Consider the following 144,179-nt stretch of genomic DNA (forward strand, 5'->3'; position numbering starts at 1 on the left):
CACAACTAGTCAGCCTCTGTAGATGTGTGTGAGAAAAAGTATGTGTGCGTGCGTGTTTGTGTATGTGTGTATGTGTGCGTGTGTGTGTGTGTGTGTGCGTGTGTGTGTGTGTGTCTGTGTATGCTTGAGAGGGTGAGGAATAGACAGAAGGTCTGTGTGAAAGAAGAGAGATCATGAAGTGAGTGAATGTCACATACAAATGCATTTCATTTAATGACTAATGGATCTCATTCATCTCTTTTTTTATTCTCATCTCACTTTCTTTCATTCCTTTTAAATTGTACTTCTATAACTTCAACCTCATCAGTGCCATAAGAATGTCTCTCACTTTCAGTGTCAATCCTTGTACAAATCCCACTTTTTCCTTTTCTGGATGTTAAACATTTTATGCTATGTACTGTTCATTTGGACTTCTAATTATTCCTTGTATCAACACTGTACGTACACTTGTATCTCTCTCTCTCTCTCTCTCTCTCTCTCTCTCTCTCTCTCTCTCTCTCTCTCTCTCTCTCTCTCTCTCTCTCTCTCTCTCTCTTTCTCTCTCTCTTTCTCTGGTTTTTCTTCTGCAGAGATCTGACAGACTCTACTTAGAGGTGTAAGTATCCCTGCTGAGACTCATGGGAAGCAAAGGGAGTCTGAGCCCATTCCTGGGACGCCCACACAGCTGTGTACAGAGCCAACTTGCCCAGAGAAGCGCTGGTGTGACAATCAAATGGGGCATTCTACCATTAGGCCCCAGTTACATGATATGCTAGTTGATATGTCTGTGTGAGAAAAAGAAAATCGGGAACTAAATGTGTGTCTGTTAGTTTTTGAAACTAAACTGGCCACCATATATATACAGGGTGTGTTTGTAGTGTGTGTGTGTGTGTGTGTGTGTGTGTGTGTGTGTGTGTGTGTGTGTGTGTGTGTGTGTGTGTGTGTACACATGTATGTGGATAAGCGCCTCTAACCCCTCTCATCCACAGGCGCCGTGATATTGCAGCACTGCAAAATGAAAGCCAGCCACCAGAGACTATTAGTCTGGGGAAAGCAAGCTTCTGCTCAGCCTACCCAAATAAATAAGAATTTTTGATTACAGTAACAGGCCCATGAATTATGCAGATGTGGGGATGATGCAGTGGAGATGAAAGATGGGCTCTTTAACCTTTCACTGCTTCACCACCGCAAGTGCTGATAGCTAGACGGTGTAGTCTCCTTCTGCCAAAGCTGTCTGGCCATGAATGGATCATGGTGCAGAGAGATGGTGCCTCTCCGAATCATCCAGTAACATCATACTATAGACACCTGGCTTGGCTTTTAATAGAAAATTTCTATAATGTATTTTAATGTAATTTTTTACATATTCTTTCTACTTTATTGTGTTGCAGTGTATTAAATGTATGCTTTTATCTGCATGACGTTATTTTACACCTGATGTGTTCTTGCTATTACACTTATCAAGGTCTCAGCCTCTTTTTCTGAAATGTTTCAAATATACAGATACATTCCCCCATTCCACTTGATGCTTTGGCATATTTGGCACAGACAGACAAGAAATAGAGAAAAAGAGCACAACTAAGGCAGACAGCATACTGGCCATTGTAGTCAAAGCTGTTAATCAGCTCAATATGCTGCCTGTCTGGAATGTGTGAAAAGGAAAAGGACAGGATGCAAACACACACACACACACACACACACACACACACACACACACACACACACACACACACACACACACACACACACACACACACACACAAACACATTGGTATTGGTTATGAACGATGGAATATTACTTGATTCAGTCATCTATGTTCCTTATTATAAATGTTAAATGTTCAATTTTGAATAGAATATTTCGACTGATCATCTATTGTTTCCCACTAAATACTGTTTAATACATTTATTTACAATATAATTTCAAAAAGCTGAAACAAATCTCATTAAGGACAAGAGTTATAACTCGTTCAACAACACTCGTGTTTCGCAAATCAATACAGCATGATTAAAGGAATATGAAGACAATGATGTGCTGCCAACAGAAATAAGCAAATCAAATGGCTCTAAAGGCCATCTCATGTCCATCTGGATACAAGGCATGGATGGAAAGAAGAGAGCTAGAGTGAGGAGTCAGTACTTACCATACACCTATAGTTCTTTTTCACACTTAACTGCATAGGAATTATGGGCACAAGGGCTTCAAATTTATCAAACTACATAGGATGTCACTTATAGCCAATATGATACATGTAATTGCTATGACATTTTAGTTACTTATGTCTTCTCCAGTTAATAACATTTTCAAATCTTGGTGGTGATTTGCTCTGTTTTTCTCATAATTTTTTCGGTTCCCTTTTGTTCATTTGAGCTTTTCCTTCTGTTGTCATTGAGTTGTACTAACACTTTAAATCATCTGCTTAAATGTGTCAATGAATAAATACATCACTATGGCATCATCTTTCTTCTTGATAATGTATTGATTGTGAAGACATAACTCCTGCAAAATATATTAGGTCATATCTAAGTATTACAGCATCATTTTTTCCTGCATTTTGACTCTGGCTTGCCTTTACCTATGATCCTGTACGATTAATCATCATTAATCTTATAACATTAAAGTCCTTGTGTGAACAGTGCTTTATAGACACAGACACACACACACACACACACACACACACACACACACACACACACACACACACACACACACACAGAGTAGCACAGTATAGGTGCTGGCCACTTAAAAAGAAAAGGGCAGGCTACTGTACATATGGAACTGGTTCACACCCAGACTTCACTAGCATTCCCACCCATCTCCCTCAGTGCCTTTAATAGAGTTCTGTGGTAATATTCTGGGCTAATAGCGGACAGCCAAGCACACTTTAGGCTTGAAATTGGGTTTAGGGGAGTGTCAGGGTTTTATTTAGTCTTAATTACAACTCCATATTCAAGTCACTCTGTGGTCTAGTGAGTGCCGCTACAACTATATTAGTCAAAAAGTACAGCAGTTGTAATCCTCCAAGGCCCATTTCAGAATTACTGAGAATTAAGGTGCAGATTTATCACATTATCCTCCTTGTTTGGCTTTGGTTTAACTATTTTTTTCAGCTGTCTGGTGCTATTTGTAGCATCTATTGTTTAACAAAAAAATAAAAAACACAAAGGGCTCTAACTAGTGATTTTGTTAACATAATTAATGTTCTTTATTTTGCTCTTTTTGTCTAATATTTCTGAATTCTATTCCGAATGTGCAAACAGGTGTGTTTAAAAAAAGGCAAAAAAGAGTATTAGGCAAAAATGTTGGGCAAAATGATTATATATTTCTTCTTCTTCTTTTGACTTCTCCCATTAGGGGTCACCACAGTGGATCATCCATCTCCATACCCCCTGTCCTCTACATCTGCCTCTTTCAAACCAACTACCTGCATGTCTTCCCTCAACACATTTATAAACCTCGTCCTTGGTCTTCCTATTTTCCTCTTTCCTGGTGGCTCCATCCTCTGCATTCTTCTACCGATATACCCCATGTCCCTCCTCTGCACATCCAAACATCTCAATCGCACCTCCCTCAAGTTGTCTCCCCGAATCGTCCTGTGCTGTCCCTCTAATAAACTTGTTTCATATTTGTCACCTTTATTCCTAATAAAATTAAAATTGAAATAGAATTGAAATATTGGTTATAACATTAATAGCCACCTGATAATATTCCAAAAAGATCAGAAACAATTGCTGGACATGCTGTTAAAGTCTATTGCAAAGGTGAGGCATAGTGTTGCGTTTAGCCACAATCAAATCCTTTATATATTATTTTATTGTAATGTCTGCTTGATTTTTTGTTTACAGAAAACTTACATTTTATATTGATAAAAAAACTTTCATTTGAGAACAAAGACAAACAAGCACAATGAAAAAAACTAAACATATTTTAATTCAGAACCCAGCTGAGCTATACAATAGATTGTCTGCTTGAGTAAGAAGCTGGCACCAGCGAATCTTGGTGTTAGTGAGTTCATACTCAAGCCTGAGGCTTGATGCCTGCTCTTTCATTTGCCTGTGCTCACCTGTTACCTTGCTGTGCCCATTAGCTGCTCCAGTGGGCAGATTTAGAGTTCTATCACACTGTCAGTGACTCACATTAAAAATAAAGTGTGGCAGAATGCGGACAGAAAAGGACTGTGTCTCGGCTTTAGGAGCTGCAAGCTGTTGCTCCAACGATTTTTGTTCAAACCACCATCAGTTCAAAGCCACTTTATAGTCCTGATGGGTGCGATCTTCTGTGGCATAAGGCATTCATGTGTAACGCACATGCAAACACTACTAAGGCCAATTCATAGAAATAGGTCTACAGAATGTGTGTATGTGCATGTATTCATAAATGCAGGCATTCTGTGTGCAAAAAAAAAAAGTGACTTATTTCGTTCTCTCAGCAGTCATTCAGGTGCTGGTAAGTGGCATGTTAGACCATTTTATTACTGTACAGAAGATCAGTGCAGGTGTAGTAGAAGAATGGTTACAATAACTGGAGCTGTTCCAGGACCAGTGGTCTGAACAATGCGAATAGTGATGGAGGTTGGTGAGTGCGGTGCAGAGGAGAACACTATAATTAGTGTCAGCTCCCTCACAGGGGTGTGTGACGCCAAGGTGCATATTAAGAAAAATGACATAGCGGACAGGGAATGAGCTAGACAAAGAGAATATCACTCTGTCACTCTCTCTCACAGCACACACACTGACCTGCACCAAAGCCAAGCCAAGGATGACTTGGGCATTAAAATCTAGAGCTACACAGTATGTGGAAAAACTCTGACCTTATTCAAAAGATGTTATGTATTATGATAACAGCATAGACAGCTTAAACCTTTTAAAGACATTTCAAAAGCGATATATTTTTCTGTAAATTACACATTTTTCAGTTATACTCTGTATATTTTGCATCGGATAGCTTCAAATAGATTAAAAAATCCTAAGCAGTGTACAGATGTGACAACACCAAAAAGAACTATTTAAAATCTTTAATGATACTGGGTGATTGATAGAAATGATATATGAGGAATAAGCATGTAAAAGAGAGTGGATCACCTCAATACAGCAACATGCTCTATCATAGTTTGTTATGATTAATTAGACCCAATTGCCAGGGCTCAATCAAGTTCACAGCAACAGTCATACTTTATAACATAATTTAATATACTTTAACACATAATATAAGTATACGTGCTGTGTAATTTTTTATCAGTCTATATGGACCCTTCTGATCTCACTATATTCCTGTTTTTTGTCTTCTTGTTGATTTTCTTGTCTGCCCTAATGAACGCTGTTTGCTTGTGCAACATTTAATAAATCCATTGAGTACCTGCAACTGTCTTCATCAGCTCACTGACACAAATTCTTTTATTTACAGAATAATAATTCTGTATAAAGAATAAAGAAATATCTCTTTAATTTATACCCTACTAATATAAATGTTATAAAATATCAATAAGACATTTGGTTACTCGTGTTATTACTTATGTTATAGCACCTGCAATCTGTTGTTTCCTTTTCTGGCCTTTCTTTCTGCATTTTCGAAATAGGTCAGAGAAGCCGGAAACCATGCCATGGAAGACAAAATGACTGCCACAAAGCACTGAGACTTTATAAATAAAAGATAAAAACAACATTTTGCATATTAATCATTAAATTGTTTATTTTCTTTTAAACATTTTGATCTGTTTATTATTAGCTTTAAATTATGAAAAGATATCACCATAGAAATCCTTGTGTGTAAGTTTTTAATAAGAAACGATAATGCAATTATTAACTATTAATTATTAATATAAACCTATATATTACAGATGCTGCAGTTGTCAGAGCCTTGTTACTACAGACAAGTATTCAACAGTTGCTGATTAATTTAACAGTTCTGTTGTATTATAATAACAACAATAATCACAATAATCATAATGTATGATTACAACATTATAACCAAATGCACTATAAATGTTTCAAAATAGTTTTTTGTTGTTACTATTTACAGTAATGTTAATTTTTTTCCCTAACTGAGGATATGGTCTGAGTAACACTTTTTATGAAAATTTATGAAACAAGCATTATTACAGCAGATATTTTTGAAAATTGGAGAAAAAGGTTTTTGTGAAACTAGAGGCTTTTCTGAAGATCCTCTGGTTGCTAAATTGTGTGAATCCTATATAATAGTACTTTATTTTATATCACATATACAAGGCTAAACATGTGACATGAACAATTTGAACCCAGGTCATTATGGTAGACTAAATGCAGGCTTGAATGAGAGAGAGAGAGAGAGAGAGAGAGAGAGAGAGAGAGAGAGAGAGAGAGAGAGGGAGAGAGAGAGAGAGAGAGAGAGAGAGAGAGAGAGACTGATATATATATATATATATATATATATATATATATATATATATATATATATATATATATATATATATATATATATATATATATATATATATATATATATATATATATATATATATAGAGAGAGAGAGAGAGAGAGAGAGAGAGAGAGAGAGAGAGAGAGAGAGAGAGAGAAAGAGGGACAGTGTGTATAGGCATGAGGGCAAGATTTGGGCTCAGTTGGCACACAGCTGCCACCCTATAACTCCCTCAGGCTCTACTCTACTCTGATGGAAAGAGAGAAAGAAAGAGAGAGAGAGAGAGAGAGAGAGAGAGAGAGAGAGAGAGAGAGAGAGAGAGAGAGAGAGAGAGAGAGACCAAGGGGGATGGGTGTGTGTCTGTGCACCGTACTATTCACATATGTGCATCTCTTCACCTGTGCCATTGTCTCTTTCAGCTCGTCTCCTGTCTCCTCGCTCCCCTCCGCTCTCTCCACAGACAGACGAACATGGGTCTGATATGCTGTGGCAGTGAGACAGGGTGGAGGACTGTCTGCCTGTTGCCATCTCCATCCCCCTCTCTCGCGGTTATTTCTGTTTCGCACACAGCCTCACCCATACTCCCACTCTCTCTGCCTGGTGTTCCTCCTCTGATCTTGCCCTCCATGCAGGGTGCACCCACCACTAGCCTTGCTTGACCCTTATGCACATCATGAGAGAAAGAAAGAGAGAGAGAGAGAGAGAGAGAGAGAGAGAGAGAGAGAGAGAGAGAGAGAGAGAGAGAGAGAGAGAGAGAGAAAGAAAGAACTAGTCAGATAAAGAGAAAATGACTAAGAGAGGGAGCGCGGCTGGTGTGGTTTAGGGTGGGGGTTTCTCCTCATTAGCTACAAACACGCAGCAGTGGGAGCTTTTACAGGCCTGGAATTATTTTACGCTTGGGCTTTTTACCACACCGCAGGGCGGCTGTAGTCTGCCATGCTGAGCTTACTCTTACACGTCTCTTTTACTCTCTCTCACTCGATGTGTGACAGTCCAGTCAGTGCGGTCAACACACACAGACAAACATAGAAGTGTCAGGTCATGAATTAACAGCTAGATGAAAGTAAATAATGATACCCACATCAAGATTTATTTTTTTTGTGTGTGTGTGTGTGTGTGTGTGTGTCTTTGCATCTTGTGCTCTCTCTAGCTTTTCTCTTCAGTGAAATCTAAATGCAAACACTGAGTTTATGTTATGGAATATAATATAAAATAAAATAATTTTACTCCATATAATAATGCTTTTGTAGGTTATGTTGATTATCATGGACAAGAATTTCAACAGGTTTCTCCGTCCTGAGCATGAAATGAAAATCTGTTCACTCATGTATAAAGAAAGTATAAGGGGCAATTGTTGATAAACATTTACGCAAAGCATGTTTATGTTGAATTCTTTAAATCTGGAAATGCCAAATTAGAAATGTGTCACTTTATTTGTATTATGTTGCATTTCATTAATTAGTGCTATGTTGCTCACTTCTTATTTGCCCTGATCGAAAGTAATCCAGTAATGTTCAAAGACACATCATTATCATAAACTGTAAGACTCACACTCCGGTGTCCTCAGTGATCCTTTACTGATTTAGATGTGCAACAACACACCAGAGGGGAATAAAAGGTGCACAACAGAGAGAGTGAATATTTGTCCACATGCCAAATTATTAATAGGGACACATGTAAGTCATTATGGAAACACTCTGGGCTCATTTCTATTAGTGTGACTGTCTGTGTGAGTCAGTGTATTTTTGAGTAAAATAGAGGAAAGAAGAGTTAAGAGAGAGAGAGAGAGAGAGAGAGAGAGAGAGAGAGAGAGAGAGAAGAGAGAGAGAGAGAGAGAGAGAGAGAGAGAGAGAGAGAGAGAGAGAGAGAGAGAGAGAGAGACACAGAGAGAGACGGAGAGAACAATATAAGGATTAAAGGCATCACTCATTAAAAACATCTACAAGTTGCAGTTATGAAGGCTGAGCTCAAAGCAGCAGTGCAGACAGTCTCTTTCTGAGTCGGATCAGTTGGAAAGAACTATTTGAACATAGGATATGCTGTGCACCACCAGCTCACCAGCTCTCCAGCTTCCTCCCACCTGCAATACAAAAAACTCTATTCTTCTCTGTGAACCTGGCTATTTGAAACACCCTGCAAAGATCTGGTGACTGAACTTTAAAAGTTGTTGGTCCATATGGCAGTGACGTGGCTAGCCAACCAGTGCGCCTCTTCTTTGCCAAGCTCTTTGTACATAGCAGGAAGTGCAAATTTGCCACCACTCTGCTCGTTTTCTTTTAGTCTTTCCAGCTGTCTCTTTTTCTCTCTCTCTCTCTCTCTCTCTCTCTCTCTCTCTCTCTCTCTCTCTCTCTCTCTCTCTCTCTCTTTCTCTCTCTCTCCCTTAGAAGAAGAAGAGGAATAGAAGTTGTGAAGGGCTTGGTGGGGAGTGTAAGGTATTGAAGTGGTGTCTCGTCGGAGACGGTGAGGCTTGGCGAGAACAGCGTCTGGTCTGAAGAGTTTAAAGTCCCCCCGCAGGCGCTAGTGCTGACTCTCTCCCCTCTTTCTTTCCTTTTCTCCTATCCCAGTTTTCCTTTCTCTTGAAGCATTTCTCTACAGACCTGTGTTCTCTTTTTTCGAATTGCACTTTTTCTCTTTTTCATTCATCTCTCGCTTTAGACAGAAATCATTACCGACTGTTCTCTGCCTTTAGCACTAGCTGTGTGTCTGTCTTTCTTTTTGACTATTTGGTGCAACATCTCTCTCTGTCTTTCTCTGTCCATTTCTCCATTACTCGTAGTGCGACATAGAGAGGACAGAGTGGTCATGGGTGAGGAAGCTTTGAATAAAACATGGTCATGTTCTGCAGATGACTTTTCAGCTCCTTACACTTATTCACTTGCACTTTACCTGACCTTCTTTTCAGCTCTGATGTCTCTGTGATTGACAGATTGTCTAAGTTTACAGTGTTTATAGCTTTTTATCCCCTTAAATACTAAAATGCTAAATATAAAAAATACTTTAAATCCCCCTCTACTTGTGAAGACTGGGCTTTAATAAAGCCATATATAAAAGTGTATATTCTAATATGGTCTTTTTCACTATTTCGACTCCAACATAGAAGTTCAGCAGTCAACGTGGAGTCATCCATTTACTTTTGCTAGTTTCTCAACCACATCAAGTGACTCTGACTAGTAGAACAAAATTTAATAGGAAAATATGCAGAAATACATTAAGTGAACATGAATTTACTGGCATGATGGTAAATAATAATAAGAAACCAAAATACCAATGCTTGGGATGGCAGGGAGCTCCTTATGCCTATCTTAGGGTAGTTCGGGCAACATATTTTTGGGAAGCACTGCTGAAATGCTTTTAGAATCCCACTCTCCATTTTTTTTTTTTAAAAGAGGATGGGCTCCTTTTGAGTCTGGATCCTCTGATGGTTTCTTGAGATGATGTCATCTCAGGGTCTATATCTAGGGTATTTTACAACTAAAATTATATTGAATTCAACTTTTTTGACAGTTTTCAAACTTTTTCTTAGTACAGGAAGACCTTGAAATTTTTGTTTGTGGTGAGTGCAGAGATACACTGCAATGGACTGAAAATGTTTGGTAAACCAGGTTCTGATTTCTACCAAATACAAATTCCTCCATAATGAATGATCCAAAGTTCAAAAGTCATTCATAAATATTTATGCAGGGAAAGCATTTCTTGGTGTCCAATTCAGATTATGCAACTTATATATTCATAAAAAAAAATTGTATTGGGATGATACTAATGATTAATTTATCATGTTTATATTTATATATTTGATATTGAATTCAAATTGCATTGCATGTTATTTTTTTAAGTATATTTAGATCTCAAAAGTTTAGCAAAACATACTCTGGTTATACCAAATTGTCTGCCAGTGGCAAATTTTGACTCCCATTAGCTAAAGAAGAACAGCAACCTTGATCTGAGCACTGAAAACATAGGCTTTGGTTTGCTGGTATAGTTCATACAGTAATGAACTTGTCTAATAGACATGCAAATGGTGTGTGAGAGTTACTGTCCAGATAGCCTGAAAGATATATAATTGCACAGTGTATGGATTATTTGAGGGGTGTAGAGAAGTGATGTAATTGAAGATAAAATGGGCAAAAAAAAAAAAAAAAACTAAAGGTGAGGCCTTTTGAGAGACATCAGAGGTGAATGATTTTTTTATTTTTATTAAAAAAGCATGCCAATGTAAGCAATGAGATGAATGAACATCCCTGCTCACAAATACGGTTGCAATCCCCCCCCCCCCCCTTTTCCTTCATGATTCATTTCAATCCCATATTTAGACACATAAACAGCTTTGAGAGGCAGAGTCAGCATTGCTGATTTAACACAGATAGCAGCATTGTTTTGGAGAGCAATTAATCATTGTTTCAAACATACAGTATGCACATTTGATGTATATTTTAGTATATAGTGTGTTTGATGTATATTAGACACATTTTAGTCATATACTTGAGGGCAAAATAAAATGTAGTTAGGAATTATTGATAGTGACAAACCCTCACAGCATGAACGAAAATATCAGCTTCACACTTCCATCTCCCCGACTCCCCATTTTAATCGATGCATGACAAATCTAACGGCCTCGCTAATATCATCTTGTTGTCGCTAGTTTTTCATGAGGAGACGTTCCTCTGACGATAAACATCTGCACTGGCTTTAATGATATGCTGTCTGAGCTCCACTTGTAATAACTGCTGTTCAAAGGTCTGAACAAAATGATGAATTAGCCAGGTTCGCTGCAGTGGAGGCTGCAGAGAAGCTCTCCTTTCTTTAGCCAAGGCAGGGAGGCATCAGAGCTGGCACCTGACAGCTCCACCTATTATTTGATGATGGTTAGGGGGTGCTTTTTGCTCCGCTCAAATTGGATCCTGTCTCCTGGAATGAATTATCAAAGGCAGTGGGGAGGATTAATAAATCATCAGCCTGTTTTCTCCCTCATGTTATGTTTATTTCACAAACTGAATGGCTCCTCTCGTTCTGCCATGCTGTCTCTCTCTCTCTCTCTCTCTCTCTCTCTCTCTCTCTCTCTCTCTCTCTCTCTCTCTCTTTCTTTCTCTCTCTTCCTGTCTTTCCTTTGAATATCAAGTAGCTTCCTCTTTGCCCCAGTGCTGCCTGCACAGGTGACAGGGATGATGGGAAGTGTTCTTGTGCATGCGTGATGCAAGTTTGTGTGAGTGTGTGTAGTGTCACTAGAGCATGACGTGTCCTCAGACGCGATTTGGAGCGCAAGCGCTGGCTAGCTCAGGTCCGCCTCTACCATTTCTCCTGCTCATAGTGAGAAAAGACCGCCAGGGTTCTGGCCCTGATTAACAGTCTGTTATGTCCCTTCCTTATCAAGGGTATAAGGGAGAGGGAAGGTCAAGCAACTGAAGAAAGAAAGGGGGGGGGGGCGTAAAAGAAAAAGAGAGTATTAATAATCACAGACTCCCAGTACATGCTAAATATTTTATCGCTTCCAGCTGTTTGATGTTATAGAGGCTCACTAGACACTTCACTACACCACCCCACCCACACAGAGACACACAGACAACCACTAATATCTACACAGTATACACATCAATACAGGTCAGCATGGGTCCTTGCCTGGTGTGTGCCCTTTCATTCCAACATTTTCACACAATAGTACATTCCTTTACTAATCTTTTCAGCTTCTGGTTACAGACATATAAAAAAAACAGAGGAGAATCTCTATACACAAAGGACAGATGTTTTTATATGCAGCCCTTTTAATGCTCTCGCTTGTGTGAGGCACAATAGAGGCACTTGAACGTCATCCTAAAACGTTATCATAATTTATACACTAATACATATTCACACTGATCATTCATTATGGACCTTGAAAGGAATCTGAAATAGAAACATATGCATGCTTATATGTTTCTTGATGGGTAGAGTTTAGTGCTCCTTAGTCCCATTGTTTTTGCATGTTCTCCACATGTGGGTTTCGTCCTCGTTCTCTGGCTTCCTCCCAAGTTCCAAAAATAAAATGATAATAAAATAAATGCCAATCGTTAAAATGACTTGTTTAAATTATCACTAGGTGTGAGTGTGTGTGGATGGTGCCCTGAGACTAACTGGCACCCTGTGCAACCTCATGTTTAGTATAAGCTTTGGATCTGATAAAAGGGTAAATGCTTACTGAAGATTAATGCTTAAACGAATATCTAAAAACAAATATGCTGTTTCACCACATCCATTTTTCTACAATATGTTTTTTGTAGAAGTTAGATATTTTTTCATTCCTCTTCTTTTTACTCTAACTGTATGCAAACTTTTTCAACTTTTCTTTCAACAAAGAATAACCTGTGGCCAGAAACATCAAAACTATTTTTATTAAAGTAACATTGCTGGATTAAACTAAATAAGACATTTCCATGCATATAAAATGTGTGTTTCTCAACAGTGCTCCAATCAATTTAATGAGGAACTCGGCCCACATGCATCAGGACTCACACTCTTTTTTTTGTAGGAGAGAAGGTTGCTCTTTGGTATTGCACTGGTCTACAAGTCATGAATTCGGTTCCAGTACTCTGCGGTTACCTTTGTGCCCTCCTCAAAAACCTTTTTTAAGCATTATTAAACATGTACAGTATTTAAATAGCTTTAACAAATGAACAAATTTATGGGCAGTCTGTGAAGAGTTACTGCAATGGAAGCTTTGCTATAAAACAAAAAAAGAAAAGAAAAAAGAAATGTCATTAAAGGGAAAGGCAACCATGAGGCCTGCAGTCCATCTGGATCCAAACTGGTAGGACTTTCTTGCTTCTATCTTTCTTCTCATTTTTGTATTTTGGTCTCTTTGTCTTTTTCTGTCTATCTCATGAGCTCTATACTTCAGCAGAATTTTTAGGCACATAGTGAACTGGCTAGCTGATAGATGGAGGACTGTAGGGCAGGAATATGACGGCTGTTGGAGGGCATGCTGGGTTTATTTATTGGAGTGAGGCTGTCGGGTCTAGTGTTATTAATAACAGTGATAGACTGGACCTCACATACTCCATCACACACAGTGTTGTATTACTTACACACACACACACAGACACACACACACAGACACACACACACACACACACACACACACACACACACACACACACACACACACACACACACACACACACACACCTGGTTGATTGCCATATTGCTCTAAGGTATTATCTTATATTTATCTGCAACTCTATTTTTTTTCTTTTACATTCTTTATTTGGATATTCATTGAGGGTTTAAATGCAGGTCCTATGGTGCACTGACATTAGTGCATTATGCAAATCAACTGTTCTTCAGGTATTTCAAAGCAGGATGTGATCGAACTGCCATCAGGAAATGTCACAGAGAGAAAGGTGCTATAGAAGGGTTGTAACTAACACATGTATTTGAGAATTCAGTGTTGCAAAAATAACAGATACTGCTCTACAGACGTGTGTGGATAAAAAGGTGATAAAGTTAAATGTTTCATCCTTCACTATATTAACATCCTGAGGGTGAATCGATGTGTGACATATGCAATGCCAGTGGTTCAGACATTACCTCAAAAGTGAAAGGTCCGAAGGCTCTGGAATGCTGTTGTGGGCAATTTGCTACCATGGTCTCCCTTATGGAACAAGCCACAGCAGAATCTATCCCAAACTTATTCTGATCATCTTTAACCTATGATGAAACATCTGTTCTGAGAGGAGTGCTCCCAATTTCCCACTTTACAGGGCACAAGGGTGCACATAATGGTTTGATTTGTATAATATAATGTAAATCATATTCTATAATTTTTTTTCACCATATCTCAACCTAATTTATAATTTTTTTTGTTTATTATACTTTAGAACTCTATTGTTGCTGTTTGCAATCACATGAACGGACTAACTTTAGGATTAGATAATTTATGCTAACATTTAGGTCAACATTTTCAAATGCATGGTTATACAAGTAGCGTGTGTGTGTCTGTGTGTGCGTGTGTGGTATGCCTCTCCAGAAGGACCCTAGATCAAAACCGTGCACCCCCCATCTTCAGTCTCCATCTCTGTTCTTTCTCCGCCTCCTCACTCATTAAAAACTGCAGCTCCTGCTTCTACTTAAATCCCACTTGCCTAAAAATATTAATACACGGGTCAAAAAAACTCTTTCTGCACCACGCCATAACAATCTATACATCAAAATAAAAATTAAATTGCCTGTTTTAAAAATCAAATATGACAGACACACACACACACACACACACACACACACACACACACACACACACACACACACACACACACACACTTTCTTGGCCGTGAGAGAAATCTGATGATGGCAGAACTGTGGGGCCTTGCACACTGCATTGCTTCCAAGTGAACAACACATGTGAGAGCACACTGAGATCCAAAGTGCTGTCACAACAGTTAGTTCAGGCTAACAGCTTCAACGTGATGGCTAAATAGACCTCTAGTGAATAAATAATGAGTGAATGGCTGTCATAAAAAAAAAAATTGTCAAAAAACCCCTTGATCTTGTTTCAGTAAAGTGAAGGAGTCACATAAGTGTACTGCATAAGTGGGCTTGTCTCGGCCTTGCGCTCCTGAAATAAAATGACAATTAGGAAGTAATCAACTATAAGGAATGATACAAATGGCAATGAAAGAGTACACATTTGCTTTAGCAGGTTGCTTCTGGTCATTGTCTTCTGAAAGATATTTAGAGAGCATTATTCACTGAGCTGTAAGGCATTCAGTGACATCAGAAGAGTTCAAATATTAAAAAATGTACTTACTGCATGAGTGTACCACAACACACAATAAAGACAGGAGAGACCGTCTTTTTATTTGCAGCCAACATGGCCATGCCAGAATGTTTTACAGCTGAGCTGGTATGCATAGAGCATATTTAAAACAGAAGAGCCACTGGGCAAAAAAAAGCAATCTTTATCTGCATGACAAATTTTTAAGTGGTTATTTTGCAGTTCATTTCTAAATAATTTCTGATGACTTCTATTTTTCATGATAGGCCTTTTAAGGTCATAAAACATCCTGATTGATTGTAGAAGGAAAGCAAGAGCGACCCCTGCTGCATAAACAGGGATTGTACTCAGAAATGATTTCTTAGTCAGTATTGTACCTTTTATCTATTCTTGTAACAGGTATGATGATAACATGCATTTACCTTTCATATTCATCTATTCAATATCGAACAAACCTGGACTTATAGAGAGTATTGTGTAGAGTATGTATTACTGTGTGCATGTGTGCACTGCCTGTGCTTGATGCAGAATGACTTCTGCTATGGTCTGGTTGATGCGATGGGGCTCGACAGGCGTGAAGCAGCTCAAATCAGGCGTGTAGATCCTAGCAATTAACCACTTTTAGTATGAGAGTTTGGCCACATCGAGCCTGGAGAAAGAAGGATGCTGATACATAGACTTGCTTAGTGCTGCTATCACTATCAATGAGTATCCATAACCTCTATTTACTTGCTTACAGTTTAAATGCATCAGAAAAAGTGTAGTATGTTGTAGTATGCTGGTAGTGGACATTTTTTATAAGCTTAGCTTATTGGTGTATTTGAACACTGTAGTTAAAGCCAGTAGGATCTAGGACTCTGCATTTACTTCTGTATCTACTGAAATACTTTATACTGTAGTCTTCTAATTCATCTAAATGGCCAAAAGAAAGCTGCCAGCAAACGTGATATGTTTAATCAAAACTAGATCAAAAAAGAACACACAGTGTAACTGCAGTGCTCTCAGTTGTAATAATATCAAATGCTCCTAACAAGAAACGAAGTTACTCTGCGCATGCTCAGTTGCACCCTCTGTCTGCCAGGAAAAAAAACCAACTTAATTATATTGTAGGTTTAAAAAATTAATAACCCAAAGTTTGATTTTGAGGTATGAATGTAATTTTAGTCATCAGGAAAACATTTTGCATTAAAAACATTTAGGCAAATGACAACATTTTTAAATCAACTACTATCATACATACAATTTCATTATTAATGTTATTATTGCATACAAAATTAACAAAGTAACTCATCTGCCCTTAATAATCTAAGGGAGTTTTTCCTTGCCACAGTCGCCATGGCTTGCTCATCAGGGATAAATGCACACCATTCACCTTAACTGTTAATTTCTGTAAAGCTGCTTTGAGACAATGTCTGTTGTGAAGAGCGCTATAGAAATAAACTCGACATGACTTGACTTGATTTAATCTATAGGAGCTTAATTGTTTGACTGAAACAAGTGCAGGAAATGATGGAAATGGACAACTTTTAAAATATGTGGAAGTCAAAATAAACATAATCAAACAAATTAAACAAATAAAACAAATATTAAAAAGTTGTTAGGCCAGTGGTTGGGGACCCCTGATATACGAGGCCATAGGAGGTCATATGATAGTTATCATAATTGTGACTCGGATTGATGGATACTTTTAAACAGAGGTGCCCATTTTTTTTTTTTTTTTTTTTTTATGAAGGGCCAAAAATCAATCTTGATTAAGGGCTGAAAGTAAAAGTTAAATTATAGATTATATCTATAATCAATATAAATATAGATTCATACAATATGAACTTAACAAAATGTAATTAAAGTTGCCTTGTTTTCTCTTATTTATTTATTTATTTTATTTTTTTTTATTATTTTTTTATTTTTTTATTTATTTAAATAAATCATTAGAAAACAAATATTGTAATTTGCTTAGCTAATGCAGTTATATATTCAAAGTTCTGGTATGGTGAAACTGATCCAATAAACAATCGAACTTATTTTACAATAAAGTTCAATGCATACAACAGCTATTCGGTGACCTCTAAAGAGAAACATGAAGTCGGTCCTCTTTTTTTTTTTTCAAAGGTTTTTGCAAAAGGCATTTCTTCCTCTTTCCTTTTCACTTGTGGCATTGCAGGCCAAATCAGATGGCCCATGGCCCAAGTTTTCTCACCTCTGCTATAGAGAGATGTGCTAAAAAAAACAAACACTTGCCTCATTTTTAACTTGTGTTATGTATGGATTTTGGAAAATTGTTTTCCTTGCCTTAGAATGAACATTAAAGGTCTGCACTGGTTTAAAAATAAAGCTTGAGGTCACTTCATCACAATTAACATTTTGTAATATACTGTGTTTCAAATTGTACAAGCACACACAAGATCTTGAACATCTTCAAAACAGAGTTTGGACAAAAGTTTGAATACAGACACAAACACATCCGAGTCAGTGTGAGACGCCCCTCACTTCTCTCCTAATGACTTTCTGCTTTATCTCATTGCTCACAACTAACTAAATTCTGTGTGTGTGTGTGTGTGTGTGTGTGTGTGTGTGTGTGTGTGTGTGTGTGTGTGTGTGTGTGTGTGTGTTTACTAAATCAATATACATTTTTTAAATAATATTTCATTACAAACGACTTCTTAAAACCGAGTTTTTCTGGGTCACTCAGGTCAGACCTCTACTCTCCCCCATTTCACCAAAATTGGTGCATATAGTAAAACTTAAATGAAGTTTTCAGAGAAACATGATATTTAAGACAAAAATCCCATTTAAAGAGACTTCAGAGTTTTTTTTAAGCCTTTTACACCATATCTTGCTAGATGCAGGTAATATATAATGCAACAGTGCAGGAATATTAGACCCGCCATTCCTTCACCAGCCTCCTATAATGTCAGTAGTACACATAATGTATCCCTAATACACTGATTGTTAGCTTTTATGCGCCTTCACTTTGAGATTAAATACAATTAACCATATATATTCCGAGTTTTACAGAATTTACAGAAGTTTCATATCATGCGTGGACCTGGCAACCCGTTTCAGCCTCTTCACGCATGCGCCTGAGTTGAACACGCAATTGCCAATGAATTCCTCGTCAAACTGCACTGTTCACAGCGTACCGAAATTATTTACGTCTGCGTTTGCTGATAGAAGAAGAACGTAGGTGATGGATGTAGGTCTAAAATGTTGCGATTTTTTATCCTTTGTACGTTGGATCAGCAAGAATCAAGTTTTTTTTTATTGTCGTCACTCTCATTTTGTCCTCTAGGGGTCAGTAGGCGACAACTTGGTTGTCAACTGGGACAGAAGAAGAAGAAGAAGTGTCGCTAAAACGTGAATTCTTCCTGTACATATCACCCAAACACCTGGTAGTCATGAGCTGCTTGTGGATGGGCAATGTAAGTGTGTTAAAGCATCAAAAGATGTTTTTATTACTAGATCTATAAGAACTTGTTGATCTCTAATTGGAGTTACTGTAGTTTCTTAAAAGAGAAGTGAGATTTTGGTCGGTAGGACATATGAGCTCAGGTAACCAGTTGTTGATGTTTGTGTAGTAAAATCCCAGGCAGGTTGTTTTAACACTCTTCTTTTACTGTGAAAAGGTTGATCCCTACATGGATGAAAACTTTGTCACCCGTGCCTTTGCCACCATGGGAGAGCTTGTGGTCAGTGTAAAGATTATCCGAAACAAAGCCAACAAGTAAGTTTGCAGATTACACACACTATCCTGGCTTAAGTATAACAAAAGGTTTTAATATATTTATTTCGTTCAAAAGTGAACCGTTTTTATTGGATCTATGTACATATTCTTCTGCAGTGTGAATATATTGGTGACTGAATTGCAGGTCTGCTGTTGGTTATTGCTTTGTGGAGCTGCCAGATAAAGCCGCAGCAGAGCGATGTCTCCGAAAAGTTAATGGAAAACTTCTACCAAGATCCATGCCGGTAGTTCACTTGTCTTTTTCTCCAATTTTAGATAATAAACTATTTCACCAGACGTGTGTGGACATCTTTGCAAGACCCATATGTGCTTGGTGACAAACAATTCCAGAATTCTAGGCATTAATTATAATATGTGCTATAAAAGGCTTTCAGCCAGAGTTTGGAGCATTACGGTAGGGATTTGTGCTCATTCAGGTGCAAGAGCATTAGTGAGGTCAGACTCATGTCAGGGCCTCGGTGCAGTCAGTTTATCTAAAAGATCCTCTGGTGGGTTGAGATCAGGGTTTTGTGCAGGCCAACTCTAACCTTGGCAAACCATCTCTCTCTCTCTCTCTCTCTCTCTCTCTCTCTCTCTCATATATATATGTATGTATGTATGTATGTATGTATGTATATATACGTATGTATGTATGTATGTATGTATGTATGTATATATTCAGTGTTGGGCAGTAACGCGTTAGTTCTGCTGTAGATTGTTGATAGTTTTCATACTTCAGCTGTGAAAGGAACATGTTTAAGAGCTCAACACAACAGCAGAAGCCACTTTAGTTTTTGATTGTGAATATATTATTCAGCTTGTTTTGTTATTTATTTCAGAAATCCTTGTGATATATTCAGTTTGTGCTGGTCTGACCTAAATAAAATAGTGTTGTGTTTAAGTCAGTGTTGTGTTTGTATAGACCATAACGCATAAAAGGGCATTAATGGGAACATTTAAAGAACGTTCTTTAAAAAAGTAACTTTTAACAGTAACCTATTAATTTTTGGTGTAAGTAATCAACAAACTAAGTTACTTTTTGAATGAAGTAACTAGTAACTGTAACTAGTTACTATTTTTTTGTAACGAGCACAACACTGTATATTATAATATAATATAATATAATATAATATAGTGTGTGTGTGTGTGTGTATATGTATGTATGTAAAGGTATTGTCATGATGGACAGGACTTGATCTCAGGCTAGTTTTGATTAGGCCACTTATCTCCAGTGGGGGGAAAAAAGTTTAATATTGTGGTATTTGACGTTGTAGTTAATTGAGTTCTTAGAACTTTATGGCAATAACTTGGGGCAAGTGCACAAATTGGTCAAATGAACATATTTCCATTTTCCACATACATTTAGTTAATATTCAGAGGACAGTGGTAAAATTGGTGGTGAATAGAAATGTGCTGTGAAATGTTCGGAATGACCATTTGTTTATTTGTATTAATTTTATATTAGTAATTGTGTATCTCTTGTGTGCTGCTTTCTCTATGTAAATCTTAAAAAAAAAAAAAAAAAACTGATTTATGTACATGGATAATTACAGTTTAATCAAAGCTGATTTAATGTTCTTATTCCACTTTTCTAGAGATTCAGTTTAGACAGCTTGATTATTTAAATTGAGTGCCAAAATAAGAGAATTAATTCCTAGGATTTTGGTCAATACAGTATATGCAAGCAAACAAGTGGAACTGTAATAACAAGCAAACATTTGGACAAAGAAAAAAGTTGTTTGAGAATAGAAGGAATTTCCTCATGTGCCTAAGAGTCAAACAGTGGGAGTCTGACAGTTCTTAAATTTGAACTCATTTGCAGCACAGAAAATTAAATTTTGATTGTAAGGTGAAAGACAATTCTCAAGGCTGTGGATTATATTAGAGATTTTGCAAAAAAAAAAAAATCCAACATATTCTCTTTGGCAAGTCTGAAGTCATACTTGCAGTGATATACTCACATTGACCACAAAGCATTTCCACGATATGTTCACAATATGAACAATACGGAAATGGTTTAGAGTTTTGCAACCCACATATTTGTTAAATGTGGTTCTTTTGAACTTGAATGATTAAGCCGCTGTCTCTGGAGATTCATAGTTTTGTCTTGAAATGTCATCTCCTGTTCATTTGTGAAAGCTTTATATTTATTAATATTTATTTTATATTTTATTTTTTTCCTATTCCTTAGCCCAGAAGATTCAAGCTAAAAACTGCAGGTACCGGAAAGCATGGAGATAACAGGTAGACATTGCTTGCTTTTCTCTTTGGCTACTTACCTTTGTTCATAGTACAAAGTATATAGAAAATATGCAATGCTGTGTATCGGCTTAACACTTATAGTTGTTGTCTGCAGTAGTTAAGCAGAATTCATATATATATATATATATATTATATATTAGTGAGTGAGTGAGAGAGGTAATTGTAGTAACATATACAACAGGGGTTACCAACCTTTTTGAAACTGAGAACTACTTCTTGGGTACCAATTAATGTGAAGGGCTACCAGTTTGAGACACACAGTTTTCAGTTTGATCTGAAATAATAAATTTGCTTAATTTACCTTTTATGTTATTAATAATAATTAATGATCTTCATCTATGTGAAGACACTGATCATGTTAATGATTTCTCATAATAATTATAAACAATGATTTAACAAAGTAGGAAACAGCTATTTTTAGAAAAGGCTCGCGGGCTACTCGTGTGGTCCTTGCGAGCTACCTGGTGCACACGGGCACCACGTTGGTGACCCCTGATATACAATATAGTATTGTCCCTTAAGAAGATATAGTAAAGTGGTTGTTAAAATGTGAGGGTGTACTGAATTTTGTGATCTGCGTCTAACTGTATGTGTGATGTATGTATATACCGGTGTGTGTGTGTGTAATATATATATATATATCACATATGCATCACATATGCAGTTAGACGCAGAAATATTTGGACAGTAACACGTTTTAGTTGTTTACCAAAAGATATTCAAAATGGTTATATAATTAATGTGCTTACAGTGCTGTAATTTAAGGGGTATTCACATCAAAATTGGAAGAAGAGTTTAGGAATTAAAGCTCCTTAATATGTAGCTGCCTCTTTTTCCTAAGGACCAAAAGTAATCGGACAATTGCCTCAAGAGCTATTTCACAGAAAAAATCAAGCAGAAAGATAGCAGAAATGTTAGGAGTGGCCAAATCAACAGTTTGGTACATTCTGAGAAGAAGAACATTTTTTTACTGGTGAGCTCAGGAACTTTAAAAAGGCCTGGATGTCCACAGAAGACAACAGTGGTGGATGATCGCAGGATCCTTTTCATGGTGAAGGGAGAAACCCTTCGCAACATCCACTGACGTGAAGAACACTCTGCAGGACTTCATGGGAGTAAATACAGAGGGTTCACCACAAGGTGCAAGCCATTAATCAGCATCAAAAATAGAAAGGCTGGATTAGACTTTGACAAAAAAAAAAACATCTAAAGAAGCCGGCCCAGTGCTGTAACAGCATTCTTTAGACAGATGAAACTAAGATTAACCTGTACCAGAATGATGGGGAAAATGTAAGTATGGAGAAGGCTTGGAACATCTTATGATCCACAGAACACTACAACCTCTATAAAACATGGTAGAGGCAGAGTGATGGCATGGGCATATATGGCTTTCACTGGCACCGGTCCACTAGTGTTTGTTGATAATGTGACAGAAGACATGAGCAGCCGGATGAATTCTAAAGTGTATAGGGATATAATTTCTGCTCAGATTCAGCCAAATGCTGCAAAGTTGATTGGACGGCGCTTCAGGGTACAGATAGACAATGACCCAAAACATACTGCATAAACAACCCAGGAGTTTTTTTTAAGGCAAAGAAGTGGAATATCCTGCAATGTCCAAGTCAATCGCCTGCATTTTACTTGCTTAAGACAAACTTATGGCAGGAAGACCCACAAACAAGCAACAACTGAAGCAGCTGCAGTAAAGGCCTGGCAAAGCATTACAATGGAGGAAACCCTGCGTTTTGGTGATGTCCATGGGTTTAAGACTTCAGGCAGTCCAAAGGATTGCCTCCAAAGAATTCTCCACAAAATTTTAAAAATGGACATTTTATTTACGGTAATGTTAATTTGTCCAATTACTTTTGAGCCCCAGAAATGAGGTAACTCTATTAAAATGCTTGCAATTCCTAAATGTTTCCGAAGATATTTTTGTTCAACCCCTCTAATTAAACCTGAAAGTCTACCCTTCAATTGCATCTCAGTTGTTTCATTTCAAATCCGATGTAGCATCCATAGCCCAAATTATGAGTGTGTCACTGTCCAAATATTTCTGGGCCTAACTGAATCTCTTCTGTTGTAATATATAGCTCATTTACGTTTGGTTTGGCAGAAGGTATAATTATACTTTTGCATGAATGAACTCTTTTCCAAACACATCAGTGTTTTGTTCTGTCATCACTGTCATTGTGGTCTAGTCAGATGTCTAACTTTTTACTAGATATTTTGCCTGTGACCAGTGTTTTTGCAATTGAATACTGAACAGACATGTAAGCAATGTCAATGTCGTTGTCGCAGAAACGAGAGTGGGTATTTTGATCTCGCCAGCTCTCAGCCATACACCTGTAACAACAACCAGTACTGTGACTTCAACGGCTCTCAGCCATACTTGTGTGTCCACAACCAGTACTATCAGAACTGCCCTAACTGCTACACAAATTGGGGATATGATGAGACTGCAGGCCACAGTTCATATAACTGTTATGATCAGGTAGGTTCTCTTTTCCAAGGTTACCTCAAATTACAAATGTAATTTCTCTTGGATATTAATATGTACATTTTATATTTTGACATTTTAGGCTTCTGAGGACACATGTGAAGATGGTGGGCTTGAAGGTAAGTGTGTGACATCAGTTGTGTGAAAGGACCAATCATTTCAAATTCATGTTCTTAATTGGCTTCTTTCCTTCAGACCCCGGATTGAACCTGGATGTAGCAGAAGCAAACAGACAGTTCATGATGGACAGTGAGGAGCTCTATGATGCCTTTATAGACTGCCATTGGCCTGCTTTTGAATTTCCTGACTCTTCTAAATACCCTCCTGATTACTCATAGAATGAGTAGATAGACTGTGGATCCTCTGGTGGTGACATAGGACTAATTTGGTCCCTTCAGAGGATTCAGTGTGAAAATCCTGATTTTGGAACTGAAGCTGTTTTAATCCATTTTTCCAGTGTTCTTGGAATTAGGAGCGAGTTTAACAGATATCTGAAACATGGAGATAACAAACTTGTGCAGCTCTTGAAAGGATACAGACCACAGAAGCTGTTCTATTTTCATTTTTCCGCCTGATTCTTTTCATTGTTTTTTAATTTAAAGGCTACACAACTTGGACACACTAAATAATTTTAACACATTAAATTGTTTCTTTCTTATGACTCAATCTCCCCATACATTTGGTTCATTTGAGGCAGCAGTGTTTGGTTAAGTTTAATAATAACCCCCCAGATTTTAGTATGGTGGTGACCACATTGTCTGTTGATCATGATAAATGATTGTCAAACAGAAATTGCTGTTTGTTAGATCAAAGTATGTGTTTACACCAAATGGCTTTTGCATTGTCACTATTATTGCCATTATTGTAACACAATAAGAATCGTTCACATGGTACACACAAACATTCAAACAGATCATTGTGTGAATTGATATAGAATTTATTTCTACACTGTTCTGTTAATGTTCCTATGAAAAATATGTCCAAAAATGTTGTTTGTTTGTTTTTTTTTTGTAAGTAATATACTTTTATCATTGTCATGATGGCTCCTCTTTCTTTGCTTTTGCAGCTAATTGTCTCCAAATACCTCCAGAGCAGGGGTGTCCAATCTTATCTGCAAAGGACCAGTGTGGGTGCATGTTTTCATTCAAATCAAGCATGAGTTACGCCTGATTCCAGTTTATTAGTTGCTCCTGGCTGGCTATAGACAAGCATGTGTGGCTTCTACGTGGCTGAAATGAAAACCTGCACCCATACTGGTTCTTTCTGGATAAGATTGGACACCGCTGCTCCAGTTTATTCCCCACAGTTAATTTACCACAGTTGATTAATCTGTGGCAAGATCATTTATCACTAGTATGATGAGCAGCTGATTAACTTAAGACAGTGGTTTGATGTTGAAGAGTGACTGAAAGTACCTTGCATGTTTTTCTTTCTTTTTTTTTTTTTTACGTCTGTTAGAGCATATGCGTAATAGATTCATTTTTTGTAATACTTGCTATGAAACCTACATATATATGAATGTGTCCGTTATGGTTTATGGGTAAGGGTATGTTATTGGCTTCCAATAGTGTGTGAGTTTGAGGTGTTGCTATTTCTAGCTACAGTAATTGTTTTCAGAACCTCTTACTTGTACTACCTATGAACTGAATTTAGATATTTATTTGTTAAAGAGCATACATTTCAAAGTGGGGTTTGTAATAAATACATTCATATTTTGAATTAATTTAAACCAGTGAATCTCTGGTGGGGATCCAGGCCTTGGTTATTTATGAAAGATGCTGTAAGCCTACAGAGATACATTAGACCATGATGAAAGTTCATTGTTGGGCCTCTGTGGTTACTATAATAATATATGAATATACTTTGTTTATACATGAGCACATATTCAAAAACTACATGAATAGGCATGTTAGTTGATATTGACTGTAATACAATGAGAAAAGCTGCTTAGAGCTTAAAAGCACATTCAGCAGCCATACAATTATTGATCATTTCAAGAATATAAGAGGCAGAACACTTTGATTTTATATCATATTCAAAAGCATCACACAAACACTAAAATCCTCTGACATACAAATATTTGGCTAGTATATTTACACTTTCAACAATTGGAGCTTCTCTATTAAACAGGCTATAAATTTTGCAACTCCTATGATCCCTGAACAATTTCAGCTGTGTATCCAAAGGATAAATAATCCACCAAATATGTATCTACATAATTAAATATTATGCAAATATAATGCAAATAAATGCATAAGTGAATTGTTCCATATATATATATATATATATATATATATATATATATATATATATATATACAGTGAGGAAAATAAGTATTTGAACACCCTGCTATTTTGCAAGTTCTCCCACTTAGAAATCATGGAGGGGTCTGAAATTGTCATCGTAGGTGCATGTCCACTGTGAGAGACATAATCTAAAAAAAAAATAATTCCAGAAATCACAATATATGATTTTTAAACTATTTATTTGTATGATACAGCTGCAAATAAGTATTTGAACACCTGTCTATCAGCTAGAATTCTGACCCTCAAAGACCTGTTAGTCTGCCTTTAAAATGTCCACCTCCACTACATTTATTATCCTAAATTAGATGCACCTGTTTGAGGTCGTTAGCTGCATAAAGACACCTGTCCACCCCATACAATTAGTAAGAATCCAACTACTAACATGGCCAAGACCAAAGAGCTGTCCAAAGACACTAGAGACAAAATTGTACACCTCCACAAGGCTGGAAAGGGCTACGGGGAAATTGCCAAGCAGCTTGGTGAAAAAAGGTCCACTGTTGGAGCAATCATTAGAAAATGCAAGAAGCTAAAATTTGACTGTCAATCTCCCTCGGACTGGGGCTCCATGCAAGATCTCACCTCGTGGGGACTCAATGATCCTAAGGAAGGTGAGAAATCAGCCCAGAACTACACGGGAGGAGCTGGTCAATGACCTGAAAAGAGCTGGGACCACCGTTTCCAAGGTTACTGTTGGTAATACACTAAGACGTCATGGTTTCAAATCATGCATGACATGGAAGGTTCCCCTGCTTAAACCAGCACATGTCCAGGCACGTCTTAAGTTTGCCAATGACCATTTGGATGATCCAGAGGAGTCATGGAAGAAAGTCATGTGGTCAGATGAGACCAAAATAAAACTTTTGGGTCATAATTCCACTAAACGTGTTTGGAGGAAGAAGAATGATGAGTACCATCCCAAGAACACCATTCCTACTGGGAAGCATGGGGGTGGTAGCATCATGCTTTGGGGGTGTTTTTCTGCACATGGGACAGGGCGACTGCACTGTATTAAGGAGAGGATGACCGGGGCCATGTATTGCGAGATTTTGGGGAACAACCGCCTTCCCTCAGTTAGAGCATTGAAGATGGGTCGAGGCTGGGTCTTCCAACATGACAATGACCCGAAGCACACAGCCAGGATAACCAAGGAGTGGCTCTGTAAGAAGCATATCAAGGTTCTGGCGTGGCCTAGCCAGTCTCCAGACCTAAACCCAATAGAGAATCTTTTGAGGGAGCTCAAACTCCGTGTTTCTTAGCGACATGCCAGAAACCTGACTGATCTAGAGAAGATCTGTGTGGAGGAGTGGGCCAAAATCCCTCCTGCAGTGTGTGCAAACCTGGTGAGAAACTACAGGAAACGTTTGACCTCTGTAATTGCAAACAAAGGCTACTGTACCAAATATTAACATTGACTTTCTCAGGTGTTCAAATACTAATTTGCAGCTGTATCATACAAATAAATAGTAGGAATTGTCAACCTACGATTACAATTTCAGACCCCTCCATGATTTCTAAGTGGGAGAACTTGCAAAATAGCAGGGTGTTCAAATACTTATTTCCTCACTGTATGTATGTATGTATATATTCATTCATTCATTTTCTTCCGCTTATCCGTAATTCGGGTCGCGGGGGCAGCAGTCTAAGCAGGCCCCCGCCTTCGACTGCTGCCCAATCCTCACAGCACCGTCCCTTACGGTCCCTCCTGCAGGTGGTGAGCCCACGGGAAGGCGGCCCCACGTCACTCCGACGTCACGGACCTTGATATTTCCCTCGTAAGGGACCCCCGGAGCATAGAGGGTTAAGGGCCTTGCTCAAGGGCCCAAGAGTGGCAGCTTGGCGATACCGGGGCTTGAACCCCAGACCTTCCGATCTGCAACCCAGCGCCTTAACCGCTGGAGCCACCACTCCCCCTGTCTATATATATATATATATATATAATACAAGATAAAGATCTTGTGTCTACCAAAAGCAAATAATTTATACTACTGTAAAGATTTTGGTATACAATGTGAAGCACAATCACACCACACAAACGCACACCACACCATAATGTTTCTGGAGTTTCTCTAACAGTTCATCTGAAATGACCGCAGTTAGTCAGTTACCTTAAGCTTATGAATGCTAAAATCATTGTGATTACTCTTACATTCCTCAGACATGTGCACATAGTGAGTTGGAAAGTAGTGTAACTGGCTCAAATGTGTGTGACTGCAAAACGACAAAGCATCGACTGATGTTTGAAACTGACAACCTGCTTTGTGAAATACAGCAAAAAATTTTTTACTTAATTAATTACTGCATATAGTATGTCTGTATTTGCATATGCAGATACACGATGTGCATCATGCTTAAGCAATTGGTATAAAGAAAGATTAATTACTAATGCTATACATACAAATTTATAAAATTTAACTACACACAAAAAAAAATAAATAAACATATATATATTTTTTTTTTTTTTCTTTTTTTTTCTGTAGCTGGTTTGACTGAACATAAACCAGCACCTGTAGCAGATTCTCTACTGCAGCTCATCCAAACACATGTATTTAAATAATTTAGCTGAAGGCACCTAATCACCACCAGCAGCTCCAGGGATAAAGACATTATCTCATAAAGGCAAGCTATTTATCTACATTGATCCTTTTTTTTCCATCTACGTTGAGAACTGATGACGTTATGTATTAACATCAGACAGACTGAAAAAAAGTATATGATAAAAACAGTAGGTTTAAAGAAGGTTTAAATTTCTTATTATAAGTTCAAAACAGTCTCATCTCTTCAGTCAGTGGTCAGCAGTGGTTACTGGGTTATAATATGTTATCACTTGAATTATTTGTAGCCATAAGCAAATAATGAAAGGTTGATGTGAGTGTTAGTCTGGACTATAATGATCCACACTTTGAAAATTAGGCCACAGTAATCCTTTATTCTTTTCTACTTTTCTTTCTTATTGCTTTGAGTAGTCATGTGAGTAACGCTGGAATCATGTGAAAGTCATGGGACACACACACCCTCACTGCAATCAAGTTTCTCTCTCTCTCTCTTTCTTGATGGAAGGACTCTCTCTCTCTCTCTCTCTCTCTCTCTCTCTCTCTCTCTCTCTATATATATATATATATATATATGTGTGTGTGTGTGTGTGTGTGTGTGTGTGTGTGTGTGTGTGTGTGTGTGAGAGAGAGAGAGAGAGAGAGAGAGACCGACCGCTTCCATCAAGAAGATACACATACAGGAGCATACACACCAGAACCAGCAGGTTTTTTCCATCTAACATTGCTCTACTGAAATCCACCATTAGAACACTGTATATACACACTGTATATGTATAATTATATACACTATAAATTAATCATACATATACACTGCATACGTATAATAAGTGGTGCCTGTACTATGCAAAGTCAATGAAGGATAGATAGATAGATAGATAGATAGATAGATAGATAGATAGATAGATAGATAGATAGATAGATAGATAGATAGATAGATAGATAGATAGATAGATGCTTCTTGAAATCTCTTCGTGATAAATTTGGGGTAACAGAGAATGGGGTACAACAAGGGGGTCTTTTGTGTGTGACACACACACACACACACACACACACACACACACACACCCGCCCGCCCCCGCCCCCCGGTTTAAAATCGAGGCCGGATTAAATGGGAGCGGCTTGACGCGCGCGCGGACTGTTGGGTCTCCACAGCAACATCGCGGAACGACAGAAGAGCACAGGATTACACTGACGGGCCGTAAGTAAACAGTTTATTACCGCTAGCCTATATAATACCCGTAATAAGTCAGACGTAGCATCCAATGCGGTATTTATAATAGGACAGTCCAGGAATTTGTAACGGCCGGTGGTGAGAATCGTATGTAAACATTAGCTTGTACCACATGAGTGCTATTCAGAGAAAGCGGATGTGTCCTGTACTTAGCCTCCTCCAGACCATTATAAACAGTCCATCTTAAACAGTCCATTTTAGCCGCAAATAACACTAACAATAATACTAACACAAGGCAGTGTGTGTATATATATATATATATATATATATATATATATATATATATATATATATATATATATATTACATACCCGCTTCTACTGACGGTTAACAAATAGAACCGACCCATACACCAGTATGTGAAACGCCTATTTTGACAGGTTTGGGTATTTTGAAGCTCGCAGAAACTCCATAAAAATGTATATCCGAATAACATCGAAAATAAACATTTGCAACAAATGTCATTTTGGTGAACCTTTGCCCCATGCAAGACGCTATATAATTTATTTGAGACTCATGGCGGTAATGTTGTTTAATGCTCCGACTGAAACGCAGTGTGTAGTTTAACAGTTCCGGTTGCACTGCTGCGTCCCAGAGCGTCAGCAAAGCCCGCGTCCATTAGAGAGACTGTAAAGTGCATGAGCACTACTTTAAGACAGAAAGCTGTAGCGTGGGGAAATAAGCACATGACCAGGCTTTTCATTACTCAGAATTCAAGAGCAGGTTCAACAGAAGGAGTGTTTGTTTGCTGCTTTATGTTTAAGATGTAAACATGAGGATTATGCAGTTAATAAGCAGCTGCAGCCATGAAAACTGCAAGTCATCATACAGTCATCTTTCAGCACAGCTGCAGTTAAAACAATTTTCGTACCATTAGATTTTTGTTTTCTATACCTCTATACAGTAATGATTAATAATGGCACTATCTAGAGCAGAGGTGCCCAAATGGTTTCCTATGAATGGCCCAAAATCACCAGATTGATGGCCCTGGGCTTAAAGGTAAATGATGCACTGTAAGAAAGTGTATTATTATATTATATGTTATGGGGAAGTGGTAGCTCAGTGGTTATAGCTGTGGGTTACTGACTGGAAGGTCAGGCGCTCAAGCCTCATTATCGCCACCCTGCCACTCTTGGGCCCTTGAGCAAGGCGCTTAATCCTGATCCTGACCCTGCATCTGACCCCAGCTTTCTAACATCAATGAGATATGCGAAGAAATAATTTCACTGTGCTGTAATGTGTATATATAAGTAAAAAGCCTTTCTTTCTTATTCTTTATATGAAAATGAAAGTTGGCATCTTTCCCCTTATTTATGCCTTCATAATTTTTAAAAAACAAGTAAATAAATATTACAATTTAATCTGTTGGGTCACACCCCCACTTTTGAGGCTCATAGCTGAAAATTACTTACCTATATCTAAATGTTAACAGTTCTTAATGCTCAAAAAACTAAGTTATAATAAGATAATTGTTGAAGTGGCCTGAAATTCTATTTTACCGAAATGATCGTTTTTATTCCATTTATAAATACATGAAATCAGACCTGGAGCCATCCAGAAATTTAATGGGGTGAAAACCACATGCCTCAAGAGTTTATATTTCAAATGTTTGTTGCAGCCCTAGCGAAGCACATTATTTTGACAATGCACAGACATACTCTTGATGGAGAAAGGTGCACTGTGATGTCAGAGGTAACTTCTCATGAGTGGTAAACTGTGTGTCTGCCTCTAGCGGTGAAGCATGGAAATACAACTGTATGAGAATCCTTTCCTACAGTGCTGCCCATAAATATGCATGGCATATTTGTCCCTAAATCCAAATCTGTCGGTTTTATCTTAGTGTTGTCCTCATCAGCTATCTCTGGTAGATTATTGAGACGGGTAACAGGCCGTGTGCAGATCTTACTTGTCCATCTGCTCCAGGTGTCCTTGTCACTCTCTCAATCAACCAAAGGGCTCGTGGTAGCTGGGAATCGAGCATCATAACAACAGACCCAACTGCAAGGGTTTTAGTCTCTGCATGCCATTTGTGTCATAGCTGGAGAATAGGTAAGTAGTGTCTCACAAAGCTTGACCAAAAATGATCAGTGAGAACTTGACTTTGTCTCCATCTACGTCGTTCTATGGATTCATCTGCGAAGTATGTCACTTGAGGTAAAGAGCTGTCTGGCTACCCCATGAGCAGGAGATTTGGGGTAATTGGGTCCAAGTCTGCTACATTGGAGGAGACATAACCTAGAGGTTTGCTATTGAGAATTCCCTCTATCTCGATAAGTACAGTTTGAAGAACTTCTTCTGTTACTGTTTGTGTACCTACTATATGTGTATATATATATATATATATATATATATATATATATATATATATATATATATATATATATATATATATATATATATATATATATATATATATATATGGGGATATTGTAGATTATGATCGGCATAAGGCTGTGGGCTTGTCCTGTAGGCATATGTAGGAAAGGATTCCTATTCAGTTGTATTTCCACGCTTCACCACTAGAGGCAGACACAGTTTACCACTCATGATAAGTTACCTCTTACATCAAGAGTATAAAAGGCCAGAACACTGAACAGCAGGTCTTTCAGCATTGTGCAACCTACCGAACAGCAGCTAGCAATTGACCGCAAGAATCACCCATGATCAATCCTAGACCCAGTAAAGTTTGAGTGTTCTGAATCCTGTCCCGTGTTTTTACTGACACGCTGGGGTGAGTACAATCTCCTGATCAGCGCACACCAGATAGTGAAACTCCCTTATAATTGGTCCTTCGAGCTAGATCGTAAACCTTCCTAACAATGTTGTTGGTGTGTACTCCTATACACAAATTCAGCAAATGCATTCGTTATAAGCTTTCCATTGAAAAAAAAAAGTGATCTAACCATGGGCGTAAATCCCGGGGGGGGGAAGGGGGACAACCCTCGGATGCCAGTTCATCTCACCTACTCTACACACACGAGTCAGGTGTGTGTCTGCAGCTCAATAATGTCCAACTCCATTAACTAGGGTATTTTATTTACTTTAAATAAAGCGATTCTCTTTAATGTAGTTGATGCAGACTCATTCATAAATGAGTTGCGGCAAAAATGCTGATTAGCGATGTAATTTTCCATGAATCTGCTCTATTAGCTATTAAAATATGACTTATCTAGTGAACGTTAGCTTGTTTACAATAGCTTGTAGCATAGTGCACTGACACTAACACGCCAAAGCCGTTTCCCATGCAGTGTTTTATTTGGGACGACTTGGAATAATGTTAATTTACCATTAACACACAATTAGCATATTGTTTATCTGTGCATTTACTAAATGAGCACTGTGCTACATCCGAACTGACACCACTGTATTTTTATAATCAATTTCTATTCTGTTCTTAAGTGTCTTCATTCATTTTAAATACAAATGTAAACCTTTTTTTTAATTCCTTGTTTTGCTTTGTTATTAAACCTGAGAAAAATTTTGAAATGATAAAAGCAAAGTTTTTTACAAGTGTCTTTATAAGTACAATTTGACTATTATTTGTCCCCTTCAAAAATTGCTCATGAGAAATTTTATATTTATTGTATTAATCTATTTGTAAATATTAACAACAAAGAACCGTCGTGGGTGTCTGTGGTGAGAACTATCAAGCATGGGTTACTGATTAGCCTCCTTATCGCTAAGCTGCCACTCTTGGGCCCTGGAGTATAGATCCTCTGTACCCCAGTTGCGCTGCATCATGGCTGACCCTGCGTCTGATCCCAGCTTTATATCATCAATGGGATATGCGAAGAAGGAATTTCACTGTGCTTAAATGTATATATGACAAGTAAAATGCAGCTTTCTTTCTTTTTCTTTATATGAAAATGAAAGTTGGAATGGTTCCCTCTATTTATCCTTTCTTAATATTTATAATTTAATAAATAAATAGCTAAATATCTATTACAATAAAATTTTCAAAGATTTCTAGTTCAATTAACAAACATAGAAACAATGCTAATTATAGTACAATAGATACTATACCAGTTTAATGCCTAATACACTAATTAAATCTACATGTGATCAACAGTGCAGAGTAATGGAGAAGAGTGACAGGAGTGATCTGTGATAGAAGAGTGTCTGCAAGAATGAAAGGGAAAGTTTATAGGACTGTGGTGAGACCTGTGATGTTGTATGGTTTAGAGATGGTGGCATCAAGTGAAAGACAGGAGGTGGAGCTGGAGGTAGCAGAGCTGAAGATGTTGAGGTTTGCGTTGGGAGTGATGAGGATGGACAGGATTAGAAATGAGTTTATTAGAGGTACAGCGCATGTAGGACGTTTTTGGTACAAAGTGAGAGAGTCCCGATTGAGATGTTTGGACATGTGCAGAGGAGGGACATGGGGTATATCGGTAGGAGAATGTTGAGGATGGAGCCACCAGGAAAGAGGGAAAGAGAAAGACCAAGGAGGAGGTTTATGGATGTGGTGAGGGAAGACATGCAGGTAGTTGATTTGAAAGAGGCAGATGTAGAGCACAGAGTAATATGGAGACGGATGATCCACTGTGGCAACCCCTAATGGGAGAAGCTGAAAGAATAAGATATTAATTTAAACTATAATCAGTACAGTCATATTCTTGTAATATTGTTGATCTCTACTGAGAGACTTGAAGCTGCTTTTTATTTTTTACAAATTTGGCTGAGTAAAATACATTTCTATTCTCCGCATTAAATTTATATTTTTAATTTTTGCAGCCTAAAAAACAAAAAAAAACACTATTGAAATTAGTTAATCCTACTTTAAAAATTTTATTAAAAAATGAAGATCTGTTTCAGTGGCCTTTTTTATTTTATTCATTTTGTATTTTTTTTTTAATAATTCTTTTTCCCTCTTCTCAAAAACGGCATGGCAGACCAAATCAAAGGTAACCACAGGCTACCTTTAGCCTGCGGGCCCTAGTTTGGGCATCTCTGATCAGGAGGAACCGAGAAGTGGATGGGTACTATTTTTAGTCTGGCTTTTTCCCTAGAGGGATTTTCGCATTTGCATTTTTCTTGATGCTTTTTAATTTCTTATTATATGGACATTTTTGTAAAGTAAACAGACATTTACTGTGCTGGTTGAATGCTGTGCTGGTTGAACGCTGTGCTGGTTGAACGCTGTGCTGGTTAAACGCTGTGCTGGTTGAACGCTGTGCTGGTTGAACGCTGTGCTGGTTGAACGCTGTGCTGGTTAAACGCTGTGCTGGTTAAACGCTGTGCTGGTTGAACGCTGTGCTGGTTAAACGCTGTGCTGGTTGAACGCTGTGCTGGTTAAACGCTGTGCTGGTTAAACGCTGTGCTGGTTGGATGGGCTGTTTATTGCTTCACTGTGTTGTGTTGTTTGAACACACTATATTTAGTGCCCTAGTTAGTTTTGTGTCATCTTGTGTTGTCATGTGGCACCTAGGTCCTGGAAAAATACTTTGTGTCACTTCAAAGGATACTATAATGGCATTCAAAATAGTCCTGATTTAGAAATAGATTTCTCTAAATCAGCATTGTGTCCGTGTCTAAATTAAGCAGAACTTTTTGAACATTTGTACTTGGATATACTAGTTATAGTGCCTCTATACGAAGCACAGACATGCCCTACGTTATGCACAAAGGAACACCTGATATCTCTTTGCTTCATGTATAATCAAGGCATAATAATTCTGTTTTGCAGGGCTCTGTGTTCTGCTTCCATCATGTCGTCCGGAAAGATGGGGCTGTATCGCACACAGCCGCGAGACTTCAGCAACCTTTTTCAAACATGCAGCTCTAATATTCAGAAAATAACACACAACAGTAAGTGTCTTATTTATTATCACTTGTGCTACAGTCAATATTTCAACAAGAAGCAGTTCATCCACATGGAGACTCACTCCTTAATAATTACTCAGTTGTCTCTCAACAGGATTAAAATCTCTGGACATTCATCAGGTTACTCAGCATTTAAAAAAAAAAAAGATTTGATTTGGAATATAGCCATAAGAATAGTACTTGAGATTTTTTGTTACACAGGTTTGATTTTTTTTTTTTTTTTTTATTGTAGCCATGTCCATTTATTTTAATAATTGTTGTTTTTTTTTTTTGTTTTTTTTTTTAGCTGGCCAAATCAAATCCATGCTGTTCCAGCTTGGTAGCAGACCAGACACTCCTGAACTTCAGGACAGACTGTGAGTCATGCCTTTTTTGTGTTAAAGCACATTCATCCGTCACCCTTCTCTAATGTCTTTCTGAATCATTCCTCTGTCCTACTGGACATAATTCCTGTCACAGAATGATTTAATGTATTTATTTGTCTTTTAAAAGGAAACTGCCAAAAATGATGTAAAATATATCTGTCATTAGATTAACTTGGTTAACAAATTAATTTATTGTTACCAAATAATTAGTGTGGGCTTTTTTAGATGCTGGTCATGCTGCTGTTGAGGTAAAATTTGTTTATTAACAGACCTGTGATAGATCTATATGGTTCTCAGTCAGCAGATGCAGCATTACACAAATCAGCTCGCCAAAGAGACCAATAAGCATCTGAAAGAACTGGGCTCTTTACCTTTACCTCAGTCTCCTTCAGAACAGGTGAGCTCATTTTCCCACCAGAAAACCTTCATTCAAGCTAAGAGCTGTTAAACACATTCAGGTTCTTCACATAGCGCCAGCAGAGGATCCAGAAGGACCGGCTGATGAACGAATTCTCTGCAGCTCTCAACAACTTTCAGGTGGTGCAGCGTCGAGCAGCCGAGAGGGAAAGAGAGTCCATGGCCAGGGCTCGAGCTGGCTCACATTTCCTGGTATGATTCAGTGGAACACACAAACCATGTTGTTTCTTTGTCAGTTAAAGTATTGTAGCAAAAAAAAATTTTGTGTACTCTTTTATAATAATAATAATAATTATTATTATTTTTTTTTTATTATAACTCTTTCAATATCTTTTTTTTTTTTTCTTTGGAGGTTGAAGAAAGCAACCAAGTTGAGCAACTTGTAACTTTTGAAAAGTAGGTGAACTTTTACTTTCACTCTGGCTGCAGTGAGTTATGTATATGTCCAGTATACCAAGATGCCAAATGTATGTTGTGTAATTGGGAGCAAACTTATAATGGTGTTCGAAGGATGCATGGGCCAGATGAAATCTCTGGCTGGCACTATTAACTGTTGTGCTCTTCTTCTGTAGGAATGAAGACTCAGGGCTGTTCCAGAGTCAGGTTGAAGAGGAACCCATCACATATGAGGACTTGGAGCTGATCAAAGAGAGAGAAACCAACATCCGGCAACTAGAGGTGACCGTTAGAGTTATAGAGCTTTAGAATAAACAGAAACCATGCAGTGTTAAAGTTTAAAGTCTAGCTAACATCTTTATCTTTGGCAAAGAGTGAGACCTTAGTAAGTTTCCAATAACATTTAGATACTGCAAACAAAGGAAAAAGTTACCCGTTTTTCAGCAAAATCTCTTATTTGTCTGTTATCAAGAAAACAATGCGGTATCGTTATTTGTTTCGGGATATGTTTTCTCTTCAGTTTTGTTTCCCTTTTGACCTGGGAAATGGGGAGTGAAGTCTAATTGTAAATTGCACTACTTCACAGTCTGCCAGTTAAATTGTTCTAGCATAAAAACCAACTGTATGTACAGTTAATATGAACTTTTTAGTTGTTTTTATGAATATAGATTCTTGGTTTAAAAAGAAGCTTAGTATTGCACATAAAGTCCAAACAAACAAAATCCAGTGCATGTCAATCTACAACATACTGTCATCCATTTATAAAGCATAACTATGACTACACTTCCCGTGGGCTCACCACCTGCAGGAGGGACCGTAAGGGACGGTGCTGTGAGGATTGGGCAGCAGGAGGGGGCCTGCTTAGACTGCCACCCCCGTGACCCGAATTACGGATAAGCGGGAGAAAATGAATGAATGAATGAACTATGACTACAGTATGAGAAGGTTGACAGTAGCATGGAAAAAATCCTCTCAAATGTCATCAGATTTTTTTTCCCCCAATTTGTTGCTTGAGGTAAATTGAAGCACTCGACTCTTTATACTATTATTACCTTTAATCATTTTTCTGTTAAATACCACCAGCAATGTTTCAAACTCACCAGGTCTGTGCACAACAGAACTATCACTGGCTGCTAACGCTGGCTAGTATTGCTCACTGGTTATTGACCATTAAGCAAAAGTATAACCTACACATGCCTGCCTTCACCTTTTGTGCCTTTGGTTGGCCCTAAACTGCTGCTGCTGCTGTTTTATTTTGTGTGTGTTGGTTGAAGAGAACATCACACTTACAAGGCAAATATTGCGTTCATTCTTTTCCCCCAAAAAACAAATAAACAGGCAATAAAAAGTAGCAGAAAATAGTGAAAGGCAAAGTGCTATCACAAAAAAAGGCTAAATGGTATTGCAGGATTGTGTTTTAAATCCTTAATTTGAAACTTGTGTTATTCTGTTGACACTCTTGAAAAGGTTTTTAAGCAAGTAAACCCAAACGTGGTAACTAAAGTTTTTTTTTTTTTTTTAAGTGATCTTAAACATCTTTTTTTTTAAATGTTCTGTCTAATTGTATAACAAAACCAAGCTTCAGCCATGAACATAACCATAGAAGTTGACATGGCACTAAGACGAGGGACAAAATAAAAATCCTTAATCATGCAGTATTTAAACAAATTGCAGCTCAGTGAGGTCTCTCTTTTTTTTTCTTCTTCTTCTTCGTCATAACCCAACACCCCAAGCTGACCTTACACAATTCAAATATTTTACACTAGGCTAAAAAATGCGAAATATAAAATCTGATATAAGGCACAAAAGTAATCTGACCGTTAATGTTATTGTAGGCAGATATCATGGATGTAAACCAAATTTTCAAAGATCTGGCGGTTATGATTCATGACCAGGGCGATATCATAGGTGAGTTCACCCCTCAGTCATGTACAAAATGTCCTGTTGCGTTTTTATCAACTTGCATTGATCCGTTTGTTGTGTATGTCACGCACAGATAGCATAGAGGCTAACGTAGAGAGCTCAGTGGTGCACGTGGAGCATGGGACAGAGCACCTACAGCGTGCTGCCTACTACCAGGTACAGCAAAGAAATCTGTCATTAGACAGTGTTATTTTTATCCTTTATTGTCCATCATTATTGACTCGTCCATCTCTTTCTGTCCTTTCCAGAGGAAATCACGCAAGAGGATGTGTATTCTGGCTTTAGTGCTGTCCTTAGTGGTGACTGTCTTCGCCATTATTATTTGGCAAGCTACCAAATAACGTGATCTCACACGTTTGAATTTGGTGCACTTTAAGATATCCAGTGCTGGCTGGTTGCTGAGTGTTTTTGACCGTGTATCGAATAACAAAGAATTGCTTTTATTACTTATCCATATGTACACTTAATATTGACAGCATCTTGCATGTCCAGTGTTGCTTTTTACATCGTTATAGGGCAAGTTGAGTTTTGTGCATTATCCAAGTACTATGCAATATAGTATGAGGGGTGACAGTTCAGTCAATGGAAATTCAGCGAGCAAACCTGAAGTCGAGGAAAATGCAAGCGAACGGAACTGCGATTTGATAGAAATAAAATTCTATTAAAACTGCAGGTTTTCTGAAATATGCGCCACATGTTATGTTATTATTTGGCGGAGGTCAGTTTTGTTGCTTTCTTGTAGACCTATTTAAAATTAGATTAAAAGTAAATTATTTCTGCTCAGTTTATGCTTTTCAATATCAACTATTTAACTTTTTGTTTAGTTTTTTGGTATTTATCAAAATTATAATCATTCGTGAACAACAGATACATATATTTAGATTTCTTTCAGATTTTATTCAATTAGAATTGTTTTGCTTTTTTTCTTATTTAATTAAACTCCATAGATTATAGCAACAGGTGGAATCATGATACTATATGGGTGATGATTGTGCACATGTTTTCAGCTATTTATATTGGTTTCACACATGGTAGCACAATCCATATAAGATTAAAGAACTGTCATGCCTGTGTAATTTACCCAGTGTAGTTGTCCAGACGAGCAAATTAAAGCTTGATCATCTGTTCTTTAATGTCATATATGACTTTATTTGAAATCTGTTGTGCAAGGGTACAGAATGAACAACAGATATGTGTCCTTAGCTCTACTGTAAATTGCTCTAATAAAGATGTGGGACATGTTGTATAAGTAGTTACTAATTATATTTTTGTCTCAATCATACTGTAAATTCTGAAAGTGGTTTGGTGATATTTATTTTGTATAATAGCATTATTGTTATCTTTAAGGAAATGCATTTTTTCAACATGTACGTAACATAAGTGGCCATTCATATGAGGAAGCTACTGTGGGACTTTCGGACTTTCAAAGAATGTTGGGAATAATTTAATGTATGTTTATGTGCATTGTGTGATTGATCGTTTTCTTTTTCAGTTCAAAATGATATTAATCTGAATTCAGTAACTAAAACCTATTACTACAATAATCACTTGAGATTAGCGTAAACCTGATAGACTGTGAATGTCTGAGTTTTTTAGGCATAATATGATTTGTTAACATTACTGATGTTTTTGATGGTTTAACTTCCAATGTGTGTAACACACTTGTAACACAATAACACACAGCTTAGAGTTCTTAAGAGTGAATCTTCTTGTGACTATTACCAGTCATATTTAGTAAAGTATCACAATCAGATTGTAGCTGCAGCTTCTATCTAATGAGTTTGAAAATTATATTAAGTTTATCTATATTAATTTTCTGGGTTTTATTAATTTTATTTTTTAAAGATCGGCATGTCTATTACAGTAAACTAGGGTGGGAAATGTAATATTCAAGCTTTCATTATAATCCATGTAATGATTCCTCTCAGTCTCGCACCTGTCTTTCTGTATATATTAAACAAATGAGAACTTCCATCATGATGTTTGGTCTTTTAATTATCCTCTGCTCTGCCTGATAACAATGTTTTGCTTTTTTTTTTTTTTTTAGGATTTGTTTCATGTACATTAAATATGTGACTGCAGACACAGACTGCATTGATCAGGACCTGCTGATATGAGTTCCTGTCTCTTTCACTGACTGCTTTATTGTGGTTAGGGTCATGGTGAAACGGGTCTGTTCCAGGAATGAGGTGGCAAAGCACTTTTTGAATGTAATGTGTACACATTTATATAATGATCAAAGGCACAATTTATCTTAGATTGTTCACCCATTGGAATGATGTTGGGAATTAGGAGAAAACTGGAACACATGTACCATGCAAAGCCATGCGAAATCCCACAGGGATATTCTAGACTCCAGGATCAAACTTGGGACCTAGAAGCTGTGAGGCAGCATTGTTCCCTGCTGTGTCACCACCCTGCCCTCCTTTCACAGTGAAAGACAGAGTGCATTAGTAAGTTAGGGGGGGAATGTCCTATACAATTTTCCATTGCAATTGAAGTGACATATGAATTTTTAATTAAATGAATTGGCCAAAAAAGGCCAACACATTTTTAATGGTTGTTGTTGCAGAGTCAATTTTGATTTTTACCACTAGGTGGCATGGAATACACAGAAATAAACTCTTCATAGTTCATCTTTACAAATATGGTTATGTAAATATACACAACAAGCATAGCCATTAAATAATTTGATCTATTCTGAGGTTTGCCAGAAAATAGTTTTGTTGAGTACTTTAGGACAAGAACCAAACTGATATGTTTTGCTGATTGTCAGATGATAATATAGAATACTGCTAGTTTGCTCTTTCACACATTAACCCAATGAACTTATAAAAACATTTAAAAATATATATTTCTTATATTTGTTGAAGATGCCGTCATCAAACAAATGCAAACATGTCTTTTGCATAGAAAATTATATTCCTGGAATTCTAAATCTTTACTAGCCAGAGCTTATGAATTTGGATTGATGCTTGAGGTGATGAAGAGTCCTCGTTCATTTTTCCTGCGTCATGTGTGGTATCAATCAGCCAGTGACCACCCCCGCCGAGCCTCACAGCTCAAAGCACCAAGAGTCTTAACTGCTTACCCATGCACATCTCTCATTTGAATAATTGTGATTGAGTGATTTTAATGATGACTAAGGTGGACATGCTGCTTTATTAACATTAAAACAACTCTACATCAACTAAAGGGTTTAAAGATTTGTAGGAGTGTGTGTGGGTGTGTTTTTGTTGAACATGCAAATGAAATTACTGATCTCCTGCTTAGAAATTTAAATATCCTTTTTTGAGCATGCAAGATAGAGTTCATTTTCATTACATTGAAGTCAGTTACATCAAACATGTCTATAAACTATTTAAAGCACCACTGGGTGGGTTGTAATAACTTTTGATTACCAAAGGATAAAACAATAGTCATGATTGTAAGTAATATGATCCCAAACTTTACAAAAGTACAATGTTATAAAGTCTAGAAGTATACAAATCTTTTTAAATCAAATACTTTAACAGTGATGCTTTTTTTTTTTCATGAGATGCCTGAATTACTAAGTTGTAAGTTGTAGGTTTCTAAGTTCTATACTGTAAGGAGAATAACACTACTGTATAGGATGTGCTTATAAATTCATAGCCATCATGTTCCTAGATTGACTGAAGGGTAAAAGCCAGAACCATGCCAACTCAACTCAACTTGGAGTGAAAGTAACTCAATGAAATTCCTTTCGCAACAAGCATATATAGCAATATCCATTCTGAAGGGTTAGGATTTAACTGTTCAACCTGATTGCCATTTCCAATACACTATTCATCTGACCAAATAAGGCTTCATGTCAACTTTGGGGTCAAGGGTGAGTCTCTCCTCCAGGGCTCCTTATGAATCTCCACAACCACAGAGGTGCCCTCTATACTACCTTGTGTAACAATTAAATTATATTATGAACAAAATATTATATTGTGTATATTTCCATTTTGTCAGAGATAGCGTTTCCTGTCTTTTCATTTCCTCCTATAGAAATACAGTCCTGATTCTCAAATGTGACACTTTACTGACGAGAATAACTCTAAGGCTATAACTGACATGAGATAAGAGAGGAAATTAGACACTGTGTGTGTGTGTGTGTGTGTGTGTGTGTGTGTGTGTGTGTGTGTGTGTGTGCGTGTGTGTGCATGCAAGTGTGCTTGTGCGTGTATGTGCACTTGTGGTGGTTTATCAGTTGTGGGGGAGGGGGGTGTTTTTCAATTTACAATGTGTACAAAAGTAATAGGGCAACAATCAAATGCCATTTATTCTTATCAGTTATACTATATTATGGAAATATTAATTGATTTTGCCTGAGGCTGTTGTAGCATGTTGTTTGACAGGCTGTACTGTGTATTGTCTATATGAAAAAGCACAATAAATCTTCTTTAAAATAAAAAATATTATTTTCTTATTTGTATAAGCCAAAAAATGTCTCTTACACTTTTGTATGTATACATGCATTATTTTGTATCTGTGTTTGTGCTCATGTTTGGCATAAAGGGCTACTGGAAAAAAGGTTGAGCACGAAAGTCTGTCATAAAAAAAACTGAGAAGAAATGCTGGGTCATCATGGAATGTGTGATCAGTACTAATGACTTATGTCTGAATCGATATGGTTTGTTACTCGGCGATCAGATAAATTCTGATTACTACTATTTCTACCTTTCTGTCTTAAATGCATGTTTCATAAATGCATGAAAAGAATGTGTTACAGTCATTACATGGAAATTCTGTATAACTGCCAGGGTGTACTGAACCCTCCTTGTGCCTCCTTCAGAGTAGTGAACAAGGCAAGTATGTACAAAGTAGAATTCTTAAAAACTTCACAGTTTAATGAGTTCTTCTCTTCTGAATTCACACATCAGCAGATTACAAGGTGAATTGAAATAGGTTGGAGTAATAAAGACATTTAACACGTTTATTAGCCACATTTAAATAAATGGGATATCCACTACAAACATAAATAAAAACAATATACTAAATTGTTTATTTACTTGCTTGCTCACATAATTATTTTGGTGAATATGCATGGCTCTCCACACACACACACACACACACACACACACACACACACACACACACACACACACACACACACACACACACACACACACACACACACACACACACACACACACACACACACACTTATAAATGTGCAAGCAGACAACTGGTCTCTGGTTCTATATATAGATGTGTTGGGTGTCTGATATACAGCATAAAGATAGTGCCTGAGGACAGCCTACTCTTGAAGCAACATATTTGTTTTTGCTCAGTAGATACTTCAACATTCACAAAACCAGTCCACCGCACACCATTTTCTTTTGGAGGAAATGGAAGCAGGTCCATAATGGTTTGTGGGCTTGCTGTAGCATTTTAATGCTACTTTATAGTAAGCATTACTCTCTAGAAATTCCTATAGTAAGAATGTGAATATATATTTTTGCAAGATTTAGGTCATGTTTTGGGCCTGGAGCAAATGCATGCCCCCAATCTCTCACTCAGGTGAGCTCAACCGAGACTCAACTAAAGTCACCTTCCTGTGTCAGGTAATCCGCAAGGAACCAGGGAAGCTATTTTAGTCTAAAAATGGTATTTCTTTGACACTGATTTATCTCCCAAACTCTGCTGAGCAAATGTCACTGGCACAAATGGAGTGCTTCATGCCTTATTAATGGGAGAACTCCTAGCCGTCCTAGCCCTTGGAGTCTGTCCATCCTGCATCCGCACTTGCTGTGTGAACTTTTCATCTCGACGAAACAGAGCAGCAGACTATCTGTCTTTAACTTTCCCTTTTCTAACAGTGACTCTGGTACACAGTGATCACTTGTCGGACACCAGGACCTCGGAGGCGACCTTACTAGTCTATTACGTTACACGCTGTAGAGGCAGTCTATTTTAAAGCGGTGAATAAATAGAGCTTGAGACATGCTTTGACAGAATTCCGATCACTAGAGACTAGTTTTACAAAATTTGCGTGTTTTTTTTTATATTCAATAAGATAATGTAGATTCGTCTGTTGGCTATGTCGGTATATATATTTAATAACCAGCTGCTCTAACATTTCCCAGTGGTTATTTGGGGGAAAGCATTTCTGTAAGCTCTCTATTTGAGATAACAAAAACTCTGATGACTAACCATCTCTCATGATTCGGTGAGAACAGAAATTCCAGTTGTTTTGCGGGTTTTTTTGTTTGGTTATATTTTTTAGGAATGAATCCAGTTTGATGTAGTAAACAATAACAGGGGCGGGAGTTATAATCTGTATATGGGACTAAACACCTGCTACTCTGTTTGGCACTGGATCTGATTAACGGAACACTTTTCTGGAAATGGAACCTACATTTATTTTGGAGCCGAATAACTTTTCTTTGAGCGATGAGCCACTGGTACATCCGCTGTGCACAGAGTGGAGACGAGACCCAGAAGGATCAGTATTTCATCTCGCTAATATGCTCCTGGTCCTGGGCTTCATGGGCGGTAGTGGATTTTATGGCTTGATCTACATGTTTAGTTTTATGACGCTCGGATTTCTGTGCTACTCCTTCTGGGCATGGTCCAATCCGTGCACCACGGACTCGTTTTCCTGGGCATTTGTCCTATTTGTCATTTCTGTGGCTCAAGTCGTCCATGTCGCCTACCGCCTGAGGAGTGTGACTTTTGAGAAGGACTTCCAGAATCTTTATGGCTGCATGTTCAAAAAGTTGGGAGTGTCTCTAAGTCACTTCGGCAAGATCGTTTCGTGTTGCGAGCAGGAAATCCTTACTATCGAAAAAGAGCACTGCTTTGCAGTCGAGGGCAAAACGCCTATCGATAAACTGTCGGTTCTTCTCTCCGGGAGGTAAATAATGACATCTATAAATCACTATTGATATTGGATGACACTTATAGGCTTTGAAGACTTTTTGAAATATAGTTCAGGACATTTTTTTTATCAGAACTTTTTGCACGTTCCTGGAGTGATACATCAATGGTGCATCTTCTGCGCCTTCATATCATTTACATGAGAAGGTGCATGTTGTGTATATTTAATTCATTTGAAAGCTTGAAATATATTCATAGGTGGTCTATAATGTCTTCTTATGAACCGTAAATCATATATGAAGGTAAAAAAAAAGATCCTAAAGATACTTAATATTACAGTTTGGCACCGATTTCAATAAGAACCGTTATTTCTAGTATTCTGTAGTCTCTTTAATAATATATATACTGGATAGATAGACAGATAGCTAGCTAGCTAGCTAGCTAGCTAGATAGATAGATAGATAGATAGATAGATAGATAGATAGATAGATAGATAGATAGATAGATAGATAGATAGATAGATAGATAGATAGATAGATAGATAGATAGAGATATTTTTTGGAAAAGTTGTTATATTTTTGTACAATGCACATTTTAGCAGGAAGAAGTAGAGTAGGGAGAAGGGCACTACATCTGGATTCAGTCCATGAGGGTTTTTTTCTCAACAGAATCCGTGTTACAGTGAATGGGGAATTTCTACACTACATCTACCCTTTCCAGTTCTTGGATTCACCCGAGTGGGATTCGCTCAGACCGTCGGAGGAGGGAGTTTTCCAGGTTTGATGCAAATTAAAATATTATGTTGGTTCGAGTTCTTGTCATGTTAAATCAGCTGTGTTGCTTTTTTCTATTTTTCTTTTTAGGTTACACTAAAAGCAGACGATCACTGCACATATGTGGCCTGGAGACGCAAGAAGTTATATCTGCTCTTTGCCAAACACCGCTATATCGCCAAGATCTTCGCGCTGGTGGTGCGCAATGACATCACCGACAAGCTGTACTCTCTGAACGACAGAGCGCTGGACGCACGCGGCTTCCGCTATGATCTGCGTTTACCAAGCTTCTGCCATACGCCCCAGGCACAGCTAGAAAAACCACACAACAGTTAAAAACAAAGCACCTGGAATGTCCTTCCAGTTATTTAGTAAAAAAATAAGTCTTAAAGAAATCACAAGGAGGTACAGGAGGGAGACACATTTCCTAAATATGCCTTCTTACCCGTTGCACCTTTTTACAACATAGTCCTCATGCTCAATGTCACATCATTTATGACTTAAGATGAATTTTGATGCAGTGTTGTTTGCATAATTTTATTTTTATTTATTTTTAATCTTTTGCAAAATTATACTATGTGCGCTTGGTAACTCAAGGAAGGATTTTTGAGTAGCTGGTTGAATGTTCTCATTTGATAGTCTAAAAGACATTCATTTAATGCTTTTGTAGAATTCCAGAATAAAGCAAAGTTTGTAATCACCTTCTCCCGCTTGTGTTCTCATTAATCGTAGTCAGAAAACTCTTCCTGGCAAAAACACCATATCCGGTTTGTTCTGTCGCTGACCGTGGTGCTGATTTTTATCGCACGTCAAACAGATTCATTTGACACACCAGCACATATTCAATTATACCAAATCTATCCGAGCACCACAAATGGGTTTCTATAAGGGTTCTTTATTTACTTTCTTATAACTTGAATTTGCAACCTCTTTTTATTGGAGTGCTCTCCAAAGGAGCTCTCAGAAATACAATGTAAAGTCCTCCCAACCCCAACCTGGTTCAGTATGGAACATCATAATACAATAGGAGTTTATTGAATGTAAGATTCCAATAATTTCCACATCCAAGCTGTAAAACCTAGTGAAAAGTCTTCCCAGATGCCTAGAGCTAATTATAACTGCAAAAGAGGGAACTAAATTTGGAATAGGATGTTTCGAGTAGTGATGCTCAAGTATCCCCAGACGTTTGACCGTATCGTGTAACATAATCAGGAGTCTAATCCTTTTGTCCAAACGCCGACATGAAGTGTGTAGTTCGCGTTTGATGAGCGCCTTCTACCGGTTTAGGTGTTCAGTGTACGTGCGCGTGCGCGTGCGCGAGGCGCAGCGATGTTAGTCAGTGTGTGAGCTTCTTGCCCATTTTAGTCGATGGTTGTCAGCAGGTTGGAATGCGCCACTCACACTGTGCAGTCCCCTGCTCTCCTGCACTAGCACACACACACACACACACACACACACACACACACCTCGCTCATACCTCGCCTTCTTTCCCACTTCCAAAAGCAGCGAAATATTAATATTAAGATACTTTTTTCCATCTGAGTGGGAAGACGGTAAGTGTTTAAAAGCTTTGCATTTTATTTTGTACTTTTGACTGTTTGTTGTTTTTGCAACATGTGCATGGAAACGAAACTACACACTTTTGATCTGGTAAAATCTGACATTTTCTTCTTCTTGCTTAAGGATTTGCGTCATGTTCTTGTTTTTGGGTTGGTGTACAGATTGACATTTGTCCAAATGTTACGGAGTTTTAATTGTCTTAGGATACTCGTAGCGTGAGCTTGGTTTCAGATTGAAGCACAAGATCACTCAGGGTTGTCCATTTTATAAGCTCATATATATTTTATAAATTCATATAATTTTTAAACTAGGCACGTGGGTTTGTTGTGTATGTGAGCTTGAGCAATGTAAATCTATTGCTACAGTGCTCTTCATTGTAACATCCATGCACTTTTATAGTGTGGAGTTTTATTTTATGTAGTGTTAGGGTTTATTTATATATATATATCATTTATATTTATATTATTTATATATATATAAGCGTGGAAATACAACTGAATAGGAATCCTTTCCTACATATGCCTACAGGACAAGCCCACAGCCTGATGCCGATCATAATCTACAATATCCCCATATATATATATATATATATATATATATATATATATATATATATATATATATATATATATATATATATATATATATATATATATATATATATTTTTTTTTTTTTCTACTTGTAGTCCTAAAGCAGTGCAGTTTTCCTACTTATTTTTCATATATTCTCCTCTAGCTTATTGCCTCTCAGAATGTCAGACTTAACCACGACTGTGATGCCAGAAAATGCCACATCTTGTCAGGATTGGGAGAAAGCTCATCACCTACTCTTCCATCTGGGCAACTTGAGTTTAGTTGTGGGCCTGCTCATTCCCACCACTGTGGGCCTGCACATGATCCTCCTCAGACTTCTACTGATGACGGGTTAGTTTTAGCGCACTCTACTGGCCATTACAGACACACACAAACACACACACACACACACAAACACACACACACACACACACACACACACACACACACACACACACACACACACAAACACAAACACACACACACACACACACACACACACACACACACACACACACACACACACACACACACACACACCTTGCATGGTAATTTGTTGACATGTCCTTGCTGCAGTCTCACTAATGAAGTCAGTGTAGACATACATACATTGTGCTGTTACAGTTATGTTTACACTCGTTTGCAAATTACATGTTCGAAGAAAGAAAAAGGACAGAGTTATTATCTGTATTATTGCTCTCTAAGCTGATATTTGGGCACTAAAGGGACAAAGGGTATTAAATACACATCATTTATACAACTGTTACATATACACCGATAGAGCATAACATTATGGCCACCTGCCTAATATTGTGTTGGTCCCCCTTTTCCTGCCAAAGGAGTCCTGACCCATCAAGCATTAACAGCATTAACTTCTTCAGCAATTTAGGCTACAGGAGCTCGTCTGTTGGATCGGACCACATGGGCCAGCCTTCACTCCCAAAATGCATTAGAGATCCTTGCCTGCACATGACCCTGTCACCGGTTCACCACTGTTCCTACCTTGGAACACTTTTAATAAATTCTGACCACTGCATCCCACAAGATCCCACAAGAGCTGCAGTTTTGGAGATCTAGACGTCACAATTTGGCTCTTGTTAAACTCGCTCAAATCCTTTCACTTGCCCATTTTTCCTGCTTCTAACACGTCAACTTTAAAGGCCACATTCACTTGCTGCCTAATATATCCAACATACTAAGAGGTTCCATGATGAAGAGATAATTACTGTTATTCACTTTACCGGTAATGTTATGCCTGGCCATGCCTGGGATTTTGTCCCATTGTTTAATCTGAAAAGAAAGAGAACAAGATAGCCTGTTGGGAGGAAGTTATTTTTAAAACACTAACTTGTAAAGCAATGTACAGAGAGTCTGGATAAATTGCAAATTACTAATAATACATACAAACCTTTGGAGGGCTGTCAATTCAATGATTTGCTCTTAAATTAAAGCTATATTACAGTATGTTACTGTTATTACTATATTACATAATGGAAATAAAAATAAAATAAATAACAAGCACTACTGATAAATACTACTAAATAAATAAAAAACACTACTAATTAACACTTTATATTAATGCACTTTATATCAATGCAAATCTATATTTTGTGTGACCTGATGTGATTCTTATTTAAACACTGACAGGAATTAACATGCAGTATATTGCAAAAAAGTTTTTGTTTAACACCACACCTTTTTCTTCATACAGGTTGCTGCTTGTTTATTGCCTGGGCAACTCTCTACAGGTGCACCCTAGATGTGATGGTTTGGAATGCTGTGTTCCTTGTAGTCAACTTCATGCATTTCTTCTACTTGCTGTACAAACGCAGACCTGTGAGTACTAATTGCAGATTTACATTCTGTGATAAAAAAAACACTCAGGCTCTTTATTTATTTTTTGGCTTTACAAAATGACTGAAGGTATATTTGACATTACAATTCATTCACATGCAAAGCTGTAGATGAAAGAATATCAATATCCAAATTAATTTCTGGCTGTTTCTCCGCCTCACTGGTTTATTAACCCACTGATCTTACATTCATTCCCCCACATTTTATACTGTAGGTGCATAAAGTCATGTTAACTGATAGGTTCTAAATGTCTAAGTACAATGTCTGCAAATTTCTCCTGTCTTTTGCCTCAAAGTCGATCATATTGTCAATATCTCAAGGATAATTGTGTGGACATTGGATCACATTGGGATAAAAGTAAATCTTTCTGTTTGATGACAATTTCTGAAGTTGATAAAAGAGAGAAATACTCTGTGATCCACAATCTAACGTCTTTATACAATCTTTATACAATGCATGTTTACTAGTCAAAATGACAGTATTGAGTGTTATTCAAAACAAAATTTGTTATTTTCTTAAATCTACATCCAGAGTTCTGTAAATTTGCACTTGTCAATTCAGAACAAGACAAGTTAATGCCTGTTGGAGCCTTATATCCGTTTGCTTTTCACAGAATTTCAGCATTTTTGTGCTTTGCACTTTTAACTGAGATTTATCTTAGTGCATTCATTTGTGCTTAAAATAATGCTTTAAAAAACACATTAATGGATGTCTGTGGTGGTTTCATTTGTTAGAAGAAATCCATAATGCTTCTTCCAAAATAGGTTTTTCAGGATTGTTCTTGGTCATGCACCACACTCGGGCAAATTTTTGTGCTCTAAAACCAGGTCATGCCTCTGATATGTCATGCAAAACTCTTTGTTTATCACACCCCATTGCTCTGACATGATGTCTTTTTGCATGTAATTTTCTGTAATAATCACTTCAGTCCGAAATTGTTATTTGTTATTTTTCTTTAATTCCTAGATTAAGATTGACCGGGAACTGAGATCAGTTTATAAGAGGATGTTTGAACCCCTGCATGTACGTGAAGCTTTGTTTCAGAGGCTCACTGGTCAGTTCTGCACCATCCAGACACTCAAGAAAGGCCAAGTGTATGCTGCCGAGGATAAAACCTCAGTGGATGAACGCCTTAGCATTTTACTCAAGGGAAAGTATGTGGCTCTAGAGAAAAATAAAAAACGTAAAAAAACGAGAACTACACAAGATATTCTAACATTTCTGCTGATGTTTTTTTATTTTTTTTATAAGCCTGTGCTTTAATTACAGAATGAAGGTGTCATATCGTGGCCATTTTCTTCACAACATTTACACTAACGCCTTTATTGACTCACCTGAATTCAGATCAACTCAGCTAAACAAGGGAGAAAAGTTTCAGGTAATGTCCTCAAAACCAAAACTTGAATTTCTGTAAAACAAAATCTAAATTAAATACGGTTAAAAGCAATGCCTTCATCACAGGGTGTAGAGGAACAGGCTTCTCTTGTTCTGCAGATTTGCTGAATTTAGAACTAAGGAACGGTGCAGAATGCTAATACCGAGTATTTTTCTTACTGACAGGTGACAATCACAGCTGAGGAAACTTGTAAATACCTGTGCTGGTCAAGAGAGAGGCTGACCTACTTTCTGGAGTCTGACTCATTTCTGAATGAGGTGTTCAGGTACCTCATCGGCAAGGACATTACTAACAAGCTGTACTCCTTGAATGACCCCACTCTTAGTGACAAGGTAAGATTAACATGAAAGTGAAGATAAACTGGTGGTGCACATGATATGAATGCACATACTGATCGAGGTTAAGAAATACAATTTCACTGTTTCTCAGGCAGTAAAGAAGATGGAGAGGCAGCCAAGTCTGTGCTCCCAGCACTCCATGATGCAGATGAGAAACAGCATGGCTAGCACCAGTGACACAGATGATGTGCTGAATCAGATTCTGAGAGGCGGATCAGGTGGTTCATCAATTCGTAAGTCTTACCGGCTAACACCACCTGCTTATCAGCTAATCTTGCTACAACTCTAATCAGAATTTAATATATGTGTGTGCTCAATTGCCTTATAATGTGCCAATACCACATATGATACCTTCACCTGTCTCCTTCTCACTTTCCTATTCAAATACGAACCCAATTTCATTATTATTTTCACCTACATAACCCAGTGAGTTCCAGGTCAAGCATGGTCCATTGCAATCACCTCAATGTCTGGTGCACTTCTCCCTCCATATGGGTTCATGTTCTTGTGTCAGTGTTTCTCTGATATTATTTCCTCCTGTCCCTCCTTTAGCTCTGACCTCAGATCGCAACTGATGGGGCTGTAAGACCTTTTATTTTCTCTCACCATCATTTTCTCCCCCACCCTAAAATCACCCGGTTATCAGCTTAAATGTAACCAATTCCTAAACTGTAAACTCCTAACTACCTCCCAGTGTACTGAAAATATGCCAATTTGGTCATCTGTCATGGACCTCACCTTATTAACGTCATCACATGCCCCAAACCTATAACTCAACTTATCATGGACCTTCTGCTACTAATACTTAGTTTATGAACTGTTCTTTTTATGAGTGTTGTACAAAAGTATTTTATTTAGTAACATGATATTTCAACTTAAACCATTTGTACTCGTATAAAAAATGGACCAAGAACAAATTGGCAAATATCAAACTTTTAATGGTCTTAACACATTCCAGGCTGCAAAGAATGCTCCAAAATAATCTTCTGGGATGTTTTATTTCTCATAAAAGTTTATTCTTTACTATGATGCAGTCCATCAAGGGCCTGAGAACAAGTTTATAAATGGAATCAGGTTTAATAGAGTAAAAAGAAGGTTTACAGTTTTTATTTAATTCTTGCTGATTTCCTGGCTATTAAAAGCTTCATATTTTGCCATTTTGGGCTTCGGACATTTTTTTTTTCTTTTTGCCCAGGAGTGTAGATGCTTTTGTCTGTAGTTACATACACACTTGTGTGGAATTCAGAATATTGAGTGTTACACAATATAGGTGAAATATAAAAGCTTGTTACACTGATACATACTGAATTTGTTATAATACAAATCAATTCAATTGTATGTGTGGTAAATAATCCACCTGTTTGATTTTAACCAGAATGTACACATTAAATATAGTTAATTATGTTTTTTTTGGACTTTACATTTGTATGAACTCTGTACGATATGTATTGACTCTGGGTGTCTTTTCAGAAAAAAATCCACTCAGCAAGGCGACCATGAAACCTATTGAAGAAGCCATTGAAGATGATGTTTTTGAAGTTGACTCAGCTAATGACTCCCAAGACATCCCAGAACAGGTGTAGAATCAAACTGCAGATGACCTGCAGCCTCAAATTATATTTGGTGGACAGCTGTGTGAGAAAAAACGGTGCATGCAGAAATTACATCTGGACTGGGATACTATCAATTATGTTCTCTCTGAAATATACAGAATAGACAGTATGTCCAAGCAGAGATTCATGTCATGAAACCATGTTGCATCTTATCATAGACTGGGCTGGCTCTGGAATGGCTTAACCAATTCATATTGTTTTTATTGAGAGCAAGAGGCACATTTAGCGTCTTTAAGTATACTGATATATTATTATATTATATATAAATATATACATAATCCGTATTTGGAATATTATTTAGCGTATTATCACTTTGGTACATAATCTTTATTAGGAAATGTTCAACCTTTTGTTTTTCCTTTGATTTATTTTACCTGTGGATTGTACATTAATTAAAGAAAAAACTAATAAAAAAAAAACAAATAAAAAAAATCTACACCCTGAGCAGCATGCATAGTAAGCTTTATAATTAACACATGACCTTCATGAGCTTTCGAGTTGTGCAACAGAAAAGTGTTTGAAACCCAAAAATTACACAGGCATCTGCAAGCAGGAGTCAAAAGAGTCATGGATGGAATACCACATTTCCCCTGTTAGCCACACTAATCACCAGCTAACCATGGTACATTACACCCCCATGAAAAATGCACCCATTCTGGCAGTTTTGGTTAATTTCAGTTTAATATATTCAAAGAAATGACAGAAATCTAAATATTATGATACTAAATTAGTTAAAGATTAGGACTGCTCTTTATAAGGGCCCCACAGTAAAAACATTGCAAATGATGGGTTAATGATGTGACTGCACATAAAATATCACAAACACACTTAAGTCACTTTATTATATTTAAAGTCTGGCACTATGACAAGACAAAAGGATTCCTGAGAACTTCTGCGTTTTTTTGCATTCAATCACAAGATAAAGAAAAAATACTATCACACTTTAAAAATGCAAGAAACCAAATGTACAGTTTAACTCTCTGGTTTGAAAAAGTACACATGATTATTGAGTCACAACAATGTTAGCAATTTCTCCAATTAATTTAATCATTTTAACAAAAAAAAAAAAAACAATAATTTTCTCGTTTCTAACAGAAAAAAAAAATCATATCAGTAGGTAAGTTTAAAAGAGAAGACTTTTAGATCTAAAACTGTCAAGAGAAAAAAAACTGTGGTTAGAAGGTGATTAGATTAGATTTTAGCTCGAAAAGTTGAAATGTTTTGGACCAAAGACAAGCAGTCAATTATGCATGTCACTGTGTGTGTGCTTGTGCTCAGAGGATCATAAATTGGATTTGATGTCACTTATCTTTCTCTTCTTAGTTACAAATTGTCAAAGGCAACCTCTCTGGTGCTGTAATCCTACTTTTATTAACAAAAAGATTGAGGTAGAAGTTACTGTAAAAAAACAAAAAATAAAATCACAACCACTACACTCAGAATACCCTCCATGACCACTAAGAGGCACTAAACGTTTCAGAACAGCAGGTACAGCACTAATCTGTTTTTGCAGACTTCACCCTAACACAGATTCCATCATTAGATATGTCAGTTCATAAAGTCCAGCAAGTCATTGGTTTGTACCTCAGTAATACATTTAGTAGGTGTAAGAAAAAAAGGTAGCACTCAACAACTTTTGAGAAACAGCCCTGTCTCACAACCTTGTTCATCATACAGACGTTTTTACAGTTCAACGCATACAAGAAGTATGTTTAGGAATAAACTAGCTGTAAATTATAGTCATAGGTTACATATTTGGTAAACATGTCCCTGAGAGGAAGCTTCTCACTGAGAGGCTCATTGTTCAGTTAGTTCTGTGTAACAGTCAGGGATTCAGCTTGGCTTGTGGTGCCACATGTAACAAATGTAATATAGTTTTGCTCATTCATAACTATAACACCAACATCTGTTAACTAGAAAAGAACTACATGTAAGATTGAATAAATACTTTGTAAACATAAAAAGCATTAGCGTACTTCACCCAAGACTGGCCAGGTGCTCGGCCATGGTAAAAAAAAAAATCCACCCATTTACAATGTCAAGAAAACACACAAATAGCCTTTCAGCACTACATGAATTGCAGACTAATCATGTAATATCTGGTTATGAGAAATAAGCTCTTAAGTTAACTGGAAACAGAAGCTAATTATTCAATCTAATTGCATTATTTAATCTTACATGTTGCTCATGGTAAAAAAAATAAAAATAAATAAAAAAAGCAGCTACCTAAATTAACAAAGCAGAACCTTTTTAGTTACTACCATGAATATAATGTATATAAGTGACATGACCTATATTTAAGAAGAATAGTCAATCACATTAAGGTGTTTAAAAAAAAATGCACATTGACTGTAAAGCCTTTTTGCACCACACCCACTTATAACAGATAGCTATAAAAATTCCTTCAAATAGACATTTCATATATGCACCTTTAATATAATGGAACTAAGACAGTTATGGATCTATTATGCTAATGCAGTTCATAGAAAGATTTATAGTAGTAAATCAGTCCAATTTGAAAAAAGGTAGACAAAATCATTCTGGTCACTTCCACTTTCGCAAAGGTTTTGCAGTACGCATTTGCGAATATTTGAAGAATGATGTGGTAACCGCTTCTCTCTGAAATATGTTTCACATAAATGCCATTTGGCTGCACAAATTGCCTTAGACATCCATTATAAGGGAGTCTGGAGCATTATTTCCTTGTATCATTAAAGGCAAACATGACCGACATCTCAACTTGTCTATTAACCATTCATATGCTACAAATGTAGTACATATTGTATATACTCCTGGAAAGAAGACTGATTTTCCCTGTTTTTAGTTTTTCCAGTTCACAGCAAATGAGCTAATAGCAGCACACAAGCTCTCTGAAGTGTATTTTTTTTTTAGCTCTTGCTAATTTTCTAAAAGATAATTTGTTGTTAAAACCAATAGTCACAATTTATCATTTTGTGCTTAGCCTTTTTTGCCCAGGAGTGTATATTTGTTGGAAAAATGTCAAAATACTATCAAATGTTTAAAGAAGATTCTTTTTCCTTAGGATTATATATATATATATATATATATATATATATATATATATATATATATATATATATATATATATATATATATATATATATATATATATATGTGTGTGTGTGTGTGTGAGTGTGTGTGTATATATATATATATATATATATATATATATATATATATATATATATATATATATATATATATATATACACACACATATATATATATATATATATATATATATATATATATATATATATATATATATATATATACATATACACACACACACACACATACACACACACATAAACACACACACATATAAGGACTCTTGTAATATCTACTGTGCTTCTTCAAGTCTGCTCGTCCACAATGAGGATTAATTAACGCTGCCATGATTGCCTTAGCTACTAGGTTTATATTATACCCTTCATTTCTGACTGCTACATTAACAAAGCTAACAAGAGAACTGTTATTTCGCATAATACAAATCTGATATTGTGTGCTTAAAACCCTGCACTGAATAACACACACACACACACACACACACACACACACACACACACACACACACACACACTTGCAGCTTTAAATGGTCTCGGCAAGACTATTTCTCACCAAACAGATATTGTCATAGTAACCATGGAGTCGTAACAGCATCAAGAGGCAATGCATCTATTTGAGCTTCTGATCTAAACTTAGACAAAAACGGATTAATAACATAATGGTTACAATTTAAAACCTGATTTTAAACATGTAAACAAAAACAAAAACAAAAAAATCTCTGTAGACATATCAGATTGCTATCACATTCATATTCATTAATCAGCTGGCAAAAGAGTTTTGTGGCTTTAGAGCAATGGAAAGGGGGAGTAAGCAGACTGATACAGGAAGCTTGTTTAAACCATTTTAAAAACAATACATAAAAGAGACTGCCAATCTCTTGTTTTCTTTGGCTCAGAATTGTACAGTGTGCCTACAGATGTCAAAAATCCCTGCAGCTGTTAAAAATGTGTTATACTGCATTCAAGTTAGATAACATAGTTAAGAACGAACAACTAAGCAATAAAATGAGTTAAATGCATTCTGGCTAGATGTGTATTGTGCATGAGGTATCAGTCTCTTAAAAGCACTGGAAAACCATTTGCCCTCTCTGAATCGCTCACAGTACAGATGAATAAAGAAAGCAGCACGAATTCCCTCTCTTCAGCAGATCCAGAGATGTCAACCTGGCCTTAGCTCATTGGTCTGAGGTAGGGTGAGTCCAGTGGAAAATTCTCATGGTGAGGAACTGGATAAAACCAGGCAGTCTGAAAGACTATTGCGCTGATGAAGGGATCATTTTTTCCTCTTTTTTCTTTGTGACGAGGCAGCTTTTGGTGTTGGCTCCTTGGGAGAGCTGGAGGCTTTGCTAAGGGCTGAACTGTCCTGAGTTGTGTAGGAGGCTCTTTGAGCGCTCAGGCTTTGGACAGAGCTCGAGCTGGGTGGCTCTAGGCTGCATCTTCCCTGAGTGGCCGAGGGCGATTTATGAGGACAGTGTGCCACCATGTGGGAGGCACTCTGGCAGCAGTGGCACTTCTTAGGTTGAGGAGGAAGGCCACACTCTTTGGCATGATGGTCCAGACCACCACAGTTATAACAGCTGCTGAAAGAGACAATCTGAATCAGCAATCATATGCAATCAGAAAAGCCGAATATGGATCCTATATAGCTGCGGTCCTCAACCTTTTTTGCGCCACGGACCGGTTTAATGTCAGACAATATTCACGGACCAGCCTTTAAGGTGTGGCGGATAAATACAACAAAATAAAATAATAAGACCGGCATAAAAACTGGTATTTTCTAAATATTATAATAAACGTGAATTTTGCTAGAATTCATTTTGCTAGCTTGGGGGTTTCAATTTAGCGGTAATGTATTATGTGTTACCGGCCAGAGCAGCCTCTTTTAGAAGGTAGCGGATGTAGGTAAGACATGTGACTGAGGCAAGCATCTTGACATGCAAGAATTAGTCATAGACAATTGTGGTGGAGAGAATCCGGTAATTTTCCAAAATAAAAGATCGTTCAGAATCAGATAATGAATAAAACAGGAAAATGTACGTTATGTATTCTTTCCGGTACCAATTGACCCACGGACCCGTGCCGATCTGCGTCCCAGGGGTTGGGGACCACTGATATATAGGATAGTCAAGTTCATATTGATTCCTAAAGACCACCTATTGAAGACTGCAAATTAATTTGTGATTTAATATGCATCAAGATAAAACCCTTTATTCATTCTTTTGTAACCTCTTTAACCTGGACAGGAGCATGGTGGATACAAACAATGTGGGAATCCACCCTGTATGGGACAGCAATTTTGCATAGCAAATCATTCTACCAGCAGGTCTTTTGGAGGCGGGAGGAAAACCAGAGAACCCAGGAGAAATCTGCACAGTGGAAAAGAGACCATGCAAAACTCTGTAGAGCAACCTGAGCTCAGGATTAACCAGGGAACTGTTAAGGGTTAGTGCAGTATCACTACCCACTGTAATACCATGCCTTTCTCAAGATAATATTTTTTTAATATTATGTACCCTAATGTACGTGTGCGTGCGCCATCAGGTATATCATTATGCCCACCTGCCTAATATTGTGTTGGTCCCTCTTTTGCTGCCAAAACAGTCCTAAATTTAGCTATTTGAGCTGCAGGTGCTCGTCTGTTGGTTTGGACCAGACGGGCCAGCCTTTGCTCCCCATGTGAAACATTGAGCCTTAGCCACCAATGACCCGGTCACTGGCTCACCACTGTTCCTTACTTGGAGCCCTTTTGATAGACACTGACCACTGCAGATCAGGACCATCCCACAATGGTAGCAGTTTTGGAGATGCTTTGACCCAGTCATTTAACCATCACAATTTGGCCCTGGTCAAACTTAAATCTTACGCTTGCCCATTTTAGTTACTTCCAAAATGAAATTTGAGTAAATAAATGTTCACCTGCTGCCTAATAAATCCCACATACTAGCAGGTGCCATTATGAGGAGATAATCACTGTTATTTACTCACCTGTCATAGTGTTATAATGTCATAATGTTATGCCTGTTCAGTATTCACTATTGATTGCATATATACACTATTTATTGTATATAAATATCATGTAAGTCACAGGTTTCCAAACCATGCTCCGTACAATACTACATGTCCTGAACATTTGAGTGTTTTGCCTGCTCAAACCAACTAATCAAGCTCAACTAATGAGATAATAAGCAATTCTTCTTGAGATCTAACAGACAAACATATCAAAGATCAACTTATTTTACAATAAGCAATCCTTCTGGGAAGACTGGGGGAATCAAGCATTTTTTCCTTGATTTCAGAAACCAACATAGCTCAAGCTCTGCTACTGTATTCACGCCAAACATGACTTGCTATTTCATTTGAAGGCTGATACTTAAAATCGGCAAATCTTTTGGAAGGTGATCACTTTAGTGCTCAATTTTAAAATTTACTGAGAGATATAATTATAAGTAAATCTCTAGAACAACATTGTAGCAGGATCAAGATTAGGCAGTAGTTTTTCATTTCTATAACTGTCCTAATGGTGAGCTCTTGCATAAGATGGAGTGTACGAGACAATTACATTGCAATAACTTCCAAATGAACATATACAACATATTTTGAATAATCCATACACAGATTTGTGCAATACAATAGTAGTTGGAGATTTGGATTTTGCCTTTGTACACCACCACAACATATTTTAAATAAAGTTATTGTGTATCATTTTGGAATTGCAGCCATTTATACACAAACCATCCATTTTCACAAGCTTAAAAGCAACAGAACAAACTAACAATTTTAAATGTAAGGGCTTTTTTTTAATACTCGGAAACAAATATTTTGCGGTAAATAAATGCCTGTAGTCTGGAAGGTATAGACATAACCAAATACAAATTTTCCTCCTATGAGATGCTTAGCCAAGCTTTTACTGCAGCATCAGTTGCTGTTTTGTGGGACTTCCTGCCTTCAGTTTTGTCTTCAATAAGTTAAGGTATGCTTAAATTGGGTCTGAGGTGACTGACATTTATAAACAATACTTTTATTTTTTTAATATCAGAAGTTTCTTGTGGTGCAGGTCATAATTCGTCTGTACTCTGAAGTGCTGTCCTATTAGTTTAGCAGAAAGCACAGCTCAATACATTTCAGAATTCATCCTGCTACTTCTATCAGCAGCCACTCAATAAACACCAATGAACCAGTTTCACTAGCAGCCAAAAATGCCCATGCCATAACACTGCTTTCATGGTTGACAGATGATTTGGTATACTTTTGGATCTTGAGCTTTTAATTTCCTACCTATAATTGCAGTACAAGATAATCTTGTAGTTAATCTTGACAGTTTGTCCAAGGTATCATATTCCAGAATTTTGTTTATGTTTTCTAGCTAAATCTAATCTGGCCATTCTGTTCTTGAGCATTACCAGTGGTTTTAAATAAACCCCTGTAATTACATTCATGAAGGTGTCTCTTTGACAATGATACACTTACCTTATTCAGTGTGTTCTTTGCTTGGCTAGATGTGGTAAAGGGCTTTATTTCCTGTTATCACCTGCTTTATATTAATCTTGTCTTCCATCTTTGACACCTTTGGGTATTGTTGAGCTTGCCAGTGCATTCCTCTTCGCTCCTTTTTGATTATTTCAACCTAAGGTTGGCCTCCTTCACTTACATTGAAACCCATTTGGACCGCATGTTGCGAGTTCCCATTAACTTGGTATCAACCTCAGCACTTTTATCTCTTTAATCTGTCATAAAAAAAAGGAGTAAACAGGCCGTACCTGGCTATTCACCTGCTTATCAGCTGTGTGTCCAATTACTATTAACAGGTGGCAATTCCTACATGATAAATGCTATATTATTATTAAAGCACTTAAATTAAAGCTAAAAGTCCAAAATGCACTATTATCTTGAAAGTTTCATTTCAAATCTATTTTGATGGTATACAGTAGCATAAATTGCTGAACACTTTGTTAAAAACTTATAGTCTTGACTGTATGTTTAGATATGTGGGTGATACAACATTAAGTAACAAATGATAAAGACTCTGTCTCTTTAATCACCACACTGCCATGGAAATATGTTATAAGGAGTCACCTCACAGAATGTGCCACGTTATGTAAAGAGAATTATTTAAAAATGAATAATACCATGTGACACAGCACAGTCAGTAATCTTGAATTAATTGAGAGATTACAATTACGAAAAAAGCTAACTGTTCCAGAGCATGATGACATTAAATACATCTAAAGAATATCTCCCTGACTTCTTAAAAAAAAAATAATAATAAATATCAGGGCCTTCATAATGCAGGATTATGTGGTGATTGATCACTATTACAATCTACAATATCAAAACCTTACTTACGTTAAGTTCTTAGGATGTCACACAGGATGTTTGTTTCCCCCCCAAAGTGATGCTTTACCAAAACCCAAGCAGAAATAGAAGCAATTTAGCAGGGAATAGAAGTTCAAGCACACAAATGTGATAAAACCATGGCAACAAGCAGACTCAGAGCACAGAGCAACCTCTCTTTAGAAGAATGGAATCGAACAAACTATCTCTGCTTCCACAGCTTGAAATACAGCACTGTAATGACAGGACCTTCTTCTAACATAAGAAATATGGGAGCTCGACTGTACCACTCATTAAACATTTTAGCTGAAACCGATTAGTCCTCACAATCCAATCCATGTCAACAAATCCTTACATAATTCCCTTCAATGTGGACTGTATATTGTAGGAAGTGCTCTGAAACACTGCTATTCACTCACTCACTCACCGGTCTCCCTTTGGCTTTCGTTTTTGCTGCACGTTTTTCCCTTTGGGTCTTTTCTCACTGCCGATGCAGTGCACTCCTCCGGGCCCGGTCACCCTCACACACTCCAGGCCCTTGGAGGACTTCTTGAACGTGAACTCAACATCCTCACCTTCCTTCAGACTCCGAAACCCCTCCATGTGCAGCTTACTCTGAGAGAGCAGAAAGGAACAATGTTGACAATTACAGGAAGACAACCAGACAATTTCACAGCCCCTGATAAATGATTATAGATCAAATATTTGGTTAGTGGAAAGTAATAAAAATAGTAAAGAAAAACAAAAGCAATACTAAATTACATACACATATACAGCACCCAAAAATATCCCATTAGTAAACAGGTAGGCATGCACAGTATTCTGTCATATAGCCATGACAAAGAATAAAAGAAACATGACAAAGAATAAAAAGAAACATTTCTCGTGTGCCAGACTGAATATTAAATGTCCTTATAATTACTACTAAGAAGGAATAACTAATAAATGTTCCTAGACCGCAACATTAATTAAAAAAAAAACTATATTCATTCTTTAAAATAAAGAAACTACCTGTATGTTAATGATAAACCACAGTACAACATTCTCAGAAAGGGGTTAATGAAACTGAAGAAATTTTACACAATTCATTTTATTTAAATTACTTTAATACATTTATTTAGACATAAAAAGTAAGACATTTTATTTAAGATGATTTAGAATTGTTGTTCTTGACTTACAAATTTATTTTGTGAATTTCTAAAAAATTAAATCTTTAAATTAATGCAGATTAAATAGTATTGCTTGATAAAATTAAGATTATGATGATAATGCAATCAATGGCATAGTAGTGAGATAACCTTATTGTATAAATAATACATTACTGAATTGCACTTCATTAACAAGTTACAAAATAATAAATCTCTTAAATAATTATCTTTAACTTAATCAACATATTAGCTTTTGTTTTAGAACAAATAGTTTTAATTATTTCAAATCAATTTAAAAGCATTTAAAAATCTAATGTTCAACATTGTTTTATCTGGTATGTTTCAAGTAAGAAGTTCAGTATTATTTATTCAAATTATAATCAAGAAAAGTAATCACAATTATACACCCCTATAGCATCATCATTTTAACTTCAATACAATTATTAAATTAGTAAAGTAATAAAACCTATGGGTAAATGTATTATTTAAATATCCTTTGCAGAAAGATAAAATAATTAAAGACTTAATATATAAATGTATTTAGAATTATTACCTATTATTAACATATCTATAAATAAATTGCAATTTATCATGATAATTTTCATTTACAAAAACAAGCAACAATTCTTTATTTTCTTTTTAATTCTAGTCACTATCAATAAAACATACTTTGGAAAAAAACTATTTTTTCAAGGAAATTGTTATTTGTAGAAAAATACAATTGTAACGAAAAACTTATCTTTGTATCATTTCAGTTATCGTTTGTATGCTTTTAAATTATACAACACAAAGAAAAATCATCGATGAACAGACAGAATTTCAAGACCTCCAATCTTCAAAATGTTAAGAAGTTCAAATGATGCATTATGAAGAACGTCCATAACAGATCATAATCTATAAATGCATGTTTGCTTGCAGCCATCTTGGCTGTTTGAGTTAAAAAATGGTTAAGCGAAGAAAAAAAACACAAGGCAATAGCTATATGCAGGATCTGCATCGATGAGCGCTAAAACCTTTTGAAGCATATAACTACATTGCCTATTTAACTAAACAACTAAAATGGTGAAATGCCACAGTGTGTTATCAATAAGACTAAAATTTGCCCCAAGAAGTACAAAAGAAATACATAAATAAAAAGGAATATGGCTTTAAAAGGCAACAACACCCAGATTGTTATCTTTTCAAATTAATTATCAGTGGCATTCTACAGCAGTGTTTCTGGAGCAGAGAAAAATAATGACAACATGAGATTACAAACTGTTTCTGGCAACCATGAGAGGCCACTCACTCAGAGGCATTTCTGCCCCTCCCAGTAGAGATCAAGCATGTATGGACGACTCACAAGAGGAAGTCACGTGAACAGAAGCTACCTTTTTTCATCCTTTCTTCTTCTTTTTTTTGGAAGGAACAGAGAGAAAAAAGTCCATGAGTAAGAGAAACAAAGCCTGGTATTAGCTGAGAAGGGTGGGGCCTACATGCCAAATGGTGAAATGGGCTGTTGGTTAATCTTACCAGGGGCCCACACAGTCTTCTCAACACACTAACAAAATCTAACCATCTCTATAGAACCCATGCATGCAAGAAATGTCTACCATCAACCAGCTGAATCCCTTATAGAACTTGAAAGTTAAATCTAAGAAGCAAGCTGAAAATCATTTTTTTTAACACTGGGTTTCTCCCCTCATAGTTTCACCTCAGAGAAAAACGCATTTAAAGAAACCCTTCCCCCACACTCATATACCAAGACTGAGCACAATAAGCAGACATTTCAGTGCTGCCTGGACATTTTATTCCCTGGTTAAAGACGTTACAGAACGGATACTGTTTCAACATTTTAACGATTAAAATGTCCGCCATCTTAAATGCAGGTGTAACTCCAAACACAGTACAGAGATCAAATAAGCTACTGAACACACAACACACTCGCAACAGTATGACTGCAAAAGTGACAACAACAACAAAAAAAACATTACTTATTCTCGCACACGAGACATGATATAACATCAGGATAAAGATGGAGGAATATGCCAAGAATTGGAAAAAAAAAAAAAAGACGTGCAATAGGATTCAGGAGTCAATGGCTGCCCCTATTAAGATGATCAGAGAAAAACCTTGTGCTTAGTATATTCACCAAACTAAAAGCAAGAGATGTTTATTTTTTTAAACATTTGATTGATCCCTCCCGGCCCCAACAATCTTAATGCTAATAGGTCTTTCCCCAAATTTATGACAATCCAATAATATACATATTAATTAGAGCAGTATAGCATTCACTGCCTGATGTATTATGCTCGCATAACATACTCCTAAAACAATTACTATGGTAGTATAGCAATAATATGCAAATGATGATATAACATTTCCTGATTATGCAATATTAGCATCATAAAAACCTGTTAATGCTTTAGATCAATGTCCTTATCGCCCTTAGTTCTTCCTCGTATGCGTTTGGCAACTATGGGATCTCAAGCTTTTAAACGGCCCTGTATCTGTGGAATTGACTTCCTCTTGATATCCGCAATAGCAACTCTGTCTCTATTTTCAAATCTCGTTTGAAAACACAACTTTTTAAAAGGGCGTATTTGTACAGACGTACAAATACAATGTTAATAATATGCCCGTTTGAAAAGTTGTGTTTTTTTTTTTTTTTGGTTGTACAGTGTTTCATTATTTTAAACAGTTGTTAATTGTTTTTATATATATATATATATATATATATATATATATATATATATATATATATATATATATATATATATATATATATGTAAGAGTCCTTGAGTGTCATGTTAGGTGCCTATAAATAAAATTTATTCTTATTGTTTTTATTATTATTATTGTTAATGCATAGTATAGGACATAATTTATAAAATGTATGCTCTACCACTATAACAAAAAACTTTACAGATTTTGGTTAGTATAGCAAGAGCTTTTTATGCACATCTTTATGCTCACAGTATCACCTGCAGACTTTATTTAATATAAGATATACTATGGCGTTATCCAATAAAGCATTATCTTCAACGATGTATAGTGTGTTGTGTAAAACGTATTGTGCAATCTTTACAGGCTTATTACGTTATTATACTGTAATCTTTACGATAGCTTTAAGAGGTAGGATTTTATTTAATTTTTTTACATATCTATACACTTGGAAAACAAAAGACTTACTATCCAAACTGAAATGCAACTCTTTTTTTTTTTATTGTAATGCATTAATACATTAGCAAAGGCGAGTTTTTAGAGATGTATCATTTCTAAAATGTAGAAATTTGTGACAAAATGCATAAGCATGATCAAGTGTTGGGCATTGACGTAATATAGAAATGATATTATGTTATATGATGGTTTTAAAACCCCTTTTCATAAAATCAGTGCAAATAAATATGACAAAATAAAACATTTGTATCCATATGCACTTTTAATCAAAAATAAATTATTATCTTTATATATAAACCAGGATGAGTAATACTGTTATGATTATGAATGACGTGGTGAAAAGCCATGTCCAATGTACAATCCGAAAAATCTGGCTATTTTTTAATGATCCTGAAAACAATTGCAATAAGATCAGCGTATATGTCTCAGCTATGCCAAATAAAATAAAGTGTGAAATATGAATGGTGAAGGTTGAATACAAAACGCAGAAGGCTGTATGTTGTGAAAGCATGGTGTTTCCAGGTTTAAACCAGCATGGTGTTTGGTAGTCAAACGTTTACAATAGTTGTGTGAAGATAGATTAAATGGACTTGTAAGCACCCAAATAAACATGATTCTGAAGTGTAAACAATGAGGCCTACGCTAACAGGAGCCTGATCCTGTGACCCCAGGAGTAATCTTTCGTTGGCAAAACGCAAGGCATAGAGATGTGAAGCAACGTGAGTGGAAATGTGGCTCTCTGTGAAAGAGGGCCTTCGATGGTGAGGATTTAAACTGGCCTAGGCCTGGGGCACAGACTTTACAAGCAATATCGACTCCATCAAGTTCGTGTTTTTGGGTTCTTTTCGGACGAAGGTGGACTTACTTGGTGAACAAATACGTCCAATGGAGGATCAAGAGGAGTTCCTCCGCGATTTGTCATCGATATGAATCCGAAGCCCATTCGTACATTAAACCACTTACAGTGGCCTGTGCCGTGCATGGGCGAGGATCCAGTACCTTCCTGCGACTCAGGGCGAAGACTCCCTCCACCATTCCCCACTCCTCCTGACAGGGTAAACAAGACACATGGTTAGCCTGGGCTACATCACCAGGGAGCCTAATATCTCTCTCTCTCTCTCTCTCTCTCTCTCAGGATGGATTGAGAATACAGAAGTGTGCTTTCTTTAGGAGTTTGTGATCTTTGCCTAATAATTTCAGTGCGTGTATTTTGGTACTCTTTAGGATCGGTGCATATGGAGTCAACAACATTACAACATCAGGGCTTTACTACTGTAATGTACATCAACAAAACAGGTGTAGTTCTCTTCCTAAATGCCGATCTAAAATGTTGCCCACGATCATAGTTTGCGTGCTTATATCCCCAGGGAATAATCACAGGATGCAAGGCATCACTCTAGTGAACTAGCCACAACACAAGAGAGAGATAGATGCAGGAGAGAGAGAGAGAGAGAGAGAGAGAGAGTGAGCAGTGGCGCGGACACGCGCTGTGCAGCAAAAGCTACGCTGCTACAACCATAGGATACCTTCGGCCATGTTTCCTTTGGCTCCCTTGCTCCAAACTTCGGAGAGTGTAAATCCTTCTGTGGAAAATATTTGGTCCTCGTCATAAATGAAACACAATGCTTTACACAAACCATAATGTAGCCTGCATGATCTAGCGCGCACTCCAATACGCTCACGCACGCGCACACACACACATTTATATACACACACGCAAACACGCACACAGACGCTTTTCTCTTTTGCATCTAGTGCACCCCTTCTTTTTCTTTTTTTTTTTTTTTTTTTTTTTTTTTTTTTTTTTTGCTTATTCTCGTTAGCCCCGCCCACCTTTGGTCACATGCTCCTGGCCACCAATGACAGCCGAGTGATTGTCTTCGAATTCAGGTTTGGGGGCGGGGCCCAATGAGAGCCGGCAGCCAATCGTCGTTGAGTGCACACATTCCCGGAGAATCCTCAGTGAAGAAAACATAATTTTTTTTTCCCCTGCGTTTTCACTCCACGTGAAACGGTATTCTTGGACCGAAGTCGATCTCACAACTAGGTGATTGTTAGCGTTATTAAAATATCTTGTAGGGTTATTTAAAGAGCACTTAAAAGTAAGGATCATCATTTAGATTTGTATGATCTTTAATATCTATATTAATTTAACTATTGTATCAGAACCGTTCCTACTGCAAACTTGCTTAGTTAAAAAAGTGTATTATATTGCATGTATAAATATACATTCTCGCAGGTATTAGGGTAAGTATATTAATATTTCTCACTGTTGTATGTGTTTCTGCAAATGTGTTATTAATACAGATTATAGTTAACCGAAATCGAGTTAAAGGTAACAAACCTATGCATGTTGACAGTAGGAACCTCCAGCAGATAACAGGAACAGAGCTTATTTCACAAATCCCAGGCTGGAATACTTTCAGTTTAGCAACACGTTTCTCACATTAACAACTACATCAACATCAATTTAACAAACAATAAACATGCAGTCTACTAACTGTAACAAGAGACCGACTAACTGTTTAATATGTCGTAAAATATATTTCTGTTTTTATATGAGTGGATTATTACTTGTGTTTTTATTTATTTATTACACATTAATTCACTGAAAGTGTACATGTTCAAGTGAAATAAGTAAAATATAATGTTTTTGACAGATTGTTTGATTTGTTGTGTTGAAAAGTGATTTTATATTTGTATAGATGGGTATCTATCTATCTGTCTGTCTGTCTGTCTGTCTGTCTATCTGTCTGTCTGTCTGTCTGTCTGTCTGTCTGTCTGTCTGTCTGTCTGTCTGTCTGTCTGTCTGTCTGTCTGTCTGTCTGTCTATCTATCTATCTATCTATCTATCTATCTATCTATCTATCTATCTATCTATCTATCTATCTATCTATCTATCTATCTATGATCAAAATAGGATCATTAGAAAGATTTCTCTGCTCAGGGAAAAAGTTTACATGTTGATTGTCTGCCTGCACAATTAAATTACAGATCCGGTCTGTAAAATAAAGCATTCCACAGTTTCAGCCGAAAAGAAATGCCTAAATTGGGTACAGACAAATACCATGATTAGAGTAATAACTATATGTCCAACAACAATTACTACACTGCGGTTTTACTGACTGAAAGTAAGTGTTTCTTAACAAGGCGACTCCTTACTTTTTAAGGTAAAGCACTGTTTCCTTTGTTATCGGAAACGCATTGACTCGTGTGTGTGTGTGTGTGTGTGTGTGTGTGTGTGTGTGTGTGTGTGTGTGTGTGTGTGTGTGTGTGTGTGTGTGTGTGTGTGTGTGTGTGTGTGTGTGTGTGTGTTACCCACTGATTCACCGATGCGGACGCTAAAACACACGGTGGGGGTTGGAAAGCTCTGCATAGCATACATGTTTCTCTCTCTCTCTCTCTCTCTCTCTCTCTCTCTCTCTCTCTCTCTTTTCTTTCACTAACATGAAACACATTTTGCCACCGATAAATGAGTGTTTAAATGTCCGTGGCGTTTTTTAAAATAAAATTTATAAATATATTAAATATATTACTCTCGTAATAGTACCCTAGCCAGTTAATAATAGTGTGAGTAGGATTTACTGATGCACTGCAGTCGACTACATTAATAATATATAGAGACAGCTTGTTTCTGGTATAAAAAACATTATTTATAAACCAATAGGCTTCAGGTTAGTCGTCTTCAATAGCAGAGTCAGATTAAGGCTTGTACTAAAAACGAGGGCATATTTCGTTTTGCTAAATTTCCAACATTGCATTAAAAGAACATGCAAAAAAGTACAAAAATAAATGTCGGCTGAGCTTAAAATTGCCAGAACTTCAGCATGAAAAAAAAAAAAAAACGTAAGCCATTAAACCCTATAATACTTTCCTATCAGACAGTTTCATGTAGAAGCGCTTCAGTAAGGTAAAGAACTCTTACATTACTTAACCTAATTTGTTATTGCTTAACAAATTACTTTATTCATTGTATATTCCCAGTGCAATAAGTAGCACAAATCATAGTACAGAGGATGTATTGATACATTTTTATTCAATAACGGTTTGTGATATTCCCGATGATGTCGAGGGTCTTGTAAGCTTTTGTGTATTTTTCACATCATTTATTGTAATATGAAATAGTTCATTATTCAGGGTGAGCGCCCCCTCGTTACTGTCTTTGGGAACTGCACATAGTGGGGGATGGGAAGGGTTAAATCAGACTGACACCGACCCTTTTTTTTCCGCAGTCAAACTTAAAAAAAGAAGCATAAAAAAAATTATAGTAATTGAGGCTTTGTGCGATCGCATAATGTGTGTTTATATAATAATAGATATAAATAGAGCTACAATTGTTTGATTGTGACCTGATGAATAAACTCGTAACTTATTACGTGGCCTCCCGGAAGAAGAGGTGCTTATACACCGTCTCATTCATTTCTCACAATACTCGTGTTATTATCACTACTATTAACTATTATTACTACTGCTACTATCGCTACTTCTATAAGTGAAAGGAATCACGCAAGACGCGCATTTTCCGAAGCATAGACCTCGTTCACAAGTGATTCAGGTACTTCCTTTATCTCCTATACGGCTGCAGTAATGATGATCTCACAACCACTAGCGCTGATTAAGTGATCAGACTGGACAAAAATGTCCCACATATTGTCCTACCTACAGCCGCATAATCCTACCAAGCTTTTTTTGGGACAGTTAAACTTAGCAGCAATTCTGTCTGGCGGGTTAAACTGAGTCGGGGCTTTTGTCACTTAAATCTGGAAGAATTGCTTTATAGAACTGGCGTGACTTAATTTGTGTGACGTCATACCATAGAGGTTGTGTGGTTCGCATCAGACAAGACGATGATATTTGCTGCTGTAAGAAAAATTACATCAGCTTTGGATTGCCTTTTTTTTTTCCTTAAAGATTATGACATACTAGTGTAATAAAATAAGTATAAAATACTGAACAGATGAATTCAGATACAGTACATATGTATATAATTGAATCATTTAAAGATGAAGAAATTCAGAAAACATGGTGAAAAAACATGGTTCACATGAAATGAGCCAGTCTTTAAATACAATAAGTGGAAAGAGGAAAGGTAAAGAGATATAATGGATGGATGAATGGCTGCATGAAAACTACAACTAAGAACTTTTATTGTTTGTATTGTTTGTATTTTTTTGTATTTTTTTCTATGCATTAAAGAGTGTTTTGTGATACATCTTAAAAAGATGGGGAATATAGTAAACTGGGAGATGTAGAAAGAGAAGTAGGTTAGTACATAAATCTTTTTTTACCTAGCATTCTGTCATATAATTTTAGGACTAGGATTGCTCTAATCTAATTTTATTCTTTGAATAAAAATCTATTAAATAAAGCAACATGCAGTGTAATGTTTATTGTTGGATTTTGAATGTCAGTTTTTGTTCTTGAAAATTTTAGATTTTGTAAAAAACTACTGAAGATTTTCTAAACCTTGTATGTTTTGTTATTGCTATAAGAAATGTATTACAGAATGTCACTTAGGTTTTTATTATGTAGTCAATTTATTTCTTTATGGATGCAATACTAAAATATGTTGTTGGTGAATTTGCTCATTTTATTTCTGCTTGTTATTTATGTACACTTTTTAAGATGAAAAAAACAATTAATTCAGGTTGACATTAAATACATGTTTTTGATTTATCTGAAGTTGGATAGAAATACTTTAAAATGACACTTTATTTATTTAATTTAAATAATTTTGGGATATTTATATTTTTTCATGATTTTAATTGAAAGTGTGCACTTTTTACATTCGAAATATTAATAGTAAAACAAGTTGTACTCCTTACATTTTCATTTAACTATTTAAAGTAATATGTACAACAAATGACCTGTTCATCATTTACACTGTCCTTCTTCTGCTACACCATTTTATTTAATTTATTAAGCAAATAGACTTTAATGGCAAACTTGAGGAGAAATCCTTGCCCTGCCTTAATATGTTTAAACATGTTTAAATACATATATTTTCCTACTTTGTTGGCATGAACTAGATTTAATTTGAAAAAGAATGAATTGCATTAACTAACCTAATTTAGGTTGTTTGGATATTTTTTTTTTTAATTTTGATTCATTATTTTATCTCATTTATACATATTGTAGATATGACAATTCATGAGATGTCTGATATCTGGCAAAACAGCATATTTAAATGAAAAACTCTTCTATAACACTTTGAACATTAATGTAACTAATTATATCAGTTAATTCATGATTAATAATACATTTTAAATGAGTAACTAATCTTTTTTTCAGTAATGCATTTTTTAAGTACATGTTTGTATGGATGCTTCCATGTTTTTTACCTTTTAATAGGAAATTAGCAAACGAAATATATACTATAGCTCTTGTGTATGCAACTACAGACAAAAACATCTACACTCCTGGGCAAAAAGAAAAAAAATGGCCAAAGCCCAAAATATTAAGCTTTAAATATCCAGGAAATCAGCAACAATTAAATAAATACTGTAGACTTTATTTTACTCTATCAAACCTGATTCCATTTATAAACTTGTTCTCAGGCCCTTGATGGGCTGCATCATTTTAATGAATAATCTTTTATGAGAACTAAAACATCCCAGAAGATTATTTTGGAGCATTCTTTGCTCCATGATATGTGTTAAGACCATTAAAAGCTTGATATTTGCCATTTTGGGCTTGGTCCATTTTTTTGTACAAAAACTATTTTAATACAGTCATCAAAAGGAAAGCTCATAAGCTAAGTATTAGTAGTGGAAGGTCCATGATAAGTTGAGTTATAGGTTTGGGGCTAAATAAGTTATGTAAGAAATACTTTGCCATATTATCCATACTTTAAGTTCTAACCCTGGATGGCATAGCATGAGTACTTTACTATTGCCATTTTACTCAGATGTTAATTAATGTATTTTGCTCAGCAAGCTTTTACTGTATGTGAAAGCCTGTTCAGATCCACATCAAATTCAAAAACACCTGTTCTTTGTCACTGATGATGCACAGAATTTCCATTCTGATGCACAACTTGATGTTAGCCAAAGACATTTTCTGATCATTTTTATCTGTTGTTTTTATCCATCATCCATTGTTTTAAAAAAATAAAAACACAACCAGGGTCATACTGAAAAGTCGGAACAGGAAACATTGCCTGGAATTGGAAACATAAGCATCATGGTTGGCAGGTTTCAGTATCATTTATCAATTGACACCTTCAACAAGTAGATTGTTTAGAATTAACATATGAACGAAGCATTTCTACTAAAGCCTACATAATGCAATTCCTAATTTCTTGATGCTTCAGTTAAACTACACTTGTCATTGGTTTTCAGCTAAAAATCATTATCCAAAATCAAAAAGAAAACTAGAAACACATGTTGCAGAACATTATTGAAGGACCACTGTTATGGTATATAAAAAAAAAAAAAAAAAAAAAAAAAAAAAAATATATATATATATATATATATATATATATATATATATATATATATATATATATATATATATATATATATATATTTTTTTTTTTTTACTTAATATAATTCATATTTATTTTTAATATTAATTCTATCTTTTTATATTTACTGTGAAAAACTGTGGTCTTATAAAGTGAGCAGTCCAAATCAATTTGTTATATGATGAATGGATACATAAACTCACTTTTTAATGTACTATTAAATGTGAATTCAGTTAAAATGCCAAATTTAAATTATATCACTTTCTAAAAAATCCCTGAAATGTGTGGGAGTTTGATATAGAATATTTAAAGGCACAATAATATCTGATACATAATAAGCATTAAACATATAGTATTACATTTAGATATCTTATGTAACTTTTTTAAATCTGATATTAATATTCCCTGTATCTTGTTATATATCTTATTATATTTTTTTTATCTAGTTTGTGCAGCTACTATGAACTGGATAAAATTACAGTCCTGCTGTGAATAGCCATTTTTACGGTCTAAAAGATAATCAGTTATTCGTTTACTGAAGCAATGAAAATGCTATAAATTTGATGGATTTATTTGATGAGGACACATGCACTATCATTCTTAAAATGTTCAACCAATTTTACATAATCTGAGGAATGAATTCTGTTCCTTGTAGGTGTTTACCGGCTCATCCAGCAACCATCCAGTGGGTATCAGGTATCAGGGACCCTAAAATCTGTTCAGAAAAGACTGCAGATTCATGCTGTTCTTTCCATTAGCACCAGGCAAAGAATTCTTAGTTGCGCAGGTTTTATCCTGAATACAGCATATATATTTGCATTTTCCTGATCCTTGCTGACAGCATCAGCTCTTAAAATGGCCAATAAAATACAAAATAAAATTAAATTAAATCATTTTGCGTTTTAAAATCACATTCTTCACACTATTGTTTGACCCTGATTTTTGATCTTCACACTGATTTATACCATAGGTAACATATTTAACTTACCTAAAAGGAAGTGTCACCAAAAAAGTAACAACTTAGATCAAATGAATACAAATCGGGTTTTTTTTTAACAAAAAAAGTGGAGCACATACTGTATATGGCAGAGATTTGAAACAATTATTATATTTGTTAAAATAAAAACAATTTTAACACCATCTTGTGTATATTTGCTTTATTTTGTGATTACATTCTATGAAATCCATTTTATAGAGCAAAGCTCATGACGGATAAATGCAAAATAATTGTCTTAAAATGTACGGTATGTGAATGCATGTGAAATAGAAGTTAAGTTGGGAAGAGAGAAGGGTAGAAGTAAAAAAAGAAAGAAAGATGTATTTAAAAAATAAAATAAAGTGTATGCATCATTGAAATCACTCCTGTGTGCGCTTTTGTTTATCTTCATAGCAGAAAAAAAGTTGATCACACATATGTATGATAATTATAAAAACAAACATGCAGAGCATTTGAGCAGCTTGTAAACGATGGAGATGGAGAATAGTTTCAGGAAAAAAGTGTAGAAACAGTGCAGCACACAGAGACAAATGTTGCCAGTTATAATAGAAATAGAAAGATATTACCTCATGGGTCAGATATAATGGATATAGGGGCCAGACATGGCCCGGGCCTTGAGTTTGTCATGTCTGCTTTAGGTATTTAGCTTTTTCTCTAGGTAGATGGGTGAGTGCAAGATACAATATTGTATTTTATGAAAAAGGTCACATTTTTAACAACAACAAAAAAAGAGTTATCAGATTATCCCTCTGAGGGAAGTCTGAGCCGTTTTCTAAAAGTTATTCCAAGATTACTACCTATGTTACTATCTACATGGGATCAAATATTTTGGCACAAAATCCCTAAACGTTTGCCAATTTCCATTATTTATTTATTTTTTAATGCAACCACAATCAGGTTCATAATGAAAAGTCTGAAACAGGGGAAATATCCTATAATCCTTCGATATATCTAGGATAGGATATAAAAGACCTTCATATTAATGTCTGCAATGGCGGAAGAGACTAAAATAGCAGAAATATTTATAGAAGGTGAGAGAAAGCGTCTACAACTGCATTACCCAGTATGCACTGCGAGCAGGAGCTAAGGAAAACAGGAAGCGTTGGCTTACAAGGAAATAATGCCAAATGAATCAGAGGGGCGTTATGCCTCATAATGCTGGATCGGCCTATCCGTTTCAGAGTCCCATGCCGAAATGGATAACCTGATGGATTTAGGGGTATAAATGTAGTTAAGGAGAGGCCCTGAAGCTTAGTTACTCCACGCTTCATCAACGAATCCTCTGCTCGTATGATGGAAAGGGCGATGGAGCAGTTAAACGTACAGCTGAATCGGCTGACGCGCTCCTTACGCCGCGCCAGGACTGTGGAGCTCCCTGAAGGTAAACCTGCATCAGTTCCCTTCATTTAGCACGTTTGTGGTTCATGGTGTGACATCAGTTTTTTACAAGATTGGGATGGATACATTCAGTTCCTGACATGACACAGCTGGGAATCTTCTGTTTTAAGGCCTACATACGACGTGGCTTCATTTAAACCTTGTTTATTTAAGGATGCACACAATTATCGCTGAATTGTATTTTATTTCATGACGAGATACATACAAACCAAAACCCACCAACCCGGAAGTCACAGCCTGATGCGCCTTTTAGGAACGGATGTACCTGAATGCTTTCCAAGCATGCAACTCGAAAAAACAATGTCACCAATTAGTCGAGCAGTGATTTCACATATCGAATGGGGTATAACATGGAGGGTTCCCAAACATTTAATGTTTCTTTTATGAATCACTCAACCTTCTCCTATTCACGCACAGATACAATAGGCATGTAGATTCCAGTGTTAACTACTAACAGACCATTTGTTGCTTTGCTGTGTTTGTCGACCACATTTACTCTGTCTAGTAACAGAAATCATCCTTTCATCCATCCCATCCCCTTTGGTTTTCATTTTCCTTCCTTACTATCCTCCCTCTGTCCATCTGTTTGCCCATTTGTTCTCTAATGCTCTCTCTCTCTCTCTCTCTCTCTCTCTCTCTCTCTCTCTCTCTCTCTCTCTCTCTCTCTCTCTCTCCCATTTCTATCTTCCTTTCTTCCTTACATACTTATGTATTTCCTCCATCCGTACTTACTTCCCTACTTTGGTACTTCTTTTTCTTCCTTCCGTACTTCCAAACTTCTGCCACTGATGTGTTTTTTGTTTTTGTTTTATCGTTCTCACTGATCCTGACATGTTGGTGTATGTAGTACTTCTATTAATCTACCATGGACACTAGCAATGTTGGGACTTCTAACTGTAACTGACTAGCCAATATTATTAGGAAATTATCGTTATAACACCTGGTAGGTACAGATAGAAAGACAATTAAGCCTTTCATACAGACGTTTTTTTTTATTTATTCAGAGTATTCTCAACTAAGAATTAACACCGAGGTGTTTGAAATGAGTCCCTGTAAATTCAGCTGCTGCATTTGATACACACATACACTTGAGTAGAGGATCAAATGTACATAAAGATATTATGGTTACAGTCAGTAATTGTATACGTAATTGCAGCCGTAAGGATGTAGTTCTTTCTAATAAAATGGCTACGAAGGGTACATCACTTTTGAATGTACAAGCATTCCTTTAGTCCACAGATAGGCCTGCATTTATGAGCATTTGGCTCTCCATACTACGTTAATGCTTTGTGCAGTGAAAGGAACCGAAACTGACATTGTTCTGGGATAATCTGACTAACCTACATTGTTTTGTTCTTGCATTCTGTACAGACAATGAGACAGCTGTCTACACACTCATGCCTATGGTTATGGCTGATCAACACAGGTAGAGGACCAAAACAACAACAACAAAAAAAGATGTATAATAATATGATGAATGTGCTGGTGCTTAAATGTTTCTTTTTTCCCCCCACACACTTGCAGATCAGTCTCAGAATTGCTCTTGAACTCCAAGTTTGACGTCAACTATGCATTTGGGCGTGTGAAAAGAAGCCTCCTTCATATAGCTGCAAAGTATGTTAATGTCTAAGTTACTTTTCAGTACAAAATCTCATGATCATGAATTTAAACAATTTTAATAAAGTATACAGGCATAAGAGGGATTTATTTATAACCACATCCTCTGGTGTCTGCCAGATGTGGATGGGTTCCCTTTTTGAGTCTGGTTCCTCTGAAGGCTTCTTCCTAATATTATTTTAGGGAGTTTTTCCCTTAACACTGTTGTTCCTGGCTTGCTCATTAGTGATAAACTCCTGTAAAGCTGCTATATGACAGTGCCCACTGTTTAAAATGCTAAACAGGTAAAAATGATGTTAAAAATAAGTTTAGTTTAGTGCAAAAGATACATTTTTTTTTTATTTATGTCAGTGTGCCATCATAACAATGCATGAATGCTGAAAAGATGGCTAGACCTTTGCATCAGCTAGCTTTGCCGCATCTGATTTCACATCAGGCCTTTTTCCTCCCTATATTTTCTCAGCTGTGGTTCCGTGGAATGTTTGGTCCTTTTACTGAAACGAGGAGCAAATCCAAACTACCAGGACATCTCTGGATGCACCCCACTCCATCTAGCTGCAAGAAATGGGTAAAGTATTTCTTTTGAAACTTATACATTACTGCCATCTCCTGGCCACAATACATTCCTTAGGCCAGCTCTGCTGCACTGCATGAGCAGTTTGGCATGTTTAACCCAATAGGACAAATCTTGGAGTTAGTATGCACTTAGAGAAGAAAAGCTGAAAGAATGTCAGTCATATGCATTCCTACTTCAACAGGCAGAAGAAATGCATGGGTAGGCTGTTGGAGTACAATGCAGATGTCAACATCTGCAACAATGAAGGACTAACTGCTGTAAGTATGTTTGTTGATCATGTTTATTAGCTGTTGAATGGGTTAAAAGCTAACAGTGTTAAATGCACACAGTTTTAAGGATTTATCCTTTCAGTTATTATGCACTACCTCTCTCTTTCTGTGTCTTTAGATTCACTGGTTGGCGGTTAACGGTAGAACGGAGCTGCTTCATGACTTGGTACAGCACGTATCTAATGTGGACGTGGAGGATGCTATGGGTCAGACGGCCCTACATGTGGCCTGCCAGAATGGTCACAAGACTGTAAGACAATATTTAATTAATCAAATGTGTGAAATTGTTGGGAACGTAGGATGGATATTGTACTGTATTTATTTATTTTTTCATTAGTAAAGGACTCGTACTAAGTTAATAAAACATAAGATGGTCATTCTTACTATACAAATCATATTGTATAATATAAAGCATTTTAGAGGGACAATGCATGTAGGATGTTTTTCGGACAAAGTGAGAGAGGCCCGATTGAGATGGTTTGGACATGTGCAGAGGAGGGACATGGGGTATATCAGAAGGAGAATGCTGAGGGTGGAGCCACCAGGAGGTTCATGGATGTGGTGAGGGAGGACATGCAGGTAGTTGGTTTGAAAGAGGCAGATGTAGAGGACAGGGGGTATGGAGACGGATGATCCGCTGTGGAGACCCCTACTGGGAGAAGCAGAAAGAAGAATATTAAAGGGATTTGTGGGCATGCAAAGTGTCTTTACCCTCAAATGTATTTCTGATTATTACAAAAAATGTGCGGACAGATAAATAATTGATTTCTGAATTTCTGTTGTGTGTTTCAAAATTTTGCAAGGAGTGGTCTATGATTTTTGGTATTGATATTTTTTCAAATTTTAATATGAAACACATAATTGAGTAGTTGCCAAGTAGGATGTAAAACATTAGGGGTGCAATCCATTATTTAAGACGAGCATCATGCCACTGCTGTTAGTTAGTATTGTATTTATGGTACGCTTCTGCTATTTATAACCATGGAATAATTACTCTAAGCATGATGCTTTGTGTACAGATTATCAATAAGGTACTTTATAGTCATGTCTAGAGGTTGACCGATACAGGCTTTTACTCTGGCCGATGCAGATAAAATCAAACAGTTAATTAATGAGACGAGATACAGACAATCGCTTACATTATTTTTTTTACATTTAATTTGTTATTATTATTTATTAAACAACACACGCCTCTTCAATCAGTGCATTTGTTACGGTTTTGGTCTCTGTGCCTACCTGTAACCTAAACTACAGCTGAAACGGCTCGCTAACGATTCAGTTTCAAACATTATTCTCGTTCTCTCTTCAACAGTAGCATCATATTAAACTAATAAAATATATTGAGATTAAGAACGAAGGATAGGAACTTAAAGGCGAGGAAAAAAATCCGATTGGCTATTAATCTTCATTCACGCTTGTTGTCATTCTTGCTTTTGCAACTTAGTAGAAATGATTGAAAAAAGCTACAGGAATCTGTTAGTAATGATCGCGGCAGGTATAAACGCTGCTTGCTTTATACACTCACCGGCCACTTTATTAGGTACACCTTACTAGGACCGGGTTGGACCCCCCTTTTGCCCTTCAGAACTGCCTTAATCCTCTGTGGCATAGATTCAACAAGGTACTGGAAACATTCCTCAGAGATTTTGGTCCATATTGACATGATAGCATTACGCAGTTGCTGCAGATTTGTCGGCTGCACATCGATGATGAGAATCTCCCGTTCCACCACATCCCAAAGGTGCTCTATTGGATTGAGATCTGGTGACTGTGAAGTCCATTTAAGTTCAGTGAACTCATTGTCATCTTCAAGAAACCAGTCTGAGATGATTCACGCTTTATGACATGGCACGTTATCCTGCTGGAAGTAGCCATCAGAAGATTGGTACACTGTGGTCATAAAGGGATGGACATGGTCAGCAACAATACTCAGGTTGTCTGTGGCGTTGACTTGAAGCTCAGTTGGTACTAATGGGCCCAAAGTGTGCCAAGAAAATATCCCCCACACCATTACACCACCACCAGCCTGAACCGTTGATACAAGGCAGGATGGATCTATGCTTTCATGTTGTTGATGCCAAATTCTGACCCTACCATCCAAATGTCACAGCAGAAATCGAAACTCATCAGACCAGGCAACGTTTTTCCAATCTTCTATTGTCCAATTTTGTTGAGCCTGTGCAAATTGTAGCCCCTGTTCTTAGCTGTCAGAAGTGGCACCCGGTGTGGTCTTCTGCTGCTGTAGCCCATTCGCCTTAAGGTTCGACGTGTTGTGCGTTCAGAGATGCTCTTCTGCATACCTCGGTTGTAACGAGTGGTTATTTGAGTAACTGTTGCCTTTCTATCAGCTCAAACCAGTCTGGCCATTCTCCTCTGACCTCTGGCATCAACAAGGCATTTGCGCCCACAGAACAGCCACTCACTGGATATTTTCTCTTTTTCTGACCATTCTCTGTAAACCCTAGAGATGGTTGTGCGTGAAAATCCCAGTAGATCAGCAGTTTCTGAAATATTCAGTCTGGCACCAACAACCATGCCACATTCAAAGTCACTTAAATCACCTTTCTTCCCCATTCTGACGCTCGGTTTAAACTGCAGCAGATCGTCTTGACCATGTCTACATGCCTAAATGCATTGAGTTGCTGCCATGTGATTGGCTGATTAGAAATTTGCGTTAACGAGCAGTTGGACAGGTGTACCTAATACAGTGGCCGGTGAGTGTGTATTCCCAGTTCTAGCACTTACGGGTTTCCTGTTTGGAGGCTAAATGCAGACTACTGCCACCTGCTGGTATGGGAGAGTTATGGTCTCCTCATGCAAGCACAGAACGTACACGCATGGTTTGGTGTGTCAGATGCGTCTGCCTAATAATCGGTCTAATTTGCAGCACAATCGGCCGAAGGCGATTAATTAAAAATACTCAAATCGGCCCAATGAATCGGCTGGCTGATCAATCGGTCAACCTCTAGTCATGTCTTCTAAAAATAAATTGCAGAGTTTCTAATACAAGCTTGTGAACATGTAAAGTCTTTGAATTCTAAGGTTTTACGAATCAGGATGTAATAACAAAAAAAATAAAAAAAACACCTGGTCCTTGTCAGGTCTTAAATTTGACATTGTTATTCAATATTTATTTATTTATTTATTTATTTATTTATTTATTTATACAAAAATCACACCAAATCAGAGAAACCATGTATGGAAAACAAAGTATACAATATCTCAAAAAAGTGAGTACACCCTCAAATTTTAGTAGCCATTTTAGTATATCTTCAAACTAATTTCCCTAGAAAGAGACAATACTATAGAAATAAAACATAGATATATTTTAGAGTAGTCAATGTGCAGGTTGTATAGCAGTACAGATTTATTATCCTCTGAAAATAACTCACCGTACAGCCATTATTGTCAAAATAGATGACAACAAATGTGAGTACACACTAAGTGCTGCATTTGGTTTTCCTTGGGGTGAATAATATTCCTCAGTGTAGACTTATATGCTTTAAATTGTTTGGAAATGATCTTATAACTCTTCCTAGATTGCTGATGTCTTTCCTTCTGGGTGTTGTTTTAAAACACACCTGAATGCTTCAGACAAGCTAATCGCTAAATCTTTGGCTTTTATAGAGGGGGTCACGGGTGATCAGTAAATCAAAGGTATTTAATGGGCTGCACCTGGATGCTACTTAGCCTCTTAGATATTACGGAATCAGTAAAGGTGTTCTTAGTTTTTTTTTTTTTTTTTCACAAATGTAAATTTTTATTTTAGGTTTTATTTATTTATTTATTAATTGGTTTTTTTTTTTTTTTTTTACACTGTGTAATTTCATGTGTTGTTGTTCATCTGCTGCTGTATTTTACCTCATTTTAAGAACTGCAAAGGACCAGAGTATTTTTTATTATGTCCTGATACTCAAAACCAAAGATTTAAAATAGGATGTATGTTCATTATCACATGACTGTATACTTCTGTATTGTATGCTTTATACAGAGTTAAATAACAGTTTTTTTGGATAAAGGAATTGGGCCATATAGGTTTGGGAATGTTTATAAGTTATTTAGTTACAGAATCTGGGGGAGGTAAAACATTTGCTGATGGTTTTGTAAACAGAAAAAATCGGAATGCCAAGCATTGTATTATCCTGTATAAAATGTTCTTGTAATGTATGCACTGCGATTAATAGAGGATTACTGCCACAATCAAAAGAAAATCTTCTATAAACACTGCTGATCTTGTTTGTGTTGTGTTACTCAGACAGTGCTGTGCCTTCTGGACAGTGGAGCAGACATTAACAGGCCCAATGTCTCTGGAGCGACCCCTCTCTACTTCGCTTGCAGGTCACTAAAATAATGATCACTATTAATGCCAGTAAGACAGGTGCTGTGGTGCAAGCTTTGAAACCACATGCCTTTAGTTTGAAGTCCAGAATTTAAACATGCATTGAATTTTTTTATCTTTTTAAAACCACCCACAGCTTCTTGTCCCAACTGCATGCTTAAAGAGGTGAATTCCAATAAAAGGAAACTATCCGATTCTGTCTTCAGAGTGGACTAATGAGAATAAGAATGCTGTGAATGAGAAAATGTCCAATTTTCTTTTCTTTTTCTTTTTTTTTCTTCCTCTTGTGTATCATGCTTGATACTCTTGGATGAGTGGGTTGCCAAGCAACAATGCTCCTCTATTCTCCCATTTCAATTACAAATGGCAGTCAATGGCTGTCTGCTTGGACTTGCTTATACAAGCGAGACACCTTTTTCTAATAAATAATTCAGGCACATTATTAAGCAACTGTCTATTGATGAAGCTCTTAACGGTTTATTGTCTGTTTTGTCTTTTAATATCAGATAATGTCAATCATGATATGATTGTGTTAGGTTATGAAGAATGGGATATTAATACTTTACAAAAATCCGGGTGCTACAGTGTCAAGTACGTTCTGTATTTTGGTGCATAATGCAAGATTTGAGACATGGTTTTGTTAGTGTGTGTCATGAAGTATTATGTCAATATAAAGCATATGTGACTGGCATGATATTGTGTCACAGAGTATATAAGAGTGTTGTATGCCAGTAAACGAGTGGAGATGGCATAACACCATAAGGCTTTATTGTATATAGGCTCGATGGTCTTCCCTTTTTTCAAGTTGTCATGTTTCCATCAGCTGATAGACTGAGTGATGTACCAGTAAAGCTATACAAATCTGACGAGCCCCATGTGCTTTTGGTGCAAAGCTATACCATCTGCCACCTGTTGTGGAGAGGTCTACAGGCAGATACATCTGGCAACAGGGAGGGCAACAGGGGGGATTTAGTAATTTGGTCAAGCATCTACACAGTAACATATTAAGTCAAGTGATTATCATATGAAGCATGGTGAACCACCTGGAAACACTCTCATGACACATTTTTTTTAAATATGCCTAGGCAAAGTACATCTGCTGCTGTATGAGACTGACAGCATTGGTAATACTGACACACACGAGTTCCAAGAAAATCGAAAAGCAATCAGCTGGAATTAAACAAAAATGATCCTCTCGTGGCCACAGGTTTCAGTTGAGATGAGATTATGACCTTGTTAGTGTTACTGGGATGGTACTTTGGTTATGTCCAGGTGATCTTATAATCTGTGCAAAGATCCAGGTATATATGTGCTCACTTTTTCATGCTTACAGTCATGGCCAGAGGGACACAGCCCAAATCCTGCTGCTCAGGGGTGCCAAGTACTTGCCAGACAAGAATGGAGTCACCCCACTTGACCTTTGTGTGCAGGTAAATAGTGTATAGAGCAGTAAGGCCTAATTCTGGTACCAGGGTCTGGCTTATTGTCATGACTGGATGTATGCAGTTATTTTTATTAATTTATTTTAATGAATTCTTATACATTCTTTCTACATGGTTTAGGGTGGTTATGGTGAAACATGTGAGATTCTCATACAGCATCATGGAAGACTGTTTCAGACACTAATTCAGATGACACAAAATGATGACTTAAAAGAGAGCATGGTGAGATGTTTATCTCGTCAAGTTTTCCTCATTTTTGTTGACTCATTAATAAACATGCAATGCGTTAAGATTGTTTGTTTGTTTATTCCTCCATATATGGCTTTAGCTCAGGCAGGTTCTTGAGCATGTATCTCAACAAAATGACTCCAATTATCAGAGAATTCTTATCAGCCTGGCTGAGGTTGGCACTACCAATGGACATAAGCTGCTCAGGTAGACTGTGTTCCCACTTTGTTTGTTTTTTGTTCCCGCAAATACAAAAGCTCTTTCGGTACAGAATTCTGGTCCTGTATGATTCTTTTCTTTTTCTTAGTTTGTCCAGCAATTATGAGGCCCAAATGAAGAGTCTGCTCAGAATAGTGAGAATCTTCTGCCATGTTTTCCGCCTGGGTCCGTCTTCTCCTAATACTGGCATTGACCTGGCATACAATGGGAACAAAACCCCACGCAGTCAGGTGTTCAAGGTCAGTGTGTGCTGCATCCAGCACAGCCTCCATTATCTTTTCTACAGTAAAGTGAATTTGATTTTTTTTTTTTAAAAGGTGCACTTGAGTGATTTGTCCTGAAGAGGGTGCTCGTTGCTTGAATTTATGGAGGCATGCTTCTAGTCAGATCTGCTGCATTTACAAACAATATTAGGTATCTAAAATTTGAAGCAGCTATGGCTAGACTAAATATAAGCCACAGTCGGGATATTTTGCAAATAGCCTATATGAAGATCTTGCAAAGCTTTTCTATGAAAAGCTCAAAACCATTTTTCTCTGCACTCACACACATCTTGGAGCCTTGTGAGGATCAAGAGATCTCTGTACCACTCAGCCCTTTATATATTTTTAGATGTTTACTTTACAGTGCTGTAGTCTGACTCACTGTTCGGATATGTGAATAAACATGCTGATGTCAAATGTATAAATGGGCTGTCATAAGAAAAAAAAAATTGCAATGTGCACCTTTTTCAGAAGGACTGAATTGCCCATTGCACATGTGCCATATACTATATGTAAAAACTACTTTTCATAAATAGTTCCAGTAATAATTATGTCATTTTAGTCAAATATAGTTTAAGAATAGTTCAATATTGCTTCCACCATTATTATTTGGCAGCATATAAAAGCCATTTATTTTGCATTTTATTTTTAAAGTGAGCATCAGTTAATTGTGTGCTCACCGTATGGCATCATTAGATACTAAATAAAACTCATGAGATGATCATTTATGCACATGTAGGCTAATGTTGAATTGTTTAAATATTGCTTCACATTACATTACAAAAAATATTTTAAACAGTTATGTACAATTATTACATTTTATTCACTTTCTCATAACACATGAATCCACCTTGAATTTTCCTTCTAAAAGTTTTGAAATAGCAAGGCCAATTCTTTTAATTTTGCTATACACCAAATACATTTTGATTAGCAAACAAAATATAATTGAGATGATTTGGTTTTAGCTTTTTTTAGTAATCAGGAAAGAAGCACAAAGTGTAGAGGAGAAAAAAAGGATCTGCTCATAATCCAAACATGCTCAACAGTCAAACACCGTGGAGGTGGTGTCATGGGCTTGCATGAATGCTTGTGGAAAAGGCTTAAAAAAAAAAAAAAAAAAAAAAAAAAAAAATATATATATATATATATATATATATATATATATATTTATATATATATTTCTTGAAATAAACTTTATGGTAGTAGCAGCAGACACTTTTTTTCAATGTCTACCAAAACATTCTTGGGAGACGGTTTATCATGTCACATGACACTTATTATCAAAACAACATAGAACTACACTAGGGGTTAAAAAAAAGCCTATTTAAAGGGAGAAAACCTCCAAAGCAAACATCAACTGAAAGCAGCTGTTGCACAAAAGCAATCACAAAAAAAAAGCAACATTTGGATGCAGTTATTGCATGCAAGGTAGATGCAGTCAAGTGTCATTTACTTTAATTACATTTTAATTAATATCAAAATGAATGACTGTTCTTGTACTTTTGCCAAATATTCTATCACATGTTTTAGGTAATTAAATACATCTATATGTAAGTTTCAGAAAAAGAAAGCTGAAATTCTTATCATGTTTCCTATTAATCTTTCGACGTCAATCTATGAAAAGAAATGTAGCTCTAAACAGAGTAACACAAACAGTCTCTCACTTTTTTCCTTATGTCAGGTTTTACATTTTGTGTGTGTGTGCTTATCCTCAGCCTCTGGAGCTGCTATGGCACTCTCTGGATGAATGGCTGGTGCTCATCTCCACAGAGTTGGAGAAGAAATGTGGAGACATTACCTCCACTTCTCCAGGAAGTGACATCGCCTCACTCTTTCTAAAGCAGCGGGAGGCTGGTCCTTCCGTCGTTGCTGACACCCCTGACCTTCTGTCCTCCTCACTGGATCCTGAGGTGATGATGAAATCACCTGAAGTTTATGTTGACGGTCAGGATGTGATCTCCATGACTGCCAACCGGCTGAGTGCAGTAATCCAGGCTTTCTATATGTGCTGCTCCTGCCAGATGCCACAGGGGTAAGAATAACTTCTCCTCTTTACAAATCAATTTTTGACAGTTACCTAATAAAACTTGGTGGGTTTTGAAGCTCTCATTCTGCACCCAAAAAACCCAGAATACAATGCCTATAACACATTTAGATTCATTCCCATATATGTCACTAGAAATTTGTTTATTATTTTCCTTCCTTTAATACCTTTCATTGTTTAAGTCACGTTTTATTTTAATTACTCACAATGTTTTGAACCAAATGTGGCATAATTAATTGTGCATTAGTGGATGTCACGGTGTTGCCTTCTGCCATATGCTAATTATAGAGGGCAGCGATTAATACAATGTATAAACAGGATAAATAGCTTATCTGCATATTACGGCTGTGTTTTCCTAACCTCATTCTTATCGTCTGAATCTATTATACCACGCTTTAGATATTGTGCAAAGCATTACAGCGCTGACGATTCCAAATAGTGTCTTTCAAAGAACAAAATGATATTCATATGCAGATGAATCAAGATAAATTAGGATGAAAGATCAAGATAATTATGATGATAAATATTCGCTCCTGTTTATTTAAACAGTGCCTGTTGCACCATGAAATTGTATATTATGTAATAGAGTTCTGCTGTAGGTGGATCTGGGAATAATAGTTTATATTTTTTGATCAAGTAACAGTAAAGATAATTTTTCATCTATGAAATAATCAAAATAACAGATATAACGTTATACAAGGAAAATTCACATTCTCAAAAATAAGAATATACTGTTGATTTATTGTGGAATACAATGTACAGTGTTCTGCTCTACAAGTATCTGGGAACGTTATAGGAAGAGGTTTCATGCTGTTATTCTCTTCAGGAGCAGATTTACCATTATGCCAGTAACTTTGAAACCACTGTTTTGACATCACACTACCTAAAGATTTTGATGGAATAAAAGCTTTTGTTAGTGTAAATCTGTATTGTTTTATTCTATGTTGAATATCAAAATAATACTTATTGGTTTTATTTATTTATATATTTATTTATATATATATATATATATATATATATTTGCTTATTGTAAAGGGTGCCAGTAATGCCATAGAGTGCTTATCTCAGCAGTTCTGGTAAAACATAATTATGAAATTAATTATATATGCTTTACTATTATAAATTATTACATTTTCAAATAAAGCTTTTTATTAAATCCCCATTTAATATAGTCACAATTACTATTTAGGTCAGAATTTTGCAGCTTTAACACTAGGTCACACTGCAAGGTGGAAAGCCATGATTGAGCAATGCAGAATATTAAAACAAAGTGGTTTCAAAGAAAGATTTTAGATAATAATAAAATATTACTTTCAGCTTATGTTTCTGTGCAGCATTATAATTATTTTAATCAGAGCTCAGATTTGTAGAACAGTTGCTGAAATAAACAAGAAAAAAAATGCTGCCTCACACTTCTGTTACCCCTGAAGCTTTCTAACTGCATGCAATTAGGAAATTAAATAGGTTTTTAATTGCCACTGAATTGATGATTTCTTGGCAGGTTCTAGTAAGATGTCTTTTGTCAATTTTTTTTTTATTAATTTATTTTTTTTAATATTTTGGTCTTCCCTCGTTAATTAGAGACTGGAGTGATGATTTTGAAAATCACCCTTTTAAATAATTCAGATATATTGTGTTGGCTAATGGCTCAATACTGTAATGAGTTTACAATCTGTGTAATTATAGTTTTAATACAGGTTTTTTGTTTTTTTTGCACTTTTGTGTCTGCAGCAATTTTTTTCCCTTTTAGATAATCTGTTATCCACTTGTCTCTTTTTTTTTTTCTCCTTGCCTAGCATGACATCTCCTTGTTTCATCGAGTTTGTTTGCAAGCACGATGAAGTACTTAAGTGTTTTGTAACCAGGTAGGTGAGGATTGACTCTCTGTAACAGAGAACTTGTAACTATAACTTTTTATGACAATACCATTTCAAAGCCAAATTTTTTTTTTGACGTATAATATTTGCAAATATTTTTTCCCAAAGGAACCCAAAGATCATCTTTAATCACTTCCATTTCCTGCTGGAATGTCCAGAGCTCATGTCTCGCTTCATGCATATAATCAAAGGCCAGGTATGTGGTCTGATGCACACCTTAAAGCAGCACTTTTCCAATGTAGCCGACCTGATTTGATTTCACAGAAGTGACCTTTTGTGCTGTAGAACTCTTGGGACTTCTGCTGATAGACTTTCAAACACCTGTCTCACTCAGCTAGGATCATTTAACTGTGTTATTATGCTGCAGATAACGCTTGTCTCAAGGTCCGTTATATGGTTTCATAAATTTTAACTGCTGCTTTACTATGTCATGTAGACGAAGTTTTTGGTATTCATATTTGAGCTGCTGCATGCTCAGCCTCGTTACCTCCAGATTATGGTCCACTGGGGAACGCGGTGCCATTTTAATTACAGACTTTAACTTGCCGAATCCGATTTCATCTCTTGATTTTCCTCTTTGCATGCTCCAGGTGCCCCTGGAGGAAAGAGTTCCTTTCAATCTTATTAATTTGTACGTCTTGCCGACTTCCCCCTCCTTGCATCATGAATAAAGTCATTTAAATAATATGCAAATGGATTGCAGTCTTTTGTCTCTGTGTAGCTGAAGTGATACTTTCACCCATTATCTCCACTTTACTAAGGCAAGGTCTGTAGTTTATAGTGTAACGAATGGGTGATTAATAGGCCAGGCGAATGCTCTTTGGGGAGAGTATAAGACATGAGTGTCTAATCAATATGATGGAAATTTAAATGATCCCTTTTGCTTCACAGCCGTTTAAGGACAGGTGTGAGTGGTTTTATGAGCATCTCCTGGCTGGACAGCCTGACTCGGACATGGTCCACAGGCCTGTCAACGAGAACGACATTTTACTGATTCACAGAGGTACTAGGATTTCTGTCCTGAACTTTATCAGGTCTCAATGTATATTTACGTACTCGGTGTTTAGATTTGGATCAAGACACTTTTTTTTTTTATTTATTCTTTTTTAGAGTCCATATTCCGCAGCAGCTGCGAGGTCGTGTCCAAGTTCACCAATGAGAAGCTCAAGCAGGGCATCGCTGTACGCTTTCATGGTGAAGAGGGAATGGTCAGTTTGAAAATATCTCTTTTTTTTTTTTGTCATCATAAGCAGCTTTTTCATGTTCTCAGCTATTTTTGGCTGCACTGGGCTTCGGTACTCAATGCAGTGCTCTCTAATCTGGACTTGCTGTGCGAGATGCACTGTAGTCTCGGGAAACAGATCTTATGCTTGTGATGTTGGCAGATGGTGCTCACATTGTCTCGCTCTGTCTCAGGGTCAGGGGGTGGTGAGAGAGTGGTTTGACATTCTCTCTAATGAGATCATCAATCCAGACTACGCGCTGTTCACACAATCGGCAGATGGTAAGCAATATTCAAACTGTAACTCTGCAATGTGCTGACTATTAATATGCGCCTTTTGTTAAGTCTTCAGGCTCTTCAGTTTCTTTTATTTTGTGTGCGGGTACTTTTTCCATCTGTTTGATGTATCTCTTATATGCCTTATTTGAATGTAAATGGTTCTATATGAGTGACTTTGACTCTCTTTGTCTCTATACCTCTATGTACAGTATCTAATTATAGAATATTGATTGCAGAGAGTTTACAGAGGTTCAGTCTATAGTTGTTTGGGGGGGAAAAAACTGCTGTGTAAGTACAATCGTTTGTTTGCTTGAACTTTGTGTCTTTTACAGGCACTACATTCCAACCCAACAGTAACTCTTCCGTCAACCCAGACCATCTGAACTACTTCCGGTTTGCAGGACAAATCCTAGGCCTGGCCCTGTACCATCGGCAGCTGGTGAATATATACTTCACCCGCTCCTTCTATAAGCACATACTGGGTAATTCACAGATGGGCACATGAGACACATCAATATGCACAAATGATACCTGTACAAGATACAAGAAGTTTCTGTGTGCACAGTATGACGACATTGTCTCTTTATCTGTCTAGGTATCCCAGTTAATTATCAGGATGTGTCTTCAATTGATCCAGAATATGCCAAAAACCTGCAGTGGATTTTGGACAATGATATCAGTGACCTGGGCCTGGAACTCACCTTTTCTGTTGAGACAGATGTGTTTGGAGCCATGGAAGAAGTTCCGCTTAAACCAGGAGGAACTAGTATTCAAGTTACCCAAGATAACAAGGTGAGTATATGAATGCACAAACTGTTCACATATGTAATCCCACAGTTAGATTTTTGCTATTTAATAATGTGAGTTGATGGTGATATAACGCTCTGTCTCTGTTTCTCTGTCTCTTTATCTGTCAGGCCGAATATGTGCAGCTTGTAACGGAGTTGAGGATGACTCGAGCCATTCAGCCTCAAATCAATGCTTTCCTGCAGGGCTTTCACACGTTTATTCCACCCTCACTTATTCAGCTCTTTGATGAGTATGAACTCGTGAGTAGATTCCCAATTCTTCTAATAGTCCTTATTTTGCTTCTTCTCGCTCATTTTTGTATGATGTATTTCTCCATAAGCCAGAAGTTCTTCTTTCACTCTGTTCCTTTCTTTTCCTGCTTCTCTCCCCCCATCCCCCAATGCAATCATTCTTAATAGATCAGTTCAGTTTAACTTTATTTAATTTGAACAAAATTTTTACAGAAGCCTAGGCATGAAATCCCCTGTGGGCAAGAGACAGCAGTTACAGAAAGAATGTCTCACATGACTGTGGAAGTGGAATCAGCTCTTCAGAAGTAGCAATCAATTCTTTCCTGGCAGAGCCTACACAGAGAATCAAATATTGTGATATTAGGAAACTCATGCTGGAAGCAACTGTTTATATTACAGTCATTCAGTATAGATTAAATTACAGTGAATGAAAAGTAGAGTCTGGAAGAATACAGTTTAAATAATGAGTTGTGTACAGGGGAAGACTAGTTATATAGTTTGGTTTTAGGCAGAGTAGGTTTGTTCAGAAATTATAGTGATGTGACCCTTGTCACAGTTGCATCTCTGAATCTCATTGTTTGGGGGGGGGGCAACAATGAGATTCAGAGATGCAACTGTGACAAGGGTCACATCACTATAATTTCTGAACAAACCTACTCTGCCTAAAACCAAACTATATAACTAGTCTTCCCCTGTACACAACTGCTGATGTGCATGAAATGACACGGTTGACAATGACAACATGATGAGAACTAATGAAGAATAAGGTATACAAACAAAGCAGGCAAATAGAAAAACAGGACCGTCCTGAGAACTGGGGACTGATCGCATGTATCGGGCAGCTTAAATTACATAAGAAAAATATGGCCAGTGAACAGAATTGATAGCTAATAACTCTCAACAGTTCAAAATAATATCAACTCACGATAGCATATTCTTTTAAAGCTTAACTATCAATGCTTTTCAAAAGAAATTTTTTTTTAAACTGTGACCAGGAATAACAAATTGGTTACTTGCATGACTTAAAAGCATTCAATGGCTCAAATTAAGGTAACTATGATGACAAACATAATGTAGTTAAATACAGTTTTCCAGACCTTTCTAGAAAACTGCACAACTCTTAACTTGGATGTTGGTGTATGTAAAATGTTGAGACTGTGAGAGTGACAACATCGTTATTTGAGGCATACATTCATTTCCAAGCCAAAGGTCGACTGCTAAATATTACAAGTTTAATTTAGAGACAAAACGTGGGGGGAATGAGAGACAGTTTGTCTTTCTTGTGTGTGTATACAGACAGACAGACATGCATGCATGCAGGCAGTCAAAAGTAAAATAAAAACACTCAGAAATATTGTACATTTCAGAGTTATATATAAAGGCCCCTTTGATGAAAGAAGTAATGGGTCAACTACAAATTGTTCTTCTGCAATGAAAGTAAATAAAGCATTGAAAGTTGGTTCGGCAGACCCAAATCCACAACAGAATCAGAGGACAAGTTTCTGAGAGCTTGATTGATGGGAACATTCTCAAGCACAGCAGCTTTGACGGATCGAGTGGCAATAAGAAAGCGATTGCTAAGATGGCAAAATAAGCAAAAGAGCCTTGCCTGGGCCATGAAGCACTGCCAGTGGACTGATGAAGATTGGAAGAAGGTCTTTTGGACCCAATACATTTTAAATCTACGCTTTATCACGCAGGGTCTTTGGCACCCGAACCTAAACACCCGACCCACAGCATTTTGCAGTACCCACTGGTATATACCTAGTTTATCAGGAGTTCATCCTACTATGAGATAATGTCCCAAACCATACCTCTAGGCTGTGTCAAAACTATCTTAAAAAAAAAAGAAAAGTATATTATTTCTGTTGTAGAAAGAATGCTCCGATTGTGTTTGAGTGTTGTATCTGCAAAAGATGGCTTCTTTTAGTCCAAAATGTAGATTTTGTTCAACAAAACAATGCTATTGTTTTTGTAATGGCAAATTGTTTTGTTTTTTTTCTTCCATTTTCCTTTTTTTTCCCCAGAGTGCATTGAGACATTCGACTGCGTAAATTTCAGTAAACCCCACATACATTAACTTGGGAAGCACTTTCAAATGGGCAATGAAAACACTTATTTGCCCTGTTTGATCTCTGTGCTAGGCACTTCTGAAAAGCTCTCACCCTTTCATTAAAATCTTTAGTGCAAGGATTAAGGTAGAAGTATGAGAAGAATGAACACTTACCCCGTAAATGGTAAAATGATTAGATGAGATTTCCGTGGTAACATTGAGGTGAATGGCTATAGACAGTGAATAGATATTGCCTCACTTCATTTTAATTGCAGGAAGCAGCGAGGCCTAAAGCAGGTGTCTTTAACATTGGACACAGCTGATCATGCTATGTCGGGGATGTCTTAATGATATACTTTTTTGTCATCTTGCACAGAAGCAGGACGCCTGGAATAATGTTAGTCTCTTAAGTTTAACACAAAACGATATGTCATAAATAAGAGTAGCTTCCACTTTTCCATTTCTTTCCTTCTTTTTGTCCTGCTTTGGGGCCTCACTGAGGAAAAAGGCACCACATTGTTAGTCCTGTAATGTCCATGTCCTTTATCTGTTTCTGTCTCAGCACATAGGTGGCCCTTCTTACTCTATCTCTCTCTGACACCCCATTCTCCCACCGAGATTGATGCTCTCTCAGGAAGATTACGGTGCCGAGGGCCTCCAGCATGCATATATTTGTAAGCCCATGTGTCGGTCCCAAAGCCACCACTAGCCCTGTGACAATCCTCAGAGGGACTATTTAATGAGGGCCCATGTTTCAAAGTGCTTTTTTGTCTCACACTCTGTCCTTATTATCTGCCTCTCACTCGTGTAATCGGAACATTGAGCAAGCCCACGATATTCCGCACTTGGAGTGTGTGTTCAGTGATTAAAGGCACTTTCCACTGCTCTCCTCTGTGCCGTACTTCACACACGTGTCCTTTTATAAAGGGGTTCATGGGAAATGTCAAACGCTGTGGGAGCGCTACCTTATTCGTGTTATGAGTCAGCCTGAGCTGGATGAGTTATTGATTAGATCTGTTGTTATGGGGCTCATACACACATAGGTCTGTGCTGTATTTCTAGTCTTAAATGTGTGTGTGTGTGCGCACGCAGGAGCTGCTGCTGTCTGGCATGCCAGAGATTGATGTGATGGACTGGAAGAGAAACACAGAGTATACAAGTGGCTATGACCTCGAGGAGCCAGTCATCCAGGTTTGCAGCTGTCACCACATGATCAACAATGATCACTCTGTTGAATGAAGAGACCATCTCTAATCTCATAGCACTTTAGCCTTTACAGAATTTATTTTGTGAAAACACTTTTTGTTGAAAACACTTCGCTCTTCTTTTTTTTTTTTAGGTAAGGTTTTAAAGCTACCTTGTGTTGTTTAAATGTGCGTGGGACTTTTAACCTAGAGGAAATGTTCTCAAATTAGCTTGTTTAATGTCTATTAGCTTCCAAACCTTCTGTTTCAAGGTTTACATCTTTTGTCTTGGTAGAGGATGTATAGCAGTTTTGTCATTTAAGCTTCCATAGAGAACACTCCTTACCCTTGTGGATGTGTTTACTTGTTTATTTATTTATTGCAGCGCACTGGAATGTCAAATATATATATATATATATATATATATATATATATATATATATATATATATATATATATATATATATATATGCGCATATGTTTTGTAGTGGTTTTGGGATGTAGTGGAGGGTCTTACTCAGGAGGAGCGGGTTCTCCTGCTACAGTTTGTCACTGGGAGGTAGGACATCTTTTTAAGCCGTATTGTTTATTTTACCGCATGGTTAATGTTAGCCATGCTAATCAGCATTCACAACTTATGCACAGCACTTATTTTTCTTTTATCTCTCATTTATAATTACCTTTCCAGCTCCCGTGTTCCACATGGTGGTTTTGCGTTTCTTATGGGTGGCAGTGGCTTACAGAAGTTCACTATCGCTGCAGTGCCCTACACATCCAACTTATTGCCTACCTCCAGTACCTGGTAAACATAAAAGTGCTTTTGTAAATTGTTTCCTTTATTGTGCAGATTCCATATGAGCAGATGAGTGAAGCTAGTGAAATGTCAAATATAATCGCTATAGAATGATTGGAGCTAAAAATCCGCCTTCAGGATCCCTTAATGACTTTCTTTCTATTCAGCTTTTTTAACCATAGAGGATAAAACATAAAGACCGAGTACAACAATGGCAAAATCAAACTTTCCTGTTTGTTTGTTGTATTTGGATATAAGATGATTGATAGGCACATATTAATGTGGAATGCGCTTCATCTATTTATACAGTAAAATTATTTTGTGAGGATGAGTAGTTTTATTGAATTCTCCCTTCAATAATCTCTAACCCATAACCTCTAGGGACCTCAATCTGCTTATGTGGGTGGTGTTATTGGATGAGGACCTGAGACACATGCTCGACAAGATTATGGTTATTTCTGGTTTCCGATCTGTCACTAAGCCAAGCCTTGGCTGCATTTTGGCAGCAGAGGGCAGTGTGGCTCTTTTAGAAATCTTCTTAGTGGTGCCACACGAAAGAACAACAGTGCTTTGAAGCAGAAGCTTCACAGCATGATAAAAAAATGTCAGAGGCATAATCACACGTCCTGGCAGAAAGACGTGGAACAGAAAAAGAAGGATGTTCTGTGTAAGGTTGGGAGTTAAATATATGCAGCTGTATGTCTTGTTTTGTTGCAATCCACGAGGGAATAATTCTGACCCGTCTGTCTCTCTTTCCTCCAGTATCAACATGCTGAAACTCCCAGAATACCCCAGCAAGGACGTCCTGCGTGACCGGCTCCTAGTTGCACTGCATTGTGGAAGCTATGGTTACACCATGGCGTGATGCTTACTTTGCTGTTTTTTGGCTGGGGTGCTTGCTGTATAAACACACAAACTTGGCCAACAGTTTGTGTACATCACTTCAGGGATAGCTTCACCATTCATTGCTTTGATACTTGGAAGAGTTCAGTTGATTTAACGGTGTTCTTTTTAAATTCTCATATCTGAAGACAAGGGATACATAAGTGAGTGACACAACAATATGTAATTCTGAAAATGTGTTATGTCAGTTTGCCAGTCTGTATTGTCAGTGTTGTGTTTCAAAGGTTTTTGAATTTGTGTATAAACGTTAGATGAGGAGGGACTGAAAAAATTCCCAGATTTTGATTGTGCTCTGTGCACTTCATGTGGATGCAGGTTTTGCTGTTAAGTAATGTGTGTGAGTCTCAAGTGGTGTCATACCTTGTGGGTTATTTGTCATTTGTGTATGCGACTTTTCCAATAATTTTTTGTTCTTCAATACCCATGGCAGATGTTAAAGAGCAAAGAATAATGTGTAAAATCTTGTTTTTGCTTGACATTTTTAATTTTGGCTCACAATGAGCAGGATTAGGTTGATTGAGTGGATGTGAAGGGCTGGAGTGGAAATTTTGGCTAATTCTATTTAAAAACTTGGTTGATAGTACAGTGTGTGTGTGTGTGTGTGAAGGTACACTTTTTTTAGTGCATGATTAGTTCTGGGTGCAAAATTTATCTGGGATTTTTTTCCTGTCAAAGATTGCGATCTTCATTTGAGATTTGACCTGACAAGTTTTTGTCTTTTGCTTTAGAAACACATCAGGAGGGATGGCCTTGAAAAGTTTGCTCTAGCATAGTCACAGTATTGGGATCAGGTTTATTAAGGGAGAAAAAATGAAACTTTACCCATTTCTAGCTCTTTAGCATCTGCAAAGGAAATTAAAGAAAAAAAAGGTGTTTCTGGGAGACTGAATTTATAGGTTCCCCCACACATATATTGTGGTGACATTAAAGGAAAAAATAACACAAAGTGTCATGTTCAGCTGTACGGCCAACATGAGCTGCCAGAACAGTTTTAGGGCTCCTTGATTTAGATCCCTCAACTCTATTGAAGAGACACCCACCATTTTTAGAAAAGATGGTGATTTGAGATGGAGATTGTTGGTCCAGAACCTTCCATATCAATGGCTGCACAGGCCACAGCATGTGATTATTTATACTTCTACAAACCATTTACTGATTCCTCATGCCCTGTGGATGAGGGCAAATATCATCCTAGACTTTTATCCAGCACTCCCAACAGTATATAACTTTTCCATCATTGTTATCAGTCAGAATAACATTGTATTAGTGTTCAACGCTTCGTCTTGTTTCAGTGAAATTCCCCCACAGCATAAGCGCCACTATGTTTTTCCTTCAATTTGTCATTCCTCTTAAACGCTAAACATAAAAGCCATGTCTATGTATATCTGTGCTCCTGTTTTAGAACACAGAGAGAAAAGGGAAGTAATATTGCTGGAAACAACAAAAAAAAAGATTGTCTGGTGAGCATGGACCGCCATACTTCTGTAACTTCTGGTCTGTGTTAGCTTTGTGCTGCGTTTTTTTTTTTTTTGGACAATGAAAATTGGATGAACAGTGCCAAACATTTGCTACAATATTAAGTTAAAGGCAAAAATGATAAAAGATTAAATGTTTGTACATGCTAGTGACATGTTTTAAAAAGGGGATGTCTGTTTATTTTATAAAAACAGTGATTATATCCAGAGAAGCAATGGATATATAATGAGAACATATGTTTGTATTTCTTATAAATTATCACTTTGATTTGGTTGTATATTTTTTCATTTGTAAATTCGATTGCTTATTGTATACACAAACCTGAAGGATATTTTGCAGAAAATATTGAAGTATGTATTTTACTATATATACAGAGTTTTATTTAATGCTCTTACCATCTCTCTCTCTCTCTCTCTCTCTCTCTCTCTCTCTCTCTCTCTCTCTCTCTCTCTCTCTCTCTCTCTCTCTCTCTCTCTCTCTCTCTCTCTCGTGTGTGTTCGTTCCCAAGAAAAACACTGGTATAATGGGACCTACAGTACTTTTTTTATAAGGCCATCTACAGAAAATTGCTCTTGCACTGCTGTCAACTACACGCCAGAGGCAGCGCTGGTAGCTGGTGTCCTTAAACATATTTATATACTGTAGGAATCAGTCATCACTGAGCTACATTATTGCTGTTATTGTTGTCCTATTTTCTGCTGTGCTTTTTAAGGTCAGCATTATTATGTTGAGTGTTTAAAGGCAATTCTCCCCCCCCCCCCCAAAAAAAAAACAAAACCTATAACAAAAGAGTGAATGATAAAATATTACATGGTAAAATAAATAAAAAAAGATTTTCTTTAGAAAATTCCTTTTCATTCTTTTTTCTTATAAAAATAATTGTTCAATTTATATATTTCTCTAATTTATAACCCCCAGTATCTTCTCTATAGTTTGTAGTTTCTTCAAGAGCATACACACACACACACACACATACATATATGTATGTATGTAATGTATGTAATGTATATACATGCATACACACACACACACACATTATATATATATATATATATATATATATATATATATATATATATATATATATATATATATATATATATATATATATATATATATACACACACACACCTGACTGCAAATATCATGTTCTACCTGCTTTCTATTGAGACACCACTTTTTAGATATTACCTGCTCACTATGGCAACGCTGCTGAAATTATTACTGGCTCTCCATGGCAACACAGCATCCAAAAACCACTCAGCATGGCTCTGGACCTGGACTGGGGGAGGGCAGGTGAGCTCAGCATATGTCATAACGACAGCTGAGAAATGGAAAGAGGGACAAGGAAAGATGAAATCATAGAGAGTGTGTGTTCGAGAGCGGGAATCTATGCTTTGCTGGATACAGAGAGCAGATTTGAAACACATTGTGTGTGTCATTGTGGTTTGGTCACCACCCACTTACACACACTTGTGAATTTAACTCTCACATCCAATTCCAGCTCTATCTGTTCCAGTTCAACTGAAGTTCCAGCCCATGAAATCAGAAAGATTGGTGGGTATCTCCCAAAGCCAGGCCACACTCCTTTATCTGGCTCAGCAATGATTAGATGCCTTGTTGTCCTCTGCTTACATTTGTATGATAATCAAGCATATCTGTGATAGTCAGTCAAGGTCAGAATGAGTGGCTGCTTCATTTATACTGAGAAAATATAGAGATATCACACTGGTATGGGTATGATTCAGTGCTTCATACCTGACTGTTGATTCTGTAATTCTGTATCCGCTGGCCCTTTGACCCTTAATTGTCCATTTGCCATGCAAAGCTGATCCAGCAGAGAAAAAAATACTGAAATCCATGTGATGTTATTGCTTCTAAACGAGGATACAGTAATTTCCTTTGAGAGAAAGATACATTATAAAGTACACAGAATGTAGTTTGGTGACATCTTTAAACTACAAGCTCCTAAGTTATTAACATACTCAGTTTAGCTATACAAGAAAATGGCTAAAAGGTGAATTGAATAACATTTAGAATCTTATCACAGTGGTACCTGTGAAAAGGTGGGTTATATTTGGCAGCGAGTGAACAGTCAGTTCTCAAAGTTGGTCCTTTGAAAAAAATTTGCAAGTGCGAGGATCTGAGCAATTTTGACAAGGACCAAATTGTGAGCCTGATCCCACAGAACTACTACTATAGTACAAATTACTGAAAAAGTTTTTGCTGGCTGTAACTCACAGAAAAACATTGCATTGCTGAATAAAATGAAGGTCTAAATAAATGACTTGACCCCAAAAAAGACCTTCTTTATACTGCAGTTTTGCGGTAGTATCTGATGATTACAAAAGTAGATGTTCTTTCATTTTATTTTAAGAGGCAATGAACCCGTGTTATACCCTATGTAACAAAGTAAATGTACATTTTAATGACAGTAACATTCTTTTATAAACTCTTTCCCAAAACAGACACACACACACATGCTCATGAGAAAATGCAAGATGAGTTCACTATTACAGTGGTAATATAAAAGGTCCAGCATAATGACCCTCATATCAATTGAAATGTATATAAAATGGAACTTACTGCCATTATGAAAAACTGTCACTACCATACCTCTTCTGCTTAATTATTGCTGTGGCCAGCAAAATGTTCACTTTGGGAATAAATTGCTATTGAGTTTCACCTTGTCTCTGCAGTCTATTTGATCAAATTATGGGTGAAAGTTAGAAGGGACTATGCAGATATCTAAGAGCTTAGTAAGCATTTGTAATTTGTGCTATGTGGTTTTTCAGGACCTGCTCATTCACTTTTCTTAATTTTGGACTTAGGATTAGTTTAACAACATTAACACAACCTGGGAAAAATAACAAACACAGACCAATAAGCCAGTTTGTTTTGGCAAGACTGACGCAGTGCTTACAGTGGTTAACAGCATGCAGTGTGTAAGCCATTTGTTTTCTGTGCTGGCTTTTATAGTAATTTGGCATCTAGTTTACAGCAGAATGCCAAGGATGACACAATTCAAATGATGTGGATGGTAAAAAAACAAACAAAAAAGAAAACAAAGATAAAATTTTGTAACCAGAACACCAAGGGAACTCCTTCAAAACAAGTTTCAATTAAATAAATTGCTTTCTTTTTACATCGTTTTCGCCATGCTAATGAGAATTATTAGGTGAGAAATATGTGAGGGGTTGCAGATGGGGGAGCTCCTCTCACCTTTTCACGCTGCAGTGTCCTGTGGAGGCAGACTGCAGTGTTCACAGACGCTTAGCATGATTGGACGGCAGCCCTAACGTGCTCTGGCATCCTCATTACAGGAGCTGCTCTTTCTCGTTAATTCACTCGGCCGCTCCTGCTTGCAGCCTGCCTGGGTGCTGTGGGCCAGAAGGAGGGAGCAGGGGAAAGAGCCGTGCCAGATTGTATCGTTTGCAGTGCCATTGAATATGCACCGACCGTCCTCTTGTATGAATTGGTTTTGACATGCTTTGTGAATGTTTGCCCAGACCATCTTCTGCTGCCATCCAGGAATTCATAGTGTCCATGCTGTTATTTAAACAAGGATAACTTCTCTCTTTCTTTCTATCTCTCTCTCTTTCTCTCTCTCTCTCATGGACACATTGTGTACAGTGATTAACATTTCATTTGGTAATTTTTAAGGAATTTGCTGATAGAGAACACGGAGTTCTTATTCACTGTATAATTCTTAGTATAAGCAGTAGCAGTCTTACTGAAATCACTGTTTAGCTAACATTTCCATTTTGTGCCTGGCATTTTTAAAATAAACTTTATCTTGGGAGAAAATGACTTAAGATCAAACTCAACAGTTGACTTTAGAACTACAAGCAAGACATCTTAGTTCCATAGTTGAGAAAAAATACACAGTTATTATTATTATTATTGGGAAAACTTTGACCAATTTCAGAGAAGAGCAGCATATAAATTCAATCTTTCATCTTCCCCTTCCCCTTCCCCTTCCCCTTCACCTTCCAAAACTAAACAGTGTGGATTGTGCAGAGGAGTGCGTGGGTCGGGTGAAATGCAGGGTGAAGGTTCTCTATGCTTGCTGCCAGGATGAGCTCCGGCTTGCTGTGGGCAGTTTCTACTTTTATGGAGACATGATTTAGGTCTTTGTTAAAGTCCACTGTTGTCTTTAGCATAGGAGTTTCAGATACTGAGTATGGCCTTGCATTTGCACTGTATGTTCTAAATTACAACATCTGGCAAGCTCTGAAAAGATCAGGCTTAATTAAAGCATTAACAAATCCATGTATGCAGTGCTGCTATATCAGAATTTACATCCCACAAATGCAAACAGATTTTCAATCTCAGTGAATTTTAGAGACATCAAAATGTATTGATGACTTCATTTAAATTTTATGCACAATTTATATTTTAAATGTATAATTTAAATATATTAATAGGTATAGTTAAGAATTTTATGACAAATGTTTTAAAATAAAATATACAACCAGATGCATAAATAATTCAATCCATAAATTAAACTTACATAACATAATGTATACTATATATACAGTAAATATATAGTTTAGTGCTGAAACAAAATTTGTTGTTAAGTTATTCTGTAAGTTTTATTCTGTTAGTTCACTCTACTTGACTGCCTACATTGTATGATGAATTATTCATAGTCAATTCATAATTCATTCTTCAGTTACTGCATTATTCTGGTCAGAGTGAGGTTGCTGTGGATCCAGAGTCAATTCCAGGGATTACTGCACGTGAAGTGAGATCCCACCTTTGAAGTAGTGCTAGTGTACTGTTGGGTACCTTTCATGTAAATACATTCCTAGGTGCAATTTAACATGGCCAGTCCACTTACCAGCATATTTTGGGAAACTGAAAACAAACCATAGAATATGGAGGAACATTTAACGCAATGACTTTTGACAGTAACACAAGCTCTGGATTAAACCAGGAACAGTGATACTGTAAGGTAGCCACACTACATGCTGTTCCACCATGCCACTTCAGACATAAAAACAAGTAAAGCTAAAATGTGATCTCATTATATAGTGAGGGAGAGAGTTTATAAGTGTGCGTGTGCATAAGTGAATGAATGTGCCTATCACTTGTGAATATACATAAGTCTAGTGCTAGTGCTCTAATGCAGCAAACGTGTTTGTTTGTTTTTGACACTGTTTTAAATGTTGGAGGTTACAAGATCAAATGATTGTTACTGACTTGCTCTACATGCGCTTTATACATTTGGGTTTGAAGATTTGCTGAAAATGTTTTTGTTGCCTGTCTGACATACCAATAAGGTGTATCAATTCAAGTTAAATCAAGTTTATTTCTATAGCGCTTTTCACAACAGATATTGTCTCAAAGAAAATAAACCAATCAGGTGTATCTATTTGTTCAACTCAGTGCCAGTGTTTAATATTAGATAGAAATTATTAATTTAACAGACAACATTTTATAACAGAAATGGTAATATAAGGAAATGTAATCTTCAGCTGATTTAAAAATCTGCATTTTAAAATCTTTTAAAAAATCAGACACTTACAAATATTTAGAAGGCATTAATTTCAAATAAAGTTTGTCTTAACTATAACGTACACTTAAAAGTTTACAAGATGTTGCAATCCTTGTTTGTCTTTGACTTTTAGTGGTTAGCAATAAAAGAAGGGATGAATAAAGGTTAGATAACTGTAAGAAATAAAGTAGGGGAATGTGCAAAACACAAATAAATCTGAAGAAGGTTATGTGCTGTACAGTTTATCTGATAAGAGCTAGATTTTAGCATGGTCATTTTATGACTTTCATTTGCCAAGTAGAGAAGGTTCTCTTCATTCTATAGATAAAAAAGCAAGTAAAAAATTATTAGGTACAGGTATAAGGTAAGGTCTTATAACTTTGTGCCCTATACATTGCAATCCGTAGAGTGTTTGCTAGTATGCATGTGGCATTGAAGAGTATGGCAAATAAACACAACTATGTAGAAAACTCAGAATGTGAACAACATATTAAAACATGAGTCTACCTATGAAAGAATTTTTGAAAGGACATTCTCTTTTACAATCATCTTGAAATTCCAAACAGACACAGAGAAAGGTGCTCCTTACAAGCTTTATCTGGGCCAACCTGCTGCCTCTGATATGCAGGTAAGTATGCATTCGATATTGCGTTTTGAAAAACACACAAAGCGTCTAATGCAGACATTAGAAAATAAAGTTAGGCGCTGCAGTCAGTCATAATAGCAGAAACCTATAAGCTCAAACAGTTTGAAATTATTTGCTTTTCAAGCTTAATCCGTGTTTGGCACTATCATTGATTAAAGTGAAAGGAGAGCGGGACTGAACCATCAACATATCAAAGAGCTGAGCTCTTTTGTGCAGTTATAGATTTCTTTTCCACAGAGAAATAATTCTGCTTCTGTAAGAAATAGAGATATTGTACTTTGTAAGATGTGTTGTGGCTGCTGATAGATGTTGCTTTTCACCTGTTGTTCTTGGCAAAGCTAGGGCACTGTATAACAACTGCAGCTAGTCAGTGGAGTTGAAAAAAGAAAGAAATTGTGGACAACTGAAAATGGATGTAATCCAAATGTAGGCATTTTCAAAACATGTCAAACGTGTGCTATTGCATTTTTTACGACAGGTAATACATGCTGCTTTGCTTCATTGGTAGAACAAAATGTTCATTTATATATAACATAAAGCTTTGGGAAAAAAATGTTTGTCTATCTGGGCTTTTGAACTTTTGAACTTCATTCCATTATTTGCTAGTATGTCAGGGGGAAAAATGCTGATGAAAGTGCCGTGGTGTGCAGAGTTTTTTCCAGTCGTTCACTATAGAAGGTGATTATATAGTAAATGGGCCTTTTGTTATCTTGGGGAGGCAGTTAGTTGTAAATAGCTCTGAAGTTATCGGGCCAGCACAGTCAGTTGGAGAGGAGTAATTGGATAATTAATTCAGCCTCGGACAGGTCAAACGGATTTCCCTCATCTGCATCTCAGCAGCTTTGCAAGGTCTTTGGGACTCGTGAATGATGTGTGCCACAGCTGGATAATTACAACGCCTTCATCATTTGCTCCCGTGCAAGATGAGGGTGGTATGATTTTAGTTTGGGATTTAGATGATTGCTGAAAAGAGAAAGAGCAGATAACTAAGCCAGTGTAATTCTCAACTTTGAGTAGTTTTCTTCTAAAAGTTATTTTTTTTCCCCCCACAAATGACTGGCTTGGTACATTAGCTGCAATTATAATTGTATTAAATATGTAGGTATGTCTGCTGTTGAATATATTGGACTGTAAGCATGGTCAGTTAATAGTTATTGGGAAAGTCTCAAAGCCAAGGAAATCTTAAAAAATTCATGAAAAATGTCATAAAGATTAAATAAACAAAAAACCTTAACAGAACTCATAATAGGGGTGAAACCCAATGGTAGCAGTTTATTATTAGTATATTGAGGAAAAGATCATTTTGAATTTTTCAACACGTCTCAAAAAAGTTAAGACGGCACAACAAAAAGCTGGAAAGGAAAGTTTTCCTCAAAAGGAAACAGTTGGAGAAACATTTTGCAACTAATTAGGTTAATTGGCAAAAGGTCAGTAACATGACTAGGTAGCTCTATATTATTTTATGTAACATCACTGCTACATAAACTTGACTTGAGTTATAAAAGAAGTATGTCAAAAAGGCAGAGTCTCTTAGAAGTAAAGATGGGCAGAGATTCAATATGTTTAAAAGCTGTAATGTTACCCAACTTAAATTTGCATCATCTACAGTATATATACAGTATACAATCAAAGGGAATCTGGAGGAATCTTGGAGTGCACAAGAAACAGGGGTGAGAATCAATATTGGATCTTTGGGCCCTCAGGCAACACTTCATTAAATCACAGAAATCACTGCATTGGTTTAGAAACAGCTCCAGAAATCATTGTCTGTAAACATAGTTTGCCATATCATCCACAAATGCAGGTTAAAGCTCTATCATGCAAAGAAGTCATATGTGAGCATGATTCAGAGATGTTGCGGTTTTCTCTGGGCCAAAGCTCATTTAAAATGGACAGAGACTAAGTGGAACACAAATCCAAATTTTTTTTTTAATTCTTTTTGGAAACCATGATGCTGTGTTCTCCAGACTAAATAGGAGAGGGACTATCTGGTATCGAGACTGAAAGGTATATACACAACCTGAATTGCATTCTGTTTTTATTCACATTGAACCCAGTATTCCAACTTTTTTGAAAATTGGGTTGAAGTATAATATATAGAGTCACACTGAGAAAACAATCTTAATAGTGTTTAAATAAATGTTTAATATGGTGATATTATTCATAGGATTTCTGGGATGATAAGATTTATTTGTGTTGGTTTGCATAATTGTTTTGTGAATATTCTCTCTGTCATTTCTTAGTGAATCACAAGATGAGCATTACCTTCAGAGTTTTCTTCAGAGGTTAAATTAAATAGGAATATGATTTCAGGTTGTCATACTCACCAGCCAGTTAGATTGATATATTTGCATGTGTTTATGTGTGTTTTGTTATATGTGACCGTTAATGTCTTCTACCTGTCCTTGAATTACAGAAACACATTTTACAAAGTTATTTTATATCAGCAAGCATTTAGGCCATGATTGTTACATTCAGAAAACAGGTCAGAGGACAATAACTTGTCACATTATCATTTGTCCATCAAAGGAAAAATAAAAAGCAGTCAAGAGCTGCAGTGGCAGATGGAGGATATTAACAGATGTTCTTGTGGATTTGCTGTTGATTATATTTTTGAGGAGTAAAAAATAGTTGTAAAAATGTGAGTTAGAAATACATTATTTTGCTGAAAGTATTTGCTCGTCTGCCTTCACAAGCAAATGAACTTGAGTAACATCTGATTCTTAATCCATAGGGTTTAATATGATGTTTGCCAACCCTTTGCAGCTACAACAGCTTCAACTCTTCTGAAAAGGCTTTCCACAAGCTTTATGAGTGTGTTTTTTGAATATTCCTCCAGAAGCGCATTTGTAAGGTCAAAATAAATAAAAATAGCGTGCTTTACACCACTGCATCTGATGCTTTGCATTGCACTTGGTGATGTTAGGCTTGGATGCAGCTGCTCGACCATGGAAAACCATTCCATGAAGCTCTTTACGCACTGTTCTTGAGCTAATCTGAAGGCCACATGAAGTTTGGAGGTCTGTAGCTATTGACCCTGAAGAAAATTGGTGACCACTGTGCACTATGCGTCTCATGGTGGCCTAACACTTTGTGGCTGAGTTGCTGTTGTTCCCAATCGTTTCCACTTTGTTCTAATACCACAATTAGTTGACAATACTATTTAGTAGAGAGTAAATTTCATGACTTGGCTTATTGAACCGGTGGCATCCTATTACGGTACCACGCTGGAATTCACTGAGCTCTTGAGAGCGACCCAATATTTCACAAATGTTTGTAGAAGCAGCCTGCATGCCCAGGGGCTTGATTTTATACACCTGTAACTATGGTAGTGATTGGAACACCTGAATACAATGATTTAGATGGGTGAGTGAATACTTTTGGCAATATAGTGTAGGTTTAGGTTTAGGATTCAGGTTTAAATCATTTGAAGTGCTTGTTTTTAAAGTTAAACTTTCAGACATACATAGGAAACCCCTACTATCTCTCGCTCTGGCCACCGTGTACAGACCCCCAGGGCCCTACGGTGATTTTCTTTTTGAGAGTTTGCTCATTTTCTTTCAGACCTCTTGATAAATTTTGATAAAGTGCTGCTTGTAGGAGATTTTAATAATCATGTAGATGATGCAAACGATGCCCTAGGACTATCATTTGTGGACTTATTAAACTCTTTTGGGGTTAAACAAAACATCACCAGACCAACTCATTGTTTTAACCACACACTAGACTTAATAATATCCCACGGTGCAGACGTCACCGATATAGATATTTTACCTAAGAGTGATGACATCACAGACCACTACCACTAGAGCATATTAACTGTGTTTCACCACATTATCGACCTGGTAGGACTATTGTTCCGACCAATAAGGACAGATTCATAAATAACCTGCCTGATTTATATCAATGTCTCACTAAACCCCTAAATTCTAATGATCTTGCCGAAATTTTTAACAACATAGACCTTATCCTCACTCGCACATTAGACACCATTGCCCCATCCGGTTAAAAGAGTTTAGAGAAAAAACACCTGAACCTCTGACCTAAATCTTACCTAAAACTCCACAACTACACTGCTTTACATGCATTGGACAGGAAGAGCTGCATGATGTTATTACCAAAGCTAAATCAACAACATGGCAGTTAGATCCCATTCCAACTAAACTACTGAAAGAAGTGTTACATACAGCTTGTGAGCCTCTTCTGAATATTCTGAAAAACCTCACTATCTTTAGGTCACATCCCTAAACCCCTAACCTAATTTGGATCCAAACACACTATCAAATTACAGACCTATTTCAAATCTCCCTTTTATGTCTAAGATTTTAGAAAAGATTGTCGCTGCCCAGTTATGTTCCTACTTACAAGAAAACAGTATCTTTGAAGAGTTTCAGTCAGGTTTTAGGCCCCATCATAGCACAGAAACTGCTCTAGTTAAAATCACTTATGGCCTGTTTTTACCTTTAAACCAAGGCTACATCTCTTTGTTAGTTTTACTAGATCTTAGTGCTGCATTCAACATTATAGATCATGATCTTCTCCTAGATTGCTTACAAAATTACATCTGCATTTAGAAACAGGCATTAAGCTGGTTTAAATCCTACCTGTCTGATCGTTACCATTTTGTTTACTTAAATTGAGAGCTATCCAGGTTAATGCAAGTAAATTATGGGGTGCCATAAGGTTCAGTTCCAGGACCCCTGCTTTTCACAATATACCTGCTTCCCTTAGGAAATATTATTAGAAGTCATGGGATTAGCTTCCACTTTTACACTGATGATACCCAGCTATATATATATCTTATCAAAACCAGACAATACAGCTCAACTGGCTCAGATAACTGAGTGTGTCAAAGAAATAAAAGACTGGATGACTCATAACTTTCTATTATTAAATTCTGATAAGACAGAGATTTTGTCTAAAAATCAGTACACAGAAGCTCTAGCATTTCAACCTGCATTTAGACGGATGTTCTGTTACTAATACATTAACAGTAAAAGACCTGGGAGTTATTTTAGACAGCAACTTGTCTTTTAAAAATCATATCAACCATGTTACAAAAACGGCCTTCTTCCACCTTAGAAATATTGCTAAGCTAAGAAACATGTTATCTATATCTGATGCAGAGAAGCTCGTCTATGCGTTCATGACCTCCAGACTGAACTATTGTAATGCATTACTAGGTGGTTGTCCTGCATCATTAATACACAAGCTACAGTTAGCCCAGAATGCAGCAGCCAGAGTTCTCACAAGGTCAAGAAAATATGATCATATAACCCCAATCTTATCATTCCTACACTGACTGCCTGTTAAGTTTCAAATCAAACTACAAACTACTGCTACTTACTTACACCAACCTAAATCGTTTAGCTCCCAATTATCTATCCAGTTTTTTAACATGCTACAATCCGTCACACTCCCTGAGATCTTAAAACTCCGGACTTCTAGTAGTTCCTAGAATAGCAAAGTCCACTAAAGGTGGTAGAACATTCTCACATTTAGCTCCTAAACTTTGGAACAGTCTTCCTGACAGTGTTCGGGGATCAGACACACTCACCCAGTTTAAGTGTAGATTAAAAACTTATCTTTTTAGCAAAGCCTACACATAACACACATCACATCATAACCTTGTGCTCCAGTACATCCGATCACATGCACATTATCAACTTGTGCTTTTTTAATGTCATGAACAGCAGCTACGCTAATTCCTCTCCATTGCTACACTTTTTCTACGCATCCCGAGGTTGCTCCAGCCCCAATCACGTCGCACCTCATGAAGATTGTGGACCTTTAAAGAAGTAGATGCCGACCCTGCAAACATCCCAAACCATCTAGAGACGTACCAGCGCCATTTGGATTCCACTTCATGTGGAGTTTGGACATTGGACCTCTTTGAGTGTTTAAAGGCTCTGGCATGGAGAAGCTGGTGTTGGATCTATGATGATCTCAAATGTTGAGCTATTTTATGAGTTGCTCAGTAGCTCCTAGTTTTATAACCACAAATGACTGTAAAAGACTGTAGAGAGAACATTAATCGTAATCTTACATTCCAGTGCTAATGTTAGTTCTCACTCTCCAGTGTTCTGTATTGTTTAATGTTTTATAATCACACTCTTGATGTCACCTAATGTCACCTAAAACAGCCTTTAGTGGTGCATAGGACAAACAAGGACTGTGCAAAACAACACTTAGTGATGGGTAAAATGTTCTCCACATTAAATGCCCTGCCTGCAACCACTCAAATATTATTTAACATCTGTCTGACGGCATTAAAAATACTTCTTACAATTTAACACTACAGGGATGCCCCTTAATTATTTTCATCTAGGCATGCATTATTAGCAAAACTGTGTAACAGGGCTCTATATGGACTAATTGGAAAAAGCCGTCACATGCTTTTACACTCACAGTGAAAGCAGTTTTCTTATTCATTGATATTTGAATAAAAGACTGTGCGCTTTAAATGCTTATTTAACTGACACTTTTATTCACAACAACTAAAATTTGAGACAGAATGTAGTTGAACTGTTGAGAGTTAAGTCTTTATAAGAAATTCAATCATAGTAACTTAGTAGCATCACAACCAATTCACAGCCTAAACCGTTGGGACACCACTTCCCCATTAATTAAAAGGGCATTTGCTTACTTTTAAATGGAGAATTCACTGGGGCAAGTGAAATTTCCATTTTCCCCTTAGAGGGATAAACTGTACCGATTATACCTGGGTTTGGGTTTTCTCACCACATGATGAAAGGACTAATAAGCACCTTTCTGTATAAACATAAAATCTGCTTATCTGCATGTTCATAAAAAAAAAAAAAAAAAAAAAAAAAAAAAAAATCTATATCTGAATTCTCAAGTTTTGCTACAGAAATGTTATTAGAACTATTTACTGGAAGAATGTTATCTAAATTTATTTTAGATAAAAAAGTTTATTAATAATAATAATAATAATAATAATAATAATAATAATGATAATAATAATAATAATAATAATAATAATTATAATTATAATAATAATAATAATAAAAAATGTGCTCAAAGTGCAAGGCAAAGACTAATAATAGCAGCCCACTAAATAATAACTTCCCGAGGGAACTCAGATTTGAGATTTCCGCACACACACACACACACACACACACACACACACACACACACACACACACACACACACACACACACACACACACATATATATATATATATATATATATATACATACAGTGAGGAAAATAAGTATTTGAACACCCTGCTATTTTGTTCTGTAAGTTCTCCCACTTAGAAATCATGGGGTCTGAAATTGTCATCGTAGGTGCATGTCCACTGTGAGAGACATAAACTAAAAAAATAAAATCCAGAAATCACAATATATGATTTTGAAACTATTTATTTGTATGATACAGCTGCAAATAAGTATTTGAACACCTGTCTATCAGCTAGAATTCTGACCCTCAAAGACCTGTTAGTCTGCCTTTAAATTGTCCACCTCCACTACATTTATTATCCTAAATTAGATGCACCTGTTTGAGGCCGTTAGCTGCATAAAGACACCTGTCCACCCCATACAATCAGTAAGAATCCAACTACTAACATAGCCAAGACCAAAGAGCTGTCCAAAGACACTAGAGACAAAATTGTACACCTCCACAAGGCTGGAAAGGGCTACGGGGAAATTGCCAAGCAGCTTGGTGAAAAAAGATCCACTGTTGGAGCAATCATTAGAAAATGGAAGAAGCTAAACATGACTGTCAATCTCCCTCGGACTGGGGCTCCATGCAAGATCTCACCTCGTGGGGTCTCAATGATCCTAAGGAAGGTGAGAAATCAGCCCAGAACTACACGGGAGGAGCTGGTCATTGACCTGAAAAGAGCTGGGACCACCGTTTCCAAGGTTACTGTTGGTAATACACTAAGACGTCATGGTTTGAAATCATGCATGGCACGGAAGGTTCCCCTGCTTAAACCAGCACATGTCCAGGCACGTCTTAAGTTTGCCAATGACCATTTGGATGATCCAGAGGAGTCATGGGAGAAAGTCAGGTGGTCAGATGAGACCAAAATAGAACTTTTGGGTCATAATTCCACTAAACGTGTTTGGAGGAAGAAGAATGATGAGTACCGTCCCAAGAACACCATCCCTACTGTGAAGTATGGGGGTGGTAGCATCATGCTTTGGGGGTATTTTTCTGCACATGGGACAGGGCGACTGCACTGTATTAAGGAGAGGATGACCGGGGCCATGTATTGCGAGATTTTGGGGAACAACCCAAAATCCCTCCTGCAGTGTGTGCAAACCTGGTGAAAAACTACAGGAAACGTTTGACCTCTGTAATTGCAAACAAAGGCTACTGTACCAAATATTAACATTGACTTTCTCAGGTGTTCAAATACTTATTTGCAGCTGTATCATACAAATAAATTGTTAAAAAATCATACATTGTGATTTCTGGATTTTTTTTTTAGATTATGTCTCTCACAGTGGACATGCACCTACGATGACAATTTCAGACCCCTCCATGATTTCTAAGTGGGAGAACTTGAAAAATAGCAGGGTGTTCAAATACTTATTTTCCTCACTGTATATAGGGGCTGTTAATTGATTACAATAGTTAATTTCTAGTAAACACAGGATTGTCATGAGTTTACTTGTGGTTAATCTAAACTTAATAGTACATTTCTATCTGTTCTAAATGTACCTTGAATTAATACTTTTTTAATACTCTAATCAACATGGCCATGGATAAATATGGATGCTTTGTGCAAATGTATGTTTATTATTAGTTAAACTATACTCAATATAGAGCATTAAGACAAAATATTCTTGTAAATGTTTTAAAGTAATTATGTTTAAAAGAATTTACGTAAATCATCAGGACACCAAACGGAACTTTTGCTATGCTTCCACATGGACAGTTTTAATTGTGCACTATGGCAGATTTTGGTGTTTGATGTGAGACTTGGCGCATCAGCAAAACAAATGTTGAGTGATTAAAAAGTATATTTCAGTTTAGTTTATTTATTCTTTTTTTTCATATCTCAAAAAAAAGAAAAGGATGCTGTGATTATATTTGTGTTGCGTTGAAGGTTGTAATTTTGCCTTTTATTGTTTTTAAAAAAGCAAGCTTCCCCTGGCATTAATATCAACACAAAAACTGTGTGGCTGGATTTATTATATATATATATATATATATATATATATATATATATATATATATATATATATATATATATATATATATATATAATAATTTTTTAGTTTCTTTTTTTTCTTTTTATACTGACAATCCACGTGCACAACCTTCTGTAACATACTGATCGGTTGTTGTGTTTAACTGTTTTTGACAGTTACAGTGTTTACTGTCTACTTGTTTTATGCTTTCTTTTTCTGCACTAAATGTTGCATATGTGCACATTGTGGTGTTAGTTTAGAGTTTTGTTTAGTTCTGTTCTTGTGTATTGTCTGATGTAGGGCATGGTCCTGGGAAACATTGTGTACTGAACTCTAAATAGTTGGAATGACAATAAAGTCTACTTGACTTGACTTGGAGCTTCATGGAATGGATTTATTTGATTAAAAGGCTGCATACAAGCCTCACATCACTAAGAACCATGCAACATGTCGGACAGAGTTGTGTAAAGCACGCCGCCACTGGACTCTGGAGCATTGGAAATTTATTCTCTAGAGTGATGAATCACATGATTCTCTGTTTGGCTGTCAGATGAGCAAGTCTAGGCTTAGCAGATGGCAGCAGAATGTTACACTCCTGACTGCATTGTATTTGGTGGAGGAGGGAGTATGGTCTAGGCTTGAAATTTCAGTAAAGGGAAATCTTTGGCATACTGAGACATTTTGGACAATGATATGATTGAAACTTTGTAGGAGCAGTTTGGGGAAGACCTTTATCTATTCCAGTATGACTGAGCCTCAGTGCCAAAAACAAGGTAAATAAAGCGATGGATGAGTTTTGTATGGAGGAACTTGACTGGCCACACAGAGCCCTGCCCACAACCCCAAGTAACACCTTTGGTATGAACTGGAATGGAAATTGCAATCCAGGCATTCTTGCCCAACATAAGTGCCCAACCTTACAAATCTTCTACTGGATCAGTGGGCAAACATTCCCTTAGAAACACTCCAAAATTTTGTGGAAAGCCTCTCCAGAATGGTGGAACTGTTATAGCTGCAAAAGTGAAAATAGCGTTATAATAATCTCTATGTATTTATAATATGATATGTAATGGTCCGGTGTGCCAATACTTTTGTCCATACAGTGTATATGCATTGATGTATATTTTTGATACTAATAAACTATATGACCAATGGTATTTGGACACCTAACCATCAACTCTGCAGAGAACTATATGAATGGTCTGGTGTCTGGTGTCCACTTACTTTTAGCCATATAGTGACAGACATTTTACATTGCTACATCGGTATTAAGATGAGGGAGAACTGCAGTGTGCCAAGGGGACTATGTTTTTGCTGGATTTACAGATGACTTTATAAAACAGATTGGTGGCAGTTTGAAATCAAACAGAAGATCAGAAATGAGCACAAACAGACTCAATATGCTGAGGAAAGGCAGCTGCTTATCTTTGGGTGTGGAAAGAAATAAAATCATGCTTTCTGTTGAACAGATACAGACTTTAAAAACTCTTTGTCTAAGTGAAGATCTGATGTGCTGATCAGGAAAAGATATAGCGGAGAATAGTTTAGTCTCATGCCAAAAACTGAGTGTTAGTATGTACCTTCTACCACATTTTAGTGACACATTTAAGCACATGCTATTGTAAAATGCAATATCAATATTCTAACAGGGCTAATTGTTTAGTTAATCAATTTCACCTGACTCTTGTAGAGCCTGTGTTTATAAATGCCAGAGCTTTTGGTGGTAATGTTGAAGTCTTGCCAATTTATTTATCGGTTTGAGCTTTTGTTTGTGTTGCCTGTTCTGAGTTTCGACCTTGCTCCAATTACCCACTTTTGACTTTAATTACCCTTGGGACCTGCTTGCCTACTTTTCTCTGTTTGGTTCTTGTTAGAGATTTCATAGACTGTGATTCCTGGGTGGTATTTTTAGCTGCTGTGTACTGTGTGCTCTGATTTACTACTATGTGTAATAAATTTACACACATGGATCCTCTAACCTCTAGCCTTGAGTCCTTTTAAGTCTAACAAGGATCAAACCTGTAATTGAGATCACTTTTGTATGGTGCTCTAGACAAGGACGTCTGCTAAGTGCCATAAATGTAAATGTAAATGTAAATGTAATTGTTGGCGAAAAAGAATTCTACAAATTGTTGAATAAAGGTTCAGAATCTCTGTTTTAGTTTTTTTTTAAATTGCAAATGCAACAATTAAATGCAACAATTTTTAAAAACATGTTTTCACTTTATCATGATTAATTATTGTGTGTAGATTATGATTTAAAATGACATTTTATAAATTTTTACAAAAATCTATAATACAATCATTTACAAATCCTAATAAACTATAAAGATTAGAGTGGAACATTTGAATTATTAAATAGTTTTAGTTTGATTATCAACATTGTTATTTGTTTTCAACCTGATTGCAAAGTAAGCCTTAAAATATGCTGTTTTAGTAGATTTATTTATGTTTCTGTAAACTTTCTTAGAATTTAATAATTTTTATTGGCAGAAATTTTAGATTTTGGTCAAAATTTTATTATTTTAATATACAATACTACAAATACTACAATGACAGCTGATGGGTTATGAAACTATATACAGTAAAACTCGGTTGCAACTCATAGTATGAGTAAACGGCGTTACGAGTGACTTTGCTTGCAAAATTTTACCCTATTTCACGAGCAAATTTCGAAGGCACAAGCAAACCCATGCTGCAAACCCATGCTTTTTAGCGTTATATTTTTATTTAATTGGAAATCCTGAAAAATGTTTTCCAAGAAAATCAGTAAATAGAATTACCATGGAAACCGAGTGTTAAATTATGTTTACATTACGATAATTTGCGGTGTATTTGTTTGTTGAAATAGGCTACAAATACTTTTCAAGTGCAGAAATAAGCGATCAAATAAAGCCTCGGAACGGATTAAATCACTTTTACATTCATTCTTATAGGAAAATTTGTTCGAACGTACGAGCAAATGGACCTATGAGCAATTTTCAAGAACGAATTATGCTCGTACAACGGGGTTTTACTGAAACAAAAACATAAAATGTTTGTACACAAGATAATCTAAACAATAAGTCCTTTAATAAAACTCACAAACTGCACTCTGTTAAAGAGTAACTCATTCCCTCACTATAAGACTATAAGTCTATTAGTCCTTCTCCCCCTGACACAGTCTGTTTATGGCTTATATCTCTTTTGTAACTTCCGCCAAAGATCACTGTCCCTGATCGTTTCTCCTCCTGTTAAGTTGATTTGCACCCTAAAGGCTCTATTTTGTTAGCCTTAGCTTGAACCCGGTGTGTTAGTGAAAACTGTGTGCAGCCAAGCTGCTAAACGACCCTTTGATGAATCGCCCTTACTTCTACTGCCGATGTAACCCCAGTCGCCTTTCCCATATCTACCTCAATCACCATTACCTTCATGACTGTGCACACCCAGAGGTCATACTCAGCAGGGAGAACCAAAATTACTCTCCATTTTCTATCTGCAATTTTCTCCCCCCACCTCTCCTCTCTGTTTTTCTCCCAAACTGACTCACCTTAATTTCCTTCCATTCGTGTTGTACATAATGTTGGAAAGTAGTGAACTTGCATTGATTTGAACCTGAATAGACATAGCTATCATAGGGCTCCAACTGATGTTGGTCTGGAATTGTATGGGATTGTGGAGGTGCTCATAAAAGGCATGCATTTATGTGCAAATGCGGTGTGTTAGCTACTGTACAGTCCCATGGTGATTTTATTCATAGAAAATCAAGTCCTGTGGGGTTTCTGATGGCTGTCGCTAGCAGCTACCCTCAGAGTTATTCATGACTTTTTCAGCCAAGGAGCGCCATCAAAAAGCAGTTTGTTCATAATACTCCCCAATATCACCCTCCGCCCTCCTCGGCAAGCAGGGTGGACAAGCTCGTCGAGTTGTCAATATGCAATCCTGCAGTGCAATTAATGTGAATAGTTTAACCTTTAATTTCAGCTTCCTTGAGAAATCATTGCAACTTCATAACCCAGGTCATCAATAACCTCTCAACACACAGGCCATTTTCAGAAAGGTTAATAAGAGTAACCTGCTTCCCCTGTGCTGTCTTAATCTATGAACCCTCCCATCCGTGTTTATTCTGCTCAGCAGTTCCTTCTTTTCCCATTTGTTTATGTTTTCATTAAGGACACGCCTTTGTAAGCCTGAGGATGCACTTTTAAAGCCATCAATTCCACAAAGAGTTTTTTCCCCATACTTAACTCAGCTGAGGAAATCTGACTGATAATATTTCTTCTTATAATTAGGCCCTGCTGTGGTGCTGCATGGACAGTGACTGAATTGGCCTGAGTGGCTTCTTGCCATTTGGCATTAAATAATTTTAATCCAAACTGAGTCCTGATTAGGAGAGGATTTATTTCTTAAGAGGATTATATGATTGTAAAAACTATTACTACTACTCTCACTGTACACCTTCTCAATCACGCAGTTAGCTAATCAGCTAATCATATGGCAGCTGTGCAATGCAAAAATCATACTGATATTGCCAGCTGATTCAGGTGATGTTCAAATAAACGAGAATGATAACAGGGAGAATGGCCAGACTGGTTCAAGCTGACAGAAAAGATACAGTAACTCCTATAACCACTCATACAATTGTGCTGAGCCAAAAAACAACACAGAATGCCCAACAAATTAAACCTTATGGCAGATGTACTGCAATAACAAAGGATCACACTGGAATCAATTTCTGATTCTCACCAAAACAAGACAGTTGAAGAAAGGAAAAAAATGGTCTGATGAATTATGGTCTCATGGATTATGCAGAAAAAATGGCATCACAAGCCATGACAAAAATGCAGCTTATCATTATTCATCTTAGTATGAGTCCTCAAACGTAGCTCGACAGATTGCAGATACAGACACAGCCCGCTTGGTTTTGCTGATCTTTCAATTTAAGTGGAGCAAAGCGAAGAGATTAATCTTGTGAAAACAAATATTTTTTTTGGAAATTAAATGACAAGGCATAATTTTCCACCCCATTGGACTGCTGCACAGGTGCTGGAGGCAGACAGGTCAGGAGATAAGTAGGAGTGGGAAGTGGTTTGCGAGTCTTCAGGCTTTGCAGTAATCTAACTATTTACTGGTGTGTGTTTATTTGTGTGTGCTTTTGTGCTACAGGGAATAGGAAATAAAATTTCCCCATGCTGCCAGCACATCTCACTGATCCATACATCTGCATTAGGAATTATCACTTACATAATAAAAAGAAATTTATTTAAAAAAATTGTGTTTTATTTCTTTTTTTCCTTGTTAGTACAATCTGGTTATTTTGCATACAAGATCATCAGTGCTATTTGGTGCTTAATGTCTGAAATGTGACAGGGTCTGCATTGGTGCATCTCCATTAATCTTCTTTGCTATGGATACTCTTTTCAAAAGCCTTTTCCGTGTCTCAGAAAGTGATGAGTCAGATGCTTTTAGAAATTCACAGCCATAATGCTGTTGACTGACTACATTATAAATGCCATGACTTATGATAAATTCATGTACATTCTGGAATGCTCATGCACTTAAGTTGCTTTGAAATATTCATTTTTTTTTCTTGTGCATTTTTTAAACAAATTTCATGCTGAATATTTGTATTTTTTATTTTTTCCTTAAAGAGCTATAGTTATGTCAGCCTGAAAAATGTAATAACACAACCTTACATCAAGAAAACATTCACTTAACTTGATATTAAGTGAACTTGACAACAAACTTCACAAAAGCAGTACTGGAGTAAGCCTTACACTATTAAAGTTTAATTTATATGTCAGTTGCCATGAAAAGCAGTGTTTCCTTTTGAATACTCAAGTGAATGTTTGTCAAAAAAAATCTTCTATTCTAGTTTTTTTCTATATACTGAATCTGCCAGATAATTGGAAATGGGAACTTAAAATTGTATTCCTTATTTTTTTTATTTTTTAGATGGTATTTGAATGATTTCCAGAGTTAGTTGGTCTGATTAAAAAAATAGATGTTTATTGCTATTAATAATATAATAAATAAAAACATGCACCGCTATAGAATAATAATCAATAATCCATTATCAATGATGAGAAAGTGGAATGCGGGATCACTAGAAAATATTCTTTTCCTAGAACAGCACATCACAAATTGTTTTATTCCTCTAATGCAACAACAGTTTGTCAGGAATGAAGAAGGTTGATGATTATCATTATAAATACTACTATTATTTTTTATTAGTGAATGATAATTATCAGCTACATTTGAAGGTGTTCAACCAAATTACTACATGTTATAGCAGTAACAATTTGTTTGTTCCCCAACCTTTTTTCTTTTAAAGCCAATAAAGATAAACAATCCAGTTTGTCATGTTACTAAGAAAACAGAAATGATACATTATCAGCAATGATACATTATGTTAAAAAAAAAAAAATCAATCAACACCTTCTGACCAATCAGAAGTGAGAACTCATAAATGGTGTAATATAATGCTTAATATTAGTCAAGTTTGGATTTGATGATTGTTGTTATATTAGTTGTAAAATCTGCTGTAATATTTTTCAAAAAATAAAGTGTCTTGACTTTGCCCTCACCTGACCTTGCCCTAACCTGTGGCTATTACAAATTGAGTTGACTGGGTATGTCATTACCATTGTATGCACACTTATTTAACAGTTAAAAAATCCTGTGGGCTCCCAATTAAAATATTTAAATAGTGAAAAATAATAAGAAAAGTGGCTGCTTCAGGCTACATTTGAACAGTTTCCCATGCTTACTGCTCAGACCAACTTGAGTTTTCCCTCAGTTAGGTCCTAGTAAAAAATGATTCTATGTTTACACTACATGCCAAAGGAATGTAATTGAAATCTAATGCCTTTCGCTCATATAATATGTTTTTTTGTGGTAGTGAATATTAAAAATCACATTGAATTTGACGTTTTAAATAAGTATTTGGTCAGCCTTTATTTGCAATACAATTAATAAGGCCACGTGACCTCTGTCTAAACTGACAAATTGGAATTCATGCAACTTTAATGTCAATCCAATTTCGAATTTGTCATGATTTTGACTGAAGCCATGTTTTTGTTTGAATTTTAAAAGACGTGTGTGTCCTGTTCTAGTGTTAGATAGTCCCTAACTATAAGTGTGTTAGAAATGTATTATAATTATTTGGGTAAATCATAAATACATAATTGCAATCAAGACATATATATTTTTAACACCATACACAGAGGGTGAACACTTACAGTTAATGTGCTGTTTAAGATATTATATTACTCATATAGTCTTTATTCAGTAACCGCAATTGTGTTATGTCTGAGACTTGTTACTTGTAGACATTTTTATTTTGCTAGGATCAGTCTTTTTGGGATTCCATTTCATTCCTCAATCCATTCACACTGTAAAAAAAAAAAAAAAAACAGATAAGCTGCATTTTTATACACATACTGTAGCTGTGGGTGAAATCATCACTGACTCTGCTGCTCACTGCTTTCTTTACTATGAACTCTGACCTTAAGCCCCAGCTTCACACAGGGCACCAGTATAATGATGGACAGGGTTTCCAAAATCATATGTAATGTGTGTTTTAGACAGTGCCTTGCTATGGCCTGGAGGCAGTGATCGAACAGCAACTGAATTGAAGAAAAAAAAAAAACTTGTGAGATTGAATTTACTGTTCATATTGGCAGCTTGATTGCATCAAAGTCAGGTAATCTTATATGAGGTTTCTATGTTTTGACCTCTCGGTTACTTTTACATTGAACATTTAAAAAAAGCATTTTGTCTTTGAGTAGAAGAAAAAGCAAAAGCCAAATATCTTAAAGTCGTAGGAGGCTATGATTGGTAGCTTGCTGCTAACGTATACACCAATTACTGTAATTATCTCACCACACACTCAGCCAGCCTGACATCATGTCATCTAAAGAGTGAGAAATGACATGGCCAACAGAACAGACAAGGAAATTGGTCCTCGGAGGCCTTTTCAGGCAGGAGTGCATGTGCACATACTGCAAATGGATGTGCCTGAAGTCATGTTGCTTGAGTTTGTTTCGCATTTCTTAACATTAACGAGCTACTGACAATATGTTTGATATACACAGCCTTCCCATAAAATTGGCCTAGCCTACTGCAAAGGTAATGCCTGAGCTGAACCTCCTAGGCATGATAGGAGAAAAACTAAACTTCATTAGTAATTATTGTAATATAAAGCTATTGTAATCTGATAGATTATTTGACTATACTACAACTATATTTAAGATATAAATTAATGCTTATTTTTTTAAGTGGCTTTAACAGTAAATATTTTAGAATACCTTTGTCATTTTAAAGTGAGTGACAGAAAGAGAAAACAAGAATCAATGGAAAAAATGAAACAACAGAGACATTAAGTGTTTTTTTGGGGGGAAAACGCTATTAACAGGCAGATTACAACAGATTAAATTGAAACTGAAATGAAGTGAGTGTCTTGGAATAGGCTTTTGGATTCTCAATTCCCCGATTTCTTTAATAGTTTCAGTGCAGATCCATTTGAAGTTGTAAGTTAAATTGTCTGAGAATGCTAGTGGGAGATGTTGCTGAGTGGTTGTCTTTGTAAACTTCCTAGTGAGATTTGTAAACAGCCATTTCTAGCCCTTTTTGGCAATATAAAAAAAAAAATCTCATTACAGATTTTATTGAATACATACACAGATTAGCAATAACATTAAATCCGCCTTACTAATACTGTAATTGTGATGGCTTCAACTAAAATTATAGGTAATTATTAAAAAGGCAATATTTAGCTCTTGTTTCTCTTTTTTTAGATTTTTATTTTTAGGGGTGTCAAAATTAATGCACGCTGCATTAATCGCGCTTAATAAAATTAGTGCCGTTAAAATTAACACGTTATTAACACGTTAACTAAAATTATTTTTAACCGCACTAATTTCATTAAAATAAAATTTCTGTTTGACCATATTTATAAAAAATATAAATAAAGAAATATAAATGACAAAGTGTAATTAATATATATATATATATATATATATATATATATATATATATATATATATATATATATATATATATATATATATACAGTATATATTTTTTTATTTATATTTATATTATATTACACTTTGTCATTATGGGGTACTGACTGTAGAGCAATGAAAAATAAATCTATTACATGCGATGTATATATCTCATTTCCTGGTCAGGGGCTAACGCTAACACTATGGATTCTTTAGCATTTTATGTCCAGCTTCAAGAATTTCACATAAAAGGAGAAAATCCTGACAAAATTTAAATATCGAAGGGAGTGAACAAATGAAGTATGGAAGGAATAAAGACATTTGTTAAAGTATGCTGAAATAAGTAGAATGTAAAATAGTAAAATTCAATATTAAATTTAAATCACACACACACACACACACACACACACACACACACACACACACACACACACACACACACACACACACACACACACACACACACACACACACACACACTTACATACACATTTGTATTACCCAGATACAAATTATTTACTCAATTTAATTTGTGCCAATTTCAGTCTTGCATTCATTTCATTTATTTATTTTTTATTTTTAATAAAGAAATATAAAATATTATTTTATATATTATTTAACCAAGCTGACATTCTATTTGAATAAACATATTTACAAATGTTAATAATGATAAACTGCATTAATAAAAACCGAAATTGTACCGAAATTGTGCCGAACAGTGACTTAAAAACCGAGGTACATACCAAACAGTGAATTTTGTGTACCTTTACACCCACCCCTATACACGTGTGTGTGTGCGTGTGTGTGTGCGAGTTTTAAATCATTGACAAAAAATGAAGCAAATGTCTCTACAAAAAAAATAAATAAAAAAAAATAAAAAGTCATGCATAGTCATTTTTGCATCACTTTAATGAACTTACATAAATTTTCAAAACATCTAATGCTTTTCATCATCAGTTATAAAGGAAATAACTATAATAATACATTTAATTTGTGCATTTAAATGGATGATTGAATATATAAAAGTTCATACAACATGACAGTTATAGAAATATTTATTATATACTCTAACAATGCTACTAACTTTTTTTCATTTGGAAGGCCTATTAATGTTTTTTTGTGGACCTGGTTTTAGGAGTGTGTGTGTGTGTGTGTGTGTGTGTGTGTGTGTGTGTGTGTGTGTGTGTGTGTGTGTGTGTGTGTGTGTGTGTGTAAATTTATCCTTATTGGAAAAACACTGACCACCCTTCTCCGGGTTTCAGTGCCTCACCCACTGGCAAGGTGCTCCTTACAAAACACTCTGCTATTGACTTTCCAAAGAAGATTAGCTAACACATACTAATTGGTAGAGCTGGAGGTTTCCCTCAAGCTCCCACCTCTCTTTCTTCTGACAGCTATAGTTTAAATCAAATGGGCAAAGATGGCCCAGAGCAGGGTGACATGAAGCAAGGCCAAGAGAGTCAGGCAATGACACTTATATCAGTGCTGCCCCTGCAATGTAAACAATGAATATTAATTACAAGCTGAAGTTTTAATTAAGATGAGGCTGCACTAATTACAGCTCCTGACAGCGATGATTGCCGATTCCTTGTTCTGATTAGCTCAAACTGTCGGAGACTCTTCCGCTCGGGTGGGAGATAGTAATGAAATTACCTGCCCCACGCAGTGGGCTCCTTCCTCACCACAGCTCATCTACCAACCTCAGCTTTCTCTCCTCATGTGAAGTTAATACAAATTGAGTCCAGACACAGACTGATGTGTAGCTGATCTGTGGCATATCAATTTATTGTGCACTCCTTACAACAAGAGAACTTTTGTGCTCTCAATCGGAACCATGGCATGAGGTCTGCGTATGTCTGTCTGGGTTCAAGCAAGTCACCCATTCATTTTTGTTCTGCTGTATGATAACTTCTCAAATTAATTTTCCCAGTATTTCTCCAAAGCACCAGATGCTCACAAAAGTTCAGTGTGAATTTAAATGATTTTAGTGCATTATAGTTATTATCTGCTCCAGTAACTATAAGATTAAAAAGAGGGCAAGGGAGTTCTTGAATAAAAACCTAGTATTTAATTAATAACTGCTGTGTATAACAAGGTCACGTCTACTGCATATAGGTTTGCTTTGCTTTAAATGTAAAAAAAAAAAAAAAAAAATAGGTAATTTCATTTTGGAGAACAAAACTAGTATGTAAAAGTGTGCATGGTTATGTTTTTCTAATAATAATTCATTAAAAAAATAGTGACACTCAAGTGGTGTTGCACTGTTTCACTGTGAAACATTGCTTGCACAAAAACATAATCTGAATCGATTATAATTTTTTCTTTTTAAAAATAGTTTGCTGTTGATGTGGAATGTTGTATGTATGTATGTATGTATGTATGTATGTATGTATGCCAAATATACATATATTCATACAAGCTGTATATTGGTTTAAAATACAGACTTGTTTCACCTTTATAGGCAAATGTATCTGTATGCTCATCACAAAATACGCTTGGGCTTTAGTTTGTTTATCTGAATATTTAAGGTACTGCAAATACCACAATTAAAAGAACAAAAACTCTTGTTGTTACATTTTATAGACATTTACATTTGAAATTATGTATATAGGTGAGTGAAGAAGAGATAGAACACACTGACCTGTCATTGCATTATTCAGAACTGTTGACTGCAGTCGTCCAGATGTCTTTACTAATGAATGAGGCCTGTGATGTGCTGCTAAACTCATCAGCTATGATTCACCAACATCTATAAATAATACTGGATTAACCTCAGTAGAACTGTGGCTAAGCAGATGTGCCAGATTCCAATCTACAACTAAAGGAGGGAGGATGTCTTTTTTTCTATTTATTTATCAATGTTTTTGCATGATCACTCCATTGGTGTAGATTCCGATTGTATTTTAAATGTTTCGGAGCAAAAAAGCCTTGTCTTAGGGTTGGGCTCTGACCATGTAGGATGTAGTCATTTCTATAAAGGCTGCTTTATGCTTTATGTGCCATAACAACTATCTTATAGTATAATGCATGGTAGAAACATTTTCAGCATTTCAAAATTTTAAAATTTCTAAACCTGCAAGACTGGTCTGAACACAAAATGAAAAAAGGACCACAGAGACCAATCAAATATGTATTTATTTTAAATTTTAGATGTAGTGGAAACATGCATCGCTTTCTTTATGGCCCACTAAAACAAACTACAGCTTATACCTTTTATAGATGCATGATTAAAGATTGAGACCAGCTGAGAAACTAGAATTAACAGGCCCATTTCTAGAAATAAAAAACAAGACTACACCACAAAAACATGAAACCATAAAACATGAAACATTTAAGTCCCATTTGAGTTCCAGGCATATATCAAATATTTCTATATCTAATGTAGCTAAAGCTCATGGTAGTAGGTCAATTCCAGGCACATGGACACAGGTGACACTTAAGATCCATAGAGAGGAATCAATTTAGTGGAATGTTTTTTTTTTAAGTCCCATTTGAGTTCCAGGCATATATCAAATATTTCTATATCTAATGTAGCTAAAGCTTATGGTAGTAGGTCAATTCCAGGGACATGGACACAGGTGACACTTAAGATCCATAGAGAGGAATCAATTTAGTGGAATGGTTTTGGTTCTCTGGTTTTACAGATTGCTCAGAGATCATGAGTGATCTACTTTAAAGCCTTATAAAAGCGTATTAACAAAAATCCTTCCTACCTAAATACTTCTTTACTCTGACTTTCTCTGGAACTTTCTCGTGTTCAAATGATTTACATAGAAAATTAAACAAATGTTTAATCAACCTCATAATAGTGTTGTGAAGCCATATAGGAGCATTGCAGTGTCTGGACCAATATATTAAAGCTTCCTAAATCTTTAAAAAGGTCATTGAAATAGAAGGACCAACTGACCTTTTCAATAGTAACCGCTCAATAAAACCCTTAATCGCCTGGTGCATATCAGCTGCAAACACATAACTGATGGCAATGATTTTTCAGTCATTTAGAAATAAATGACTGAAAAAAAAAAAAAAAAAAAAAAAAATATATATATATATATATATATATATATATATATATATATATATATATATATATATATATATATATATATATATATATATAGTGCCTTGCGAAAGTATTCGGCCCCCTTGAACTTTGCGACCTTTTGCCACATTTCAGGCTTCAAACATATAGATATGAAACTGTAATTTTTTGTGAAGAATCAACAACAAGTGGGACACAATGATGAAGTGGAACGAAATTTATTGGATATTTCAAACTTTTTTAACAAATAAAAAACTGAAAAATTGGGCGTGCAAAATTATTCAGCCCCCTTAAATTAATACTTTGTAGCGCCACCTTTTGTTGTGATTACAGCTGTAAGTCACTTGGGGTATGTCTCTATCAGTTTTGCACATTGAGAGACTGAAATTTTTGCCCATTCCTCCTTGTAAAACAGCTCGAGCTCAGTGAGATTGGATGGAGAGCATTTGTGAACAGCAGTTTTCAGTTCTTTCCACAGATTCTCGATTGGATTCAGGTCTGGACTTTGACTTGGCCATTCTAACACCTGGATATGTTTATTTGTGAACCATTCCATTGTAGATTTTGCTTTATGTTTTGGATCATTGTCTTGTTGGAAGACGAATCTCCGTCCCAGTCTCAGGTCTTTTGCAGACTCCATCAGGTTTTCTTCCAGAATGGTCCTGTATTTGGCTCCATCCATCTTCCCATCAATGTTAACCATCTTCCCTGTCCCTGCTGAAGAAAAGCCATGATGCTGCCACCACCATGTTTGACAGTGGGGATGGTGTGTTCAGGGTGATGAGCTGTGTTGCTTTTACGCCAAACATAACATTTTGCATTGTTGCCAAAAAGTTCGATTTTGGTTTCATCTGACCAGAGCACCTTCTTCCACATGTTTGGTGTGTCTCCCAGGTGACTTGTGGCAAACTTTAAACGACACTTTTTGTGGATATCTTTAAGAAATGGCTTTCTTCTTGCCACTCTTCCATAAAGGCCAGATTTGTGCAGTATACGACTGATTGTTGTCCTATGGACAGAGTCTCCCACCTCAGCTGTAGATCTCTGCAGTTCATCCAGAGTGATCATGGGCCTCTTGGCTGCATCTCTGATCAGTCTTCTCCTTGTATGAGCTGAAAGTTTAGAGGGATGGCCAGGTCTTGGTAGATTTGCAGTGGTCTGATACTCCTTCCATTTCAATATTATGGCTTGCACAGTGCTCCTTGGGATGTTTAAAGCTTGGGAAATCTTTTTGTATCCAAATCCGGCTTTAAACTTCTCCACAACAGTATCTCAGACCTGCCTGGTGTGTTCCTTGTTCTTCATGATGCTCTCTGCACTTTAAACGGACCTCTGAGACTATCACAGTGCAGGTGCATTTATACGGAGACTTGATTACACACAGGTGGATTCTCTTATCATCATTAGTCATTTAGGTCAACATTGGATCATTCAGAGATCCTCACTGAACTTCTGGAGAGAGTTTGCTGCACTGAAAGTAAAGAGGCTGAATAATTTTGCACGCCCAATTTTTCAGTTTTTTATTTGTAAAAAAGGTTTTAAATATCCAATAAATTTCGTTCCACTTCATGATTGTGTCCCACTTATTGTTGATTCTTCACAAAAAATTACAGTTTCATATCTTTATGTTTGAAGCCTGAAATGTGGCAAAAAGTTCGCAAAGTTCAAGGGGGCCGAATACTTTCGCAAGGCACTGTATATACTAATACCAATAAATATAATAAAAACACTCATGTGAGAAAATCTAGCTTAAGATTGGTGGTAATTTTGCAATTGTTACATATAGAAAAGGATTCTTTTTGTATCCTTATCAGAAAGAAAAATAAAAATGTGAAATGTTTCATTTGATGGTTCCTTCAAGAGAAAGAAAAGGAATAGTGGTAGACAAATTTTTTTTTCTATTTGTAAACTGTAAAGAACAAAGGTGCAATGCCTCTCTTTAGCAACTATAATTCCTTCCTCCTTATTCCTACCCTGGTCCACACTCACAGGCCTCCACAAATCTAACCCCGTCTCTGTGGCAGCTTGTTATAAAATGTTAAACAAACGATTCTTTATTGTAATAGTCTCCTGCGGCAGCACTGGCCTGTATGTGGTGAAAATTACAGCCATTAAGGCGACTGGTGAGCAGCTGGGGAGCCCCTTCTCTCCCTCTTCTTGTTTTTTTTTTTCCACTCAACAATCTGAAATAGTAACTGAATTCCAAATGAATATCCAGGCCATAAGTAAATGAAATTGATATCTTGAATTCTAACGTTGCATTACAGGGATGATGATAATGGCCTGGTGTTTTACGAGCCGGGCCATCTCAACAGTCTCGTGTTTCCTTAATCTTACCTTTGCCTGGGGCTAGGATAAATCTTGGTGCTGTAAACTCTATGGTAATACAGCTGCTTCCTAAGTATTGATCATTTTTCTAAATGTCAGTCATTGTGTGGCTCTCTCATGTTTTATGCACTCTGTTGGGTAGAGCTCTTTGTGCTGCTTTCTAAAACAGTTATGTGTTCCAATAAAGGTATGTGAAGCACCATTGTATATTAAAGACAAATGGAATTATAGGCCCCTGGCAGTATATGTGGCATGCCCATACAATCCGCATGCTACTGTATCTTAAAAGGAAAAATAAATTCCTTTGGAATGTTCACTGCTTGATTGCTCATCTTACATGTACATAGATTTTCTCTGGATTCTTCCTCTCCAGCTCCTTCCCATCTTTTATCCCATTCAGGATGTATTCCCGCCTCACCCTGTGTAATACACTGCAAGCCAAGAACAGGAAAAATGGACACTGAAGATGAATGAATAAATGTTCGCTACTAAAGAAAAGTATATAAAAAGTCCCTTGTTCCAAACACAAGTTAAGTGCAGCTGAGGGAAAAAAAATGTGTCATCAGTCTGTGTACTTAAAAACCCTCAGCTCTTCTGTTCTTGGTTAATGGGGTGCTATAGAGGTTATCAGTTCAGAGAAAAGGAAGCACGCACACACACACACGCACGCACGCACGCGCACGCACGCACGCACGCACACACACACACACACACACATATACAACCACAAACACCTGACAAACAAACTCACACCTGATTGCCACAAGCCTTGTTGGTGATTGGATCTGGAATGTGTTTACTTTCTGTGAGGAGGTGACATTGTGATGAAATGGTCGTTGAAAGGACACACTCGTTCACATTCTGTACCCACCCCCCGTGGTTCAGAAAATATTACAAAAGCAAACCTGTGATATAAACACACACACACACACACACACACACACACACACACACACACACACACACACACACACACACACACACACACACACAAAAAAAATTTTTTAGATGCTTACTACCTTTCTATACTAAATCACCTATTCAAATACAATTGATTCTTTGTGTTTGTATGTTTTGTGTGTCTGTACAAGTCAGTTTTAGTGTTGTGTTCTACCAGTTGGGTCTTTTTGAAGGCTGGCTTAAATGCATTTTTTTTATTAGTCTTAGTGTCCATTAAGTAGTAATGATAAGAATTAGAAGAGGTGTATTTTTTAAGTCAGGAAGTCAAATACAAATTATTCAGGCAATGTCTTTTGTTTTTTTTACATTTTTTTGACCAAGGCAGCAAATAAAGGCCAATCTAACTGGATCATACTAAAATCATCATGAAAGAACTGTGACATGGATCAGATCTGATGACTAGACTTAATGAATATGTAACATTGTTTTGACTTGAAAAACCGAAAGACATTGCATGAATAATTTTTATTTGATATGCACACATGCTAATGGATGACAGAATGTGGCCTACTAAAGCTTACATACAATTTAGCTGCATATTTGTTATTCATGCTCTTTGTTTTTGCATTACAAATTCCTCAATTAATAAACATTGCCTCATTTAAATTAGCCTAATTTGTACTCTCTTCTCAATATAACATGTTCATGGAGTGTGTGCACACATTACAATTTTTCATGAGATTAATTGTTTTTTCTTGCTGTTTTGCTAATTTAAATTGTGTGCACAATTTTGTATATTGTATAGATGAACGGAAATAAAATTCCTGGCTTATCCTTACTTAGCTAGTCTCATTTTTAGGGGCAGCAAAAGCAAATGTACTAAAAATTAGACTAGTCATGTAACTGGATTTACAGCTTGTAATGCTTTATTTAACAGCCTTATATGTTCTAGCTGTCAGTAGGGTAAGTGTACAAACTCCAAAGTAGAGAGAGCTTGTATTGATGTTTTGTGCTGTTTGTGCTTGTTTCAGATGCAATTAGACTGAATTCTGCATGCAGAAAAATCTGGCATGTTTTGTATGAGCACAAGTCTAAACATGCAGTTGTTTCTACAGAAGTTGCTTGTTGCACTAATTAAATTTTGTAGGGGAAATTTTAAATCGAAGCCAGATATGGGTGGAGAAAAGGGAAGTGCAACTGATTACATATTCTGGATGATGTCTATTGGGACACTATTTTGTCCGACTCATAAAAGTATAAATTATAAAGTATAAATTAGTGACTTGAATGTTGCTCTCAGCTTTATAGCAAATGATGCTATATGTTTGGTTTTACCTCAGAACTGGGATAATTTATAGCTACCAGTGCATTTGATGGGTTTTTCATTTAAATTTTTATAGATTTTTTTCATTTATTAAAAATCTCTGGAAATGCAAGGTCAACATGCTAATTTTTGCTTTATTTGTTTCATTTTTCTGCTTTACTAGGCTGCTTTTGTCCAGTAGAAGCCCCAACTCTGTCTGTAACACAACCTGCATCACAACCACAAATGGTAAATTTACAACAAAGTAATTCAGCATTCCAAACTTTATTGACACTGCACATTAACGTTATGGAGAAATTGAAAGCAGTAGCTTATTCTGTACACAGCATTTTCTTTTCATTAGGGTAAAACCAGTTGAGCATTTAATGGCATCTCAGCTGTATTAATGCCCTCCACACTGTTTACTTGCACATGATTAGGGTGACTAAAGTGCTAAAATAAATGGATAACAACTTGAAATTGGTAAGGTAGGAGGACATTCTCATTAAATTTAACTGCAATGTTACATTTTACCTATTAAGTAGGAAAGTATAAAAGGCAATAGAACTTTGTCTACCTTAATTAATCACCAAAAGTAATATTCGTTGTGTTTTTGTGTGTTTTTCTTTTTTAATAAATGTGTAATATAAGGGAATGTGAAAAGAAGGAATAACATAAAGGAAACGGGTGTGTTAACTGAGGTTCAGAGAATAATGTTTATGAGACTAAACTAATATCTAGATTTATCAGACGTTTTAAGCGTACAATGTTGCAACTCTTAAGTCTTACAACAACAAATGTTTTCCGTAACAACAGTAAAATTGCATAGAGTGTTGAAAGTCTTTCTTTCTTTCTTTCTTTCTTTCTTTCTTTCTTTCTTTCTTTCTTTCTTTCTTTCTTTCTTTCTTTCTTTCTTTCTTTCTTTCTTTCTTTCGCTATTTTGTGACCCCATTTTTTTGTTTTACACTTGATAGGCCTTTTATGCTCTTATTGCCCATATGATGAACGTGAATTAAAGCACTAGCAGCTGTTATGTAGAAGTCCACTGTAGATCACGATGCATACTTATAACATACTTATTCACACCAAAGGGAAATTAATCTTCTAAACAATTGACCCATTAGCAATACTGGAGGGACGTATGGCCATGGACAGGACATGCACATACAGTACAGACCAAAAGTTTGGACACACCTTCTTATTCAAAGAGTTGTCTTTATTTTCATGACTATAAAAATTGTAGATTCTCACTGAAGGCATCAAAACTATGAATTAACACATGTGGAATTGTATACATAACAAAAAAGTGTGAAACAACTGAAAAATGTCATATTATAGGTTCTTCAATGTAGCCACCTTTTGCTTTGATTACTGCTTTGCACACTCTTGGCATTCTCTTGATGAGCTTCAAGAGGGAGTCACCTGAAATGGTCTTCCAACAGTCTTGAAGGAGTTCCCCGAGAGATGCTTGGCACTTGTTGGCCCTTTTGCCTTCACTCTGTGGTTCTGCTCACCCCTAAACCATCTCGATTGGGTTCAGGTCCAGTGACTGCGGAGGCCAGGTCATCTGGCACAGCACCCCATCACTCTCCTTCTTGGTCAAATAGCCCTTGATGCCTTCAGTGTGACTCTACAATTTTCATAGTCATGAAAATAAAGAAAACTCTTTGAATGAGAACTTGTGTCCAAACTTTTGGTCTGTACTGTATATCAAACCCCTCACAGACAGCAGCCTGAGGTCAGGATTTAAGCTGGACCTGTTGCAGCCCTGCCAAAATCACACATTCGTAGTTCCAGATCATATATCATATCATATCATATCATATCAGATCATATCATATCATATCTCATATGATGTACTAGTGGCAAGTTCTGCCGCTAGTAGATATAGATGTATTGTTGACTTTTTATCTTTAAAATTTTTATTTCATTAAAATAAGGATGATTAAATGTCACATTAGTTTACTGCATCTTTTTGTGAAAAGAGTTTTAGACAGAGTTTTAGAGTAATCTAACTGTATTTAGAACATTCAGTTAAGCAGTTCCTTAAGGCTATTTACACAACCAATTGATTTTTGTTTATAGCTTAAGGTTATGTTTGAGCTGCATGAGATTATAATTCAAAATATTGAAAACTAAAAAAAAAAAAACCCCTAAAAAAAACCACTGCATACTGAGGTGTCCAGGTCCTGGAGCAGCCCATAATTGGCCCACCTCTTCTGTCCCAACCGATCACTTTTGAGACTCAGGTTCAGGATGCTCACTCTAAAATAGGTTGTGTCTCAAATCAGGTCCAAGGATCTAAAGGACGCTGACTTCCATGTATCTATCCTTCCTTCACACAGGAAGTTCCTGAGGTTTGCTTTCAGAGCGGAAGCTTTCCAATATCGACTCGTTCGAATGGTTGAAATTAGCTCAATCGGAGAACTTGACAGTCCAGCATCGTCGTTCTTGCCCACATGAAGTTAATGGGGTTAAGACCTAGAGACGCTCTCGGGTACCGAAACTTTTTTCCATTTTTCCATTTTGCTAAACATGTTACCTTTTTGTGATATGAGGAATAAACATAAAATACTGTACATTAAACAAAATATAGAACTGTATTTTTTAAAGTTTAATAGCACAGTATTCTAAAAGAAGTGGTGAATTAAGAAATATAAAGTTTTAATATTTATCTAAAATCTAAAATCTTGAAAATGTCTTCCCTTGACTAGCAGTAAAGCAATAGGCCGCACATCATCCTGCTGTACTGCACATAAGTACAGATTGCCTATTCATATGTAGCATACACATGCCATTTGAAGTCTTCAGTGGTAAACAGCTGGGGGCCATTAATCAAGGGGAAGAAGCTGTTTCTTTCACATCTGTTTTTGCACAGAGATTTATTATTTTTTTAAAATGTGTCTGTCACATCAATTCCTACAGGGGTTGAGCTGGTCTCGCTAAACTACAGGATATATTTAAACATAAAGCTACACCACTGAATAACTTCATTTAATTACACCCTGCAAGGTAGGAAATTACTATTGTAGACGTTTAAAGGCATCTATTGAAATTGAAGGTTATTACATTTAGAATTGAATGCTTTCAATCATAATACCTGCAGTCACTCTGCTTACATGAATCTTATTCTTATTTAGAAATTTTGTATTCTCTGTACATAGTATTTATCTCTTCCAAAGTCTACATTCAACCCATATTTACTTTTTCACACACACACACACACACACACACACACACACACACACACACACACACACACACACACACACACACACACACACACAATGATTGAAGTATAGCTGAGTTTAAAATATAAAATCTCGCATAAAATATAAAATCATATTCCTCACTTATAAGGCACTAAATGCTCTTTCCCCTCATCTTTCTGATCTTCTCTCATCCTATGTTCCTTCACGATCACTCCGGTCTTCAAATTCTGAACTTCTTTGTGTACCTAGATACCGTCTATCCTCTGCGGGTGGCAGATCCTTTTCTGTCATTGCTCCAATACTATGGAACTCCTTACCCATTGCACTCAGAACCATTACCACTTTGACTGAATTTAAATCAAGGCTTAAGACCCACCTTTTCAACCTTCACTATCATTCAATGCATATGTGTTAGGAGTCCTTAATTTTTCTGAAATGTGGTGTATGTTTCATGTAATATGTAGTGTTTTATCTCTTATCCTGTATGTTTCTATGTCTATGTTGTCTCTGCTATTAACTCATGCAGCTGCATGTGATCCTTCGTCCTGGGCAAATGTCGGACGAATATGTATATGTTTATGTATGTTCATTATATTATATTGTAAAGCGTCCTTGAGCTTGGGAAAGGCGCTATATAAATGTAACTTATTATTATTATTATTATTATTATTATTATTATTATTATTATTATTATATTTTCATTTGACTTGTAAAAAAAAAAAATTTCATGTGAAATTTGAAAAAAATTAATGTTGCTATGTTACTAAACCATGAACGTGCTGCACTGTGTTAGTCGAGAAATAATATTTTTATATGTATAAATATTTTTGTAAGGAAAAAGCTAGAGAAAAAGACAAGCACTAAACTTGTATGGTAGGAAACTGGGCATGCTTTGGAAAGGCACAAAGCTCTTTATAGAGGGCCACACAGCTGACAATGCATATCAGAACAAAAACCAAGTCAAAGAAGCTGCCTCAGAGACAGAATTGTTTCAATGAACAGATATGGTAAAGGCTACAAGAAATTCTGTTGCACTAAAGATTTTCAAGATCACATTGGCCTCCATAATTCTCAAATAAAAGTAGTTTAGGACAACCAGGAGTGCAAAAGCTGACCAAACTGAACAATCGGGGAGAAGGGCCTTAGTAAGAGTAGTGACCAAGAACCCGAAGGCCACTCTGATCAAGCTCTAAGGAGATCCTGTGTGGAACAACCAGGCACCGCTCATCACCTGCCTAAAACCATCACACCAGTAATACATGATGGATGCAGGTTTTTCGTTAGCAGGGCCAACTGGTCAGGGTTTAGGGAAAGCTGAATAGAGCAAAGTACAGAGATATACTCACTAAAAACATAGTCCACTGTGCTCAAGACCTCAGTCTGCGCCAAAGTTTCACCTTTCTACATAACATTGACCCTAAAAACACAGTCAGGACAACACACGTCAGGTGGCATAGTGACAACACCTGACTTGAACCCTATTAAGCATCTTTTCAAAGACCTGAAAGTGACTGTCCACTGAGGTTCCCCATTCAACATGACTGAACTTGAGAGGATTTGCTATGAAGAATCCCCAAATTTAAGTGTGCAATTATTGTTGCATCATACTTAAGACTCGAGGCTGTAATTGTTGCAATGGTGCATCACCTAAGTACTGACTAAAGAGTCTAAATATTTATGTACTTGTTATTTTATTTAAATAAATTATAATTTGAAAATTCTGTTTTAACTTTGTCATTATGGATACTGAATGTAGATTAATGAGAAAAATAAATAATATAATAACAATAATAATAATAATAATGATAATAATAATAATAATAATAATAATAATAATAATAATAATAATAATAAATTGTAATATTAATTTGCAGCATTGAGAAAAGTGAAAGGGGTCAGAACACTTTCTGAATGCACTGTATATTCTGTTAAAGACTAGGGAATAACTTGAAATGGTACAAATGTAAATGCTAAATTGTCAGAGGTGAAAAAATTAAGGCTACCAAAAAAGGCATTTCAGAGTTATACAATAAGGGCTTTTTAGGAAGGAAAGAATGGTTCAACGAATAACAGCTGTTCTGCAGCAATAGAAGTAAATTATTCAAAGCCTTAAAAGTTGATGTTAACAATTCCCACAGGTGTCCCAACATTTGTTGATTACTTACAAACTGTCTGTCTGTATAAAAGCTGTGTTGAAGCAGGCCGTGTAACTACATGCACTTAAGCAATATTTGGACAGGAAGTAGTATATTAACCACAATTAACAATTAACAAAGGAGGACAGTTAACAAAGGAGGACAGTCGATTAACAAAGGCAATTAACAAAGGAGAACAAATGATTAATGTCTCTAAGATGTCTGCCAAACTTCAGAAGACAAGAATCCGAAGACAAGTTTCTAAGAGTCAACAGCTTGGTGATAGGCAGCTTACAGGAAACAGTTTTAAGCACAATTGTTTGAAGTAAGCATGCCAGTTTTAACCGTGAAGAGAAGATTTTGAGATGCAGGTTTGACAGGTTGAGCGGCATCAAGGAAGCCATTGTTTAGATGGCAAAATGAAAAAAGAGGTTTGCCTGGGCCATGAACCACCGCCAGTGGACTACTGAAGACTGGAAGTAGGACTAATGGACTGTTAAATATATCTTTGATAAATCATGGAGGGTTTATGTACACCGCTAAATACGTGAAAAGATGGTTCCTTAATGTGCGACACCAACTTTCAAACATGAAGAAGAAAGTGTGATGGTCTAGTGGATCTTTTGCTGGATCCAGAGTCTATGACTTGCACAGAGTGAGTGGCAAACCAAAACACAGCAAGATAATGGACCAAAACACACTTCCAGGCTGTGTCAAAACTACCTTAGAAGAAAATAACAAAAGAGTAGGTTTCAAATCATGAAATGGCCAATCTGCTATCAAGCTGGTTTGAGTGAACTGGACTGAAGGGTGAGAAATATTTTTAAGCAATATTTGATTTCCATTGTGAAGAAAATACTATGAGTGGGTTTGGCTATTATATCTGCAAAAGGTGGTCAACATGTGATGAGTAAATGTTGTTAAACAAAATTATTCTATGGTTCCTATTTTATGTTTAATTGAAAATGTGTGCAATGCTTGAATTTCAGAACACACTGAAACATTAAACTACATAAAAACTGGAAAACTGATTGTAAAAGATTTAACATTATTTAAACTTAGATAAAATATGAAACTAAATAAAAGAATGATTGTAGTGATAATTCAGGTTAAAACATGCTCCTTTTTTAGAATTCTAACTCAATAGATCAGTGACAGCAGGTATCCCAGATCTCTCCTTCAAATATCTGCAATAATTGGGCAGCCCATACACTCGCAGACAGGTTGCCATGGCAATGGAAAAAAGGTTTGAGTTTGGACTGCAATATGCTTTGGGAGCCCAGAGGCTATTTTCACTCGCCTGAAAACTATTAAACACAATCTAGGAGGGCCACACACTGCCCTGTGGCAGGTAATGGAAGGTGCACTGCTGGACAATGCACACACAGCACCATCTATAGCATGGACACTCACTGATTCATACCTCCCACTGTCATCACACACAGAGCTTTTACAAGCATGTATTTTAGTAGACTTTGTCATGAAAACATTACATTCAAACTAAATTATTTCTGGTCTATTGAAAACTAACTTTCTAAGTGAAGCTTAAGTGCAGGTTTATATTTGGTTGAGTGCCATTTTCTGTGGTTTGTTCTGTTCTGTTTTTTTTTTTTTTCTTTTTCAAAGAATTTAATACTTTTTAATATGTCAGTGGACCAGATGCAACTACTGTAATTGTATTAAAGTAATTATCAGGTCCCTTTTATGGCAATGGTGGTGTGTTAGCATAAGCAAATATGTAGAAAATAGTACTCTAGACCAAGGTCAGGAACAACTGATGTATTCTTGTAGACACTTTTTATGTAAAATATGCTTTTGATTGTTATAATTATGCATGGAAGGAACCTTTATGGCAGGCTATTTTTTGCTGTAGAGGCCTTCTTGCAAAATCTTTATAGTATGTAGGCTTGCGCTATATATTTTCTATCCATATATATGGTATATATATATAGTACATCCCATACTGGCTGTGTCATAACATCTCAAATGAAGAGTTAATGTGAGTTGCACACACAGCCACTACAACAAAACCCTGCATTCAATTTGCAGGAAAGTGGATTTTCTCCTTTGCTAAAAGACACTGGATGTTTTAATGGGAATCGCACAAAACACTTTCCTATTAAATTGTCAGTGGCTTCCCATTTAGCTGCTCATCCTGCTTTCAACTCGAATGCACTCTTTTTATGGGAATTGTATGCAAATTGAGTAAGCAGTCCTAAGGACAATGGGCAATTAAAGGAGCCCTTTAATCTGCATTCTTTCTGTGTTCCGCAGTGTATGGCGATGCCCATCAGCCATCCAGCCTCGCTACTTCCTCCTTAGATGAGAGAGGCTGTTGCACTCTGACCAGCTCTTTATTCTCCTCCACAGAGCAGCTTGTGTGCATTAAGAAAGCTGTCACTGACACCCTGACACATGCTGGAAATACTGCGGCTTTCTTCTTGGTGGAGGTTCTGTCTCAATGAAGCCCTGCAGCAGATAACCCAGGACCTGGTGAGGCAAAGAGAGAGGGAGAATGCCAGTCTTATCTGGAATCCCACAGTGAGAGAGAGGTCTAATCCATTACTGCTCCAATCACAGCAACTCACACTGAAAAACAGCCCCACCGAGCAGCAGAATGAGACCTACAAACTGGCAGGAGGTTACACACTCTCTTAAGCATTCAGCCAATACATGGACACATGGACGGTCACCTCAGGATATTGTTTGTTATTTATTATTCCAAAATGTAATACAGCAAGTTAGAAATTTATTTATTTTTTAAGTGATTTCTTTCTAATCATTATTAAGAAACTCTTTTAGATGGTTCTATCAAGCAAAACAAATTTCATTAAGCCTAATTAATCTAATAAACGGATTAATAAGTTGCTTTCAGGAAAAAAATCATGAAGTGCTACATCACACTAGGTTGAAGCACATACTAAGTCCAAATACATCCACCCCAAACAAAGACACTGGTTCAACTAACCATGATTTGGTAAAAGTAGCCTTCACCATGTAAGAAAATGTTCCACCTGTTCCACGTGTAAGAAAGAAGCCACCACAATCTGTATTTACTGTAAGTGATCATTACTAATACATGTTAGCATGTGCATGACAGGTTGGTACCCATATAGCATGATAATGAGGTCAGCAGTGTGCCACCCACATCTCCCTGTGCTGCTCCATGGGACAAAAAACCTAGCGTGGAAGATCACAGCAGGGTATTAGGAGTCTCCAACTGCCTCGCACACCCACACATTACTCACAGCAATGATCTCTAGTTGAAAAACAGGATTAGCAGCCCACAAATAGCAGTCATTCAAGAAAAGAGATTAACAGTGAATGCTTGCAATTATTGCCCTGTCAAATCTGGGTTACACAGAAGAAGAATGTATTGGGAAAAAAAATAAAAATGTACATTTTAAAAACTGAAGGGTCTGTGATTTGAAATAGCAAAGCTCTTAATAGCTTCAGGGTTGCACATTAGCACATGTATCTAATTTCAGATAGAAACAAAAGCTAGCTTTTCCTGGCCCCATCAATCTCTAGCCTATGAACTTGCTAAGACCTGACTATCATAACATATAGGTCACAAAGTGTAGGCTGGTGATAGGAATGCATCAGAAGTTTTTTATGAGTGTTTAAATGCAAACAGTAATTCATAATTCCATCTTGTAATCTTTTTCCTCTGGCTGATCTAACTGTCCATGCAGTGAGAATTACTCTACAGGCCTCAGTGGTAACTGCCGTGACCTCACCTCAGGACTCCTCATAACCCGTCCTGCAGGTCAAGTCAAGTCAAGTCAAGTTTATTTGTATAGCGCTTTTCACAACAGACATTGTCTCAAAGCAGCTTTACAGAAAACAACAGTGAAGGTGAATGGTGTGCGTTTGTCCCTGATGAGCAAGCCGTGGCGACAGTGGCAAGGAAAAACTCCCTTAGATGATATGAGGAAGAAACCTTGAGAGGAACCAGACTCAAAGGGGAACCCATCCTCATATGGGTGACATCAAGAGTTTGGTCATAAATCTTTCAACAATACAGAACAATTTGTGATCATCATAGATCCAGCATCAGCTTCTCCATGCCAGGGCCTTTAAACACTCGGCATCTACTTCTCCATGATCATCCATAGGTCCATAATCTTCACGAGGTGGGAGGTGACTGGAGCTGGCCAAACCTCATGATGCCTCGGGATGGGGAGAGAAAGAGAAGCAGTGGAGAGGAATTAGCGTAGCTGCTGTTCATGATATTAACAGCACAAGTTGATAATGTGCATGTAATCATATATTCTGGAGCACAAGTTTGTGATGTGATGTGTGTGATGTGTGTTATGTGTAGGCTTTGCTAAAAAGATATGTTTTTAATCTACACTTAAACTGGGAGAGTGTATCTGAACCCCGAACACTGTCAGGAAGACTGTTCCAGAGTTTAGGAGCTAAATGTGAAAATGCTCTACCGCCTTTAGTGGACTTTGCTATTCTAGGAACTACTAGAAGCCCAGAGTTTTGAGATCTCAGGGAGCATGACGGATTGTAGCGTGTTAAAAGACTGGATAGATACATAGGAGCCAAACCATTTAGTGCTTTATAAGTGAGTAGCAGTAGTTTGTAGTCTATTCGAAACTTAATAGGAAGCCAATGTAGGGACGATAAGATTGGGGTTATATGATCGTATTTTCTTGACCTAGTAAGAACTCTTGCTGCGGCATTCTGAACTAACTGAAGCTTGTTTATTAATGATGCAGGACATCCACCTAGTAATGCATTACAGTAGTCTATTCTAGAGGTCATAAATGCATGGACGAGCTTCTCTGCATCAGATATAGATAACATATTTCTTAGCTTAGAAATATTTCTAAGGTGAAAGAAGGCTGTTTTTGTAACTTGATTGATGTGATTTTTGAAAGATAAGTTGCTGTCTAAAATAACTCCCAGGTCTTTTACCGTTGAACTAGTAGTTACAGAACAACCGTCTAAATGCAGGCTGAGATGCTGGAGCTTCTGTGTACTATTTTTTGGGCCGATGAGCAAAATCTCCGTTTTATCAGAATTTAATAGCAGAAAGTTATGGGTCATCCAATCTCTTATTTCTTCAACAAGAATATGGGGAATATGCAGGTATGGGGGAGCAAGCACATCTTCATAGAATATCAATGCCAGGCACATACTATTTAAATTAAAATAAAAAAAATTGTATATCAGCCTGGAAATAATTGGCTTCCAACCATCTGTGTAATGAGAAGCATTTGATTAATTTATCAGAGAAGTGCAAAATAAATAGTCTGCATTTAGACATCTTATTTGCATTTGAGGGGTAAATGCTGTGCTGTTTTCCCCCTCTAACGCTTCAAAAGTAAGTAAATATATGTTACTCTGTCACAGCATATTTTTGAGGGGCTGGACAAGCGTGGTTCTGAAGGTGTGTATGTTTATGCATGTGTGTGCATGCACAATACTTGCCACTATCAGCCCCGATTATTCCTTTTTATGCCTGACCTTTGACAAACACAACATCAGCACCAATTTCTGTTTCTGACCTCCTATGAGATTGAGTCTGATTACAGCAAGTGCCACGATCCACCTGTCTTGCTCTGATGGTGTTAGCTGAGGTCTCAGCCACTTACCTAATTCCCACTGACATCTTACTTTAGAAAGCCTTCTATGGTTGCTGATGCGGCAACATTGTCACAGAATCAACAGAGTATGCTGATTTCTGGGGTTGATCAAACTCTTCTTAACTCTGTTAACCCTTTCTATCATACGCTGGGACTTTTCATTACAAGACATCCATCACATTGACAATAATGATAGGGTTCCAAAGTCAAGATTTTAATTTACTTGCTTTTAAACATTTAGCTAGTAAATATGTATTATAGGATAATGTATACGTATAGAGTATAATAGACCTGACTAGAGTTCTGTGTAGATTATATAATGTTAGATTAATTGCTACATGGAAATGATAATTATGCAGAATATAGCTCACAGGATGGCATCATTGTTCATTTTTACAGTGAAAATCAGTATCTGCTGTCTTAACTGTGGAGCAAAGGCATGCAAATGCATTACTCAGTACTTAGTATCTGAAAGTAATGAATACAGTTTTTCAGTGCACACATATATGAATATTTAAATGAACGAATACCCAGTCTAATCATTCATTCATTCACCTTCAGTAACCACTTAGGTCAGGGTTGCAGTGGATTTGCTTACATTGGCAACGCTGGGCATGACATTGGAATACACTGATAGAATGATAATCTATGTCAGGATACTTTGCACACAAGCAATTACACAATTATTCACATATAGGACATTTTTTGAGTTGAGTTTTAATAGATGTCTAGGTACCACAAGAAACTTGCTCACATATTGGAGGAACAGGTCACACTTCAGTAACCTGACCTCAGATTTGAACAAGATTTGGGTCCTGGAGATGTTATTAATAATTATGCATTTATTTCAGCTTACTTTACAAGGGTGCTGTTTTCGTAACTTCCTAATATTGTAGTGCAATTTCAAAGAATCTTACCACAGATCAACAGCAAGATTTTAGAGAGACAGACATTAAATCACAACATAGTCTCAAACTAAATTAAAGCTATAGCACTTGACTTATATATATTATTTTGTGAAAGCTTATTTTATTATTATAATATCTAGCAATTTTTGTGTTACCATGTGACAGAAATTTGAGAATCAAGTATCCAGTTATTCAACATAATTTTTATAGCATGTTTTATCCAAATATTTTGAGATAATATGAAATATTTTTCAACAAAATTCCTAGCTAACTACAGTACATCTCAACATCTCAACAAGTATATGTCAAGACCTGAAACCAACCCCAAATAATGGTCAGAAAATCCACCTTTATTGCTGTTCCCATTTGAATCCTATTTGCAAACAAATGCGTTGCACACACTGCTATGTCGAGCAAGTAAATGTTTGCTGAAAACCTGCCCATTACACCTATTCAAATTATTACAAATTTAGGAGCACACAATTTGTAAATCTTTGAGTACCATAGAATTATAGATTCCCTTTACTGGAAATAGTAAACCCAAACCTGTTCCAGCATTACAATGCCTCTGTACACAAAGCAAGCTCATTGAATAGCTCCATGGTTTGGCAGATCTTGAGTGGCCTGCACAAAGCACTGAACTCAATGCTACAAAAACTAGTCTGTAATCCAGGCCTCCTTTCTTGGAATCAGTCTATGACTTTACTAATGCTCTAGGGACCAAATGAGCAACTCTTCCCCGCCATGGTTCAAAATCTTGAAGAAAGGCTTCATATAGGAATGTAGGAAATTATGAAAGTAAAGTGGAACCTGAATGGTATGTTTAAAAAACACATTTGGGTGTAATACTCAGCTGTCCCCAAACATTTTGCTATATAATTTATATATTCTGTCAAAGCTGCTCCTGCTGGAAAGTTGCTAATGTCAGTGATCCCCAAGGAAACCAGAAAAACCAATAAGCACTTCCATGAAAACAAAAACATGAAATGCATATTTGTAAATAAGGAAATGAAAGATGATTATAATTAGGTACGGTTGTATATGATAATAACTTTGGAGATGAGTATGATGAACAAGATAATTATTTTCAGAGGACACCATTTTTCCATAAAAGGAATGAATGCACAGAATGTAAAATAAAGAAAAGAGAGCAAGGAATGGATATGGAAAGAAGTTTCCCCAAGCAAGGTGGGTTGTCCTTGACGTATTCTCTTTGTTGCTCCCACTGGGCAATCTGTCTGTAGTCCTCAACAAAGCACATGTGGCGTATGTGCTGGTCTGATGCACCAGGCTCATTTCTTGCACAGATTAAAGTGGACTCATAAACAGAAATGTGTGAAAGATCCCTGACTCTTTAAAGCTCTGTTTCTAAAATTATCCAGGCAGAAATACAGGAGCGCTGGTTATGTGGGTAGCAGGTGTCAGTATTCTGTGGTGTATTTACCAAGGAATTAAGCTGTAATGTCAGAGACTGTGTTGAATGCCTTCTTTTTTT

General features: G+C 36.6%; 6 protein-coding genes across 15 annotated transcripts; 5 read left to right on the top strand and 1 right to left on the bottom strand.

Moving 5' to 3' along the window:
- The first annotated feature begins 18,159 nt into the window (after positions 1 to 18,159).
- Positions 18,160 to 25,317, top strand: LOC310732084 (tRNA selenocysteine 1-associated protein 1-like). Of its 3 annotated transcripts, none has more exons than XM_083552373.1 (8): positions 18,160 to 18,307; positions 18,404 to 18,533; positions 18,738 to 18,835; positions 18,981 to 19,080; positions 21,027 to 21,079; positions 23,426 to 23,588; positions 23,677 to 23,713; positions 23,790 to 25,317. In XM_083552373.1, the coding sequence occupies exons 2-8, from the start codon at positions 18,510 to 18,512 to the stop codon at positions 23,930 to 23,932; spliced, it is 618 nt and encodes a 205-aa protein (XP_083408499.1). In that variant the 5' UTR covers positions 18,160 to 18,307; positions 18,404 to 18,509; the 3' UTR covers positions 23,933 to 25,317. The 3 variants fall into 3 exon arrangements, with proteins under 3 accessions (XP_083408499.1, XP_083408497.1, XP_083408498.1); XM_083552371.1 differs by having other exon boundaries at positions 18,161 to 18,307; positions 23,396 to 23,588; XM_083552372.1 differs by having other exon boundaries at positions 18,170 to 18,294; positions 23,396 to 23,588.
- Positions 25,318 to 29,522: 4,205 nt separating this feature from the next.
- Positions 29,523 to 40,579, top strand: stx12l (syntaxin 12, like). 3 transcript variants are annotated; one of them, XM_083544857.1, is made up of 10 exons: positions 29,523 to 29,645; positions 35,369 to 35,491; positions 35,793 to 35,862; positions 36,169 to 36,268; positions 36,343 to 36,480; positions 36,641 to 36,684; positions 36,861 to 36,966; positions 38,520 to 38,592; positions 38,681 to 38,763; positions 38,856 to 40,579. In XM_083544857.1, the coding sequence occupies exons 2-10, from the start codon at positions 35,392 to 35,394 to the stop codon at positions 38,946 to 38,948; spliced, it is 807 nt and encodes a 268-aa protein (XP_083400983.1). In that variant the 5' UTR covers positions 29,523 to 29,645; positions 35,369 to 35,391; the 3' UTR covers positions 38,949 to 40,579. The 3 variants fall into 3 exon arrangements, with proteins under 3 accessions (XP_083400983.1, XP_083400984.1, XP_083400982.1); XM_083544858.1 differs by having other exon boundaries at positions 29,542 to 29,650; positions 35,377 to 35,491; XM_083544856.1 differs by having other exon boundaries at positions 29,563 to 29,650.
- Positions 40,580 to 44,186: 3,607 nt separating this feature from the next.
- On the top strand, positions 44,187 to 46,908 carry popdc3 (popeye domain cAMP effector 3). The gene is made up of 3 exons (XM_083552231.1): positions 44,187 to 45,472; positions 46,104 to 46,212; positions 46,299 to 46,908. The coding sequence occupies exons 1-3, from the start codon at positions 44,964 to 44,966 to the stop codon at positions 46,542 to 46,544; spliced, it is 864 nt and encodes a 287-aa protein (XP_083408357.1). The 5' UTR covers positions 44,187 to 44,963; the 3' UTR covers positions 46,545 to 46,908.
- Positions 46,909 to 47,581: 673 nt separating this feature from the next.
- On the top strand, positions 47,582 to 53,974 carry popdc1 (popeye domain cAMP effector 1). Of its 4 annotated transcripts, none has more exons than XM_083543620.1 (8): positions 47,582 to 47,761; positions 48,505 to 48,692; positions 50,053 to 50,177; positions 51,162 to 51,349; positions 51,465 to 51,573; positions 51,756 to 51,923; positions 52,021 to 52,147; positions 53,400 to 53,974. In XM_083543620.1, exons 2-8 carry the CDS (start codon positions 48,521 to 48,523, stop codon positions 53,510 to 53,512), a joined length of 1,002 nt encoding a protein of 333 aa, XP_083399746.1. In that variant the 5' UTR covers positions 47,582 to 47,761; positions 48,505 to 48,520; the 3' UTR covers positions 53,513 to 53,974. The 4 variants fall into 4 exon arrangements, with proteins under 4 accessions (XP_083399746.1, XP_083399748.1, XP_083399745.1 ...); XM_083543622.1 differs by lacking the exon at positions 53,400 to 53,974 and adding an exon at positions 52,482 to 52,511; XM_083543619.1 differs by having other exon boundaries at positions 47,583 to 47,761; positions 52,021 to 52,162.
- A 2,902-nt stretch (positions 53,975 to 56,876) lies between these two features.
- On the bottom strand, positions 56,877 to 68,699 carry LOC310729573 (protein lin-28 homolog A-like). Of its 2 annotated transcripts, none has more exons than XM_083547948.1 (4): positions 67,796 to 68,699; positions 67,135 to 67,316; positions 62,390 to 62,577; positions 56,877 to 58,211 (listed from the first exon to the last, which is right to left on the bottom strand). In XM_083547948.1, exons 1-4 carry the CDS (start codon positions 67,803 to 67,805, stop codon positions 57,905 to 57,907), a joined length of 687 nt encoding a protein of 228 aa, XP_083404074.1. In that variant the 5' UTR covers positions 67,806 to 68,699; the 3' UTR covers positions 56,877 to 57,904. The 2 variants fall into 2 exon arrangements, with proteins under 2 accessions (XP_083404074.1, XP_083404075.1); XM_083547949.1 differs by having other exon boundaries at positions 56,877 to 58,208; positions 67,796 to 68,460.
- Positions 68,700 to 75,820: 7,121 nt separating this feature from the next.
- hace1 (HECT domain and ankyrin repeat containing E3 ubiquitin protein ligase 1) lies at positions 75,821 to 98,801 on the top strand. 2 transcript variants are annotated; one of them, XR_014535202.1, is made up of 24 exons: positions 75,821 to 76,112; positions 77,501 to 77,555; positions 77,654 to 77,743; positions 78,210 to 78,314; positions 78,505 to 78,580; positions 78,711 to 78,842; positions 82,848 to 82,930; positions 84,265 to 84,361; positions 84,494 to 84,595; positions 84,702 to 84,808; positions 84,909 to 85,059; positions 86,799 to 87,115; positions 88,924 to 88,992; positions 89,113 to 89,200; positions 89,896 to 90,007; positions 90,115 to 90,212; positions 90,421 to 90,508; positions 90,838 to 90,944; positions 91,101 to 91,297; positions 91,423 to 91,554; positions 94,691 to 94,789; positions 95,271 to 95,341; positions 95,471 to 95,584; positions 96,338 to 98,801. XR_014535202.1 is itself a non-coding variant. In XM_083551088.1 (24 exons), exons 1-24 carry the CDS (start codon positions 76,022 to 76,024, stop codon positions 96,438 to 96,440), a joined length of 2,727 nt encoding a protein of 908 aa, XP_083407214.1. In that variant the 5' UTR covers positions 75,822 to 76,021; the 3' UTR covers positions 96,441 to 98,801. The 2 variants fall into 2 exon arrangements, 1 of the variants encoding a protein (XP_083407214.1); XM_083551088.1 differs by having other exon boundaries at positions 75,822 to 76,112; positions 90,838 to 90,987.
- The last annotated feature ends 45,378 nt before the right edge of the window (positions 98,802 to 144,179 follow it).

This window comes from Silurus aristotelis (assembly GCF_946808225.1).
Source record: "Silurus aristotelis genome assembly, chromosome: 1".
Lineage (NCBI taxonomy): Eukaryota > Metazoa > Chordata > Actinopteri > Siluriformes > Siluridae > Silurus > Silurus aristotelis.

Bases quoted from the DNA above. Each gene is read 5' to 3' on its own strand.
- popdc3 (XM_083552231.1), top strand. From the start codon at position 44,964: ATGGAACCTACATTTATTTTGGAGCCGAATAACTTTTCTTTGAGCGAT. The intron at 45,473-46,103 runs GTAAATAATGAC...TTTTCTCAACAG, and splicing joins TCGGTTCTTCTCTCCGGGAG to AATCCGTGTTACAGTGAATG. The intron at 46,213-46,298 runs GTTTGATGCAAA...TTTTCTTTTTAG, and splicing joins CGGAGGAGGGAGTTTTCCAG to GTTACACTAAAAGCAGACGA.
- LOC310729573 (XM_083547948.1), bottom strand. The intron at 62,578-67,134 runs GTAAGTCCACCT...CTGCTCTCTCAG, and splicing joins TGGACGTATTTGTTCACCAA to AGTAAGCTGCACATGGAGGG. The intron at 58,212-62,389 runs GTGAGTGAGTGA...TGTCTCTTTCAG, and splicing joins CGAAAGCCAAAGGGAGACCG to CAGCTGTTATAACTGTGGTG.
- stx12l (XM_083544857.1), top strand. From the start codon at position 35,392: ATGTCGTCCGGAAAGATGGGGCTGTATCGCACACAGCCGCGAGACTTC. The intron at 35,863-36,168 runs GTGAGTCATGCC...TATGGTTCTCAG, and splicing joins CCTGAACTTCAGGACAGACT to TCAGCAGATGCAGCATTACA. The intron at 38,593-38,680 runs GTGAGTTCACCC...TGTCACGCACAG, and splicing joins TGACCAGGGCGATATCATAG to ATAGCATAGAGGCTAACGTA.
- LOC310732084 (XM_083552371.1), top strand. From the start codon at position 18,510: ATGAGCTGCTTGTGGATGGGCAAT. The intron at 19,081-21,026 runs GTAGTTCACTTG...CCTATTCCTTAG, and splicing joins TTCTACCAAGATCCATGCCG to CCCAGAAGATTCAAGCTAAA. The intron at 23,714-23,789 runs GTAAGTGTGTGA...TCTTTCCTTCAG, and splicing joins TGAAGATGGTGGGCTTGAAG to ACCCCGGATTGAACCTGGAT.
- popdc1 (XM_083543619.1), top strand. From the start codon at position 48,521: ATGTCAGACTTAACCACGACTGTGATGCCAGAAAATGCCACATCTTGT. The intron at 51,350-51,464 runs GTATGTGGCTCT...CTTTAATTACAG, and splicing joins AGCATTTTACTCAAGGGAAA to AATGAAGGTGTCATATCGTG. The intron at 51,574-51,755 runs GTAATGTCCTCA...TCTTACTGACAG, and splicing joins ACAAGGGAGAAAAGTTTCAG to GTGACAATCACAGCTGAGGA.
- hace1 (XM_083551088.1), top strand. From the start codon at position 76,022: ATGATGGAAAGGGCGATGGAGCAGTTAAACGTACAGCTGAATCGGCTG. The intron at 84,362-84,493 runs GTAAATAGTGTA...TACATGGTTTAG, and splicing joins CACTTGACCTTTGTGTGCAG to GGTGGTTATGGTGAAACATG. The intron at 90,008-90,114 runs GTACTAGGATTT...ATTCTTTTTTAG, and splicing joins CATTTTACTGATTCACAGAG to AGTCCATATTCCGCAGCAGC.